The sequence below is a fragment of the Vulpes vulpes genome, chromosome 14 (genome assembly GCF_048418805.1).
Source record: "Vulpes vulpes isolate BD-2025 chromosome 14, VulVul3, whole genome shotgun sequence".
NCBI lineage: Eukaryota > Metazoa > Chordata > Mammalia > Carnivora > Canidae > Vulpes > Vulpes vulpes.
Window position 1 is genome coordinate 55,609,340 of NC_132793.1, and position 144,179 is coordinate 55,753,518.

Genomic DNA, 144,179 nt, shown 5'->3' on the forward strand with positions numbered 1-144,179 from the left:
TGAAGACAGAAAAGAATGAAACTGCAAAGGGTGAGACCATGAGGTGGAAGGAGAGAATATGTTTGTTAATAAGTCAAATAAACTTAATTAAATCTCACATCACAATAGACAGCTGGTTCTAGACTGTGTTGCTAATGTGTATACAGCAAAATAGTAAGTGAAAATCTTCTGTAAAACAAATCCATTAATCATTTAGAATAAGATTTCCACAACACAAATTTTATTAAAGATGAGAGCCAACTGTTAGGTTCTGAGTGTGTATGTGTGTGTGTGTGTGTGTGTGTGTATTCACATATTGCTGGATATCCACATCCATATCATGGATGTTGAAATTTATGTATGTGCTATGCTTTAAAAGGCCCAGCAAAATAGGAATATCTGTCTACAAATGTAAAAGAGCTAGGTGTTGAGGCAAACCAGAAGCCCTTGCAAATGGGTTGGAAAAAGAGGGCAAGAGAGTTTGACTTGGTGCAGGTAGAGGGTGTTCAGTAAAGGGGTTCAGACACTAGGGAGCTTCCATACGGGTAGGGCCAGGTGAGAGACACAGAGGGTGTATCTCGCGGAGTCAGGGATAATGTTGCCAGAGCTTGCATCTTCGAAAAATCTTACCCAACAGGAGAAAAATGGAAAGGAGTTTTTTTGTGTGAAAATAAACTCAATGCTGCAAATTATTTATTTCCCCCTGTGCTACACCTTGTCCTTTTTCTTCCGAGGACACTCAGAATTCAAACAGCTCCTGTGAGAGCAAAGTGCAGTTTATTATCATCTACAGTAGATTTTCAGATGGCTCATTTTATTTGCCCAAAGTAGAATGGTAAAAAGGAAAGTTATTCAAGTAATAAAAATGGCATAGGAAAAATGGGTAATCAGAAAAGCCTGAGTTCTTTTATCATTTGGGAATTTTTTTTTTCCCAAACATGAACATTTGAGCATGTTAATTGGGCTAACAGGCAAATTCCTCATTCTATTTTCACTGAAGGGTATCTATATGTAATTGTACTTATTGATGGAAATAGCACTTTCAACTTTTCTTTATTCCTTCAAGAGTACTGTGTTTCTCTTTTATTGCTAAGCACACAGTGCCTAGTATTGGACAATGTATATTTCTCCTTTTCACAATTCCCATTGTAATGATGCTGTACAGAATAGTGGGGGCAGCTGTGAAATTTTAAAACCGATTTTAAGTTAAAAAAGCCTTTCTGCAAATGGAAACTTTTTTCTAACTAGAAATTCTTTTTTTTTTTTAATTTTTTTATTTATTTATGATAGTCACAGAGAGAGAGAGAGAAAGGCAGAGACATAGGCAGAGGGAGAAGCAGGCTCCATGCACCGGGAGCCCGATGTGGGATTCGATCCCGGGTCTCCAGGATCGCGCCCTGGGCCAAAGGCAGGTGCCAAACCGCTGCGCCACCCAGGGATCCCCTAACTAGAAATTCTGATGATAGACAAAATATAAGGAACAAAAAAGTGCCCTGGCTTTCCAGTCCTAGGCTCATGGAAACTATACCAGACTCTTTGTCTCACCCCTGATGGATTAAGAACATTCAAACCACTTAACTTGTGAGGTGGTTTCATTTTAAGTGATGTGAAAGTACCACCCAGAAGCAGAAATTGAAAAAACAGTACTCGTATCCATTTTAGAACAGCATAAATGGACAAATGATGTTGTCTGAAGGTTGGGTTTTTGTTTTTTGGTTTTTTTTTTTTTACTTTTTATCCTGTCCATTTTACTCTACCCTGAAATTGTAGTCTATTGGAACAGTGTGATGTTTTGAACACCTCAGTAGAGTACCTTATAAATATTTATACTGCTTTCAGATGGCAGTGAGCTGAAGTCATCTCTATCAGTGGCGCTAAAAACAATTTAAAATGCCATTTATCCAACGGCTTTGCTGCTAAGAGTTATTTTTGCTCTTTTTGCTGGATTTATTTGTGTTTATGAAACAAGCTTGAGTATTCTAATGCCAGTTTGGAGAATTTGGAACTCCAAATGAGATGCCCCAATGACATGCACAAATTCAAACCTCAGAGGCTGCCTTGGTACTGACCATCATCTGCTCTGCATTGTAGTGAGGTCTTCACTGGTAATGTAGCCATGAGTGGTAAGCCAGAGGAACCCTTGTGTGTTCTGGGAGGCACTGTCAAGGATGAAACGAAAATACGTATCAGTGTGGGCCTCAAAGTTTTCATGGCTATATAGGTGTCGAATAATGATTATTTCAGAAAAATACTCTTATTTTACACTTATTACTGGGTTTGTCATACTGATCTTTTTCTTTGGTTCCCAGCCATCTCAAACATCCTCATGAATAATAAACATTTTTCATTTTATTATGATGATAAATCATAATATTCTATATGATAAATCCTATTTTTAATGATTTATCATTGTTCTGTTAAGATAATCACATAAAATGCATGGTTTTATTTTACACCATGAGGAGGGTATGTATATTCCCTTTGTTCAATATATCTAAATTAACACTAATAAGCTGTAAGTTTAATTCAAATCCAGATTTCTGACTTTTGTAAAAATTATTTGTTGCCTTTCTCTTCTCTCCCAGCATATTGCTCAGAACTACATATGGATCCCTATTTATAACAAACTCCTAAGGAGCTGGAACTCTTTGGTTAGCTTATTCTCATAACATTAATATTTATATAGGATTTTATATATAAAATGTTGACAGTTATTTCATGTTATCCTTAAACCCCTATGAAATGAATGTCAATATCAATATCCCCATTTTACAGTTGGCTAAGAGGAGTTAACTTTCTTAAAATCACATTATGAATAAAGAGGAGAGCCAAAATTTGAACACAAGTATTTCACTCCAAATCTTTTCATCTTTCCACTTACCAGAGCTATCTTGTAGAATTTTCTTAATAATGATGCATTATTATATTCTTGTTACTCTAGACATTTCTGTAAGACCTTCACTACTTAATTATCAGATTTCTATCTCCAACTATCTATTAGACATAACCTCCTTGGACATCTCATTGCCTCCCAAACACCACATGTGTACAATTAAATTGTCTTTTATCCCAAGTACATTTCTGCTATTTCCCTATTTTAATTATCCTGCAATTTCCAGTATGAAACTTTGGGTTTTATTATTTTTATTTCTACTTTATTCCTTACCCTACCCCACCCTGTAGCCAAACAATCTCCAAATCCTATCACTTTTAGTTCTTAATACTTCTTGAGTCTCAATATCTTCTCTTTCCTACTTAATACTAATTGAATCTTAATACTTCTTGTATTTCTGTCCATTGCCACCATCCAAACTCAAGCTACTCATTTGGTATCTACATCAGGTTCTTAAATTGGTCTCCTTACTTCAGGTTTCACTCCCAATTCATTCTTCACAGTGCAACCAAAGAGCTCTTGCTGAATTCTTGAAAAAGACTCCCATTTGGACAAAAGATCAAGTCCAATTTCCTTAGCATAGCAATCTGCAGTTTCAACTCTGATCACTTCCCTTTTGTCCAGCCTCTTACACATATAGCATTAATATATGTGTTTGCAAAAAGCCACAGAAAATCTTTAAATTTTTATTAGGCATTAATAAGAATCACCTAAATAATTATGAGCAATATCATTTGCTGCTACTTTAATAGAAATGTCTCATTTATTTAAAGATTCTAAACTGTACTTCTAAATTTTTTCATTTACGTATTTCATAGGATTTTAAAAATTCTTAATCAGGGCCAATATTATTTATCCCAGTTTTACAAACGAGCACTTCTAAGAGAAGTCTGATGACCCTCAAAATCAACATATGATATGGAAATGTGACTCAAATTTAAATCTTCCCAACTAAAAATCTACAGCTTCTGCCACACTAAACACCCCATACCGTACACCACAGTTTCTGCCCCTGTATCTCACAAAGATAAATGAATTACCTTATAGTTAGTCCCACCAGTGTCAAGAGCCAAACTAGATCATTTAAATTTTCCTTTATTGGAGGGGTTTCTTCCACTCCATGTACACCGCATGAACATCATACCCCTATCCAAACTCCTAAGCCACAAAAACACACAGTACATCATTGTTCACTAACAGTATATTTGAAAACAAACAGACTTAGGAATGGTTAAGACAGATAATAATAGACTGATTACAGGATGGTAGATCATTCCTGACACTGCATAAGATTAGGTATGCTAATCAGATTTTGGATTTAGACAGCCCAGATAAATCCCAAGAAGAACAAGAGGAAGTACTCAAATCCTTACTTCCTTTTCTTGCTTTTCAAAATACATCTTTGTGTTTTATCTATGTCTCCTTCAGAGTTGAGGAATTATGAAGGCTTTACCCAGGTGAGTTGATTATATGTTCTTTTAACTTTCTCCTTTTTTTCCTTTTATTTTTTTCTTTTGCTGTTTTGAATGAAATATCCTCTATTTTAATCCTTGCTGTCCCAGATTCGTTGCTTAGCAGAGGATGATAGCAAAGGGAAAATTATTTGATTATTATATATGAAGACAATTTAACAACACATTTGTTTCCAGTCACAAAAAATCCAACAGCTGTTTGTAACTTGTTGTGTTACCAAATAAGATGGACACAGAAAAAGGAGGGATGGGAAAAAAAAAATTCTAAATAGTCAGTGTATTTAGGCCCCTTTTATTTATGCTAAGAAAGACATCATATGCACATTTGAATAGCTACCATCCATATCCTAATTTGGTTATTTGAAACAAATTGTGCATTTGGAAAGCAAGGAAAATGCAACTGACAAGCTAGGCTTCTAAGCATAATTGAAATTCATTCTGAATTCATGGAAGGTCAGTTTCATTTCAAAGCAATAGCCCTTGTTTTGAATTTCTATAATTCTGCTTTGTTTCTATTGCAGCATTAAATTTACTAATCACCAAAATGATTTTCTCATCTGATTTAGTAGAATTTTTCTTCCTTAACTTTATACTTAATTTTACCTACATAGAAGTTTACATTTAATTTTTTTAAATATATTGATCACCCAAAACATTGTGATCTGAAGACATTAAGGAATAATATTTTTTTCTATAAACAGCTGGAGTTAATCTGAGATTTAGACCACCTTCATAGGCAAAATATTCTGGTTAATATCTTTTGTATAAATAATCCCAAATCAAAGTTTGCTAAATAATGTATTTGCAGTTTCACCATTGGCTGATCTTTAAATGATATGTTCTAAGATTTTAATGGAATATAAATTTACAAAAATTTATCTTCCTCAGTCTCACTTAGAACTTAAATACTAAATGGTTTTTAACCTCCTTTTCTTATCCCAGCATTTAGACATTATTTTTTTCTAGTGTCATATTACCACAGTGTTGAATAAGTATACTAAAGCCCTTCATTTGGAAAGTAAACTGAAAAATAAATCTCCATTTTCTACTTTTTGTCTTCCCAGATATATTCTCAGTTGCTAGCAATTCACTTTTTTAAAAAATTATATATGTAGTCATTTAACTTCTCAAAGATATCTGTAGTCACCATGTGATGAAATTACAATCACGATGCTTAGAAAATAGCCTTGGAGTCTTTGGGGGAAAAAATAATTCCATAACCAGGTTTTCAAAAAGGTCTTTAAATTGACACACCAGGAATTTAACTGCGATAGTCAAATTCTCAGCTCTCTCAGTTATGGCTCTTTCATAGACTGGTTCTTGATTATTTTTGCAAAAAGCAGAATGAAAATTCTGAATGTGCTGACTTGTGAAGATACACGCTCATTACACAAAATGTACCAATATCCTATTCTTATCTCATGAGACTGCCCAGAGCTCAGTGAAGTTGAGGGATGGGGTGGAAAGTTAGCACTGATTATCTGCCCAATATAAACCTAATCATAAAGTGATTAAATTAACCTGGCAGATTAATTCTAATCATAATTTCTCATTCCCTCATCATTGGCTAGACTGCAATTTCCACACCTCTTTATGACAGTGGACAAACTACACAGCATAGTCGGTAGCTCAAGCTATGTAAAGGAAACGTCAGCAGAAAACATTAAGCATAAGACATTTAAAATAAATGCCTTTTTGTTGCTTTCAAAAACATGCATTAGACTGGATTCAACTATGAAAATTTATTTACTTTAGTGAATTAGTAAAATGAGCATAGAAAATTTTTTAAAATGGTGATTCTGAAATTATTGACGATGTCTCTAAATGTTTTGATTGAAGCCTCTTCATAATCCTTATATCTTGTTTACATTAATATTCTCACCAAATTATTTTTTTCAGAAGTAACACAAGTAATTTTAAGGTAATTCAAGTGATCTTGAATTACGAGATCTAAACCAGTGATGAGGCTTAAAAATGCCCAATAAAATACAAATAAAAATGCCCAAAGTACCAGAATAAAAATAAAAAGTTGGCTTGTAATAAACAGCAGCTGATGATAACATTTCCACTGAAACATTTGAAAGAATACATTCATTACTTCCTTCTGAATGGCTAGAAGAAGCAAAAATTAACCTATGGCCATTTTTTAGGCTATTATGAGCAAAGCACAGGTTTGCTTGGAGGTAGGAAGAAATATTTTGAGTGTTTAAATATTGACTTCAGCTTTTTCTCCCTCTTTAGAGTTTAGCACTGTGGTTATATATTGGTTTTTCTTGGTTCTATGCTGAAAAGGAATGAAGATGTTACACGTTTTCTGTTTTGAGCTATCAAAAACTCTGTTGTCAGCAGAACTGATAAAATCTGCCCCTGAGGGATAAGACATCTCATTGAAAGAATCATCTCATTGAAATCAGAAGGGATTTCATGTTTGGGGGAAATTACACATAGAGGTTTCTGCGTGAAGATCAAGACTGAAGATCAAGACGCGGTATAGTCAAACACCACCTCAAACTGAAGTTTAAGGCTGAAAGCTTCAAAATTAAGAGGATGTTATTTAAACCCATCAAGAGTTGGTATTTCAGCAATTATTAAGTCTTCAGAGAAGCATAGCTCTTCTGTAACCTAGTGAAGTAGTGTGGCTCCACTTCAATAAGTGAAAAAGGAGACAGCATTCCTCTTTAGAAAACTCAAAGGCATTCTTCATTTAATTAATAGGTAGGGAAAGTCTTGAGCAGGAAAAAAGTAGTCCCTGATATCTATTCAATTATCCTTTTGTATCTATTCTTGGCCAATTTTTTCAAGGTATCTCGTGACATATTTCAGTGTATGTATGTGCTTTATTTTTCCTCTTTCTTCGTCTAACAGAATTACACCTGTTTAGTAAACTTTCTATTATTTGAAATATATAAATGTTGCCATAACGTTGTCATCTCTCACCTAGTTGCAGACAGCATAATTAGTGGAAGAGGAGTAAAGTGAATTCTCACTTAGGACTGAGAGAACAGAAATGGGATTCTCAAGATAGATTCTCAAAGTCCCTGTGCTGGTCAAGGTCAAAGTAGGGGAAAACCGTAATTACAGACTTCTTAGAGCTGGCAATTGAAAAACATTTAGAGCAGCTAGGGTTCTAATTGTATTTGAATAGGGTGATTCCTCTTCATATGGTGATAATTTAATTCATGTATCATTCTGCACACGGGATTAGCAAAACTTGTACTCTAATAATCATTCCAAAGCCAAAAAAGGAAGTGAAGCAAAGCAAAACACAAAATAGATTTCTAGTCTAATAATGTCATGATAATAGCACACAGAGTATGACTGTATATTCTCAAGTAAGAGACACATACCCCTCTGCTGGTATACAAAGCGATTTGGGGCAGTACAATATAAAGACACTTTCTTTTTATTAGTTATTGTTTTTGTTTTAATGTGCATTAGCTACAATCCAGAATTTCACAAACCTCAAACAACATGAAGCTAAAGTGCAATTTTAATGAATCAAGAAACTATTAAGCAAATAGCAGCACGGATATTTGATGGGAACAGTAGGAATCATGAAGGCAGTATACAAATGATTGAAGTCAGGGAACGATAGAGCAGGTTTTACTCATTCATTCAAACTAAAATGCTTCCTAACTACTGTGTTTTTCTGCATATTTGGAATAGGAACACATCAAAGTATAAGACAGACGAGTTCTTTGCCCTACACTTCAGCCCACATCTCTAATGATTTCTCAGGAGACCAGATAATCTACGGCTCTATACACTACGATGTTCTATCTACCTTTGTTGGGCCCCAAAATTTAATTTCCATTAAAGCTCTGTTGGCTCAAGCCAGATTGACTGTGGAGCAGCTGGAAGTCTGGTTCAGAGGAGGGTAACAGTCTCACCAGAAGCGCTTCATGAAGAGCCATGGCCAACAAATACTGGAGTTCTAACAAAATGCGCTGATGGATGCACCATCATAAAAAGGAAGATCAAAGGCTGGGTACCTCATTTACCCTATCAAGTACCCTCCTTCTGAAGACTTCCACTACACTGTAATGCCCCCCAGGTACCTGCCAACCATTTTGGCTTTTACGGACAAAGTCAGACCCAAAATATGGGAGCCCTTTAACTCTGCAAAGTGAAAAGTGAACATGAGAAATACAATGTGACATCTTAATACTAGTGGCCCTGGCCTGCCTTTCTGACTTGCTGAATTTTTATCACAAATTCTGGTTAGCACAAGAAGAAAGGAGGATATCGGAGAGTTAACACCTAAGATTGATTTAGGACACGCGTTTAGAAGCACTCCTTTACATGGCGCTGAGTAAAAAATAACAAGTGATCTCTCAAGGAATTTTCTCCCTAGAAGCTTGCTGATACAGAAAGAAAAACCATCTGTGCTTAAACCAAAACAATAAACATTTTAAACTTTAGTGTGTACAAATTAGGAAAGGAGGAAAATGAAGTGGAATGAAGTGAAACTGAATTCAATTCAAGTTTTCCCAGGACTGCCTTACTCTGAAATCTTAAGGCTATTATTAAAGATTTTCTGAATGAGGTTCCGTTCCACTTATCCAGTTGTATCTGCTTCAATGGGGTTTCTGAATCAGAATCTCATGGTCCCAAGGGGGTAGGAGAGTGAGTGCTTACTAAAAATGTGCGTTCCCATGCTCTGCCTCAGAATCCCAACCTCTAAAGTGAAGCCCCAAATCTACATTTTTAGCAAGTTGCTCTCAAGTTTGAGAATCCCTGTGCTACACTGTTTGCTCCTTGAGGTTTACATTATATGTACATTTTCACATTAAGTCCAGCTCAGGACCTTGAAGCCATAGCACACAGTACCAAATCATTAAACCTCCCTCTGTGGGTCTTCCAATTAAAATTGAACTCTCTTCATTTTATAATAAAGTGACAGAGGATAGTTCCTGAAGCATGGCAGGAAAAGCGTCTATGTTTAACACAATAAAGCAACAAACATCTTTCAAAAATCTTGAGTAAAAAAATTCTTCATATTCAGAGTCTTGCCATGGTGGGAAAGGAAGTGAGACAGCGTCTCAGCACTACATTTCCTTGGGCAATTTGCTGCCTCTCTGTTTCCTCTGATGAGCTACGAGGGAGTTGGGTAGGTGATCTCACACCTATCTATCCTTGAACAAAGGGCAGACACTTTCAGAAGTATACAGGATCTCCATTTTCAGTTCATCCTTCCCTTCCTTTACTGGTGTTAATTTATCAAACTTTATTAAAGACTGAGCTCAATTTCCTTTTGGTTCACTAATAGAAATTTTTCCTTATCCAGTTTTTAAAATATTAATAATAGTGATATTGACAATAATAAATTCCACACTGTGCAATGCTCTTTTCTATCTGCATTTCATTTCTGCAGAGATTCTAAATTGACTTATACAGGGTGTGCCTCTTGCTCTCCAAGCGTCACCCTCATCCTCTAAGTTATGTTTGATCGATTATGGGTCAAATAAGGTGATGGCCTTCCAGCAAACCTTATGTTTAAAGATAATAATTTTAATACTGAATTTCTTTTATATCTAGTGGACTCAAAATTTACAGATTACCAAGAACGCGAACACTACCTGTGAGCATCAACAACTGACTTATTGTGTGCTTGGGGAAAGGAAAAGCCAGTTTCACTGAATGTGAGATTTGTATGTTTCTATTTAAAAATTTTAACCTAATGGAGTCCAATATTTTACCCATACGAATGTATAGAAATGTATATAGACATGGATTTGCTTTTCAATGTTTACAGCACAGAGAAAGGAAATGTAAAGAACAACTTGCAACAGTACTGAGACTGCATTAAATGGTCTTAACTAAAGCTGTTTAGTTTCAAGACACCAGCAAACTATCCATTAAGAATTACTACCCAGCAACCAAGTTTGTAAACTTTCAATTTTGCAGCCCCATAGAAGTTGAGTGCGAAGTTACAGAGATATATATGGGCATTACTATTAATGCCATTATTATTCTTTTCCATTATTATTCTTCCATTCTTCCATTATTATTATTCTTCCTATGCCTTATATACTCTTTAAAAATAAAGGCCAAAATAATATAGTTTAAAATCCATGCCATTCAAAATCAGGAATTCCAGTAGAAGACACGTTGGTACACTCTCAAAAGCAAATGGAAATTTTAGAATTTTCTTTTCCTTGAATATTTTTCCCCTTGAACTTTCCATAGTATGTTTTATATAATGTGTTTTACATTTCCTTTCAACACTTAGGACAGAGAACATAGGCTTTGTGTTAAAATCAAGGACATGAAGCCATAAGAAATACACTAAGATATCTTTCAAATTCTACAGAAAACTGGAGACAATGGATATTAAAGTCATTAAAGAGAAACAGTATGCTACCTTGGAAGTTAAGCATTTAACCTTCTGAATTCCTTTCTCTCTTTCTTTCATTTTTTTGAAGTATCCTTGACATCACATTCAATCTCCTTCTAGAATTTTAATAGTGATCATTATCTACCCTTTTATAACTCTTTCTCTTCTTATTGGTAATAGGTCATTGCTTTTGAATGTTCCAAAGAAAACACTTCAGCTTAGCAATACAATAGAGAATTTTTAAATAATTTGTTGGAAAAGTAGTACCAGTAAAATTTTCTAATACTTTTAAAAAGAAATCCTTACCATCTAACTGTTGTCTCAGAATAATGGTGTCACTATATAATTCTGCAGTAGAAAGATATTGTTGATATTTCTTATTTATATTTTTCCTCATTCTTCTGTAAATTATAGTAATGAGTCAAAACCCAGTTAGAGAAAAGATCTATAAAATCCAATATAAAGGTCTCAATTGGGATAGGATTTAGCTGATATATAACAGCAATCATGGTAACTTTTCTAAGCTTTATTACCAATTTTGCACAGAACAAAATAAACATTTATGAAAAATATAAATCCAGGAAACCTGTAGTGGAATGGATACTTTAATGTACATCCCAAGGTCTAGTGATGATATATTTTACTTGTGAATAAAATTGTATTTTATGCCTATGTATAAAGAAAAAAACTTAGAATTTTTTTTGAAGTGCAATGAGAGGCATTAGAGAATTTTAAGCAGGAGGATGGCATGATTTAATTTATATATTTTAAAACTGCTGGCTATATGACTAATCAAAGGATGTAAATATAGAAAAAAATCCATTAGAAAGCTATTATAGTCTAGATTTTTAAATCATATATATAAAACTTCTTCTATAACATCTAAACTACATAGATATACATGTGTACACACATAGATATACACATATATAGGGAGAGAAGGAGGGAGGTTTAGATTGGGGTGGTAGCAAGGAGAAGAAAATAAATGGATATGTTAGGATAAGATATTTAGAAATAGTGTAGGGCAAACTGGCTGATGGTTTTGAGCAGGAAAGTAAGTTAAAGAGAAGAGTCAAAGGTGGTGAGATATCAGTGCCTGATTTGAGCTAAATAGAGGGTGGGAAGATTCAGGATTTGCTGGACTTGGGAAGAAGTCAGGTGTGTAATTATGAACTTTAGAATTACTCCTATAGGTGATTTTAAAGCCATGAAAATGATTGAGATTTCCTAGGGAGAGAGGTGATGAAGAAGCAAAGAGAATCCTAAATATACCTAAGATTAGATCCAGACTGAGGGAATATCCTTCAAAAGCATCTAAAAGAGAATGGCCAGCGGAGCAAGACAAGGACTGGGGGACATGGCACCGTGGAGTCTAAACAAAGGAATAGAGTCAAGAAGAATAGAATGATCAATTACATCAAATTCTGCTAAAAGAGCAAAAAAGAGAAGGAACTATTAGCTTTGGATATTGATGTCACTGGGGACTAAGGCAAGAGTGCTCTTCACAGGTTAGGCAGGTAACAGACTGCTTGGAGTAGGTTTGGGAAATGATGTGAGGACATACATGGGAGTCAGACTATAGAGACAACTCCTTCAAGACATGTTGCTGTAAAGGTGAACAGCAGCGTGTGACAGTAGATGGAGGGGTCAGGGAATGTTTGTACTCTGACGTGAGAATGGTGCAACGAAAGACAAAAGTTGACGCTACATGAGAGAAGAGGAATAATTGCAGGAAAACATCCTAGGGACCATTTTATTTTCCAAATAAGAGAAATTTGATAGTATATGATATAAATGAAACAAAGATGTTGGCAGTCTTGGTATTGGGAAACAATTTCAGTCAACTTTTTCTTCCTCTGATCATGTGTCCAGATCATCATGGAGAGTGCAAAGAGGGGCAGGGATAGGGGCAGGTTGGAAAAAAGACAAAGTGTTTTAGAGATAGGAAATATGCATTTTTTTTTGAGAGAGAGAGAAGTAGCATGCACGTGTGCAGCAGAGAAAGGGGCACAGGGAGAGGGAGAGAATCTTAAGCAGGGCTTGATCTCGTGACCTTGAAATTATGACCTGAGTGGAAATCAAGAGTCAGGTGCTTACTCAACTGAGCCACTCTGGTGCCCCAATAAGCAAATATTATTAAATCATTGTAGGGAAGTTTTTGAAATGATGGTAATGTCTATGCAAAATTAAAAATTCTAAACCAACAATAAATAAATAAATAAATAAATAAATAAATAAATAAATAAATAAGAATTCTAAACCATGTATAACGAAATCAAACAATATTCTGATTTTTCCAGTGGTGACTGCCCTGAAATTTTTTGGAGTACCACATACCAAATTCTTTAATCTTTTAGAACTCTGACGCCCCTGTTTTCTGGTGTCCCAAGCAAACACTGTCTCTCTGTAAATTCCTTAGGCTCTTTCTAAAAGGAGGAGAGGCCAAGGAGTGAATACAGCGATTTGCCTAGGAAGCCTCCAACTCCTCATTTTGCTCGGGGTCAGTTTAGGCCATGTCAACTGCAGCTATGCCCTTTTTAACAGGCAAATGGGGGGAAATGTTTGCTGCCATTTAAGTAAACTAGAATTTGTAGCACCTGCTCCAGACTGCTCATGGGACTTATACCAATTATTCCAGGCACTACCATTGACTTCAGTACCTCTTATGGAAATAGAGAGCAAGAGAGATAATTAGTGGGGGGAAAAATCAGCAGTGTATTTGTTTAAAACCAGACTTTTATTAACAATCAACAAATTAGTACAAAGTAATAGGAATGAATACATTTAGAAAAACAATCGGGTACATTATTAAAAACATAATTAGATGCAGATTGAGTTGTCCATTTAATTCATTTAGTCATACATATTTATTAGGTGCCCATTCCGTGTCAGGCCCTGTGCTGGATAGCAGGTATATATTGAACATTCAACAGTACATTCAGTTTCCTAACTCAAAGTTGTCACACTCATTCTGAGCTTAAGAGCAGAAAGATTATACAGTTTGCTCTGCATGATCAGAAGTAATCTCAGGGCATCTATATCTTATATATCGGCCCAAAGAGAGAGTTAGCCTAATTCCTAACAGCCTGGGTTCTAGTCCTCAATTTGCCACTATTAAGGTGATAAAGGAAGCAAGGACTCTCTGGGCATCAGTTTTTCCTCTGCACAATGAGAATTTCAAATGGGATGATCTTGAACACTTCATTTAGACAGTCTAGCTCACTAAGAGTTGATGGTTTGATCAGCTTTGAGCATTCACTTACAGCTCTGGTGTGATGGATATTCTCCCAATGTCAGGCACTGTTCAGTTTTAATGTGTGTCTAGGAGATAGGTATATACACTCCAACGTAAGGTTAAGAATGACAGATGTCAGTTGACTGGAACTATTTATCACACATTTTCAGTTGTTTCTTCAAGACAACTCTGTAAGGTGAAAATTGTTACCGTTTCTGTCTCAGAGTCCAAGGAAACTCAGCCTCACAAATTGCATGACCCTCCCTGAATAAGCAGCAAAGCCAGACCACAACCCAGAACTTCTGAGTCAAAGCCCACAGTACTCTCTCCTAACACAGAAGAACTGCCTATAATTTGCTGTTCAAACTATATGGGACCAGAGAGAAATAATCAATAACTTAGTCAAGTGCTTTTGAAGCATTTTTTAAATTAGAAAACCTAATGTGTGTAAGACAGGGATTAAAAAAAAAAAGAAAGATATTAATTATGTGTTTGTAATCCTCTCCCCAACCCAACCCCCACGTTGGCCTTCTAAGAAGAAAGGATTATTGCTTGCTTAGTCAGCCATAGGAACTTAATTGTGCCTATTGGGGGAAAGAATAGAAAGGATAATTGGAAGACACCAGAAGAGTGTCAATTGCTCTATATAAAAAAGGTTGCCTAAGGACAAAGGAATTTTCAGAAAGTTATGAGATTTTGAGTTTATGGAGGAAAAACGATTTGAAATCACCACATACTATGATACAGGGGATTTTGAGGACAGAGATGAGTTAAGAAGAATTTAAATTTTTGCCAAAACTGGCCACAAAATAGCCCCATTTCTTTTAAGTTATGTGTAAAACAGATCAAAGTTGAGCTGCTCTGCTGAGGTATCCAAGGCATAGTCTACCTAAATACACTCAAAACAATTGCTTCAGGGCGAAGCTATTTCTCTTTGCATCTTTGGAGACAGTTTAATCCTCTAAAAGGAAAGCAATTGAATCAGACATAGCTGTAAGCACAGGCAGGTGCCTATTGAGGTGATACTGTGGAAGTTAGGAGGCTGCATCTCCCCCAAATATCTTCTGCAATACTTCTTAGTAGTTAAGACAACATCAACAGGGAAAATAACCCTTTGTTTCACAATAAAGGTACAGAATTAATTTTATCCTCTACAAAGACTATATAGTGTGCATCCAATCTTATATTTAAGTATAATGTGCATGGTGATAATGTAATGGAAGCAGATCATCTCTCCATCTCCCTACCCCACTCAATTTAGCAGGCCTAGAAGTCTGATGATGATAAATTTACATTAACTTCACAAGAAGTCATATATTTCTATTAGGCTAAGGAAAGTTAGAATATATAAGAAAAATCAATTAAATAGAATATGATTTTATAACTTACATCCTAAGTGCCTACACATGTAACAAAATGCATGTTCAAATGTTCACGTGGTATATAATAATGCACTAAATAGTTAGGGTAGAATTAAACAGGAAAGGAAAATATAATTATGATAAGAAAATGTATTCAAAGCACACTATCGGATACCAGAGAAAGATACTATGCTATCAAGTTGGCAGATGAGTTGTCAGTAATTTTACTAAACCTGAATTCTGATCACAAAATAATTTCAAATTTTATGCTTTCAAAGGACAGTGAAAGCTGAAGATGCTCAGGTCCCCAAAATAAGAAGGAAAAGAAGAAAAGCCTATAAAAAATGGAAAATCTTGAATACCACAGTATGTAAGTCTAATTCACTGGTTTTATAAGTGCGTATAAAATGAACTACCCAGCTCTGTACTTTGTTTTTTACCACAAAAAGTCTATTAAAGTAGGAAGATAAATGCATATAAATGTTATAAAACAATTTAGAAGTTTGGTATGTATATATATATTGTGAATAATAAAAATTAAAAAATACATATTTACTTTTCAAAGGCTATTGAGACCCCTATTCTTAGAATCTATTATCAATGGATGATTATTATAACTATCTCAGTTCTATGTTGCTACTCAAAGAAATTGAAATATAGTCAGTTGAAAGAGGCTGTAAACTATAAAATTATGAAACTGAAAAGGGCTATAAACTGAACTGTTCTTGGCATGAGGGTGTTATTTTAAGAATAAGTTGTAATCTATAGTTTTGGAAGGCCACCATATAAAAACTCCTAGAGTATACATGCTCCATTGTAAAAGGGCTTTAGAAAGAGATGTTCCCATGTGTTTTCTCCCACAATTTCTACGTTATAGCTCTTAGGCTGTAAGCAGGCTTGCTGGGAACTCTTTAGTACTGGCCATGGGAAAAGCCATTCCCTCAGACTAGACGAAAGACAAGTGGGAACTCCAGTGTGCTTGAGAACCTAAAGTTGGAGAGTAGTAATTCCCAAACCTATGATTCTTTTGTTTTATTCTGAAACAGTAATTATATTTCTGCATTCCTTCCTTGTATGCCACCTCTAGCCAAACTTTGGTAGGATATTTTTCTTTCTCTGGTTAAAGAGAATTTAATGATTTACTCTTTACACAAATACTTCTATAAAATATGATTTTATATATGGGTACATACAAAATTGTATTTAAATTAAGAACATTTAAAATAATCATAAATAACATTTTTCAACTTTTAGCTTAATCAACTTATTAAAATTATTTCCATAGAGACCTGATTCATAGATTTCTGTGACTTCTCTATCTGTTGTCCATTCTTTCTTTTCCTTTCCAAATACTCTCAGATGTAGTTTAAAACATATGAGATCTTTGTATTTTGTCCACTGTTTTTTTTTTTTTACACAAGATCTGCTACCTCATACTTAGATTCACAAAGTTTTCAAGCAAAATATTCTAAAATTATAAAGTAGAAGATAAATAAAGGTTCCAAGCTGGCAGTTCTTGGGCCAACGCTGGTCCCTAAATTTATTGGCCTCTATCTATAGAGGGTTTTAAAAATGTGACGCAATCTTTAGAAATTAGGAGATTTCACAATATGATAAATCCAGACTCTAGTTCTCTCCTGAAGTATGATAGCATCTGGCAATACTAGGACACCTTTTCTGTGCTATATAAAGGCCCTACACCAGGGCAAAGGAAAATATCAGATCTATTTAAAAGGTTCTCTATAACCCATGCTTGGGCCTCTTTGTTATACCTTCTCAAATTAAATCAAGCTGGATTTAGCTTATATTACAGTAGTATTATATGTAGTATTATAACACCATGTTCAAATACTTGATCATGGCAAATTATTCCTTATCAAGAAGTCTCTTAAAATTTATTTGCATAAATTTGTTCGCAAATTTTCATTGCACCCGATTCAGAAGTCTCTGTTTTAGAGTAAAGCTTAATTACATTCTTATTTCCTAGAACTACCAAGCAACATTCCCCCATTTTAAGATAACTGATTTAAACTATTTATTAGAAATGAATATTTATGGAAAGTACCTTTACATACTAGAAATGAATAAAAATGTTACCCAGGAGACAAAGAATGTGCACTGAATTGTACCCTAGAATTTACATCCCATCTGCTCTCTAAATGGACACAGAAAACTTTTTTCTTTTTTTTTCTTTTTCGTTTTTCTTTCTTTCTTTCTTTCTTTCTTTCTTTCTTTCTTTCTTTCTTTCTTTCTTTCTTTCTTTTTCTTTTTTGGCTTTTTCTTTACCAGGTGAACTTCAACCTGCCACTAAAGCATACCACAAAAATATAAAAGAACTTGAAAAGGAAGTCAAAAGAGATGCCCCAAAGGCTGTATTTCATCAGACTAGGACATTAGGGAAATCTAAGGAAAATGAAAATGAGCATACATCTGCTTCTATGAATGGAAAACAGAATTCCCCTTTTCTTCCTAAAGATAACGAACAACTTTCATCTGACAGCAAAACAAGTAGGGAAAAGGAAAACGATGTTCGTTCTTCATCCATTTCTCATCAGCAAGACAAAGTCTTATCTGGGACCATGTTTAATGCCTGTGAAGAACCATCCTCAGGAAAAAAAACACTGCAGAATTTCCGAAACACCCCAGAAGCCTTTAAACCAGCAAAAGGCACAATTATTACAGAAGTGAAATGTGGGGCTTTCAGCGTGCAAGTAGAAATCAAGAACAGATTTTTCTGTAAGAAGGAAATGCAGTTCCCAACAAAAAGATGTCGAAAATGTCACCAGCATTATTCTTCTAGACACACTCAGAGATGCTACACTTCTAGAAGCTGCTCTTCTAGATACAGGAATACACTGGTAGAAGAACTAAAGCCTGAGATGCCACCTAAATCAGAAGAAGTTGCCAGAACAGAGAGACCCTCACTAAAAGTAAGCGTTGTAGACAAAGGAATTAAAGTTAAATATATGAGTAAGAAACAAAATATATCCATTAATATAACCCATCCTAAAAGAAGGGGGGAAATGGCCAAATACAGAAACACTTCCTCCAATTACACTACTAAAGAATGTTCCAGGTCTTCTGCACAAGCTGATATTAGACACCCTGAAAAATGGCAGCTTGAGAAGAAGCATCAGAGTTCAGATGGTTTAAATATCTCTCCTCCTACTGTGTTTGCTGTCCAGAAGGAGAAAAATGTTGATACAGTTGTGGATTTTCTGTGCTCAACCCCGGAGGGAAAGAAGATTAAGCCTGATACACTATCTTCAGTTTCAGATGACGGTGAGATAGAATTGGCCATCACTCAGCAGGAGGACTTGAAAATTAGTCAGAACAACCTCAGAAAGAAACCCTTCTTCTCCAAGACTGACACTGTTCTCGAAAACGTTCTTCCTACCTCACAAGATACCCTAAAGACCACAAGTTTAAGTGATACAAACTTAAGGGAAATGCCTTTTGAGGATCTCAAGGATGTGGACAGAGAGAGAAAAGCCATCTCTGAGATGTCAGAAAATCTCATATCAGACCTACGTAGGAGGCAAAGCACAGAAGGAAGGCATTTCACGCCGAGTGCCATTACTGACATGTTCTCCATTCAAGATGGCCAAGACTTTGACTTTTGTTCTTCATCTTCATTGAGCATGCAGCTTGTAGGGGAGAAGGCAGCCAGCATTTATTGCAAAGGCAGCAAAATTCCACCTGCAGATTGTTGTGAGGCATCAAATTCTTCATCTCTGCCTTCCAGTCCAAGTGCTCTGAAGTCCTGCACCTCATTCAGCCCATCCCACAGAGCCACCAGACCTCCAGAACCTAAAGAAATCCCTGGGGAGACATTTTCCTTTGATCACTGGGCTGACTTTTTGAAAAACTGTGAGGCTGACAGAGACTTTCACAAAGCCACTTTACATAGTGACTCTCCTACAAAAGCAGAGCAAGTGGGGGAACTGAAGAGGACGCAGGGCCCGACGCTCAGCCCTGCATCCTCCAGCAGCCTCTCTGCTGGCAGCCCGCTCAACGCCAGCAGCCACAGCACAGGGGACTGGGGCCCAACGAAATCCCAGGCCAGTCATCCAGAGATAGCAGCTGCCAGCAAAACAACAGAGCTAGTCCTGACCTTAATAACTGATGAGTTAGAACAAAGATTAATTATTCAAAACGATAAAGGAGGCACAGTTTATTCCAATTGTCCCATGGGAACGAAAATTCCTAAAGACTCACCCAGCTCTCTGGGAGAGGGTGAAAAAGACAAATGCCCAGAAATGCTAGGAGTAAAGAATGCATGCAGTAGAGATTTTGGAGACCTAGCAAATGAGAATCATGACCAAGTCTGTTTTCAAATGGATTTCCCGAACACCACTGAGTTCAACTGCGCAGCATGTGCTACAGATAATCAGTTTGTCATCGAGGAAACACTGACCAGTGATGCAGAGCAATATGGTAACCAAGATGAAAAGGGCCTTGGACTAACCAGCTTCAAACAGGAGCCAGCAGGGTGCCAAAGGATTACATCAACAGAGCCAAATTCCGAAGAAGACAGAAATGATCCAAAGGAAAATTTCTATCACCAAATAGACATATTGCTGTCGCCTCAGAAGCAGAAAGCCTTGACAGGTACAGTGGCCGTCCAGAATCTTGAACTTTCATTGTTCTTACATGTTTGAGCTTTGGAAAGTCTTAACGTGAGGGCTTTTTTATTGCTTGGGATTTTTTTTTTCTCTTTATGGCTGGAGATAGATGGAGTATTTTAGAGTCAGATGAATGTGGGCAAGCATATATCAGCCTGCTTCTTTACATTATCACCTACCCCACCCCCTACCCCATGTGTTATAGCACATAACACAATCACCAAGGCTGCAGTTTAATATAAAGTTTTTTAAAAAATCAATTTCTCCTTAAAAGGTTGATGTATTGCCAAATCAATTTGGTAGGAAATGTTAGCCTTTTGCCACTCTTAAATAATCTGCCATTTCTCTCCTTCTTGCAAGCTAAGCATATTTATAATAGGAAGAATATGTTTGCGATAAAATGTGTTCTTAAGCTTGCTGTGGTGTTGCAGAAGGACGATATACATGTTTCAGGAGGCCACGTGCAATAGTAATCAAAGCAGAGGACGAAAACCAGAGACGGCCGTGGCTAATCCTGGTTGAGCCGTCCATGGGGCGCCTGACCTCAGGTGGGCCTCTGGCCTCCCCCGTGCCTTGGCTGGCTCTGCTCAGAACATTGACAGAACCCAGCAGCTCCCCAGAGCCCGGGAGGGCTGCGATGGAAGCTTGTCTCTAAGTACATGGGATTGCCCTGTCTGCTTTCAGTCTTGGGTCAGCCTTATATCACTTTGGCCACTTCAAGATGAGCCTTGTCATTCTTCTGCAATAAGCCAAAAATAGTTTACATGTCCTGTTAGCATTATTCCACATTATATATGAAAATACATCCCCAAAGAGTAAAAACTTCCCCACCAAACAGCCCATAACATTCCTGACATATCCAGCAGGGAGAGTGGGGACCGATGAAACTCTCTTTTCTTTGTGGTTCCATCCTTAAGTTTTAAAACAGAATTAGTACAATTTAGAAGTAGAGCTAAAACACAGAAAGCACAGTTATGTAAGTGTTGGCAAGAAACATGAAACATACTGTACAGAAGATGGATATCCTAAAACAACACAAATGCTGTACGGTCACTGCTTAGGATGAACACCCTAAAGCCAAGATCCATAGTCACAGTGACTGCTTCCCGGGGCTGACCTACCTCCAGAAAACCGGGTCAATGGTACTAACCCTACCATTTGCCTCAGTCCATAATTATTGGAGTCAGCAAGGGGCAGACCTGCAATCAGGGCCCTTGTGTCTCCAGGAAGAGATGTATTGCTCGCCTAGATGAACTTCCCTTCCAGGCTGGCTCTCCTTACCCCAAAGCTATTCCCCTCCCTGGACCACCTCTCCCAGCAAAACTTATTTCCTTAAGTAAATCAATAATTCAAGTCAGAATCCTCCCCCAGCTGATGCAGCACTTTCAGTAGACTTTGAATGATTCCAGCTACCAGTTCCCTGTGTTACTGTGGTTCACCAAAAGGCTGTTCCTACAACTCTCCCTCTGGCACCTTTGCTCCTCTTCCCCTGGATCGTTCTGTTCCAGCCACATTGACTTCCTTGAGTTGCTAGAACCTGCCAGGCAAGACCCTATATCATGTCCTTTGCTGGGGCTGCTCCTATTCCCTAGACCACTCTTCCCCCACATGCCCACATGCTTCATTTATTTCATCCCTTCAAATTTTTGCTCACATGGTGCCTTCTCAGTACCCAGAGAGGCCTTCTCAGATTATTCAATTTAAAATTTCAATCTGAGCCTTTTCTACTCCAGCCCAGGTATAATCTATCCCTTTTCTGTGTTTTACTTTTATGCACAGAAGTTGCCACCTTCTAATATGCTATATAGTTTACTAGTTTATTTGCTGGGTCTTCTCCCACAAGAACGTAGTCATGAGGGCATGGATTTCTTTCTTCTCTATTTCAATCGTTGCTTTATCCACAACACCAGAGTTATCCTAGAGAGTGGGTGCTCCATGAATATTTGTTGAATGCAAGATTTCAGGGAAGTCACATTGGGTTTCTTTGTGCAAAACTCTATGTTCGTATATGAAAACAAAACAAATCAAAAAAAGAAAAAAACAGGGAAATGCTTCGGAAATGTAAATGTTTGTATTAAAAGATATTTAAATTTTTAAATATTTGTATGGATTTGACTCTCTTAGAGCTATGAATATTTTTATACTTTATTTGGTATTATTATTATTATTATTATTATTATTATTATTATTATATTGACACCTTGGGCGAGGATTTTGTAATCTTTTCAGAGTATATATTGCTTTGAGGAACTGGGACATCTTTATACTGCTTCATCAGAAAATTATAAATTTGATATATATAAAGTTGGCATAAATTGACTTATGCCTAAATATGCAGAAGTGTCCTCCAATTCCTCAGATTCTGTCCATGTATCTCAGATTAAGAATCCCTGGCATGAGTGCTAACTGTAATACAGACAGTCGATGATTTGCAACGGTTCAATTTAAAATTTTCAACTTAAGGATGGTACAAAAGTGATACATATTTAGTAGAAACTGTACTTTGAATTTTGAATTTTATCTTTTCCCAACTAGTGATACGTGGAGTTATACTCTCTCGTGAGGCTGAGCAAGCAGCCACAGCTCCCAGTCAGCCACATGATCATAAGGATAAACAATTCACATACTTATAATCCTTTTGAACCCACACAGCCATTCTATTTTTTTTAATTTCAGTACAGTACTCAATAAATTATGTGAGATATTCAATGCTTTATATTAAAATAGGCTTTGTGTGTGATGATTTTGCCCAACTGTAGGCTAATGTGAGTGTTCTGCGCACACCTAACGCAAGCTAGGTTAAGTTGTGATGTTCAGGAGGTTAAGCGCAGTAAATACACTTTCAACTTATGCTATTTTCTGTTTACAATTAATTTATCAGGACAGAACACTATCATAAGTTGAAGAAGACCTGCAGTGTGTAGTTCCCTCCACCCTTCTGAGTGTGTGCTTGCAAATTAGCTAGATTAGAGGTCACAGTCTTTGCTGCTTACAGGAGCCAGGGAGATAAGGTGAATGAATAAAACAGACTGCAGTGAAAAATAATGGAATTTTGGTGACCTAGACGGAGCTCTGTCTCGAGGGAATGAAAATACAGGTCTAGTACAGCCAGGTCTTCTGAATTTTCAGAAGATAGCTGGAGATGTGGATTATAAATAAATAAATAAATAAATAAGAATGAATGAATGAATGAATGAATGAATGAATGAATCTCTAGACTATAAGACTTTCAAGACAATATACAGATTAAACAATTTATGACCTCTGAACTAGATTTAAAAAAAAGCAGGTGGGGATGGGCAAGTGGCAGGAGGTCAAAGAACCAGTAATAAAAAGGAAAGGGTGCGAAAAATAAATAAATAAATAAAAATAAAGGAAAGGGTATAAGTCTGAAACTCTCAAAACTAAATCCTAGGTTCTTCCCCTGCCAAGTGAGGTCTCTATATGCCTGAGTAAAGAGCTTTCTCAGGGCCTCATTTCTTTAGCTTTAAATAGACTGAAATATATCTTTAAGATCTCTGCCAAAGAACCAGACATATTATATCATAAAATATTTTAATGAAGAAACCAAGACTAGGCTAAACAGCAAGAATGACAAGGAGAGAATGAGAAGGATTAAATGGCATTTTACGTGGCTTAGAAATATCCATAATTAAGCAGCCAATTACCTGTAATATGACATAATAGTTGCATGCATACGTAAGATACTTTATTTTGCTGTGTTGCAAGGAAGGACTGATTCTGGAAGCCAACACCAAAGCAAATGGTGTAGAGTACTGCAGCTCTGAGAACATTTGTGGTTGCGAGGTCTGCAACAAGTTCTAGGCATAAAAAGATGAAGAAAGAAAATAGTCCTTTTCTTTTAGCAGAATATAGCTGTTGGGATAATTTCCAATAAGCTAACTTTTGGAACTTTCCACAGTGGTGCCCATTTCAACGTTTCACATTGGATGAGCATTCCCAGGGTCCAGCTTCAATGCCTAGCCTTCTTCAGGCAGGGCTCCTTCCAGCTAAGCATCTTCCTCTTTTTGGTCTCCAGCTCACTTTGCAGACCTCCCTTTGGCTTTCAAAGTGATAGCTTTCTTTATTTCTTTTTTTTTTCTTTTTTAACAAAGTGATAGCTTTCTATTTTTACACTCATGCTTGATAAAACATTGGTGATGTTCTTTAATGGGTTAACATATTATTCCTACAAAGTGACAGTTTTTATTTTAATAGAGTACTTCAGGATGCTTGCGTGTCTTCATTCCAGCCCCAGGCACATTGCCTGATTCCTAGAAAAGCTCAGTAGACAACTACTGGATATTCATGGGACCAGGAAGAAGCTTATAGGCGAATGAAAGTTACTGAGGTATAGATTCAATTCAGCAAGTAAAAACTTTCTATCAGTTCAAAATATTCAAGGATTATGCTCATCTAGGTAGTAAACAGGTAATATATTTGAGTATGGGAAGCGTTCAAGCTTAGATTGAATGACTACTTGGTAGAAACCTTGTTAAGGCGTTTTAAGCATATAAAGGATAATTAGACCAAATTACCTTATATATTTTTGCAAACCTGAGATTCTACCAATGCCAACCAGGACAATGGGAACGACACTTTGAACTCAGTGGGCCTTACAGTAGTTCTCAAATCACACTTCAAAACATACTATAGGGCACACAATTTCTTTTCATTTATGTAGATAAGAAAAGGCTAGAAGAAAATTTTTCCTACCATATCACAGGGCCATATTGCCATCACACAGTTTGCTAGGTTCATAGAACTTTTTTTCTTCAGCAAGTTCAGGAAAAAAGTACTTTTAAATGTAAAATAGCTGACATTAGAAAATTTTCCTTCTTATCTCCTGGATGCCTTCAGAGTCAACCTGGACTCTTAATCTCAACAAATGTAACTAGCGCAAGCACTGGACAATATTGCCAGAGAATATTTAAAAGTTTTACCACTGTAAAAAATCCCAAAGGGCAAAAAAAGGTAATCTTGTTCATAACTATAGCCCCAGTAACAGTGAAAATTAATATATAGAAAGTGAACATGAGACATCTCGGTGGCTCAGTCGATTAAGCATCAGATTCTTGATTTCACCTTGGGTCATGATCTCAGGGTTGTGAGGTCAAGCCCCACATGAAGCTCCGCACTGAGCATGGAGCCTACTTAGGATTCTCTCTATCCCATGGCATGCATATGTGCTCTCTCTCTCTCTCTCTCTCAAAAAAAAAAAAAAAAACAAAAACCTATACATATATAGAGTGAACAGTAAATAAAGAATGAATGTCAAAAAAAGAAAAAAAAAAAGAATGAATGTCATTTTTCTGTCCTGCTCTTACTTCCTCAGGAAGAGGTAGGGGTCAACAGCAGACTCACTGAAAATTAGAGGAATTGGATAATGACTCTTCCCATTTCCTAGGTCTTTGTCCCTGACAAGTGAAATTTAAATTGTTATAGAAATGGATCATTAATAATTGTATATAAAAAGAAGATAATTTTTTTAAAGATTTTATTTCTCTGACAGAGAGCACAGTTGGGGGAGCAGCAGACAGAGGGAGAGGGAGAAGCAGGCTCCCCACTGAACATGGAGCCCAATGTGGGGCTCATTTCAGGGTCCTAGAATCATGAGCTGAGCTGAAGGCAGATGCTAAACCAACTGACCCACCCAGGTGCCCCAAGAAGATAATTTATTCATGGATATATCCCATTTATTATTTAAATAGTTGTAAGAGCAAACTTTGATACTCATAAATTAGATTTTAATTACAAAGACCAAATTTTAAAACTCCTTTGCTCCTTAGAATAGAATAAAAATAAAAGTTAAGATTTGGTCTCACTTTATATTGATGTAGCTTGCCTTTCATACGGTGTCAAAAAGTAAAAGCAAGTAAAATCTTAACCAGTTCCAGCCTATAAAATTACCTAGTAGGTATTATGTACTTTGCTATTTTTTTCTTTTCTTTTACTTTTTATTTTCTTAAAATCTGAAATTACTGCAATTAGTTTATTTGTAATTTTCTTTCTTCTAATTAATACACAGTCTCATGGCTTATGATCACAGAAGGTAGCAGTTTGGAAGCATATCAAATATTTCAAGTTGTTATTTAATCAAATATAAAATTATCAAAGCCTCATTCATTTTGGTTTTTTCCCCTTTTCCTTATTTTGAATCTAAACATTCAGCAAGAAAAGTATCATGATATTAGTATTTTTGTGATTAATGAAAGTTAAACCATAAAGGATTTGAATGGAATAATAAGCTTGTTCTCATAGATTGCAATTTAACTAATTCAGGTAATATCTTGTCTTCTTTTTGAGAATTCAGTGGGCATAATTATCAACTTACGTGCACTTTGCTCTTCTAAAATAACTAATATAATATCAGGCATATTCCGGTATCCAAAAATTATCATTTGTATTGAGCCCAACTGAGGTAGTGCATAGTGATCCCCCAACTTCAGTCTATATGGATTTTTTTCAAGTAATACAAGTTTAAAAAGCGAATCATGAAAGAGTTGGATTATTCTAGTTCTAGTCTACAGTGATACTGTTTCAAAGACTGTATTAGTTGAAACTCTATCTTGAAATGGTGTCTCACTTTCCTACTTTAATGTGGTTTAATCTAGATTGGAATTTGGAAATAAATAACCTCCGCAAGTTATCCCAGGAATTGGCTCCAAGAGGTACAAGGGCCAGTGATGGTTCCCAGGAAGAAGCAATAGACCAGTGGGCCAGAAGGAGGCAGCAGTTCAAAGATGGCAAAAGATGCAGCTCAGCAGGAGGGAGTTCATTTGCCAGCAACATCACTGAAGGATCCAGTGAGTAGACAATCACCTTCTTTTCTAAAACCAGAGCAAAGCAACAGGTAAAGCTACCCAGGCCCCCTCCCTCTTACCTACAGAATATAAACCCTACTGCTTGAACATGGCAATGTGGAGATTATAGGCTTTTATATAAAAGTTATTTTTGGAATAATCAATGCTTCATTATGCACTAAAGAATCCCAACTTGGTAAATTACCTCCTTCAAAACACACAACTGCATATGAAGGCTACTTTTCTCTTTAGAAAATGAAATAAATAACTATAGGATTCTTTACACAATTAAATTTGTCCCTTACTTCAAAGAATTTGAGTTGGCTTACACAAATATGTATAATGTAAAAAGCTAAGATTAGTATGTTTGATGAAAAGAGACAATTTTCTTCTTGTTTTAACATTTCTAAAATGAGGAATTGTCTTTAAGTGGATGTGTATTTTAATGAGATGGTGTTTCTCTTGGTATTGAAAGAGTATTATTAAACAGCATTATACCCGAGTCCCACAAGCAATTGCAACTGAGAATGGAAGGTAGGTCATGAGTGAGGAAATCCAACTGAAGGGAAAATAATGTGCTAAAGAAAATAGAGGGCAACATTAGTACATTTAACACATACCACTGCTAATCTGGCTCCAAAATTCTAGCAGCTAGTTGTTAGAAGATACTTATCCAAGTAGTAGACATTCATCATTTCTGTGTTATTTATAAAACATATCAGTTATTCATGATAAACACTGATATGGAAACCAGAGCAAATGGAAAGAAAGAAAGAAAGAAAGAAAGAAAGAAAGAAAGAAAGAAAGAGAGAGAAACGGAGGAAGGAAGGAAGGAAGGAAGGAAGGAAGGAAGGAAGGAAGGGAAAGAGAAAGAGAGGAAGGAAGGGAAGGAAGGAAGAAAAGATGGAAGAGGAGAGAAGGGAAGGAGGGAAGGGAAGGAAGGAAAAGCAAGAGAGGAAAGGAAGGAAGAAAGAAAAGAAAAGAAAAAAGAAAGAGATGATATAATACTGTGATTTATAAGAAATACAAAATATATATTTGGTCATTCAGATTCATCCTCATACAAAGTTGGCCTTGGTCCACTGGTTCGTGGCTCCTAGCTCCTAAAATCTTTAGAATTCCCCATGAAGACAACAATAAAGGTGTCTTTTGTTATGTTATTGTGGTGTCTTTGGGAAAGCCCTAGATAACCTGGGTGGGGCTGATGACCAGAGGACTCTACCAATGTGCTCAGAGGGTTGGAATTTTTAGCTAGGTGTCCAGAGAATTGCATGTTGGTGTGGGGCGCATGCACATGTGCATGCACACACACATTACAATTGGGTCCAGGAACCCAGGAGTTGTGTTGCAGAGAATGATGTCTTGTTGATATAGTAGTGACTGTTCTAGGCTATTCCTACAGACAAGCTGATAGAATGACACAAGTACAATTCCTGAAGACAGCAGTCAAATTTATCCAGAGTGAGTGACAGATTAGGAATTGAATGTAGCTATAAACCTGTGGGCAAAATCATAACAATATTTAAATAATAAGACACTGCCCTATTTTATCCCACCACAGTGCTCCTACAGTCGTGTGAACAGTGAAGAATACAATTTAAGTGGCCCATTTGGTCCTGGTAAATGTTTCATTCTTGTCCCTTGGTCAACGTCTAATTCTTCCAGTTATATCTTCTTATTTGGCAGCAAGGACTGGATTTCTAATATTAAATTTGTATTTTCACATATACTACTGTATAAGCTTGTTTTATTATCCCTCTTCTGTTCCTAGACTCTTGAGATACCTCCCTGAAGAATACCTTTGTTATCGCAGACTTCCAATAAGTATCCCTACTGCTTCACATCTCTGTTGTAATGCTCCTTTCCTCCCACTTCTATTCCCCTTTTCCCTCATCAGTTTCGTTATTGAAATATTGCAGAATTTGGTTCAAATTTTTAAGAAATATTTAAATAACCAATACCTAATCATATTTCATTAGTTTTCCTTATCCTTGCTTTATGCACCAGAATTACCTTCAAGAGAATCTCTTTTTCATAATACTACAATCTTGTAACAATCCTCTAGTAATTTTTTAAGAGAGATTCTTTGGGAGATAAACTGGTCTAGATACATCTGAAGATGTATTTACTTGCCTCTTAATTCTGGGTGGCAGTTTGTCATAGTTCAGTACAGAATTCTAGGTTCAAACTACTGAGCAGGCTGGTTCATTGTCCTCCTGGAGCCATTGGTGCTGATGAGAAGTCTAAATCCAATCTCATTCTCAAAACTATTGTTATTAATCCAACTTTTGTCTCTATTAGCTTGTAGGGTTTTCTCCTTTACCTTGGTATTCTAAAATGTTTCTAGTATGTATTTCATTGTGTGGATTTTAATATATTTTCATGTTTGGCATCCCATAGGCTATTACATGCTGATGACTCATATCTTTCTTCAATTCTCATGAATTCTCAGATATAATTTCTTCAGATCCTATTTTCCTGTCTCCTCTCATAGTCTCCCACTTCAGGTGGCAATAAATGACTTATTCACGCACAAGATATTCCATATCCCATCTGAGTGTCCTCTATTCTCAGTCCTTAACTTTTTCCCACACTCATTGTTCGTGGCTAAAGACAAGCACAATCACTGCCACTACCTGACCCATGGTGGAGTTCAATGTGAGTGATGTGCGGACCTCAAACTGCCTGCTGTTTCTGACATGGTGGTCCAGTTGAGTGCCCTGTTTTTTTGCACCCTGGGGCATCTCTGGCTCTATCATTCTTGGTGGTGTTCCCACTGTTCTGCATCAAAACTTTCTCAAAGATAAGTCGGAGAAAGACAAATACTGTATATAAATTATATGTGGAATGAAAAAAGCCAAACTCATAAAAACAAAGAGCAAAATGGTAATTACCAAGGGCTAAGAAAGAAATCAGGGGATAAGACAGATGTTGTTTAAAGGTACCAGCTTGCAATGAGTAGTAAATATGTCTTAGAGATAAAATGTACAGTACAGTGAACATAGACAACACTGTATCATCATCAAACGTGCTAAAAGAGAATTTCGTTATTCAAAACCATTGAAAAGAACAATTATGTAATGTGACAGAGGTGCTAATTATTGCTACAATGACAATCACATTACATTATACAAACGTTCATATTACAATGTACAAAAGTTAACATGTGGTACACCTTAAATTTTTTTTCTTTTTTTTTTGGTACACCTTAAATTTGCATGATATTCTATGTCAAATATATTTCAATAGGAAACAATTTTTCTTACATATATTCTCTGCTATGATTTCACCTTTATGGCTTATAGGTTGATCCTGGATTTCAGATATTTCCCCATTACTGCTGTACTATTTCCCTTCTCGCTTTCAAACACATCCATACACCTTAAAACACATACTGTGCAACACACACACACCCTTCCCCTCTATCTCCTTCCTGATTTCCTCTGACCTTTAAAATACTTTTTCATTATACAAAAAAATTCAGCTGTAACCCTTGCTTCTACACATGTGTAATTGAATTTATCACACTTTTAATCACTTTTAACTTTTTAATTTATCACATTTTAGCTTATCACACTTTTTCACCCTGCAAGAATGAGGATCTGTCCACATATATGTTTTCTAGCATTCTTATCAAACTGGGAGACTGGGTTTATGTTTACCCCTCTTTCTTGAACCCACATCTGCAAATAGTATCCATTTGCCTGTCTAGCTTCCTTTTCCACTCTTCTGCATCTTACATTAGGGCCTAGGTGGCTCACCTCTATGGACTATATCAAGGGGCTAGTTCTCCCCCTGGCTTATTGTGGGGTTTGACCAACAGGAAAGATCAGCAGGAGCCTGAAAGGAATGAGGACACTGAGGTCCTGTGGTTGTTGCTCCAGTCTTTCCCTGTGGTGTGCCAAAGACTGGTTCTGTCCCTAAAACCATTGGTTGTATCCCTATAAAGTAACGCCATCTACACTGCCTTCTACAGCTCTGGATTTTAGTAACTGGTACCTGCTTCCTCCCCCTATCATCTTTTTTTTTTTTTTAATAAAGATTTTGCTTATTTATTCATAAGACACACAGAGAGAGAAGCAGAGACACAGGCAGAGGGAGAAGCAGGCTCCCCACAGGGAGCCCGATGCGGGACTCGATCTCAGATCCCTGGATCATGACCTGCGTCAAAGGCAGACGCTCAACCGCTGAGCCACCCAGGTGTCCCCCTATCATCTTAGTCTTAGATGGACTGGTCTTAATCCCACTCTACCACATCTAATTTCCTTAAGTCTTGCCAACACTTTATAAATAGTGTTTTTTATTAAACTCTCAAGTCACTCATTTGCATGTACTGTCTCCTTCATCCCATAACCTTATGATGATACACCAGTGCTCTATCCTCATAACAATAATCAAATATCACCCGCACTATATATTGATAAGACAACTATTCCTTGCTTATAGAAAGAATGGAAGACACCCCCTGGAGAGAGCTTTGGTGGTAATTTGGAGGGGGAAAGGCAACACTTGATTTTATTGAGAATTAGAAATTTGGTTTAATGTAGATCTTTCATTATGAGAGCTTAGTTAGGATAGGGTAAGGATCATGGTTTAACAGGTCAAGACTTACAGAAAAAGCAAAATGAGGATGTTGAGGGTTTCAAAGAGACTAAGGAAATAAACTTTCTGTTGGTGCTTTCTACTGAAGAGGTGGTGGTTTGGAGAGAAGTTCCTTATAATGAACAGTGAAGGTATCCACCTGGCCAAGTGTCCAAGGGAAAATAAAACTGTGTTAATAAAGTCTATGGAATAAGGTCATGTTAATTTAGACAGTAAGGTGTATGGGATTAGGTGGCTTTGATCCTCAGTATTCAAGCTGTAAAAGAGCAAAGAGATTTTGTTCACAGTGTACTAGAATCATTCCTAGTCTTGAGATGAATAATTTTGTTTCTTTTCACCTATGAATACAAATCTTGTGTTATGCATATAAATCAGATACAACTACCCCTGGCCCCATTGATTCGGGTCCCCCAAAGAATATACTCACGTTAAGCGAGAGTGAGAAGGAGAACCTCCTGAAGACATTCAAGGGCACACAGAGGACTTACATCACATACTCCCTGGAAAATAACCTGAAATCTCCTCTAGATACTACTCTACTTTGCAGACTCCTATGCTGCCCTATAGTCACCCGAGGAGCCCCTTTCCTAGCACTGCTTCCTTTATAGAATACACCCATATTGATTGAGTTCTGTTTTCTTCCTTCTGGACCTTTGGAATTCCTCACTTTTATGCCACAGAAAATTCAATTGCAGCTCCTACCTCTAAACCCCATGCAACTGAAATTATCAAGATATTCAACAATCCATTAGCATTAATCAGGATCCACCCATCGTAAAAGCTAAGAAGGAAGAGCGCGAAGGAAGAACAATTTGGTTATAAGTAAGAATACCAGAAACACATAGTCCACTTCCACTGAAGGTCCTTATATAAAGTCCCCGGGAAGAATGGTTCCTGTCCTCTCATTGATCTTCTCTGAAGAATCCTTCTGAATGATTCTTGTCCTTGGCCCTACATTTTCACATCTGCTCTCTTAGTACCAAAGAGGGCAAATGTTCATTATGGTCCTGACACACAGACAAATGCAACAATAGGTTTTGAGCTCACACATTTAAGTTGTGTAGAAACATCCACGACTGGTACACTGACAGCATGCAGCAGTGTCATCTCTTGCAGACAGTTAAGAACAAACCTCAGTATTTCTATAAACAATTTATTATTGAAGTATAATTGACTACACTGCTATGTTAGTCGAACCCCTATATCTTCAATGCTTGTCCTTATAGTTTTTATTTTGTACAGCAAGTGAGATTTCATGAAACATTTGACATGAATCTGCAGTTTAAATGGTTTCAGGTGCATTCATTCATGTTTTACTCATTTATTGAGTTGAATTAACTTAAAAGAATTGCTCTATGGTGCAGGGTAGGCTCCATGGGGATAGATAAGATGTGGAACTCATGATGAGGTTAGAGAGTTCAGAGGAAGGAGAGAGCAATTCTGGATGTAGGGAAGGGGAGGACTCAAGGAAGAAGGATTTGAGGAGTGGGCAAAATTTCTACAGAAGGATGGGGTTGTGGATTGGTAAGTAGGCATGAGATGGACAAGTGGACTGAAGTGAGGATTGAGTTTTTTAAAAGATTGACCATGTTAATTGGATAAATATGATGTTAGTGGGAAAATAAAGAGGAAGATATATTGGAATACTATGTAATGATAAAGTAGGAATGTAAATTATATAAGAATGTTACCGGCCATCTTGATTGACATAAAAATGATGAAAACTTTAAAAAAACTTTGACTCTGCATGTAGGATGCCTTCTTTCACACATCATATTTCAAAAATCACTTTTTTTTGCATTTTTTTTTTTAGCTCTGTGACATTTGACTTTAAATGGTAGGAAAATTAGCCAAAGGAATTATAACAATTTATTGACCTGTCTTTCTGGCTTTAAGCCTAATGCAAAGTTACTTTCTACATAGTACTTGCTAAAGTTAGAGAAGCCCTGCAGGATTTTAAAGTATTAAAGCATCTTTTCCTATCCTTGGCCTTAAATATTCAGCTACATTTTTAATATTTATGAATATAAAGTACATAGATTCCTGGGCCCATGGATTTATCTTTATTATTATTTTTTCCCCAAACATAGGTCGGTTATTATAGTGATCTTTGTTTTTATCAGCATGCAAGATACTGTTAAAACAGCTCACTTATTTACAAACAGATTTGATTATGTGGATGAACAGTTTTCTGTTCATTCAGTTACCAAGACAGAGCTAATCAACATACCCTTACATAAACTGAGACATAAAATTTGTGATAAAATCCAATGAAGCAGCAAGCCACACACCTGCTGCAGCTTTGAGCTTCTAGATTTCTCAACAACTGCCCCTGTGGAACTTTGAGCCAAGTAAAAAAAACAAATCCAAATGTACTTCTGTCACTAAAACTTTGTCTCCAAAATTTGGAGATGAGCCTTTTAATAAATGAAACCTTAAAACAGAATGAGCTCTTGTATATGCTTGGTATTACTGAAATTGGATTTGGACTTCTTTGCTCTTGAAAAACTAAAACGCTTCTTTTTGCTCTTTAGAATAAAAAAGGATAAAATGCTCAATGCAGTTCCAGATGTCTTGAGACATTCTCATATGTCTTTCATTCCACTGTATTATTTGCGGATCATAAAGTGATATCACAAGAAGTGAGACCCTGTTTGGACTTTCCCAGAGATGAACCAGGTTCAGATCTGAGTGGTCCAACCAGAGGTAGTGGGCTGTGTTCAAGAGCATAGACTCCTGGTTAAGCTATCTGGGTTTGAAACCCAGCTCTACAGCTAATTTATAGCTGAGCGACTGGATGAATCATGACTATCCATGACTCAGAATGCTCATTTGGGAAAGTGAAGATGAAAACATAGTTCTTTGCTTATAGTGTTGTTGGGATCATTCATAAACGAATATTTTGTAAAGGCTGATGTAATAAGCACAATGTAATTGTTAGCTCATATTTTTAGAAACAGAGTTCTTGTGCCTGCTTGCCTTTCTCTTTCTCTCTCTCTCTGTCCATCCCCTCCTTTCTTATTTCCATGGCAACTAATGTTTGGAAAAGCCATTTCCAGACTAATTTTTGTAGCTGAATGAAATCAGGGAAATGCTATCAAGTGTCCTCACACAATTAGACCCAAATTCTTGCCACATCTGTTTGTGATACGGGAGCCATTTGAGAGTATAAAAATCAGAGCTCCATTTTGCAGGCCCTTTCTGACTTTCGTTTACAGCCTTCAAGTTATTTACCTGGTGTGCCTTAGTCAGCATTCCCCACAGCCTAGATGCATTGATCAACTGTGTCCACATACATAAATATGTCATTCCTAATGTCTTTTCCAGTTATTATGTAGGAAGTCAGAGATGAGTGAGATTAACAGACTGAGAAACACCAGCTGTAATGATGCTCGATAAAGCTGTCAGGTTTTAAGTCATGGATTAGTAGCATATCCTGACTCTATAAATGAGATAGAATTTAAACCACACGTTAAACAATGTTAGCTCCAGAAGCTCCAAATGAATTGCAGTTTCTATTGCGAAGTTTCTGAAGAAACACCACATGAGTGTCTGTGGCTTGGATAAACTGAGAAATAAAATGGCAGACAATTCAATTCCCTCATGTCTAATGTGAAACAAATTGTTCACATTTTCATTCAAAACAGAATTCACCTCAAAGAAAACATGGTCATTGTTTTAATTTAGACGATTGTGCTATGTTGGCCTGAATTTGAATGTGGGAAAGTTACACAGCTGATTTCTGTGTTGCTTCATGTGGGTACTGGTAAATGTTTAACAAGTAGCTCTCCAAAGGGAGGGAAAATAACAACAAAAACAAAACAGCCCTGACTTGTAATGTTTGCCAGTCTCTGTTGCATAAACACTCCTACCCTGACCAGTGTCACGCTACCAGCCTGACCTCACTGAATTGCAACGTTAGGGGAAAATGTGCACAGTGAGTTATTGTGAACCACTGTGAGCCAGTTCCAGCTGACTTACGGTAGTTTCTTTTTCTCAAGAAATGCATAGCAGATATGAATGTCTAAGAGCACCAATAATGGAGGATTTGTCCATCAAACAAAACAGACTTGGATGGAAAGAATCCAGGGAGCTCAAAGACACAGTGAACTAGAAGGAACTGGTGCTTCTAAATTAGAAGAAACTGAAAACTAGAGAAATGGTCCCTTTCACCATGGCATGTAAAGATCATCTGTGGTCAATCAAGCAAAGCTTCTGTTCAATCATATTTTTTATTTAGATCAATCATAAATTGTTCCCCTCCCCCAAAATCAAATTATTCCAGGTAATAGAGGAAGCTACTTATTAGAAGTAATAGATTTTTATTACTACATGCAATATTTTGTTTCTGGTTTTCTTATTTATAACCAAATCAATATGGGTGTATTCTATAAGGGAAGCAGTGCTATGGCCTTGCTAGACAGGGTGAGGAGAAGGAAGAAGAGATTTTACCTCTTTTTTGAGAAAAAGGAATTGGAACAACTGTATGTAGGCTATGAGAAGAGACTGAAAGAGAAGTGATGTGTCATTGAAGAAGCATTCTGTGATCTCTCAACCACACCCTGTCCCTGCTTCATGATACCTGAGAAATGCAGGTCACGGATTTAGGCTTTTCTTTAAATTATATTTTGGTTCTGAAACACTGCTTCTTAATTTTGCATGCTTTAAAGACTGAAAGGCCTGGGGGCATGACTTTGTTCAGGTTTGAATGACCTAAACAGGGCCTCGAAGGAACACTTAGGAGCAAATACAGGAAAGCGATGTTAGTGTCTTAACTAGCTCAGCCTTCCACACTAGCCAAGAGACTCACAAATACACAGAAATTCAAAAGTGCTACGAATGAAACTGTCAAATGAAACTTTACCTGCCTCCCTCTGTGCTTTATTCTACAGGTAAGACCACAGAGAGTTTTTCAGGAATGCATGTTTCTGCAGTGCCTTCTTCAAAGCACAGAAAGACAAGAGCAATTTTCTTTTTCCCTTATGCTTAGAATTGTTAACAGATTCTCATTCTGTCTTACATGTCTTCCTCTTGACCCCTAAGTATTAATATGTAAATCTCAAAATAATTATTTTCTCTAGATTTTCCTCAACAAAAAAATTCAGAGTACTCTCTCTAGGGTACTGACTTCTAGCATCTAGGCCCCTCAGCAATGCCTGTTTTATTTATGATATTTTAAGGTTATCCAAGTTCTTCCCGAAAGAACTGCCTAATAAACTTAGCCCCTTGTTTTGGAGGAAGACTCTCTGCCTTCAGTCAAGAGTCTCCCCAGCACAGGTTCGGCTGCTTTCCCACCTTGGCCATCAGCGTGGGTGCATCTCCTTCCTTGCCAGGGCATGATTCACGTTATCCCCTTTCTGCTCCTCAGTCACCTCAGAAGATGGCTGTTCTTTGGATCTTGGCTTTCGAGTTGATCTTGAAGAAAAAGGATTCTACACGGAGAATTTCCACTCAGCAGCGTGGGTTTTCCGAGGAGATGATGGGGATCCTGAGGACAGTCCCAGATGTCTTAGTAAAAAACCCCGACCGGTAGCTGGTAAGGACTCTACAGTTAATGGTATAAAATAAACGCCTTCGAGAACTTGTAACCAAGCTCCAGGCAAGTCTCTGAAGTGGGCAAAATGCACACAGGGTGGAGTGTGAGGGACGTATATATACATATACGATGTATTTCCTAATATTGTGAAAGAATCTGAAGCTATTAAAAGTAAAACTGTGTTAAGAGCTCATTCAAACATTGAATTGTAATTCCAAAGTTGGTGTAAAGATTAATGCAGGAGGAGTTGAGTATTTTCCATTCTAGGGGTAAAAACACTATTTTATTTTATTTTATTTTATTTTATTTTATTTTATTTTATTTTATTTTATTTTATTATTTTATTAAAGATTTTTTATTTATTTATTCATGAGAGACACAGAGAGAGGGAGAGAAAGGCAGAAATACAGGCAGAGGGAGAAGCAGGCTCCCCATGGGGAGCCCGATCTGGGACTCAATCCCAGGACCCCAGGATCATGCCCTGACCCCAAGGCAGACACTCAACCACTGAGCCACCCAGAAGTCCCTAAAAATACTATTAAAAAAATAGACTATTTAAAAAAATATATATGAACAAGTAACATCTATTGTTCCAACAACAAAATATAACCATTTCATTGTTTTTGCATTTTTAAATTATTATTTAGATATTACACATAGGTCTAGTTTTGTTTTTAAATATACATGAAATATGTATTTGATATTATCATGTATATAGTTTGAGACATAAGATTTTATAGCCTGTTTTTTACTTTTAATATTTATTCATTATATCTTCACTTAAAACACTTAAGTGTTTTAATGTGTTTTTGCAGATTTTATTAGCATTCTAATAATTTCATAATTTTTATGAAATTTTTAGTTTACTGAAACGATGTATATTTCTCCAATGCAATAACAGCCTAATGATTAAAAAACACTTATACCTGAATTACAAGTTTTAGCATGTGAAATTATTTCATGCAATCTTTGCTGTAAAATTTAAGGTATAGAGTTTTTTTAAACTTATGTTTTATTGATATAAATGACCTTGATGAATACTTAACAATTTAACTTGAGCAAGCAAAGATTTGGGGTGCAAATAAGGTTTTAAATTAACTATGCAATCATACATTTAACAAATATCATGTCTACGATGGTTCAGGCACTAGTAGAAGTTGTTAAAGATACACAGTGAGAAGTAACAGATTTTACAAAGATGTACTTATTATTTTCAGTACAGGCAAAGTGGTAAATCGAAATGAGTTCCTATGTACATGCATAAAATAATACAATATTTTGTGAATTTAGAATATTTATTTATATTCATATCATAATTAGCTTAACCATTCATTGCAAAGTAAGTATAAGACTCTAAATCTAAAAATTCATTGGAAAGTAAGTATAAGACTCTAAATCTAAAAATTCAAAGAATTCAAGTTGGAGTTTTTGAAAATTTAAAGAAATGATGAGGATTTAGGAATAAATGTTTAAATTATTTGTATATTTAACTTTTATTTGAGTAATAGAATAGTATAGAGAAAGACTACCTGACTGAAAGTACAATTTGGGATGTTCAGATTTCTATTTGTTCTCTGGTGTATTTCAAGCCCCTGGACACTGCGTGCCTCATCATAGGAAGCAAATATGTATTTGTTGAATGAATGAATGAATGAATGAATGAACAAAAAGTCCCGGATTTCAGTACTACTCAGAAATTTGGCAACTACATGACCTTAGAAAAATCATTTATTGTTATTATCTCTCTGTCTTATGGTGCTTACAAAAAATGAAATGAAATTATATATGTGATCAGTATAATTAGCAATTTCTATCTATCTTGACTATTTCTCTCACTCCTGTTTTTCTTAATTATCATGAGAACTTTGGATGAATGTTAAATATCTATTCACATGTTTGTATGTACTCATATATATTCTCTATGAATTCTAAACAATTGCTATTACTTGATACTTAGTAAATTTATGAGTATTTATTGCCAATTTGTTTATGGCAGGCAGGTATGAAAACATAAGATGAATAAAATACAATTACTCCCTCACAATATCTTGGCTAACATATGATATATGATACCTGTAAAAAAGCACATTCTTGCCATTTCTGCAACTGCTTATGGTCATCAAAAAACAAAGCATTTGACTGATTCACTATTATTCACTTTGGTTAAAAGAATGTGTTCAAGTTTGCCAAAAATTTCCCTTATCTGTGGATATATACATATGATGTGCATTCCCATGTAATATATATATATATATATATATATATATATATATATATATATATATCACACATAAGAAAAACAAAATTTTTAAATGCTGCAAGTGAGTTTCATAATACCATTTATTAAAATGAAACTTAGTTCAAGAATGTAGCAGTTCTTTCTTACTGTTACTAAGACTTGAAAGCGTTAGCAGATGCTGATGTTCTTAACTACATGATATTGAGAGATCAATGGAAGAAAACGGAGATTGAGAGGAAAGGTGAGCTGGAGACAAATGAATAATTTTTTAACTGAAAAATATCTTTATCAACCTAATGGCATTTTAAGATACTGACATACTAATTTATATCTACCAGCATGTATTTCATGAGAACAAATTTTACACTTAAAAAAAAAATCAATCTTAATCTCCTAAAAGAGCCCTTCTATAAATGGAAGAAATAGATAAAGGTTTGCATCACTCTAGAAGTATATTGAGGGGCTCCTGGGTGTCTCAGTCAGTTAAGCATCCAACTCTTAGTCTGGGCTCAGGTCATGATCTCAGGGTCCTGGGATCAAGCTCCATGTCAGGCTCTGCACTGAATGTCGAACCTACTTAGGATTCTCTCTTTCTCTCCCTCTGCCCCTTGTGCTTGTGTTCTCTCTCTCTCTCTCTCTCTCTCTCTCTCTAAATTAAAAAAAAAAAAGCATATTGAAGGAGCAACAAAAAAGTTTTAGGGTATTTTTAATATATGAATGGTCTTATTTTTATGGAAATATTTACCCTTCCTTTGAACTTTTACATCTAACAAGATGATTCCAAAGAAGTGTGTTATTTGAGGGGAAAAATTACTTGAAGATGTGCCCACAAAGTCTCTGAAAAGACAATGACATTCATTTGTGGCTTTTCAGCAGCTGTGTGGCACTCAGAGATTATCTACCAGACAGTGGCAGAGGAAACCAGGCCTGTAAATCTTAAAATATGAGAAAACTGTCTTGAGGATGGGAGAGGAACATATTGCAACATATTTTGATTGTCTCCTTTCCCACAGGAGAGTGCTACAGTTGAGTTCACCATTTAAAGACTTCATGGAATTGTTTATACTTTCACATACATTGTTGACATTCAATTTGCCTGAACAAAGAAGAAAGAAAAAAAAAAGCACTATCACTGCAGCCTTGAAAGCATTAGCTATCTTAACAGTCTCATGGAATATGAAAACAAAACAACGAACATGATTTGATTTGAATCAACACAATAAATATATTCCATTAAACAAATATCTGTTGGGTAATCAATCTGTCAAAAGCAGAAGACAGTATCAAGAGAGTAACCTAGAGGGAGCAAAACATTTTGACATGTGGAGATGTTAGAAATGATTTCTACCGAGGTCAGAAATAGGATTTCTGATCTTCTTTCTGCCCTGATTGGCTACCAGCCTGTTGCAGATTGTGAAATTATCCATTTCCGTGTCCTTGAATTTCTTATTTCTGTCCCTTAAATTATACTGAGATCCAGTCAATGACAATCAAAACAGTGATATAAAATGACGGCCAAAAGGAGATTAACAAAAGGATGGAAATCTTCCCAGGAGCATAGAGCAGAGCAGAGGACAGAGTTTTAGGACTGGGTTACACTAGTACCTTCCTGGCAACTTTGCCATGTTTTCCCCATACTGTTCTCAACAGCAGTAAAACAGTGTATTTTCTTCAGACAAATTGGAAAGATAAACATTCCTTCAGGAATGTACATGAAGAGCCTATCCTTCTCTTTAAATGGTTGCCAACTTTGGCAGCCAGGGTCTGGCATGAAAAGTTCATGAGAAAAAGTCTCTTTCCCATCTTTACCATTACAATCGTAACACAAAGGAAAACACCTGGACAAACAGTGGATATCTAGTAAATGTTTGTGAATGAATAACTTCTACTATTACATTATAATGGATCACTAAAGACAGAGACGCTTATTTCCTTGTTTTTAGCAATATTTTTGCTCCCTAGCTGACTGACCAAGCAAGAGGTCACATCCAAGAACATGTGGATATATTGCCTAACTAATTACTGTATTTGTCACTTCTTATAGGAAATTTAATTTTAGAAAACCCCACTAATTTACCTCAGAATAGCTGAGAGAAAATTTAATAAAGTAATGGCAAATCTTCTTACAAACTCTGTAATTAGAAATCTTTAAACTGTAATGTAAATTAATAATAATAGTATCTTCAAAGGTCAGGGACAGCCAGGAAGAGATTCCTCATCAAATGGAAATTTGGAGTGGGGTTTTTTTTCCTACTCAAAATATAATTGTGAAGTCAATCATTTTAAATTCTTAAGAGTTCCTTTGACCTCTCAATTGCTTCTAATTCTATCCATAATTTGCCTACATTAGGCATTCCATAACAGCCTTTGAATATGGATCTAAAGAGGATGCAACCTTCAATGAAGAAATGTCCTTGATCTCCAGTCCAGAGGAAGATCTAAAACTCTCTGAGACATGAGAATTGAAATACAGAAATATCAAAGAAGGGTTGGAAAGAAGCAGAAAAATAAATTACCCGTAAATTCTCCTATTTTTTTTAATATAAAGGGATTCTATTAAATTATGTTTTACGGTGTGAATTTGCCCTGTCCTTATTAATAGACAAGCATTCTTGTTTTATAATTAATTACCTGACTTTTCCCCCCAGAGACTTAACAATAGGCCTCTTGCTAATAATTCACTTATGGAGCTCAGGGAGTTTAACATTAATTATTCTTTATTATGATTTATTCTTTATCATTTTAAAGATATTAACATATAGAAAAGAAAACTCACCCAATTAAGTATACCATCATAAAGTATAATTGTTGGGGGCAGATTAATTTTCCCAGTATTAAGGTAATGATTATCTCTGGTGAACCTGACCATAAATACAACCCGACACTCAGTATTTTGAAGCTTTTTGTTTATCATTCTTCATTGGATAACTTTGTCAACACTTATTAAAAAAAAAAAATGGATCCATCTGAGATCACATAATCCCTTCAGATGTTTTATTTCAGTTTTATATTCTAACATGATTTAGGCATAACTTTTCTTCTAAATAAAAAACAAAATGTCCATATACAGTAAAAGACAAAATGCTTACAATGTCCACATCTCCCGTTATGTAAACTGACCTGCTATAAAAGGAACAGACCTGCAGAGACATATTTGCAGCCTTACAATCCTGCCCTTTTGTCACCACTGAAGAGTAACAGCCCATAGAGTTATGAGCAGAGATGTTTTCAACCTGTGAGATTCTCACTTTCACAAATTTGATGTGGGAAGATGCCCTTATGGTACTGAGCACAGAAGTTAAAATGTCTTCAGGTAGAGAAAAGTCAAGAGGGTCCATGAGTGAGCAGAAGTTATAAATAAACCAAACTCATTAGTGAGCAGAAGCTATGAACACACACACACACACACACACACACACACACATAGATCTACACACATTTATATAGAAAAGAGGCTGTGAAGGTAGCAGGAGGAGAAATGGAGCAGATATATGGAAAATAAGACTGTGAAATAGCAAGGCCACATCAATTAAAGATCATTAGACTAATGTAAAAATCCATAAATTCTTACTGTGAACTCTCCACCTTCAGTACGACGCAATCTTACACTTACAACACCTGCAAGGTCCTCCCAGCAGTTCCTGCTTTTTCTGAGAAACTCAGTTATTCAGGCTTTTTTGGGTTCCTGTAAGACTTAAATGTACAGCTGAGGATTCTGTTTTCTTATGTCCATGTATAACTTTGCAACACCAGTCCTATTGTTAGGACATTGGATCTGAGTGACTCAGACCTGTAAGGCTGAGCTGCCTTTCGGGAGTCATGCGGCCGTGGGGTGGTGAGCACTGCCCCCTTACTCACCATATGACCCAGGCGAGTTGTTGAACCTCTCGTTGTCTGGGGGCACCTGGGTGGCTCAGTCAGTTAAGCATCCAACCCTTGATTTCAGCTCAGGTCATGATCTCAGGGTCGTGAGATAAAGCCCTGAGTGTGGAACCTGCTTAAGATTCTCTCTCTACCTCTCCTTTTGCTCCTTCCCCCACTCTCTCTCTAAAACAAAAACAAAAACAAGACAAAATAAACTGAAAAACAGCTCACTGTGCCTCAGTTTCCTCCTCTCCAAAAAAAGAATAACAGGCTGATATAAAGATTAAATTGGATAATACTAATAAGTGGTTAGAACATTTTTATTAGGTCTGGCATGTCATAAACCAGCAATAAATGCTATCTACTGTCATAATCATATTTGTAGTATCTAAAGAGTAACTCAAAAGAATGCCCTCTTTGCTTCTCCTTCAGTTCGAGAGCGAACCGTGAGGCTATTCAAAGGAACCGGTGATTATCCCTGGGGATTCCGAATTGAATTCTCCAAGCCAATCGTGGTCACCGAAGTGGATGCTAGTAAGTTGCCTCGCTATAGCAGCTTGCATTCAGAGCAGAACGAATGTCTCAAACCTCACACAACATGATAAATAGCCTTTGATATATCCCATAAAGCACACACATGCAATAGAAGCTATTTCTAAATCTCAGTTTATCAAAACTCGTGGTGATTCAAAGAGCCCACATCACAAACAAATACTTTTTAAAAGACCATGCTTTCCTGATGGACCATGCTCCCCTGGTAGCCATCGGGCCTCGGTCTCCCTACAAAGAGCCCTACCTGTACCTGTGGAAACAGGGCTACAGGGCTCTGCAGGTAGGAAGGGTCTTAGGAATTGGCAATCGCCAATCTATTTGTATCTAATAGTTCCTGGGAGGAGTTCCATTGCCCCCAAATTATTTTCCTTACAGCTTCTCAGATTTCTTTATTTCCTAATAAGCCAATTAGAAATTCATAAATACCTCATCAACATTAGATCCTTTACTCCCTGACCTATATAACAGAAGAATCATCTGAGGTCAAGCCTATGAAAAAAATGGAGCCAGAAGACTAAGATTGGCAGGACTATAAGATAAAGATTATCTACACCCAGCATGCTGCATTAGAAGAGGCCCAGGGCCAAGAAGGGGGGGGGGGGGGGGTCTCTGAATTACATTATCGTCCCCATCTGGACTGTGAATTCACCAAGGTCAGAAACTTTATTTCATCCACCATTTTATCCTCACTACTTTGTGCAGTGTCTTAAAGGCAATAGAGGAGATGCCCCAAAATGCTTGTTGAATGACTATGAGAACCTTAGGGATAAAAGCTGGGGAGCATAGGGCAGAGAGGAAGGGAGGAGTACCACCCAGCAGTATTACAACCCTTCCTGCTTTGCCCTTGTGCCATAATTCCTTCCCTGGCCATTATCACCCGAGGTCACATTTCATTTTCCTTTGCTTGTCAGCATTCAGGTGTTCCTTCCACTGTATGCTCTGTGATTCCGCTGGGAATGTGTTCTCAGATCTGTTAAAAAGTGGATGATCACTCAGCTCTGGGAAAGGCCAGAGGAGTGACAGCTGAGCTCATGAAATTGTTGCCTCCTAGTCCAGCATTCCACAGTCCTGGGTGATACCGGTGGGAAACAGTGGGTCAGACCATCACATATTCTTTGTATGAACAGAATTTTCCAATGAATTCTCAGTGCATGGGATAAAAGGAAAGAAATATTGAGTATCTAAGTAGTAAGTGAGATATTCCTCATGCAACAAGGAAGTTTTATAGTTTTAGAACCCTTCCTGTGGAAAATTCTTTGTACAAGTTACCAGGTGATCCATGGCATAGATTCTGTGTAACACAGAGGATTTGTCTTCTTTAAGAAAGAGGGAACTAACAGTTCTAAGTAGTTTGGATGTCTATTACACATTAATTGATGTTTTCAAAAAAAGGAAATTTACTTATTTATAATATCACAATGGAAATTAAATTTACTTTATATATAAAAGCTATCATATTCATTGGGTACCTATTATGAGCAGGGCACTTGATATATGTCCTCCCATGTAATCAATGCAACAGAACTTGAAACGTGACATGATCACTTCCATTTAGCAGATGAATTATATATTAAGGCTTAAACTAGTTGAGCAACTGGCCTAAAGTTAATCAATTACATCATGACAACTCCAGGATTCAGATCTAAGAATTTCTAACCCCGGAAACAGAGTTCTTTCCCTGTGACTTCTATCAGTTAGGACCCTCTGTTGCAACTAGTAAGAAATCTGACTGATAATGGTTTAAGTCACGAAGGGAGTTTATGGACTCACAAAAGTTGAAGGTTCTGAGACAGCGCAGGTGTTTGATTTGTTTCCGTAGCTCAATTTCATCAAAGGTATGAATTCTTTGACCCCAATTTCCTTGGTGTTACAAGCTTCCCATTTGGATTCAAAATGATTTCAGCAGTTCCAGCCTTCTCGTGGCACATCAGAGTCATAAAGACAGAAGGGATGGGCTTCAACCCTCAAATGTCTTCAGGTTTCTGGGTCCCCTAGGGAACACTGTGAACTGTTTCACTTAAGCCAAATGCAAGAGGATACCATTGCCTGCCTGAGTTGCTAGGAAACCAGGGTGAGCCCTAGACTTAAGAGTGGAACAATGCTGCTTTGCCTAACCCAGCCCATCACATACTGGAGAAGAGATGGAAAAGATGTGAGAGGAACCTCAAGGAACTCTACAACCACTCAGCCTCAAGCCATACTGACACCATGACACTCTGCACCCGCCAAGTAATAAACAAGTCACACAAACCAACAAAACGTTGCATAGTGCACACGAAGGTGGTATTCTTTCTTTTCTTGATTTATTATTTCCATCTAGTCACATTCTTTAAAAATCCTATTATTCTCATCAATGAATTGCCTTTGAATGCTTCATTACTTGAGTTGACCTAATTCATTCTCAACTGTTAATAAAAAACATTCGATACCTTAAAAATCACATCAACTCCTCTTAGTTACACAGTTGAATTGACATTATCTCAAATGCCTGTTTACAGTTGAGCAGGATTCAATGTCTGACATAAAATAGCTTTTTCTCCATTAAGCTTCATTATAGACCCATTCTTCGCCGCTCTGGGGGAGTTCTGGGATGGATCTCAATTTTTGTAGTCTCTCTTAGACTACAAACAGTACTGTTGTTTTGTCATTAAAAGTCCATACAAAAATCACAGAACAACAGGTTGGTCTAGTGTATTGATAATCAAAGTTTGAGCATTTTTATCCAATTTAAAATTTCTCAGGCTCTTCCTGAACCTGCCTCAAACTTGCAGACCTGGATTATCTTCTTCACGATTTCTCATCTCTATTCTCCATTCATCAGAAATCTCACCCTGGCCCTTTCAAATGTACTCAATTTTTTTTATCTGTTCCTCCTTTCCTTCTTTTCCATTGAAGGTCTATTTTCCCACTTTCTTATGGCTTACAGAAACATCAGTAAGTAGGGAATTGATGCAAATTTCTCTAAGGTAATAAAAGGACTTTCTGTTGTGTGAGAAATAAGTCATGAATATGAAAACAGATGTGTAAAAGACTGAAGGAAATCACTATGACAGACAAAAGAGCATAAATGGGCAGAAAAACCTTCTGAAGGCCCCACAGTGGAGGTCTGGCACATGTGAATCATGACTGCATAGTTAGAACCTCAAACTGCAGCATAGCTCTGAAAAATTCTGAGACAGGTGGACAGGAAGCCCCAGAGTAAAGAGTGTTCATTAGAGAAATCCTGCACTGGCCAGAAAGAGCCTGTGGCAGGACACCCACCAAATTCAGTCACTGGCTGGCACGGGTGACTTCCTAGTGAGAGTGTAACCTCAGTGTGACGTGAGACTATCAAAGTGTGGCAGGTGAAGGCACTTCTGAGCAGTGTAGCCTTAAGACCTCCAGAGAAGGTAGGAATGGAAAGCCTTAGAAAGAGAGAGAGAGAAAAAAAGCCTATCAATAGGAATAATTCTAATGAAGGTATAATGAATACTACTTTGAAAATAATTAAATATAGAAAGAAATTGAGGAACACCTAAATTAACAGCAGGAAAGACATATGTATCATTTTTAAGCCTTAATATTGAATGATGTCAATTCTTTCTAAAACTGATCTATTACATGGAATCCTAACTAAAATTCTAGTAAGCGTAGCTGCCTTTGTTTTTGCCTTCATTTTATCAGTAAAAAAAAAAAAAATTCAATGATATTCTAATATATTTATAGGAAAGCAAAGGGCCAAGTAATTAAGCTGAAAATTCTTTCATCTGGGGAAAAAAAACCTTTTTAGTCTATAATTAGATATTAAAAGTGTAAGGGTATATTTTACACTTTTTTACTTTGATACAAATGAATTTCAATGGAAGTCATATTTCAGTTTTTTCAATTAAAGTTTAACCAGTTATTCAAACATATAAGTGATTATTTAGCAAATAAATCCCTTAATGATTGGGGAAGAGAGGGGTTTTACCCAAATGTTGGTGGAATTTGGGTGTAGAAGGGGAGACCCCAAGCAAGTGGGGAGAAGAGCAGAAGAGGAACTCAGGTGACAAAAGATAAAAATGGCAAATTTTGCCTGTGTCAACTTTGCTTGACCCCTTAGTGCCCTTCAAATTAACAAGAGAAACAACGACAAAAACAATTGTGGGCTTAATTATTTCTATATAGACACAAAGAATAGGCAACTTTTTAATCATAAAGTGGTTTCTGAGTTTTTACTATGTTTTTAAAAGGCATTTGTCCTTAAGAAAATAAATGTTTATTCATGGGGAACCTATTGGCGGATATTTCCCACCTTCCCAATCTATTTTGTCCTCATCTTTCTCTCCATTTTCTCTCTCCCCTTCCCTCTTTCCCTGTCCCTACTCTCTTCTTTCTACCTCGGCCTTCACAAGATTAATGTTAAATGAAGAAATAGAACTCAGAAGGAAAATAAAAATGACCACGCTTTAAAAACCAAACAGGTCTGACTTGATAAGTTTAGTCTGATTTTTGCAAAATATCCAAAACGTTGTTCATGCCTGTCTTTCTAGATAAAATAAGGAAATGCAGTTTAATAAAGTGTTATGATTTCTTTATTTTCTGATACCATTGTAACTGTTCAAATGAGATAGTTAACTGTATCTCATCCATTCAAATGGGAAACAAATCAGAATGTTTGCATTGCAAGTGACTTTGTATTTAGGGGGTCCTAGGTTTTGTAATAGGAAAAGCTGAAGGATCCCTACTGTAGCAGAAATGGTACAATACATAGTTAACCTAGGATTTTATTCAACATCAGAAAGTGCTGCCCTGGCAGGGATTCATGTAGCTGCTGAGTCTACTTCTCTTTTTTTAAAATGTATTCCTCAATGCTGAAGAGCAACCTCTGAAATCCATTGTCTAGTCAAATCTGCTAAATGAGGGGTTGAGGGACTTTAAAATTACACGTATTTTCAGCACTTCTGAAAATCTCATTCACACCACAAAACATTGTTCTGGATGCACTAGAGAGGCTTAATTACACACTGAAGATAAAAAGATAAAGCAGGGAGACCTGTAGGTGGGATGAAAATGATTATCCATAACTATACAGAGAGGGAGTTTGCTTGTAGCTTACATAACTAATTGCCCACACCCGGCTGGCATTTGCATGAACATTTTCTATGAAAGCCTAAATGCTTATGAGATCTGTTGGCATAAACAAAAGAAACAGATGTTCCAACTTTGATACCAAGCAAACTTGAAAAGAAAACTATACATTTAGGGATGGATAAACCATAGAGGAAATTATGGACAGGCCCATCTTTCTGGAAGTTCTAGAATTTAAAATACTACTGTTATAGTACAATTTTTTTTTAAATGAAGGGACAAGCCCCCTTTTTAATTATAAGTTTTTCGGTTTCTGCATTATATGTAAAAATGCATCAAAGGATGGAGGAGCTCAGCATTTAACTCTTTAACAAACATAAAACTATGCAGTCAAGTATCCTGTTAGGGAAACAAACTTACAAAAACCCTGGGCTTGTTTTCCTACCACCTCAATCCTTCCAGTGCCACGCAGGACGTAAATACTTCCATCTGCTCCCAAGAATAGCCTCAAGTAGGACAATCCACTGGATATCCACTGGGATATTACATGGTCACCTTGAAATATTTCCCTCCTTCAAGAAGTCATACTGCCTCAAACTCTCGCCATAATTAATAAAGGGAAAATTTGTGGGTCGCATTGTAGAACAGAGTAACATAGTCAATGCAATCTATAATTATAGCTAAAATCAATCCAATGAGCTATCAAGAAGGGTTACACTGCAGAAATAATTTTCTACAAACAAGTATCATTTTCACTCTCAAAATAATACAAAGATAAATAACATAATCTTAAAAAGTGCAAAGGATTTGAGTAGAGATTTCTCCAAAGAGGATAAACAAATAGCCAATAAGTGCGTGCACGTGCGCACACACACACACACACACACACACATACACACACACATTCAATATAAGTAGTCAACAGGAAAATGCAAAAGAAAGCCACAGTGAAATATCACTACACACCCACTAGGATGACTATCATCAAAAAGTCAAGAATGACAAGTCTTGGCAAGAATGTGGAGAAATCCAGAATGCTCATACAATGCTAATAGGAATGTAAGAGGACATAGCTACTTTGGAAAGCAGTCTGTTCATTCCCCAAAATGTTAAACACAGAGTGACCAGTTGACCCAACAATTCCACTCCTAGGTACATACCTAAGACAAATGAAAACATAAGTCCACAAACAAAATGCTTGCGCACAAATTCTCTTGGCAGCATTATTTATCCAAAAAGTGAAAACAATGCAAATTCCCACCCACTGATGAACAGATAAACAAAATGTGCTAGGCCCTTACAATAAAAACATTTATTCATCAACTAAAAGGAATATAGTGCCTGATACAATTTGGATGAATCTTGAAAATATGTTGCCAAGTCAATGACACAAAACACAGAAGAGTAAATATTGCATAATTGCACTTACAAGAAATGTCCTCAATAGGAAAGCCATGGAGGCCCATAGATTAGTGGTGACATAGAGCTGAGAGGTTGGGGGAAATAGAGTGACTGCTATGGTTATAGAGTTTCTGGAGTGACAAAAATGATCTAAAATTAGATTGTGGTGATGACTGCACAACTCCATGAATATACGAAAGACCATTTATTTTTACACTTTAAATAAAGTTGCTAAAAAATGAATTATTTCCACACTGATGGATCATTTAAGTAAAATAATTTTTTTTAGTAAAATAATTTTTACCTGGGAGAGAAGACCTTTTATTAAACTCTCACACCTTTGATTATAGCAGTTTATGACTCTATCTAGTCAATCATGTAGCATGTATCCATGAGCACAAAGAGCTTAAACATCATCTCTCCCTTCCATCATACCCCTTAAAATTATGTAATTATCATTTACTTTCCAATCTTCAAATTTAGTCATTTTTTCTCAATCCTTATTCTCGACTTCTCAAATAGAGTAGGAATTAAACTGTTTTTGTGGTGGTTATTTTTGTGCTGCCACGATAGAACTGTTAACCATTCTCTCCATCTTGAAAATCTTCTCTTGCTTTTATTTATCTTTTACTTCCATGTTCTCTAGGATCTACTTGCACCTTCTCTATGTTCTTCTTTGGCTCTTCTTTATTCTTCAAGATTTTGTCCTCAGTGTTCTTTATTTTTCCTCCTTATACCTGTCCCTTTGTTTATAAATTCTAAATCAATTTCTCAGGCCCTTCTCATATCCTCATTGTCAAAGTTACTTTTCCACCAGCTCAATGAATATTTTCAATGGTTATTTCGGGTTATCAAAAAAAAAAAAAAGACCTACATACATTTAGCCAAAATTTTTAAAGCCCCTACCATGTGCCAAAGATTATTAGGCATTGGAAATACCTAAATAAATAACAGCATGTAACGCCTTCCATTCATTTCCAGTTCTTGTTTCCAGAGTCATATTGCAGGCTTGTTTTAATTCTTATAATACTATCCTCGCTGATCTGCTTATCTTAATCTTTCCACATATTAAATGAATCTTCTGAAAACCACCGTATATCTATTTTCTGCTCATAAACTTTTAATGGATCTCTGTTGCTAAAATATCAAGTACAAATTCATCTTTATACTCAAGGTCCTTTACATATGGGCTACCTTTCCAACCTTACCCACCACACTGCTCCTACTCACCCACAACCTCTGCTCTAGTTACCTGAGTCACTAAGTTTTTGGCATGTCTTAAAACATTCTGCTCGTATACTTTTGCTCAGAAGACTTCTCCTTCATGGATCACTGACTGTTTGAGGTTATACTAGCTTTGGCAACAAAAATGATTAATGGCTTAAGATAAAGTCTCATTAGTCTCTCATGTGAACTATCCAGTGTGGATGTTCTTGGTTGGAGGGCAGGTTTGCCCCCATGTAATATTTCAAGATCTAAGCTTATTTGTTCTTGAAGGCATCTGCATCTGGTAGGTATATGGGAAAAGAATATGAAAGGTGGTCTGTTTTTATAGGCCAGGCCTGACAGTGACACACACCATTTCTGTCCATATTCCAATGGCCGGAACTCAATCACATTGCCTACCCAGTTGCAAGAGAGCCCAAGGAAAGCTGTCCAACTGTGATCCCAGACAGAAAAGGATTTGGGTTTGTGAACACCCAGCAGTCTACATCACCATGTTTTCTTCATTACTTTACATTAAGGAGAATCTATTTATTCATCAAGGTCAGACAAAATTCCACTTCCTTTGCAAAGTCTTTCTTAACTACTCCGATGGGAGTGAGAATTCCCTTTTCTGAAGTTTCATAATACCTATTACCTTTTCATTTATTTTACACTTGCCACTACCATATTACAAAGTTATTTTTTCTTTTTGATCGTGCATATATTTTCCCCAGTAATTCTAAGTTTCTTGAAAATATAATTTTAGGTCATCCATTTGTTCATTCACTATGTATTTATTGGAAAACTACTATATATAAGACATCATATGTGATTACCACAGAGTACAAAAATTGGTAAGAAGTTGTTTCTGGACATATATTGTCATTTTGGAATTCAATTCAGAAGGCATTCCCATGAGCAAGTCCTTTGAGCCCTTTAAGACTATGGAAAAGAATTATTCAAATGGTCAACCACACCAAGAGACTTTAATTTATCTTAAGGATGCTATTATGTAAGTGAAGGCCATATCACTTATTACTTTTTATTTAACCTTCCTACATTGATTGGCCATTGCTTATTCAAGCATAGAAGACCTCCCATACTATTATAAACAGACTTAAACAAACCATAGTCATTGCTAAAAATATTCAAAGTCATGTTACCTCACCAATTGAGTCATACTTTAAGATTTAAAGTCTCTGAGGATACTTTAGGTAATGACAGCCTAATATTGCTGCATAATGCTCTGCAAGTCCATGAACACGAACCCAGCGCTAAGGTCTAAGAAAGAAGAAATGGAAAATGTTGCTATAGCCGATGTCAAAGAAATTGCTACTTAGTATTTCTTCTAGGATTTTCATGGTTCCAGATCTCACATTTAGGTACTTACTTCATTCTGAGTTTATTTTTGTATGTAGTGTAAGAAAGTGGTCCAGTTTCATTCTTTTACATGTAGCTGTCCAGTGCTCCCAACACCATTTGTTGAAGACACTTTTTCCTACTGCTTATTACTTCTTCCTTTGTAAAAAATTAATTTCCCATAAAATTGTAGGTTAATTTTTGGGCTCTCTATTCTCTTCTATTGATCTATGTGTCTATCTCTGTGCCAGTACTATACTGTTCTGATTACTGCAAGCTTTGTACTATGACTTGAAGTCTGGAATTGTGATACCTCCAGTCTTATTTTTATTTTTCAAGATTACTTTGGCTATTTGGGGTCTCTGGTGGTTCCATACAAATTTTAGGGTTGCTTGTTCTAGCTCTGTAAAAAATGCTGTTGGTATTTTAATAGGAATTGCATTAAATGTGTAGATTGCTTTGGGTAATATAGACATTTTAACAATCTCTGTTCTTCCAATCCATGAGCATGGAATGTCTTTCTATTTCTTTGTGTCATTTTCAATTTCTTTATCGGTGTTTTATAGTTTTATTTGGTCAAGCTTATTCCCAGTTATTTTATTATTTTGGTGTAACCATAAATAGAATTGTTTCCTTAATTTCTCTTTCTGCTGCATCATTATTGGTGTATAGAAGCGCAGCATATTTCTGTACTTTGATTTTGTATCTTGCTATTTTACTAAATTCATTTATCACTTCTAGTAGCTTTCTGGGGGAATCTTTAAGTTTTTCTATATAGAGAAAAATACTTCTTCCCTATCAGTTTGCCTTTTACTCCTTTTTCTTCTGGGCAAAAATATGAAATGGGAAAAAGATAGTCTCTTCAACAAATGGTGTTGGGAACACTGGACAACTACATAAAAAAGAAAAACTGGACCATTTTCTTATACCATATACAAAAATAAACTCAAAATGGATTAAAGACTTAAATGTGAGACTTGAAACCATTAAAGGCCTAGAAGAGAGCACAGGCAGTAATTTCTCTATCAGAGCAATATTTTTCTAGGTAGGTCTCCTGAGGCAAGGAAAATAAAAGCAAAAACAAACTATTGGGACTGCATCAAAATAAAAAGCTTCTGCACAGCAAAGGAAACAATCAACAAAACTAAAAGGAACCTACTGATGGGAGAAGATATTTGCAAAAGACATATCTGATAAAGGATTAGTATCCAAAATATATGAAGAACTGATACAACTCAACACCAAAAACAAATAATCCAATTTAAAAATAAGCAGAAGATACGAACAGACATTTTCCGAAGAAGACATCCAGATGGCCAACGGACATATGAAAAGATGCTCAACCTCACTCATCACCAGGGAAATACAAATCAAAACTACCATGAGATGTCACTTCACACCCGTCAAAATGGCTAAAATAAAAAACACAAGAAACAACAAGTGTTGATGAGGGCGTGGAGGAAAAAGGAACCCTCTTGTGCTGTTGGTGGGAATGCAAACTGGTGCAGTCGCCATGGAAAATAGTACGGAGGTGCCCCAAAAAGTTAGAAATAGAACTGCCTTTTGACCCAGTAATCGCACAACTGGGTATTTACCCAAAGAATACAAAAACACTAATATGAAGAGATATATGCACCCTTATGTGCACCATTACTTACAATAGCCAAGATATGGAAGCAGCACAAGTGTGCATTGATAGATGAATGGATAAAGAATATATATATATTCATATTCATATATATATGAAATGAAACATTATTCAGCCATAAAAAAGAATGGAATCTTGACATTTGCAATAACATGATTGGAGATAAAGAGTGTAATGTTAAGTGGAATAAGTCAGTCAGAGAAAGATAAACACCATATGATTTTACTCATGTATGTAATTTTAAGAAACGAAAGCAAGTGAGCAAAGGAAGAGACAGACACACCAAGAAACAGACTGTTAACTTTATAGAGAACAAGTGCTGGTTACCAGAGGGGAGGTATGTATACGGGGGGTTGGGGGGATGAGAGAAGCAGGTGATGGGGATTAAGGAGTGCACTTGTGATGAGTACTGCATAATGTACAGAATTGTTGATTCATTGTATTGTACACCTGAAATGAATATAATACTGCATGTTAATTATACTGAAATCAAAAACTAAAAAAGTTTTAAATAAGACTCATTAAAAATCATTTTTTAAAAAGAGGAAATGGGCTTAAACTGATGTAAAAAAAAAAGAAAGAAAAGAAAGGATTTAAACTACAACAGAAAGAATCTTGGTCCAATATAGGGGAGAGCTTATCTAAAACGAATTAACCTTGAAATGACTTATTACGCCTCTCTTACCCTTAGAGAATATTAGGTATGTTACAGTAAATGCAGATGCTAGGAAACCAGGAGATAAAATAAATAGCCTCTGGAGAGATCCTCCCCACCTTCTGAAGCCTAAATCCTAAGGCTTAGACTATTTTTGGTTTCCTTTCGGAGATGGCTCAGAAAGGAGCCTCTACAATCAAAGTGAAAGCAGCTCTTTATTTCTTTTTTTTTTTCTTTCCTGACTACTCCAAGATCTGTTTTTGCCACAACTTCATAAGTATTTCAATTACTTGTTCCCTCAACAATCCTGTGGAGAAGCACTGCCCCCACCCCCCTTTTTATGGATGAAGATATTGAGGTTAAGTGATTTTCTCAGGGTTACAAAGAGACCTAGCAGCAATGAAGGAATGAGAACTAGCAGTTGAACCTTCTGGAGGATGAATAGATTGAGTTTCTGAGCAGCCTGGCTATTATACTGCAAAGAGGCCATGCAGACGCCCGGCTGAATGTGCAAAGAAACCGCGTCGTCCGGGAAATGAAAAGGGAGGCTGCGAGGATAGCATTTTGCTTCTTATTAATGACAGAGGCAATTGTCTCAAGTTGGAAAGAGAGGCCCTTTAGAGACAGAGCCCTTTAGAGAGAGGACAAACGGCAGGGCCCTCAATTTGGGACCCCTCCTCAATGAGACCCTTGTTGTCCGTCCACTTACAGACAGTGCTGCAGAGGAAGCCGGCCTCCAGATGGGAGACGTGGTGCTGGCTGTCAATGGCACGGAGGTCACCAGCGTGGAGCACGCAGAAGCTGTGCACCTTGCCAGGAAAGGTAGGTGGGCCAGCGCCCAGCTCACAGCTAACCCGAAGTCTCAGAGAGCTTGGCTACACCAGGCATTCCAACACGGGGGGCCCCTGCACCTTGGGTGCAAATGCACTTCTCCCCAGAAGCTCCCCTTAGCACCTTGCTTCTCATCAGCTCCTAGGAACTAAACCATGTCTCTGCCCCACGTTCCTTCTGGATCCACAGCCAGCTAGCAACATGGAGCCAGGAAATGGCCTCAAAAATGTTCTCTCTTACAGAAATGTGGCCCTAAACTCCTTGCCATGAAAAACTCATCGCAATGGTGTTCTCGGTACAAGAACCCATTTACTACGTCTCCTTTTTTCCTCCTGTCCTCTCTCCCTGCCTTGCCTCTTGGTTCCTTCCTCTCTTCCTTTTCCTTTCCTTTTCCTTTGCTTCCATCGGTTTTGATGTTAAGAGCCTTGGGGGTTTTAATGTTAAAAGAGAGAGAGGAAGAAAGAAATCACAAATTTTTTTTTTTTTGAAATCACAAATCTTGAGCTCCTACAGATGCTCCTCGGGCCACTTGAGGCCTGCCTTTAAAGCAAGCCTGCCCCAGATGGAGCCCACAAGGGAACAATGATAACACATGCCCCTGCCTACCCTTGAACCCGCTTAGATTTTGTGGAAAGGTTAAAACTATCTTCCTCTCTGTAGAACAAATTACTTTCTTTGGCACCACGTGACAAATCCTTATCTCCCCCCAGACTTCCAAATACACAACCGGTAAATGCTGTGTTCCATCAAGGGACTATTTGGTGAGGTGTCCTACCCCCGGCCTCCCAAAGGCTGCACACATATCTCCATGCTCCTGAAGTGTATTCTTGGACTAACTGGGGTATAAAAATTCGTGCATTTGGTATAGGCCACACGTGCCCTAAGTGTACCTTGCTGAACACTAGGTCTTGCTTGTCCTTTCTCATGCTGCCATCACGCGTGAGGGTTAGCACAGCGAGAGCCTTCTTGAGTGGAGACCGGGACAAGAAAATCACTAACATTTCTTGTCTCCTGATAAGTTATTCTGTACCTTTTTGATGTAGAATTTAGCTGAGGTTTTGGCTGCCCTAGGACTTGTCCTGTGCTGGGTGCACCGGAATCCAAGTACACTATCAGTGAGCATGTGCAGCAACTACCTGTAAGTGCTACCTACATATTTATCCTAGGAGCCGCAGAGATAAGAAATCGAGATAATGTGGTAGCGATTTTACCAATGAATTGGAAGCATCTCCTATAATAAGGAGATTTGACACCTTACTTCTGGATTTGGCTGTTCCTTAAGTTCCTTCTCACAACTAATTATTTTTCAAAAAAAATTGTTTTAGTTAAATAAAACCTGATTTTAGGAATATTTCAACTCTTAGGTCTTCTTTTATTTTTGCCCAAGAAGCTTAACGTTCTTGGTAATATTGAACCATTCAGCCTCACTCTGTGAGTTAATGGAACGCAGAAAACATCTCTAAAACTTAGAGGACTTTTTGATTTCCCAAAGATGATAATCCTAGAGAAGAGCTAAACTCAGCACCCTCGCCCCTGCTAGGCCTGGCGGTTATTTGTAGGATGGCTCTGTCAGCTGTTATAACCGGGGTCACACCGTGCCTTGTTGGGCGGTTTGGCCTCCCTACCCCAATAAGAGCCTGACCCGCAGGGAACCTCCCTGCATCTTTGCCAAACCCCCTCAAACACAGCAGTGGAGATGCCTCAGAAGCAGAAAGGTGGATGGTCGGTCTGAGACACTATGGTAAGAACAGTCAGAGACTTGTAGGGAAAACAAGTCCATTTCATACCTGTGTGTGTTCGGGAGATGAGAAGTGCGGCCAGTAGCAGAAGACAGCTCAACACCTCCTGCAGGGAATCGCTGAGCGACAGCTTCTTTTCTCCCCGGCATGGTGCTGGGCAGCTAAGACCAAACCACTGAAGGCCCGGCAACTGGCAACACCTGTTCCTCATAGTCAGTAGGAAACAACCCAGCTGGATCAAGGACTTGATCACTTCTTCCTCAGGCTTAACCTCTACCACTCATTGATTATAACACAGCTCTTAATTGAGAAATAATAAAAACCAAAAAAGATGCAGATAAACAAAATAGAGAATAATAAAAAGAAAAGAGGAAAAATTTTAAATAATAAAATACTACCTTGAACAACTATATAACAGTAAATGTGAAAACTAGGTAAGTAAGGACATTTTCCAAAAGTAATTAAGGTGCCAAAATTAGTGCAATAATAAAGAGAAACTTGGCATAGACTGCAATAAAGGTATTTGTAGAGCAAACAAAAAAGACCACCTGACTTTTCTCCCATTTCCACCCCTACTCCATCCTCCATTCATAAGCACAAAATGCCAGTCACTTTTACAGATGAAGTGTTTCCAACTTTCAAGAGCAAATAATCCATATTCCAGAGTTTTTTCAGGACATAGGAAAAAGTGATGCTTCTCAGCTCATTTTATGAGGCTACTATAATCTTGATTCCAGAAGAAGATAGGTATAGTATGAAAAATAAAAAAAAAATATGTCCATTTTACTTGTGTATAGATGCACAAAACCGAAAAAAAATAGTAGATACTTGAATCAAACTGTTTATCAAAATTACATATAATACATCATAATGAAGTAGGATTTATCCCTAAATAAGAATGGCTTTCTAAGAAAATATTTTGGTACAAATCATCACGTTAATGAATGAAAGAAAAAAAATTGCATGACTTTTTCAATAGAAAAGTCATGTAATAAAGTTTAGTACAAGTATTTTAAATTCCCTAAATAGTAGGAATAGAAGTTTCTTTTCATAACTTGATAAAGGTTACCTACCAAAAATCTTACCACAAAAAGTAAAAAGTATGTAAAGTATATACAATAACAACAAAACATTTAATAGAGAAACTTCAAGCAGATTTCTTTTGGGATTGAAAAGAATAATGGCGGTTTTAACAACTTCTGTTTACCATGATATCTAAGGTCCTGACTTATTCAATAACACGAGAAAGAAAAATAAAGGTCAATGGTCTTGGAAGGAAAGAGATAAAGCTGTTATTATTTGCAGATTATCTGATCATAACAAAATCAATAGACCAACACTTAGAACTAATTAGAGCAACATCGACCAAACTGAGGTTTCCTTGTAAAAATCAGTAGTGTTCTTCTACACCAGTCATAACCAAAAAGAAAATAAAAGGAAACTAATATATGATTAATAATGGCAGCAAAACCACCAGGTAGGAAAGAATTAATCCAACCCAGAACACACAAGAGCTTCAAAAAAAAAAAAAAATCTTTACGACTCAATCAAAGTACATGAAAGAAGACTTAAATAACTGAAGATATATAGTATCTTCATGGGTGGAAGAACTTTATAAAGATCTCAATTCCCCCAAATTAATCTAAATACTCAATAATTTTTCAATAAAATTTTATTAAAAATGTTTGAGTAGCTCGTCAAACTTATCCTCAGATTTATGTGGAAGGATAACTGTCTACAAGTAGCTGAATCATTTATGAATGGGGCTCGCCACGACAAAGGAACGTTTCATACCAGATATTAAGGTATATTGTAAAACCATAATAATAAGTAATAAAAAGAGTGGCACTCACAGCAATAGACCAGTGGAATGGAGTGGATTAGAAAGCTAAGAAACACACTCAAATATTTATTAAAACTTGATGTAAAAAAAAGTAGCACCACGAAGAGGAGGAGGCAAAATTTTTACTACACCATTTTTACAGAGAACCACAAATTGGATGGATTGACGTCCATACGTTATGCTTCATATTTTATACCACATACAAAGGTGGACCTCAGATGTATTAAAGACCTCATTTTTTAAGTTATAAACATAATGTCAATACAGGAAACTAGGAGAATAACTTTGTTGGTGAGCAGAGAAACTCAGTGAACAACAGGATGACACTTTAGATCCACCAGACTGGGGGGCAGTAGGGTGGGGGGTGGATAGGAATCTGATTATCGCCAGCTTTGGTGAGGATATGAGGAAATGAGAATCCCCATGTACTCTTGCTGTGCTATTGGATCTCAGAGAGCAGTCTGGCAACGTCTAGTAAAGCACCTATAAATCCTTTGTCCTGGCAATTGCTCTTCTGCAGATAGAAGCCCAAAGAAACTGCTGAGATGACATACACAAGGACGTTCATCGCAGTGTTCTGTGTGACAGAGAATTGTCAGAGGCAGTCAGAGCGACCATCACCAGGGCAGTGGGTAAACAAGCCAACAATGGATGCACACTCCGCACTTCTGTGCCTCGCTTTGAAACAATATACAAGATGTACATTTAGCCAGCAACATGGGTAGATCCCAAAAGACATGGTTTAGAGTAAAAAAGAGAGAGACAGACAGAGAAATAGAATGAGATCTTAGCATAATACCATTTATGTGGAATAAAAAGACAAACACAAAGGAGTGTATCCGAGGCCCTTATATCAAACATGTTCTGTGCGTGCCCCATTGTGGGGAGCAGACCGTGTGAGGGGAATTAGGAATAGAGGCAGGAAATAAAGTGAAACAAAACAAAGGGGTCTGCGCTCCAAGCACAACTGCATGCAACGACCTGAGTGTGACGATGGGCTCCGCCGTCTGCAGCCAGGTTCATGAACAGCGGGCGAAGGGCCTCCTACAGGGCACCCACCACACACAGTTTCAGTTCCACACACGCTCTACGATTTATAGGTAGTAATGGTGAAGGAAGGCAAAAGCAAAAAACAAAACAGGACTGCCGAGAGGCAGTGGGGCTGTGAGAATATACGTGACCATGAAACTAAAAAAAAAAAAGAAGAAGAAGAAGAAGAAGAAGAAGAGAAAGGGAAATAAATAAGGGGAATAATTTAATTTTTATGTAGTGCTTTCCACATTCAATTTTAGCAGGCCTGTAAATTGGTCAGGGTATTTCTGGGATGTGTAGAATTTGAAACAAGCCGTTGGGAGGCAGCGGGTGGGGGGGAGGTTCTCTTTAGGAGAGAAGTCACCAACTTTTTGAAGAAAGCAATAATCACCAAGCAACAAATGGAGCCTCTTGTTAAATCCATATAATACATAGAGGTCTTGAAAAACATAGCCAAAAAAGAAAAAAAAAAAGAAGAAGAAAAATATAGCCAAGCAGAGTCTAACAAGAGTAAGAAGTAAATACGAGGTTGTTCAAAAACCTAAATGTTTCTGCTTGCCTCTTGTACCTGTTTGCACAAACTTCTTAAAAGTCTTCTTTTTTTTTTTTTTTTACTGCTATTTCTGTACAGTTTCATTCTTAGGTATTTTAAACTTTGGTAAAAATCTTGTGACAGTGCAGGTTGCTACTTTGCTAATTTAGATGTATAAACATCTAATCACTTCCCTTAAAACATTAAATCTGAAATCTAGCTTTCTGTCAGACTCAGACTCTCCCAAGAACCTCTTAAATATGAAGTTCCTGGCGGTGGCCTGCCCCTCTGATATTTGAATGAGCGCTCCCTGGTGATTCTCTCGCAGCAAGCCCAGCCTGAGTGCTGAGCTCAGCATCTCGGAGGCATGGCCAAGAGGTGATAGCTGGAAGATTCCAAGTCTGCCTAGACTAGCATTAGAAAGGGGATCTACCGTTATGTTGCAAGCTCAAGTTCTCAGTGATCCTATTGAAATAACAGTCCTGTGCAACAACAACAACATCAAATAATATATTAATATCCATGACATTGCAGACCATGGAATAACACAAAATTAAAATAATCAAATAATAATCCTCTTCAAGAATACGAACCACACACTCCTGTACAAATTACCTCAACTTTGCTGCTGGGAAAACCAAGATTTAAGAAAGTGTTCGGGATCACAATGGGAAGTAACACTAGCTCCATGGGAGTCCCTGTTTGGTGAAGTCCCTCATCCCCGCCCCCCCCCCCCCCCCCCCCGCCCCCAACCCAACCCGTTGAGCGCTTGCAGGGCCAGTTACTTGCAGGCTAAAACAGGAGATTTAATCATGGAGGGAAAATGCTGCAAAGAAAGAGGAAAGGAAAACAATGAAGCTCAATCAAACTGGGAGCCCTTTGGGCCTGTGGGCTCCTTTGTTGTCATCAAGAGCAGCTCGACTCAAAGCCCAGTGCAGGAGTCTGGGACCTGGGCAGCTGACCAGGGGCCAGCCCCCCACGCAGCCTCAGGGGCCGCACACGTCTTGCACATTTTTCCTCGGCGCCTGTGGGGGTGGTGGAGTTTGTCTGACAGCAGAGGTGCGACTCTGACACAGTGTAAGATTGGTGGCATAATAAGAAGACAGTGATCCAGAGAGAAAGTGTGAATTAGAAAGAGAAATCGTTTTGCTCTCTCCTGTAGCTGTAAATAACCTGGCCCACAACTCCCAACTTCCCAAACTCCAGGCCAAAGTGCCAAGGGAAGAAGAGTTTGCTGGAGGGGGGCTTGTCTGGTCAAGGACGACGTCATCACCAAAGAACTGTATTTGCTAGACGTGGATTTTTCAACCTTGTTCATCATGGCAAATGGTGCTCTGGACTCTCCCTGCAGGCCATTGGGTCTTCCCCCTTCCCAAAACGCCAGCAAGATTTCTGGGCAGCCCAGCAGAGAGAGGCAACGGCTGGGTGTTTCCCTTCTCCAAGGTGGGGAGACACTCAGAGACATAAGTAAGGGGGCCAAGCTAATCATCTTGTTGTTGCAAACTATTGTGGTTGAGAAAGAAAGCAGAGTGGGGAAACTGGATCGTAGTCAAGGAAGGGAAGGGAAGCGTAGTGGTCGGTGACCAGGACCGGGCTGGTGAGCAGAGCCTCTTGGCAACTGAGAGATGCCTGGCCACTTGGCCCCAAAATTATGGTCCAACATCCAGAGAGAACTTGCAGCAAACATGGGCTCTCAGGACTCATCCCAGACCTACTGACTGAAGGCAGCAATTTCATAAATGCACCAGGTGATTTGCATCTACATTTGTTTGAGAAGCACCAAATTAGGAACTTTCCATGTTCTTCAATCCCAGTAAATTGATAAGTAGTAAAACCAAAAGGGTTTGCTTGTACTTTGTCATTAGTCCTTTTAACACACACACACACACACACACACACACACACACACACTTCAATGACTATATAAATAATCTAATTTGGAAATAATATAAAAAATAATAATCTAAAGTCTATCATACCCAGGGGCTCCTAGCCCCTCAAAGAATATAAACCCCCCATCGCACAGCAGCTGCTTGGAAATCGGCAACCCCCTGTGTATCAGGATCATGTCCTAACTCTGAATGTGAAAGACTTTCCTTTAATATGATGACGCCGCGCTGCAGCAGGACCATCTGTATCCCCGCTCCAGAGAGAATTTTCTGGTGAACCAAGTTATGTTTACGGCCAGCTGAAACTCAAGCTTCCCCTGATCAGTATCAGAGAAACCCATATGCAGTCTGTGTAAGCAAGAGGAAAATGACCTCAGGGGGCAGCCCGCTGCAGCAGTACATAAATAAATTGGCAGATGTGTCAACTATGCATATGAGTCCACAGTGCAGTTCTTCGGGGACTAAAGTCCAAAGACAAAGACGTTTGTGGGTTGCCGGTCAATCTGGAGCATTTCTTCTAATTTCTCTGGATGTGTTTTTGACAGGAGCTTAAGGGCAGTTCAATAAATTAAAATGTATTTACATGGCAATGAAGAATTATCTTGACACACAGAGTTATTTAATTACCAAGGTGCTTTGCGTGCTGCTAAAGTTAAGACTGTGTCAGCCTTTCTGGGACAAATCTTTATTTTCAGGGCCATGTGGCTCAGCCAGGAATGATCCCCTGGGTTGGAGCTTGTCATTTATATAAGAGGAGTCTCCTCACTGACCCCCATTTCCATAGACAGCTCTAAACAGATCGGTAATCTCAATGTCAGACATCATGATGAAGTCAGCGCTGCTAAGGCCAAATGTCCCCCTTCAGGGATGTGGCCTCCCTCCCAGAGGAATTGTAAATGAAGTCATACCCCATTTGCAGTCTTCAAAGCATGTCAGGGTTGCTGTCTGTCTGAGTGACATTCAGAGAATTTTCTTGAGGTATCAAGAGGTAGGCATATGATGAAAGTCTGTTTCCATGCTGGCAGCATCAAAGCACGATTGGTAACTGGTGACCTCATATTATTAGGGACAGGGACAGTTCCCCCCACAGCTATGCACCATAGTGATCATAGAGGAAAGGGGGCACCTCTGAGGTCTAGGCCCCAAGGAAGTCACTCTGAGAAAGAGGACAGGTACCTGGAAACTCAGGGTCAAACCCTCAGCACTAAGTTGGATAGGAAAGAAAGAGAGGGTACAAACCTTTCTGCCTCAGCTTTCCTAGAATTTGTCTTCTTCTGAGTTCCTAAGAAATTTTGATCAGAAATAATACGGGCAGCCCATCTATTAGCATGGTTTAGATCCTCCCTTTAGCTAACCCAAGTCAAGGAGGCTAATTATCTTGAAGGAACATGAGATAGCAAAGCCAAACACCACCCACCTTCCTTCGTCAGATGTAAATCAAAGTATATTAAAGATTTAGCTTGACATCATGACAGACAGTGAGAACGAACAGACATGAGTCCTCCAGCCTGAGAAGCTCACAAGACCAAATGGTTGAATATGAAAGGAAGAGCCAGGAACCTTGGCTCCCACATCCAGGTCAGCCCCATCTGAGTTATGGGTCAAAGAGGGGACTGAATCCCTGAGGAACTCTCCCTCATTCGTTCCACCTGTAGGATTCTATTTCGTGCATTCCATTTGCGTGAACAATAACCCCCTTTCCACCCATTCCTTCTGAAAAGCCACAGCCTCTCCCAGTTGATGGTAAGATTTTCAGCCACGGAACTATCCCAAATTCGTTTCTGTAGGTCCGGACATCTTGACCCTCGTGGTGGGATCTGACATCAGTCGCTGTCCCAATACTCCTTGGCCCACCTGCCGCGGCTACCTCCATAAGAGGACTCACTCGGGCTTTGTGAAGGGTTGGAGGAAGAGGTGGTTTGTGCTGAAGCATGACGGCTGCCTCCACTATTACAGACACAAGAAGGTAAACTGGGGGTAAGAATAAGAAACCCTGGGAAGTGTCATCAGCCCGTTCCCGAAGTCTTGTCTTACGAGGTACCATGTTGTAGGAGTCTGGACACAGTGTTCTCTCCTGTGACTTTTAAAGTACTTTTCCTTCTCCAGAGGTACAGAGAATTGTAATTTATTTTCTCTGCTGCTGCATAAATCAAGGCTGGCATAAGTTTCTATCTCGTTTATTCCTATTTTCAGATCCTCTGTGAAAATTTCCTTATCAAAGCCAAGAAAATAAGAACCAAACTGCATACCTAGTACCCTAGAGAAATCAAAGTAGGCGAAGGCAAAGTGCAGCTAACATCTCGCTGGACCGCAGTGCCTGAGCACTGTTCCCTAGGTTACGGGGATTGATGTTAGCAAGGCTTCTGAAGCCTCCGAGAAGCTGCCTGGAGTACCTTGTTTCATTTCCCAGATTTCATTAAAGCAGCAATTTCTAACTCTAGGTGAAGGTTGGAATATTTAGAGGAGTATGCAGATCTGATCCTCCTCCCAGATGTTTCTCCTCCAGCAGGCCTGGGATGGGGCCTGGGCCCATGGAGCTGGGGAAGGCACCTTGAGGGATTCTGGGGTGCACTTCAGACTGCCAACCCAGGGGTCACGTCCTGTCTGTGGAAGTGTTTTGCTAGCCCTGTGCAATACGGCATTTAATTTCCGTAATCAGATGCAAACATCATAAAATCCAGAGATTTCCCACAGAAATCCTGATTTCCAACTTCTCTTGAAAAAAATCCCTAGCAAACAAGTTGATGGGAGCTGAATAGCAACTCCCTCCTCTAGGAGCGTGGAAGCTGTCCAGTTCAAGAGAGCGTTCACTCCTTCCCACTGTCTTCTGCTCTTTTGGCTTCACTCTGAACCACAGGTGCAACCTACCTCTAATAATGTAAAAAAACAGGAATTTTGGTTGTTTCCCTTATATAGGACACGAGCTCTTTCTGCCTTTATTTTACATTGCCCTAGTTTCTTAAGGTCAAGCTGCTGCTTTTTTTTTCTTTTTGTATTTTATATATATGTATGTATAAGAGTATATATATACTCTTTATACATTTAAATATAATATATATATATATATTTAAAACCTTATTTCCTTTCTGGATTGAGGAAAGGAATTTATCAATAAAGAGATCAGTACCTTTTTTTTTTTTTTTCAAAAAAATGAGGCATAATGTTGCCTATTGTAGCATGGCCAAGAATCTTCTTTTCCTAGACTGTGAATCACTTATTTGTGACAGTCACGAAGAGGTGTCTGCCTTTTGTAGGAATGTGAGCCTCTGCCACTTTGAAAAAACTTTGTCTCCCTCCAGTGCAGGAAAATAGGATTCTCTGTAAGCAGGGATGAGAAATGATGGTCCGGCCTTGTTCTCTCTGTTCTGACTGTGAAAGTGAAACAGACCAGAAGCTTCTAACCTGGGTATGCTTCAGAAGCCCCTGAAGGATTTTCCAAAGTACATGCAAAAACCGTCTCTTTCCCCCATGCCCCCTAAAGGGGTCCTGGAAACCGTATGGTCTTTTTTAAGCTTTTTCAAGGTAATTCTCATGGAACTGAGAATTTCCATGGCTAGTCCCATGGCAAAGTGTGTTCCCATCTAGAGTCAAAGGGCAAAAATAAAAACAATAATGCAAGCTTACCAGTTTATCTTTGATGGGATAGATAGTCCTTTATCCTGAGAGGTGTCCTTTCCACCTCTCAGTGATAATTTTTGTTTCCTCTCGTGAAATAGTGACAAAACAATGCTAGTTTTTCTCTCATGGCTTCTCTCAGCAAAACAAATACATAAAGCAACTTATGTCAGGTACCCTATATTTTAAGGTTCCTGGTTCTTGAAATTCAGAATGGCTCCTGGATCCAGGGCTTTAGGTCTGGATTTGCCAGGTGGCAGTCTCGGGACTGGTGCTGCCTGCAGATGTTATGTTTGGCTTGCACAATGTTTTTATAAATTTTTTAATTAAATGCATTCAGGTGAAGCATGTGCTGTCCAATTTGCCATAATCCCTACTACTCCTCATTTCCTTACACTGAGCCCAGTTATTTGAATTACCCAGTAGGCCCTATAAGGATTTGAGTGCACGAATCCTGGGGTAGAATTTATGTGGAAAATTACAAGTGTGGCGGTATCATGGTTAAAATTAAGATAGTTTTTTTTTTTTTTAACTGCTTCTAGTCCTCTTTGGGAAAGAAATGTGGGTCTTATATAAGTTTGGACACAGAACACCATCGCTACGGTAGGTTTTAACATGGAGATGGTAAAATACAAAAATAAGGTGTTATTTTGTTTGTAAAGAACCAAAATCAGATGCCTTGTGGAGCTGCAAATTCCAGAATATAATACGTCTGATCTTTAGAAGAGATGGCAATGACTGAGAAGAGTTAAAGGGGCACAGTAAGAACATAACAGAATAAATTAGCGGAAAATGAACTCAGTCATACAGTATTCACTCAAGCAATAAATATTTATCGAGTGCTCTTATGAGCCAGGCATTATGCTAAACTCTGGAAACACATACGAGAAAGACAAGGTACCTGCCCTGTTTGTGCTTATGGTTACAAAGAAAAGACCGCTATTAAGGAATATATTCACAAATAAACTGGAAATTGTGAGTGGTACTACGAGTAAAACTATAGGGCAAGAGAGGAGAACAGTAGCAGCCTGGATCCAACCAAAGGTACAATAACAAGTGAAGCTTAATATAAAGAATTATTAAACTATGATAAGAGAATAACTATAGGCTATTAAAAAATACTATATGGTATCAAGGGAAATATTCAAGCAAGGACACACTCAAAAGTAGGACCCTCTCCAGGGCTGGACATTCAGATCTCCTTGGGAAATGTAGTTGAGTCCACTGGATGGAGGGCAGCTCGCTGGTTTGAAACTGGGCCAGATGGACTGTGAAGTCACAGGGCAAACAGATCCCTTTGGATCACAGATGGGGGAGATAAACAGAAGCTGGTAGCCTGGGCCTGGGTATGTGACAGGAGTAGGATTGCCAGTGTGGCAGGAGGCCTGGGGCACAAGGTGTCCTTGTGGGGAAGACTGTCTGGTGAGTGGTGGGATGGGGAGGGCTTCTAGGAGGGAGGAGAAGGGAACACAGGGAAAGGGTATACCAGGATGGGCAGGAGGCCTGGGGCATAAGAAGGATGTCCATGTGGAGAGGGCTACAGGAAATGATCACTAGGCCACACTGGGGCTGCAAGGTCTCCAGGGACAGCATGTTGGGACAAAACACCCCCAGGCATCCACATACCCACACTGCAGACCCCTCCTGAGCCACTGCAAGGACCAGGAGCATGCTTCCTCCTGCAATGTGCCTCCAGCGCCCTCTACTGAAAAAAGCTTACCACCAGGTGTTCTGTGAAGGAACTATGGAAAGTCATTCCATCGATTCTTGTGGAGCATATATCGAGAAGTAAATTTGGAGCTGAAAATCAACAAGCTCACAACTGGCACAAAAGCAAAACGAAAGGTCAAGTATAAATTAGGAAAATGGGGAATAGAAAATGCATTCCTTCTTGAGGATATAACATTTTAGCTGAGGCCTGAGGGTTGGGAATAAAAATTAGCCAGACAGGAAGTTGGGATGAACATTCTCCAAACAGAAAAAAGATCTGTGAAGTGCTCCCCAAGTTGGAAAAAAAGCTTGGCAAGTTTGAAGATCTCAGAGAAAGCCCAGTGTGGCTAAGTCAGAGGGCAAGGAGAAGGTGGGGAAGGCAACAGGTCAGGTTAAAGAGTTAGGTTGAAGGTGGGTTATATGGGGCCCTGAGTCAATGACAGGGATAGTTGGATGTTCTCCTAACTACGAAAGAAAGTCACCAAAATATCTTAGGCAAAGGAATTTCCCAAAGATCATACCACATTCTGACTGTTATGTGTAGAATAAATTGGAAGAGGACAGGAGTTGAATAAAAATACCAGTTAGTTAGCTTAGTGCCATAGCCTAAGCAGGAAGAGATATTTGGTCTTGACCAGGGTTGGAATAATGAAGCTCAGTGGTTAGATCGCCCGATACATTTAAAAGATAAAAACCACAGTATTTGGCAATGAATTAAATGTGGCAGAGAAAGTGCATATAAGGGTCATTCAAGGATGACCTCGAAGTTTTAGCAAAAGTAACTGGTTGAATAAGGTGTCATTTACTGAAGAGGGAATAGGTGATAAGGGCACAGGGTAAGGTGAGATCAGTAGTTCAATTTGAACTACTATGTAGTATGGAGAGAGGATTTATGGTATCATATATACTCCATCATTATAGAATAGCACATATATAGTATTTAAGGCCACGGCAATTGATGAGATTGCTCGAGGAGAGAATCTAGTGAGATGAAAAGAGAGCCCTCAACCGAAACCCCAAGGGTGGACAGAGCAGAAGGAAAGAGGAAAGGTGGTTGAGAGGGGTAGCCAGAGAAATATAAACAAAACGTGTGTCAGGGAATCAAGATTTTTTTTAAAGTTTCAAAAAAAGGAAGGTCACCAGTGTCTCCCAGTGTTGTGCAAGGCCACGCTATGCTGAGGGTTAGGAAATAGCCAATGAATTTGGCATTACAAAGTCCTTGGACTCTTTGGTAAGAGGCATCTGGCTCATACAGAGTGAAACAGCTCATTAGTGTGAATTGGAAAAGTGCAAACAGCATTTGTAGACCAGTCTTCTGTAAAGCTTGCCTCTGAAAGAGACTAGAGAAACGGTCGAACGTGCGGACTGAAGAGGGTGTAGCTCATTTACAGTTATTGTAATTACTTATATAATTGGGTTTGCATCTACTGTCCTTGTTTTTACTTTCCATTTGTCTCTCTATTCTGTTTCTTTCCTTCACCTTTCTCGCCTCCTTTCAATTAATTAAATAGTTTTTACAATTCCACTTAACTTGGGGGTTAGTAAGCCTTTTACCATTCTTTCCGCGATCACCAGAAATATTACAATGTGCTTAAACTTCTTAGAATTGAATGTAAATTTGTATTTATGCTCGTTGATGGGCATCGCGGCATGTAACTCAGCCATGCCCTAGGTAGTCCGCTTGTGTTACCATGTATTTTAATTCTATACAGATTGCAAGTCCTCTAAGACATTATTAACATGCTTTTATACAGCCAATATTTTTTTATATTTATCCACATATCTACCTTGTTCCGTGGGCATTCGTCTGTCCCTGCATCTTCGAGCATTTAACCGGGCAACGTCTTCCTTAAGTCAACAGAAAGCCAAAAGAACACTCTCCTTGTCTCTTTGTGCTTTATGCTGTGGATATTTTTCTGACATCCTTCCAGCTGTCTGGTTTAATAGCAAATTAACCCCCCTACCACCAAAGTTCCTAATTTTAATAATTATATATTCAGTCCCAATTTTCATTTGACTTGTTTTTTATAATTACCTGCATGAGCTGAAATGCTTCCACTTGTCTTTTATCTGTGAACATAGTGATCCTAGTCATGCTAAATTTCATCCTTTATCAGGATCCCCTATTGATTTGTTTCTGTTACCTGTCATTTCTGCAGTTTTGTTTCTGTTAGGACGACAAAAGCCCTAGTCCAAGGTCATCTTCTAACCAGCATGAAAATAATTGTAAGGCAATTAGTCCTTGTGAGGGCGGGTTGCTTTACCATTCAACGTAACTGCCAGGGTCATTCTTTGGGGTTCTACCTCAGGGCCTGACTTGTCACGACCACTTCCCTGATGGGGCCTGAACTCCCTTAAGTCCTTAGAGCTCTTTTTAGCTCCTCAGCCTTTTCAGGAGAAGTGACCCCAATGTGGGGCCCATCCCCTGCTGGGTTTTAGCCCCATTATACGTCACTGTCTTACGAGCCTTCTGAAGTATTTGAAGAGGCATTTATAGATACACTTCAACTTTTCTGTTTTTCTCAGTAATCGAATCTATACTAATTAATTATCTGCCGTCACTAAAATAGCAGTTCTGATGATAGCCAAAAGAGGAAGGATGACGGGAAACATGTTTTGTCATTGTTTTTCTGGTATGAGACACCGAAGTGTGAGTGCTCCTGAGGGTAGGGTCAAACCGAGGAAGAGCTGATGGATGTGTTTCCCTTGCAAGCCATCCATCCTAAAAGTCGGGGATCTCTAGCTCGTAGGAACCGCGAGAGAAACTGAACTTTGTGAAGGATAAGACTGAATGTTCAACCAGGTTCCAAACAAAAGGAAGCATTCTCTGTATGTTGTAGCAGAACAAGCCAGCCTTTGTCTGTTCTATGACTCCATGTGTGCAAGGCCCCAGGCGTGGGTGTGTGTGGGCAGCGCAGTGGGGACTGGGAGACACCAGGCTTTACAATGTAACGCTTCAAATACGTGTCTCTATTTTGGGAGTTTCTGATCGTAGACTTTGCTATGTTGGAGGAGGAGCCCAAGGGGCTGAATGACACACAACAGTGTGGGAGACTTCATTTTGAACAAAGATTAAAATTTGGAGCACGAAATAGGATTCATGAGTTTTGTTATGTGTCTCGAATCTCTTTGTAAATGAGACCTATTTCTCTTTGATTTCCTTCAACGACAGGAAAGGAAATTACGTCCCCTTCCAATGGTGACCAGATGCTGACTATTTGCTTTCAAAAGCTGCAAAGCCCTAAAACTAAACGGGGACAAGCTGAAGTAGGATGGAGTGTGGGCTTTGAAGGTCAGTCTAGCTCTACAGCCTCCAATCTTAGAATCCTTTTTTTTTTTTTTTTTTGTATGACTTTTAGGAAACTAAGAGTTACCAGGAAATGGGTAGCTCTTGGTATCGGCCAAAGGATTAATCCAAGAAGAAGAGGAAAACCAGGCTCACAGAATTCATTTCACCGGGAAGTAGGAGGAAGCAATATAGGTGATTTCTGATGGCCCCTTATGGTTGTGCTTGTTACCAGAGTGCTTCCTTGCCTGCAGGTGCCCAGGTGACTCTACGGGGATACAGGATATTGGAGGTCTGGGGAGAAGTCTGGCAAGAGACTCGGGTGTGTTAATCGTTTGTGGGTAGGGTTGGCACCACATGCCATGAGATAAACTAAGGAGAACGGAGATCACAAGAGAAGAGAGCTAAGGTCAACGCCATTGGACAGAGGACAGAGCCGGTCAGAAGTCTGGTGCAGGAATGAGGACCCAGATCAGAGTGTGAACAGGAACAGACAGTGAGACGAGTCTTATGTTCCCAAAGGCCAGAAATAAACGGGCTTCAAAAAGGTAGGAGTGGTCAGTGGAGCCAAATGCTGCTATGAAGTAGTTTCCTGCTAGATGTAAGCCTCTTGGTGGGAGGATGGCCCGCCCTGGCTGTGTCTGGCCTTGTCCGCCTACATCTTTGATCCTCCTTTTTCCAGATCCAAAGGCCTATTTGTCTCTGCCATCCAGAGGGGCGACTCCCCTGAATGCATATTTCTTGCAACTTTCTCTCTTCTCCCCCTTTTTCAGGCAAACTCTTAGAACGAGTTGTCCGATGGGGTCTTTCACTTTGTTTTCTAACTCAGGCATCCGTTTCTGCTCTCCTGTGCTTGTTGGGATTATAACCGTGCCCAGATTACCCAGGGAAGGAGGGTGGGATGAGAAGAGCAGTGGGCCACTGACATTCCACGGGGCTTGACGTCCGCCCCATAAGGCTCTTACGTGCATTAAATTAAGTGACATTTGTAAGCCAACCGACACATAGTCTCAAATACTAGATGCCCTCTCCTTGACCCATTTTACCCTACCCTGTGGTCACATGCCTCATAAGGGAGTACAGATTCAAACTCAGGTCTGCTTGGCTTAAAAAAGCTGCCCGCCAACTACCTGGAAACCACAGTCCCTGACCCGTTTCCCAGGTTCACAGCCCCAAACTGGACCTCAGCCTGCTGATCTGCTGCTGCTCCAGATATCAGCCCTCGCTGGCTGCCTACCCACCCCTCTTGTCCTCACACTGTAACCATGTCCTCCCCTCGAGAAAGCTGCAGGACCAAAGAGAGGCTAAGACAGGAACTGTTAGGTAAGGTTGGTGAAGTTCACAGGAGTGGAACAAATAAATACCCAATGGATGGAGGGGTGCTTGTGGCATTCGGAAAGCAGGGGGTGAGCCAGGACATGTGCATGGGCAATATAAAAGGGGATCTGCAAGTTCCCACTAAGACGTTTAATGAGCTCATGTCTTAACTTTCAGAAATACCTCATCGAAACCTTCATCTGTAATTTAAGAGATGCCCAGTAGGTGGTGGGGCTTCCTCACAGATGGCTGTTCAGAGCCAACCCGTGGATAGTCTGAATCCCAAAATTCTTGTGAATGCAGAGAGATTGGAAAATTAATTTAGACTGGCTTTCTCCTTTCCCCAAATAAGAAAATGGGGATTAAATAGTATATAATTTACAACAGAGGATGCAGCACTTGAACCAGGGTGGCTGATAGTCACCTGAAATTCTCTGATTTTTACTAGATACCAGCCTCCAGCTCTGAGTAATTTCCCATAAGAAAACCATGCAATGGCACCAAGCAGCTGGTTCTGGGTTAGGAGGGTGTAAGTGTATGTAGGAAAAGGCTTCTGCCCTAAGAAGACCACATTCTTAGGATGATATTCCTTTTTTTTTTTTTTAAGATTTTATTTATTTATTTATTTATTCATTCATTCATTCATTCATGAGAGACACAGAGAGGCAGAGACACAGGCAGAGAGAGAAGCAGGCTCCATGCAGGGAGCCCGACGTGGGCCTCGATCCCAGGGCCCCAGGATCATGACCTGAGCCACCCAGGTCATGCTCAACCACTGAGCCACCCAGGCGCCCCTTAGGATGATATTCTAATGGAGCTATTTATCCAGTATCAGGAAGACCCAATAAAAAACGACACTTAAAAATCACCTTTCTGATTTTCTGCCTTTTTTTCCCCTACAAAAAAATACCACCTGTGTAGGGTGTAAATTAGAAGGAAGCCAGTTTCCAAAAATGGCCTACTTCCCAGGTGACCAACCCCAATACCTGGGACTCCCGGAGACACAGGCCAGGTCATCTGTTGCTAAAAGACATTCCTGGGAGCAATTCACATCCGTTCCATCATTGGCAAATTAATTACTGAAAAGTTCTCATAGGCCAGGGGGTAACGCTGTAAAAATATTTTTCAAAGCCAACTCATGGAGTTTCACTTTACTGTGGGAAGAGATGGAAACGAGACAAGCTAATTTCAGACGTGGGCAAGTATTTGGATGTGACAGTGGCTGAGGGGAGGGAGGGGGCTGAGAGGCTATTCTCAAGGAATGGTCAAGAAAGCTTGTCGGAGAAGATGGTATTTAAGATAAAACAAAGAGGAGGAATGATTTCAGCAGAGGCAACAACTAGTACAAAGGCCCTGAGGAGGGAGTATTAAGCTCTTGGCAATCATTACCTCCTTAATAAGCATTAGGTAGCTCATCATATTGCATCTTGAGACCGACTACTTGGTATATAGAAAGATCCTGAAGGAGCTCAAGCCTGGGGCCGGTGGGGGAGAATGGAGGCCAGCAGTGTGACACTGGGCTGCGGGCTGCCCCGAGGTGCCAGGGAGGAGGCCTCACAAGAAAGCAGGAGAGATTTACTAAAGGGACAAACAGAGGGCACCAAATACGCACCGTAGGTGATTCAAAGTAGCTCTTAAAAAGAGCTTTTCTACAGCCTACACATTTATTTCCATCTCATTGTTTTTCAAATGTAGTCTGGAAACCACACAGTAGAATCACCCAGGCACTTGTCACATCCCTGTGGGCATCACATCAGATTTTCCAAATCTGAATTCATGGGATGGGGATTGTCATAAACAATCAGAATACAGATTATAATAAATAGGCGCACACACACACACACACCATGAATATCATCCACACTAAAGTTGAGAACTGATGCTCTGTAGAATTTGCATTTTACCAATCCTTCAGCTCCTCAAATAGTACGGCCTTCTATTTCTGCTAGCACAGGCGCTGCTCTTCAGAGTAGGAAAAGGCTAAACCACCTCTGGGAGAAGATGGGAGGAGTAATTCACGGTAAAAACCCTGCAAAACATTAGGGAGTTTTAAAGAGATCTTTAATAGTTCCCTTTATAATTTGTGGGTTTTTTTAAATCTATAATATAAAAAGGAGCCCTTTTCCTTTTGGGTTTGAATAAACAGAGGACCGTGGGCTTTCTTCAAGGGCAGAGTGTTATTTTTCCTACGAATGGTACAGTTTTGTGGGCAGTAATGTTCTCTTCCTAAATCTCAAGAGCATTGAGCCCTCACCTCATCCAGTTATTGGGGACTCATAGGAAAGAAAGTTCCATTAGTGAAACTGTGGGTTGGGAGGTTGTGCCTTCAACTCCTGCAGTAGACAACAATGAGGACATGGCAAATGCTTTGGGAATGGTGAAGAAAATTAGCGTGTTCCTCAATCCACTGGTATCTTTGTATTTGTCTTAGAAAACTATGGCCACAAAAGCAAGAGCAAATTTGGACTTCTTGCCCACCCACCTCCCATCTGTAGTTAGGTACTGAGTTTTTTGTTGTTGTTGTTTTGTTTTACTAACTCTTCCACCCTCCCAACCCCAATATACCAACAAAAAGAGTGGGATTATTAGGCTGCCTCATATAGACTGATATATGCTTGGTTTATGCTTGGTTTCTTAATGCTTGGTTTCTTTCTTTTTATCATCCAAAATTTGAAGAGAAAGCATCTAACTTCTTTCTTGCGTAGATTTTTCTAGTAGGCTATCTACTGCCTACCAGTAGCAGCAGTTGTAGCAGTGGGGCCTTAAGATGTTTCAGAAGCCCGACAACCTTGGCTTAAAGACTCTTCAACCATTATTCACATCTTCAAAGGCTTTAACCAAAAAGTCAGAGGCTTCATCAGGGTGGAAATTATTTGATGGCTCCGGCTCCATAATACTTTTTTTTTTTTTCCTGAAATAGCCTCATCTCCTTATTTCAGTGAAATATCTGCTCAACCAGCAAAAGGAGAATCCGTCAATTAAAATTTGTGTATTTGTTCTTCACAAGAAATTCTTAGGGTACAAGTTTAAGAGTGGACGATTAAGGCAAATTATTCAAGAAGTACATATGCCATTTGCATTTTTCCCTTTGGGATACATTTGTCATCATCATTTACATGGAGGATATTTGCTTGCAGATCTGCCCTTTGCCTCAGAACTAGGATAATGTTTCCATTTAAACTGAGTCATCTTTGTCCTAAATATTGCAGAGTAGCCTGGACTGCCCAACTCCTGTTGCCTTGGGCCAGAGATGATGACAAGGCAAACTAAGCTACGGTCCCCAAATCTCTTGCTGTGTGCCATTTTGTGAGGCAGTCAGAGGTGTTGGTATATTACAAAGAATTAAGATATTAAATGAGCTGTATAAAATACTAGCCAAGAAATTTTAAAATAAAAAGCTTGCAAATGTATCACCCGCTTTGGCTCGGAAAAATGGGTTCTGAAAGCACAGAAAGAACATTTGCAACTTGACACTTTTCATCAGAAATTGAGAGAACTCAAGGTCAGTTTAATATTAATTCTCACCCAGCTCTTTCATCCAACAGATATCAAGTTGCATTTGAATCTGGTACAGAGATATGAATTTAGGTCAGCTTGGCCTTCGCAGGACAAACTTCTTGAGAAATATTCTGTATCCATCTATTTGGTCTTGAGTACTATTAAGTTATCTTAAGGTGAAAATGACCAAAACCTGCCTTTTTCATAGAAAGGGGAAATTCATTTCTGGTAAGTTGAAATTGCCTTTGAATAATTTATAGGGAACAGAGAATTCATCAGATCTCACATCATCAGCAGCCATGAGATTGCCTTGTTCTGTAATGGGTGCTATGGGAACTGGAAAGCTGGAGTTGGTTAGCGTAATTTCTAACCAGAATCTCATACAGGTTAAAGGCAGACAACATTTAAGAAATGGCAAGTCTGAGTCAAAATTATGTAAAAAGCAACCTTAAAAAGAATGGCCTCCCTGTAAAGGATATTCTCAAGAACTCTTACCCCGATGCTGATATTCATTCCACCATAATTCCCAGCCAGTATGCATCATCCTCTCACTTTTCATTAGGTGGGGGAGGTGATAATAATAGGAACAACAAGATACAGTAATAAAGCCAGATAAAATGAAAACTGTTTCATACAAAGAAGTGAGAAAATACCTCCAATTCATTGCTGAGCAACTCCCTATATATTTATCCCCAAATACTAAAATTCTTTCTCCCATCCTATTTCTTTTAAGTGAGCTCTATGCCCAACATAGGGTTTGAACTCATGACCCTGAGTTCAAGAGTCTCCTGCTCTACCAACTGAGCTAGCCAAGTGCCCTCTTCCTACTCTTTTAAACCTAATGCTGAATTACACTACATTGGGTCCTATTCAAAACTTAGAAATCTATAATCTTGGAATTTCGCCCATATCCCATTCACAGTTAGTTGTCTTGTTCGTTAATTTAAAATGCTCTTTCTGTGCAAGGGCCATAGCTAATCGTTAGTCTAAAAACCAAGTTGAATAGGACAAAGCTCCTACTCTTGCAAAGGATAGTGACTGAACTTTAACTTGGGTAGGATTTCTGCACACATAATGTGGGGGGAAAATTCCAGATGGAAGCAACAGCCTGAGGAAACGCTGGACAAGAATGTGCTCAGGCCCAAACAAAGAACTGTAAGTGGACCAATCTGATTGCATCATGAGGTATATGGGGAAGACGAATGGAAATTTAGATCATACAGATAGACCAAAGCCAAATACTAGCAAACCTTAAATTCAGAATAGAGAGCTGTACCTTGTTTGGGGGGCAATGCAGAATCACTGAGTAATTTTGAACCCCAGAAGCATACTGACAGATAAATGGAGCTCTTCTTTAGGACTGTGGGGCAGTGTTGGGAGGTTGAGTTGTACGGTGAGTTAGAGAGCCTTGCATTACTTCAGGCAAGAGATGAGAGGGTGAATTTGGACGATGCCATGAAGAGTCAAGGAGAGAAAACTCATCTCAGAAACGTCTTAGTTATTTATCTGTGATCCCAAACTTTTTCTTGCTATCATATGCTTTTTCACCATTCCTACATCCCGTATCTCACTGGAGACACCCTCCTTTACCATGTCGTGACCGATCTCTCCAGCCTACAGATGTGGAAGTTTTTAACGTGGAGCCCAAAGACCCCTGAGAGCATAATATTAAAAGGTTCTTGGACTTGGATGGTGAAAAAAGTTACTCCTTTATTTTCAGTAACCTCTATCTGAAACTTAAAAGTTTTCCTCAATTATAAAATAGGTAACAAACCATCATAAAATTCGCTGTTGTATCAACTTTTATAGATACCTTATGTCATATATAGTTTTTGCTCATATATTAAAATATAGTTTATTAATCACTATTCTAAAAGTAAGGCCTATTACAAATTATTATCAGTTCCTATTATCAGATCCTATTGTTTCATGTGTTACTAAAGAAGCAGGTGCTACTATATCACAAATTTGTCTTTAATATTTTGAAGATGGTATTTCTGTATATAAATTGATTTCCTGTGTAATCCTATGTGTTTTGATTAACACGTTTTAAAATGTTATTCTGAAAAAAGATACACGAGTTTTTCCAGACTGTCAAACATCAAGAAGCCTTGTAGAGATCTGGATCATGTGAGATCATGACCTGACACAATTTCCTCACCATCTTCAAGGTCTAGCTCTCTATCCTTGAGAGAAAATGTTGCATCTGTCACTCCTAGAGACAGTTTTGCCTTTGTCCCTCACCAGGAGACCAGGGAAGGAAAGATATCCTCTCATTTGCCACTTTATTGCCACTTCCACCCTCTTTCTTCCCAACCCCACTTTTTTTTTTACGTTTTCTATTTTATGAACTTTCTTTCACACACCACCAGAATGCCAATGCTTCCATAACCAAGCATAATCTCAATCTCCATTTTGTCCCTTTTTTTCCCCCCTGGAGAATTCTTTCTATGCTAAATAAATACTACACTATTCCTGGATCCAGTCAGTTTGTCATTGCTGCATACCAAAAGCCAACAACTTCTAAAGGTGAATGCCAGTCTCCATAATTCGCTTCCTTAAAAGTGGGAGCAGGAGGTGAGAGGGGAATTTCCTGCTGGGAAATTAGTGCTGCAGGAGGCACCTTGACAGGACTGTAGACTATCCAGTGATGGCGGGAGAGAAGGCAGGAAGGAAATTGTTGACTGAACAATGGAAAGATGGTATTTTTTAGGGGGCAAGATGTGCACCAAACATGAATTTCATCTAGAAGTGACCCCTGACTGCTCCTGGTGAATAAGCTTGTGTGTCGGGAATCTTGGCACATATGCATAAATTGATAACCTCTATTATATACATTTTCAAAGGGAACAGGCTTAGGCCCCACATTGAAAATGAAGGCACAATTAATACTTTCTTTGTTGACATTGTGATGAAACTAGAATAATGTTAACTGAGTTGGTTTGCAATTTACCTCATTTTCTGTAACTAAGAGATGGCATTGGTGATGGAGAGAAATAATATGCATGCCGTAGAACTCTGTGGAGATTTCAACGTGGTTTTGTTTTGTTAGGTCTTTATTTCTTTTAACATACACATCAAATGACTAATGAAAAAAATTAGCTGGAAATTGTACACAGAATTTTCGTCAAAATCCTCTCCCATTTTTGCAAGTAAATAATGAAGTTTCAGGGGTTGTTTCTGAAAATCTGTAACTTGACATTTTCAATAATAATAAAGAAAATAGGAACGTGAAGATTGGAGCCATAGATGCAAGGATTTCTAATATCACAAAAGGTAGCCTTAGAATTCTAATGGCTTTTATAATTGGGAGTAATTGATGGGTGGAAACAAATACATACTGAGAGAAGAGGAGCCAAAAATGTGTATTTGTGTGAGACCAAAAATGTGAAGGGGGTAGAGTGGGCCATAAGCATCCAGAAAGCAAACAAAAAAGGAAAATGCAAAAATGTTCACTCTCACTACTGGTGAAACCATGAATTCACTAAGGATAACACCAGGGGTGCTTGACCTGAGCCCTGTGGTTAGGAAGACATGAAGGAGGTGGATAACTGTCATAGGAGAGGTTAAAATCCATGTGGCATTAAGAAATGAGTTACCAAAAAAAAAAAAAAAACCCTAAAAAGGTACAAGAATATGGCATTTGAAAAAAAGAAGACTGTGAGAATTAGGATGTACATGCCAGCACCGCTCCATGGTGCTATTCAAAGGGGCCATAGAAAAAAATTGTTTAAAGGACAATGTATGAAGTTGTTTATAAGTAAAATATTTGCAGTTTAAGGGTCTATCCTTCCTTTTGCAACTACATCCTTCCTAATTATCTGGTGGTAAATTGCCTTTTCTTTTTGAAATACAAATGATAGTAGTTTTTGTCTTAAACCCTCCTCCTTGGGGGGAAAAATGTTTTAAAAGAAAATTGCCGCCTCTGGAGCACAGTATGGAGGTTCCTCAAAAAGTTAAAAATAGAATTACCCTATCATCCAGCAATTGCACTACTAGGCATTTACCCAAAGGACACAAAAATATAGATTCGAGTGGACACACGCACCCCGATGTTTCTAGCAGCATTATCAACAATAGCCAAACTATGGAGAGACCTCAAATGTCCATGACTGGCAAAGTAAGTCAGATAGAGAAAGACAAATACCATATGATTTCACTAATATGTGGAATTTAAGAAACAGAACAGATAAACATATGGGAGGGGGGAAAGAGAGAGAGGGAGATAAAACATAGTGACTCTTAAAGATAGAGAACAAACGGAGGGTCAATGGAGGGAGGTGGGTGGGGGATGGCTAGATGGCTGATGGGGACTAAGGGGGGCACTTGTGATGATGAGCACTGGGTGTTATATTTAAGTGATGAATCACTGAATTCTAATCCTGAAACCAATATTGGACTGTATGTTAACTAACTAGAATGTAAATAAAAATTTGAAAAAAAGGAAAAGAAGATTGAAAAGTATATCCAAGCTCCCAAACTCCTTTTCATTTTCTACTCTTAGAATGGGTAGTCTAGACCAGTGATTGCTGAACCTATTACATAAATCTTTCAGAAAAATTTAAGCACACATCCCCAGTATATGGGACTTTATTTATAAATCACATTCATATGCTGCTCTGATATTAGTAAACATACACAAAAAATATAAATTTAAAAGGATAAAAAATAAAACTTTCTATTTACTAAGGATTCTAAAGAACCATTATGTTATCTCTTGTCTTCAAGATATTATTGAGACCAACTCATTTAATATACCTTATTTTTTAAAAATCTTGGCTTAGCTCTTTGTGAGACAGGAATTCAAAGGCCTAGCCCAGAATCCAGTTTATTTTTTCACACATAGTTTTAGTGGCTGTCATAACTTACATACACACTTTACGAAGCTAGAGATCCAAACGCAAGAAGTGCCTTATTGGCTGCACTTCCTAAATCATGGTACTCATTTTCAATCTCATTCACCGATTATGCAAAAGTTTTTCATTTAAATTTGGCTAGTAAATGTCCGTCTTCCCTGGTGTCAGTCACTCATCCATGCAAACTATCTGGGCAGTGCTGCATTTTACTATTTTTAACAAATGGATTCAGAACATCTTATTTGGAAGGTTTTTAAATTCCAAATCCCTTCAATGTAGTGAGATGAGTTTTTATAGGCGAAACCTGCACTTTATGGCAACTAAATCATTAATGAGAGAAAAATTCCCCAAATACTTTCTTGGTAACATGAGTTTCTTTCGAAAGCAGTTCCTTTCTCATCCATTATTAAAATGTGACCTTTACCTCCAAGGGGCAAATCAAGTCTGCTTATTTTTTCAAATATCTGCTAGGGAACGCACTCCTGATAGCTACTTGTCATCACAAAAGGTCAGAAAGCTGCAAGTGAGGAGTTTGGGGTTTGTTTGTTTGTTCAGGAAAGAAAAACGATGCAGGATGAATCTGAGATTTGACGTATTCTCTTCGGTAACATAACCAGCAAACCACTGTATTGTGCAAAATTTTCAAGATCACTGCCCCATATCGTTCTAAAGTATTATAAAGATTTTTTTTAATATAAGGTAATCTAACTTCTTAATGCCCTTACTCACATGCTAATTTAACATTGCAATAAATTGCAAGTGAACACACAGCCATGGGCATGCAGTCAACGCCTCCGAGTGTGGAACTCACACTCTGCCCTTGGGAAGTGGGAACTTTGGTGCAGCTTCCTAACCATAACTGCCTCAAGTATAGGCTACAAGACAATATATAGCAGGGACAAGCTATCTATTACATATTCATGAAGCTTAATTTATCATTTTATTTGTAGATAAAATTCTAAAAATAGAAATCCTACTATTTTCTTCTTGCATCTCAGTCCCTGTGGTGTACATACCATGGATACCAAGGTCTTAATCAATGTGGATAATGTCCTTTTCAATTTTTTTTAATTGACTGCCAAAGGCCAATAGTTTAGATGGCAAAGGTTATTAATTAACATTTTCAATAGTCTCTAGGAACACAGTGGGCTATTTCATAGAGCATAGCCTCCACAAATTCTTTAATGCTTTCAAGAACAAATTAAAAGAACATAAAGCCCAGAGAATAACTATGTATAAATTAAATCTTTTCTTTTAAGGAACACTGTTGAAACAAAAACAAATTGTGGGAAAAAAAATCTTTCCCTACAGATCTTTTCTAAAATATTAAACTGCCCAAGATGAAAGAAAATCTATATTACAACATGGTATTGGAGCTAGACTTTCCTGCTGATCTATGAGCACATAGCCCTTGGGCTTCTGTGTCTGAGGTTTCACAAGAAGAACCTAGACACAGCCTTTCCTGCTGGTTCACTAAGAATGACAGTCTCGCTATTAAAAGATGTATTTGGTTTCTATTAATACCACCATTATCAGGATTTTGTGACCATTACTCAAAAAGCTCAACCAATTGAAATAAAGGTGCAAAAGAAATTTAATTGAAGGTTACTAAGACATAAATGGCCTGAAGCAAACATCCAAGGCACAAAATAATGAAAACACTAGCCTTCTATATATTGTTTTAATTGATTTTTTCATGAAATTGATAGTATAAAATTTGGAGACTATAGCAAAGAGCTATAAAAGCATAAGCAAATGAGATAAGTATAATTGTGCCATAGACAATGACCAAGAAATAACAAGTTTCCAGATATTTCAAACAATGCTTTTATAATTGCAAAGGTATATATTCTTACCATGTTTATTGATTAAACAACTACCGTACCACTTATTGTAGTCCCTGTTTTAAGGACAAATTTCAAAAATACAGTTGATTCTCATTATTCTCAGGAATTCTGCTCTGTGACGTAAATACAAACATTGTAGTAGTGAGTACTGAACCATTCCTCCCAGGGGGAACGGGGTTAGTTAGGTTCCCACTCACCTCCGGTCACAACGCTTTCATCAACCCATCAGTTAATAACCTTGTTTTATGTATGTTTCTGTTTAAATTCACCTTATTTAGTATATATGGTTATTTCTTTAACATCAAATTAGCCGCCTACAGCACTATAATTTAGGCCTGAATGAAACTTCCCTAACACAGATGACAAGCTCTTACAAGCCCTCCACCGAGGCACATCACAGCCTTCTTGCACTTAGGAACCCTAGCCAACAAGTTGACAAGAGCAAGATCACCAAAACAGAAAGAAACAAAAGCAAAATGTAAAAATGTAAAAATACAAAATAGATGGCCCAAATAGACCAGGAAAAGGACCTGTTTATAAAATAAGAGCTGAAACAAGGAGACAGAACATTGCTTTGTTCAACCTTTTCTGAGAACACCAGACAACTCAATTCTTTACAACTTCACACATGTTCTTGAATGACCAGGAAAGTACTAGAAGTATTAATTTGGGGGCTACAAATAAATGTCAGCAAGCATGCACATTCACAAATATGGAATTTGTGGATAATGGGAATCGGCTATTCTGTTCCTTATAAAACTTAAAAAAAAAAAACTCTACTAACAGAATAGGGAGGTGAAATACAGAAGATGATTATTTTTTCATTGTCAAGTTTTATTAAAAACGGGAGGAAAGTACCTCAGTGAAAATGGCAACTATTTATTAAGAGTTTCTTCTGAGCAAATTGAACTCTGTTGAACTCATAACAAACTTTTAATTTCAACAACCCATTTATGTAGACACCGTTGTCACTTACATTTACAGACAAGAACCCTGAGACATAGAAAGGAGAGCATATTCCCCAAACTCACTCGGCTACTAATCGGCTTAGCCAGAACTCGATGTAGCCTCAAGGCTCAAAGTGCTCCCACATTTCCACGAAGTAGGACTCTCCGAAATTTCATTGTAGGCTCTTATTTTGAAACTGATTGATGAATTTTGGCCAGAACCCATTGTGCTTTTTTTAAATGGTTTTTCTTTTGTTCAGGTTCTTCTAAATTTTCCATCTGAAGATTATGATTCTTTCCCAGGCACACATATTCTGTTGATATTCTTGTAAACTCAGTGGAACATAAAGAAGAGCAAAATGTAGACTTTCAGACAACACAATCCTTTGTTCTTGTATTTGTTCAGGAACACACTCTTTGGAGCTTCGAATACTTGCTCCAGAAAGAAAGAAATTAGGAAATGTGTTCTTTAGAGAAACAGCTACGGTAAATAACTTGTTGCACCTGAAACATGCAGCTAACTCTTCTCTGTATTTTGTCTTTTTTTCTTTTTTTTTCCTTCTCTGTATTTTATGATAAGTAATGGGAGACCGTGTCACTTCTGTGTTCCAAGTTTCAGGAATTCCTTACTATACATAGAAAAAAGTCAAACTCCTCAGCCTGCATTTAGAGTCTCCATAACCTGAGTACGACTTCCAGACTTACCCCCATAGCATTCCTCAGTGCCTCCTCTGCTCCATCGAGTCCCCTTCCACTTGCTGCTACCCCAGAACACTCTTTCGCTCCAATTCCTATGCCATTCTTCATGCCATGCCTTCTGCTTGGCTTTCTTACCCTCCAATATCTATAGAGGCCAAAATATGGCCTCCTTCGTGAGACCCTATCAATATCTCCAGAGTATAATTAAATTTATTCACCCTCCATACTTCTCTATGTGTCTTTAAGAAGGAGCCTTGCACATCATAGGTGTTCAATAAATGTTACTGGAATTGAAATGAAAGAAAAGAGGCATGAATATCGGGGACTTAGGCATATCTCTCAGGATATCTTCTACACCGGAAAGCTGAGATATCATTGCTGACTCTTGCACTTGATGGGATGAGCACTGGATGTTATTCTATATGTTGGCAAATTGAACACCAATAAAAAATAAATTTATAAAAAAAGAAAAAGAAAAAGAAAAAATGACCTTACGACTAAACTTCCCATGGGGACAGACTAGCTATTTGATAATCAATCGATACATTGACACTTCAGATACAAGTTTTGAAGCTCTTTGCTTTTGTTGGTATTCTCTAACACCATCTTACCTGCCTATAAGGATATTTACTAGCCATAGGTTTGGTCGATCCAAATCTTGGGCCAATGAGCTCTTAGACCACATTGGGAACTCTCTTCTCATCTGTAGAGGATGTGGGGATAAGTTTTATCCCTGGTGCTCTTGCAAACACAAACACGTCTACATTCTTGCAGTTAATTCCCAGTGTGAGAATGAAGAGCAACAAACAGCACCTTCTTTATAAAGTGGAGGGTGAGGCGGTGGTGATGGAATGGGGAATCGTGCCAGGAAACAGAGCTCTGAAAAGTAGAGCAGAATGAGATACTGGAGAGTCTTATTAAACAATGAATGGTGTTTGGGCTTTATTCTCCAAGTTATGGGGACTCATTGGAGGCCTTAAGCAAGGATATGACATCTTCATATTACCATTTTTTTACAGATTTTTGTCTTTTGAACATGGCAGCATTAGGCATTGGGCGGAAAAGAAATTGTTAGCATGGGAGTTTACAAGAGATGCTTTATTTACCGTCCTGATGGGAGAGAAAAAATGTAGCTTTCTGGAAATTTTTCACTAGGGAGACAATGTCATGAGGAAACAGGAGCTGCTAGGTCTCAGGACATTTTCTGTCACCCACTTGAATATTTCTCATTCTTCAACCTCCAATGTCCCAAAAGGACATCATTTCAACACTGATAAATTTTGACTCTTTCCTGTTGATAGTGAGTTACAAAATATCCATTACTGCTGGGGGAACCTGTTTCAGTGAGTTTCAGCTTGAGAATATTTGTGACAGGAAGAAGTAATAATAAAAATACGGGGGAACTATTAACCAGGGGCATTTCTTTCAAGTTTTCTCACTCAAGCTTCTTTTATTTTTTAAATTTTAATTCCAGCATAATTAACATACAGTGTTATATTAGTTTCAGGTGCACGATATAGGGATTCAACAATTCTATATATTACTCAGTGTTTGTCATGATAAGTCTACTCTTAATCCCCTAAACCTATTTCAACCATCTCTCCCTCCACCTCCCCTCTGGTAACCATCAGTTTGTTCTCTAGAGTTAAAAGTCTATTTATTTGCTTCTTTTTGCTTTGTTCATTTATCTTTTTTAATTCCACATGGGAGTGAAATCATAGATCTTTCTCTGACTTATTTCACTTAGCACTCACTGTAACTTTCTAGATCCATCCATGTTGTGCAAATGGCAAGATCTCATCTTTGTTAATGGTTGCATAATATTCCATTGTGTGTGTGTGTGTGTGTATGTATGTGTGTGTGTGTATCACCTTTTCTTTACCCATTCATCTATGAATGGACACTAGGGTTGCTTCCATAACTTGACTATTTAAATAGCGCTGCAATAAACATAGGGGCATATATATCTTTACTTCAAATTAGTGTGTTCATATTCTTTGGGTAAATACCTGCTAGTGGAATTACTGGGTCATATGGTAATTCTATTTTTAATTTTTTGAGGAAAAGTCTCAGACTGTATGCCACAGTGGCTGCACCAGCTTGCACTCCTACCAACAGTGCAGGAGGGCTCCTGTTTTTCCACATCCTCACCAACACTCGTTTCTTGTGTTGTGGATTTTAGCCATCCTGACAGGTATGAGGTGATATCGCGTCGTAGCTTTGATTTGCATTTCCCTGATGATGAGTGATGTCGAGCATCTTTTCATGTGTCTGTTGGCCACCTGGATGTCTTCTGTGGAGAAATGTCTGTTCATGTTCTCTGCTCATTTTTAAATTGGATTGTGTTTTCACTGAAGTTTCTTTTAAATTAGAGGGAAGCAAAAAAAAAAAAAAAAAAAAAAAAAGCAAAAATGCTTCTCTTCCGGAGCAGGTTTCTATCAATAATATTTTCGACCTAGTATTTGTTAAGCATTTGCTTTACTACCAGGCATCTATTATTGGTATCTATTATTTCATTTACTCTTCCCAACAAAGATATGAGATGTGGAAATTGAATATCACCAGGACTAAGGCCTTTACTCAAGGTCACACAGTTACTAAGTGACATTGTCAGAATTTAAGTGTAAGTCCACAGTCCAAGCTTTCCCCTCCTGGCTACGCTCTCTATAATACACAGATACGTACAATAGTAATGGTACTGGGTTTGCTGTCAGACAGGCTATGTTCAGGCTTCATCCTACTACTCACTAGCCTTGTAAATTTTGGCAAGTTGCTTAAGCCTCAGTTTCTTCTTTTGTCAAGTGGGTCCCAGAATACTCCACAAATGAGGCATTTGAGCATTTAGCAATAAAAGGTCCTAGCCACATAATGAATGTCATATCCCTTCCTTAGAGTAAACAGTGGATTCCATCACTGGAAACACTTGTTAGATACTTGCCATCTCTCAGAGAAGGTGATACGGGGCCAAAGACCCAAAGTAAGAGAGCAAACAGCCACGGAGGAGCTGGGACAAGAATAGTGCAGCCAGAGAGTAGCAGCACTGAGACCCTCACAAGGAGAGGGCCTGGCATTTTAAGAGGAACAGGCACAAGCCAGTGTGACAGGAGCAGAGAGTGGGGGCAAGACTGGTTGAGAAACAGCCGGGGAAGCAGGCAGGGTCTGGTAAGCCAGGTGTTGGGGTGGGGACTGATTTTACATGCGATGGGAAGTCACAGATCTTAACCAGGCGAGCGGCATGGTGCCTGGGTAGACAGAAAAACGTGTCCCGTTGCCCACACCATGCGGCCAAACCAAAGATATCCACACCTGCATCCTTGGGACCTGTGACTATGTCACCTTGGATGCCCAAAGGGACACTGTGGCGTGATGAAATCCAGGGTCTTGAGATGGGGAAACTATCCTGGATGATCGGGGTGTGCCCAATGACATCCCAAGGATCCCCATAAAAGGGGGGTGGGCAAGTCAGACTCAGAAGAGGAGGTGTGAAGCAGAGGTTGCAGCGATGCAGGGCTACAGGCCTAGGCACACAGGCAGCTCCTAACACTGGAAAAGGCCAGAAAAAGATGGTCCTCTCGGGCCTCAGGCGTGAGCCAACAGCCCGACGTGGGCCCAGTGGAAGTGACTGCGGCCTTCTGACTTCTAGAACTCTAGGAAAATTCATGCATCATGCGCCAGGCTGCTACACGTGTGCAGGGGGCTAGAGCAGCCCTGTTACAAACCTGTGGCCTCTGAGTGGGGGAGACCGGCGTGGGGGGGCCTCCGGGGTGGAGCTGGGCGGCAGCCACCCAGGGGTCGCAGCCCCGAGCTCCCGGAGCAGGCTTCGTTCCGGGGCGCACGAGGGGCACCAGGCTGGGAGGCAGGTGCTGCTTTACCAGGTAACTAACTGATTGGGCAAATCAATCCTCTACTCCTCGACCGGAAACATCTGGCCAATGGGGAAAAAAAAACCAAACAGAAACTCAAAAAGCCAACTGGGAGCCCCGGCTGAGCAAGTCTACAGGCAAACTCTTTGGTTTTGTATCATCGTCAACAGGGTCCAGGCCAGGAGGAGGACGAAGCGAATGAGCTGGAGGGGCCAGTGCACCCGGGCCCGAGGCCAGGCTCCGCAGGACGGCCCCTGGCAAGGAGGGACGGGGTGAGCTGCTCGGTGGCAGGAGAGAGAGAAAGAGGCCGCCTCCCCCTGCCCGGGAGCGCTGGCCGGGCCCCACCAGGCCCCTCTGTGCCCCCCCAATGGGACAGGCGTCCAGGCGACAGTGCGGGCTGCCCTGCAGCCCAGGGGTGCTGGTCTAGCACCCAGGTCCTCGCCCCTTGCCATCAGCACCCACAGCCGTGCTGAGCACCCCGGGGAGGGCCTGGGAGCTGCAGCCAGGGCCCCGAGGTGCACGGCTGGGGGGCCTTCCCGGGACGTGGCTGGTGACATGAGTGCCTCTCTGCAGAGCAAGGAGACAGGAGACGGCCCCTCCCTGGGGGAGCCTGGGCCTGGGGCTCCGGGGCCTCGTGCCCACCTCGCCATCCTGCTGCCTGTTCCCAGGCCTCCAGCCAGGCCAGGTGGGCTGGGGCCGCGGGACAGGATCCCTTTCACATGTTGGCCTTATGGGGGCTGGGGGGGGAGCTGCTTGGACTTGGGGCTGTTGTCTGCTTCGTGGCTGATGACCTGCAGCGAGCTGGGGGTGCATGCAGGAAGGAATGGCCAGGTGGCCGCCCAGCTGGATGAAAAACAAATGTTCTTGTATTCTCAAAAAAAACAAGTGGGGGGGACATGCAGGGCCCACCCCACACCCCCTGGAAGCCCTCAGAATCTCTAACTCTCTCCAGGAACCAAACCACTTGTCTGCTCCTTTTGGAGGCTTCCTGTCTCAAGGAGGTGAAGGGCGCCCTGGGGAGCAGAGGCCCCGCATTTAAGGGGGAGAAGCCTTTCCGTGGGGCAGGACGACAGGCAGTTGGTTGTGCAAATGATGCTCAGGACATCGCACATCCTCTCTCTGGCCTCTGAATCCTCCGGCTTGTGCTTGGCCACCCTGTTCTCAGCCGCCTGAGGTATTTCGCTGCTCTAGACGTTTCTTGCAGGATCCTCTCCTGTTATCCAGGACCAATTTTTATTAAAGGAATCCTGGAATGAGATCCCCATAGTCCAAGTAGACTGGGAACACTCATGTCCTAATAATCCTTTTTGTACTGTTGAAACCACTTCATTGGACGTGTTGCAATAGCAAAAATCCCCCCAGTTAGTGTTTACACATTTTATTTCTCAGTTATTTAATATTTAATGATTTCCTTAATACTCAAGTGATGTTTGTCTCTAGTGTTCTAATGTAGCACAAATCCTATGTAAAATCATACTATGTATTTTTGATATTAATGTTGAAATCCAAAATATATGCACAAATCTTTAAAAAAAAAAAAAAAAAGAGCCTCACCTCAACCCAGATGAGCTGGTCTGCGGGCCTCCGGCACTCCCCACCCAGGAGAGCTGGACCACATCCCTCGTCTGGTTTTTTACGTATACCATTTTGACCTAATGGTCCCATATCTGCGCCAAGCCTGTCACTGTCGACTAATGCCACACCTTACCTCCTTCGCCACCCCCCAGATCCCCAAAATGATTTGTCGGTTAGTATCTCCGTTTTTTAATCAATAACGAAAAGCCAAGAGCTTTGCCAGAGCAATTACGCCGATGCCCGATGCTCATAAAGAAGGTGCCCTCTTGCTCTGAGCCCTCCCATCAGAACCAGACTTCCTCCCTGGTCTCTATTTTAGGAAGCTTTTCATCCCACAGGCCACAAAGGCAACCAATTGCCTGAAGAGAGTAGCACTGCGATGCACACAGAGGTCACTCTGGACGCGATGCGCCCTTGGGTGACTACACGCTTTTCCGAGGCTGTCCTTGGTGCGGATGCAATGAATGCTAAACGGCATGTGCTTCTCGTTCCAGCAATTAGTTTTGATCTCTCTGGCTTAATGCTGTGTCCAGTTGTTCTCAAAGAGAAAAGAAACGCTCTGCCTCTGCACCATTTATTTTTATATACGCATTCAGGGAAGACTTACTGGAGCCCAGGCCCCTCCTAGGCATTGTGAGGGAGAAGATCGAATCACCGCCCCCATCCCAGAGGCTAATTGCATAGCGGAGGATGGAAAACATGTAAGGAAAGTATAACATGCAGTATTTGGAGGAGGGACAGTGCATGCCTTCGTTCGACAAGTGAATGCCAGGCGTGGTGTAAGGCCTTCGGAAGTGCAGAAGGCAAGAGAGGTCCCTACTCTCACGGGAGACAGGATCATTGCACTAGTAAAAAAAAAAAAAAAAAAAAAAAAAAAAAAAAAAAAAAAAAATTAATTAAATAAACGAAGTTCATCTAAAGAGTGATAAATACAATCAATGGGAGAGGAATGGGATGAGACGGAGGCTAGCTGCGAGCAAGTCTTCAGGTGGGCCTCTCTGGAAAGGGGACCTTCTCTCCAAATGACAAGATAATTTAGCTGTACAAGATCTAGAAAAGGAATGGCCTGGGCGGAGGAAGCAGGTGCAAAGGCACTGTGGTAGGCACAGGCGGGGAACGTAGGACAGAGGAGCGACAGGTGGGCCTCAGGGGGTGGGTAAAATGCCATTTCACAAGAAGGAAATGGCTTAAGCAAAGGGACAGAATGGGGAAAGCGTGAACTGCATTCAGGGGGAAGCAAGCACAGAACTTCCTAAGACGGGGTGGGGGGTGTGCATTTCTGGAGGGCCAGGGGCCATCTGTGGCTGGGGTGGCGTCCGTGAGCTCGGAATCTCCGACTGGACCTCAAGGTTGCTCCGGTGTTAATGGTAGCTCTTTTGGCTTTGGCCCAAACCAGGAGTCCTCGGGGCTTCCGTGGAAGCTTCCTACTTCCTGGCAAATTTACCTCTTGGGCCACCACGGCCGGTGAGAGGCGGGCTGTGAGTTGTCAGGAGGGCAGGCAGTCAGCTTGCGGGGGCCTGCGCAGGAGGCCAACGTTCAGAGCGCCGTCCACGAGCTTCTCCATGCTTCAGTTGCCTCTGTCTTGCCTCATCCTGGTGCTCCACATTATTTAAAATCAAAGAACCCGCTCAACCGGCAGGCTACCTGCCGGGCCATACAGACCCTCCTGGGCCCCGGATTCCTTTCCCGAGCCCAGCGCTCTAGCTTGCACACCCAGCACCCCACAGCAGGGGCACGGGGGGTCCCCAGGCAGGAGCAGGGCTCGGGAGGCTGTGGCTCCATCTCACAGACGCAGGCAGGTGCAGACCACCCATGCACAGTGTCCCCGGGGCCTTGGCACACGCTCTACGGTTCCATTGCACTTCACGTACAAAACCTAAATTCAGAGTTAAAATATTTAAGAATCCCAGGCTGCCAACTGCATCCTTCTGCTCGTGGGCAGAGATGGCACTGGTGGCAGGCCCGGGGAGCCCGTCCTGGACGGCAGCCTGCGGAGAAGGGAACTGCATCTCAATGTAAACTTTTTCCCCCCAGAACTTAAACCCCGTGCGCTACTGACCTTCAGGAACACACACGCTACCAGTTTTATAAGGTGATTGAGTGTGTTTGTGTATGTGTGTCAGGGGGACCAAACAGGGGCTATACATTTCTTCAACTCCCTGTGAATCTATGATTATTTGAGAACAAAAAGTTACATACAAAAAGCCTTCACACGTGTGCTATTTTTCCGAAGGAAAGAAGGAGAGAGGAAGGAGTCTAAGAGCAAGATTGAGAGGATAAACCTAAGGCCACTCAGCTGACAAGTTACGCGCATCCTCAGGGAGCAAGGCGAACCTTGCCTGGGACCCAGGGAGGGAGGAGAAGAGCGTGGCCAGGCTGCGGGTGCAACAGCGAGGCACCACCCCGCGGGCTTCTTACCACATTGATCCCATTCGGATCCACCAAGTGATCATTGACTAACCGCTCACCGTGCGCAGGGTTCACGCTGCACTGCTGGTGGCTCTCTGGCATCGAGATTCAGGACAACTGCCCTTGTGCAAGGGATGTCTTCCCATCCTTGCTGGAATCCAAGACGAATAGTGAGTGGCAGGGAGTGGCAGGGATTTCTGATTTCCAGCTAAAGAAGCACTCCCTTGTGGCGACTGAGGAAACAGAGCTCTCGCGGTCCAAAAGTCTGGGAATTCTTGTTGATTTTTTGATTTGGGAGTATTCACCTCATTTCTGATTTTGTGCTTGATGCTTACATAATACTATTCAAAACGTGCATAATTCACAATCTACACAGATCCAAAAGGGATTCTGTTTAAAAAAAATTTTTAAAAAGGGATTCTATTGGAATTTAAAATATATATATTATATATTATATTTATATATTATATATTTATATATTATATAATATATATTATATAATTACATTATATATAATATGTATAATATAATATATATTATAAATAGGTATTACATGATTATATATAACACATATATTATATATTAATATATAATATATATTATATAGTATATGATTATATATTTGTTATATATTATATATAATTAGATAATACATATATTATCTAATTATATATAATATATAGTTATATATAATTATATAATTTTATATATATAACTATATATATTATATATATATAAAAGCATCTAGCAAAATCTTTGGAACAAATGGGAAGAGAATTAAAGAGACCCATTCTTATTGCTGTTATATTCAATAATATTTCCAATAAATCAGAGTCTCCAATCCAAGAACAGTATCTCTAAGCTACAAAACTGGGACAGGTTTCATTTTTTTTTTTTTTTATCTGTAGAAGTAGAATAAAAGTAGAGCTCATAGAGTTAAAGCGTTTTATAAGAAAATACCATTTAGCACTGAGGTTCTAAATGTTTTTCCACTGAAGGGAAAATTAATATCTAGTCAATTCTACTTCTGTGCAAAAGTGGAACAGGGTCACAAATTAAACCAACATATTAGCCCAAAGCTTCGGTCTAGACAGTGAACACTTTCCACTATGTTATTGCTCTTTGCCCACATCATGGGGAAAGGACTAATCATCAACAAGTTCTCGGAATTACAGCTTTGCCAAGAGCACTCTGCACGGTCATGCCCTGAGTTGAGATAAGGAGCCCACAGCGTTGTCCACCCCTGGGTAGCAGCTAGGGAGGGAGGGACGCCCGACACACCAGCGCCAGCACCAGGGCACCAGGGTTCAGGGCGCGCAGCACCATCCTCACGACCACCCTTTGGCTCTACCTATTGTCTGCCCTGAGTAGCACGTCTCCCAGGGCCAGTCTTTTATCCTGGTGAGGACTCAAGGATGGAAAAGGCCAAAGCCGCCCGACAAGTGCACTTCACATGGTTCCAGGGAGGAGAAAAGTTCTCCGAAAATAGAACTAGGAAAACTTGTCTCTGGAGAGGTTATGCCATCGCTGTGAAGAAACACAGCAAAACACTCTTAACCCAAAGACCCTGGTGCTGGACACCAGGACTATGGGCTCCTTGGCAGTTGTCTGCTTTGGTCATTGTGTGTTTGAGTATTTCTTCTGGATCCAGCCCTGTCTTAGCTACTATCTGGGGGAAAAAATGCATAATCCCTGCTCACAGGGAGCTTGCATCTACCCAGGCCCATAATACCCACACGAAACAGTCTTTTGAATAAGAGATTACAAGTACTGGGGTCCCCTGGGTGGCTCAGTGGTTGAGCATCTGTCTTCGGCCCAGGTCGTGACTCGCAGGTCCTGGGATCGAGTCCCACATCAGGCTTCCTGCATGGAGCCTGCTTCTCCCTCTGCCTATGTCTCTGCCTCTCTCTGTGTCTCTCATGAATAAATAAATAAAATCTTAAAAAAAAAAAAAAGAATGAGACTGAACCCCAGCAAATCAGTCTAAGGCTAAAAATTAGCCCATTAGTGCTTAACACAAAGTCTGGCAAAAAGTTCCAAAGCACTCAGTCAGCATTGGAGGTAGGAAGGGAGGGAGGGAGGATAGTGAGGAGAAAAAAAATTCATTACAGCAAGGATGTTAATCGAGGCAGGACTGGGCCAAAGGCAGCTGCCCCAGGACAGGGTCACAGAGGAAGAGAGAGCCATTAGTAGGTGCCTGGCTCTTGCAACAGCCTCTCCCTGTGGGCTCTGGGAGATTGTAGGTCCAACCATAACGGGGCAAACACTGAATCCTCCAAATCTCTGAGTAAGGGGGCAGATTAACAGGAATCCAGGCCCAGGAGCCACGCCCAAGATCATCACAATTTCTTTCTGAGATAAAACAGTGAGATCACACAGCCTCCTCCCCTCTTTGCCTTCTCCCTCTACTCCAGCTCCATCCCCACCCATGCACCAGCCCAGCCCCCCTCTCAGTAGTAACCACGGCTGGGTCTGGAGCAGCATCCTGAGTCCTAAGGATATTGTGCCAATGTTCCATTTACACTTGAAACTGGACCCCAGAGGTGGGAAGGGGAAAAAAAAAAACCTCAATGTTAGGTGCACTTTACACGGATGATCTCGTTTTATCCTTATAAAGGAAGGTGCTGGTACCCCGTTTTACAAATGGGGACCCTGAGATTCCCAGAGATGAAGGCCTTCCCCTTGTTCATGTAACCTGTGGTTCTTAAAGAGAGAAAAAAAAAAGGCAGATATAAGGACTCATTGTCAATAAGGTTACTCTGACACCCATATTAAAGATTCTTTGGGGGGCGCCTGGGTGGCTCAGTGGGTTACGCATCTGCCTTTGGCTCAGGTCATGATCCCGGGGCCCTGGGATGGATCGAGCCTCACATCAGGCTCCCTGCTCAGTGGGGAGCCTGCTTCTCCCTCTTTCCCCCTCTCCCTCAGCCCCCCTCCCCAGGCTCTCTCTTGTGCACTCTCTCTCTCAAATAAGTAAATAAGATCTTCCTTAATAAATTAATTTTAAAGGAAAAAGACTTCCGATTAACAAGTTTTCCAGTCCCTACTCTCCACTTTCATCAAATTTCTAGATAATAATGAAAGTTAACAAAAAAAAAGAAAAGAAAGAAAGAAAGAAAAGAAAAGAAAAGAAAAGAAAAGAAAAGAAAAGAAAAGAAAAAGAAAGAAAGAAAAATCAAAATAATGAAAGTTAACATTTATACATCACTTACGAAGCGCCAGGTCGTGTTCAGAACAGTTTACATGTGTATTAACTAAATCCTCTTTCATAAGGGAAGTGAAGCACAGAGTTTAAGTAAGTTGCCCACGGCCACAGAAGTAAGGATTCAAGCCCAGCTTGTCTGGCCCTAGAATCCATCTACAAACCAAAACATACCCTGAGTTCAGAGGGAAAGCTTGTAGGGCAAACATTCAGTCACAGAGCTCAAGACACAGAATATCTTGATTTTACACCTCACCTGGACACTTTTCGACAACTTTGGAAAGGTCACGAGTAGGACTCAAAGGAACCTCTTCCCATTCTGCTCTGCTCTGCTCGGGTGGTAGTGGTTAGGCTCTCAGGGTAGTGGAGGAGCCAAGGAAAATGGTGACCAAGGAGACGGGTGATGAGGCCAGAAAGGACACTTCCACACTGTAAAGCCCCAGGCGGCTGGGACCCTGACATTGATGTCATCCCCCACTTAGCTAACTTTCCCGGGGCAGCCCGTCTGTGTGCACACCAACTCCTCCAGCCCCCCAAGCAGCCCGTGTTTCCCAGAGCCCCAGATCTCCCTGGTGCCAGCAAACAACATGATGCTGCCAGCGTGTATTTATCATGCCTGCAGCACGGTTCCCACTCCAGGCGAACCGAGAAGGAAAAGCACGAAATTCCGAGTTTGCAGCCAGTTATCTCTGCTGGTGTTGGTGGCCGCCAGGCACCATAAAAGCAGGGAAAGAGCAGTAACTGTACTTCTATTCAGACAAGAGTAGCTGCAACTCCGGGGGATTGAGCTGTCACCATCTCAAATTCTTGATAAAAGCAGAAAGAGAAATGTTAAACTCACAAAGCTTCAACAGGGAACCCGGTAGCACCCACAGACAAGAGTTTGACTCGCATGCTCGCTGTACTTGGCGTCCTCTGTTCTACTTGGAGGGGCGGGGGGAAGAGGAGAGTATAAATAAATAAATACCTACATACACGTTTGTAATAATGTTGAGTGGTGTCACAAGGGGAGGGCAGTCCCTAGGGTCAAGACTTCCAGGTAATTGAGGATGGAGAGAGCCAGTGTTACTACGGCAGGAGTACTCCCATATCTCTCCTTTTTGCCTTTGCAGGCTTGGCCGCCCTCCTGATCCAATCAGCTATGACATGGACGGAGGCCACGGCCTCAGAGCTATCAGAGAGTGATGGTTTTCAGACACCAGTGAGGAGGGGTTGCCTCCAAACTGTTGCCTACAGATAAAAGGCTCTGATCATCATTAATAAGGCTCCAAGAGATACTCACTCTTCAGTTTCGCTTCAGTCTGCTAGCTTTAAATATAGCACTCTAGATGTGTATTTTATGCACCTTTCATGTGCTGTTTTTGCTTTAGGACATGCTTTCTTTCCCTCTACATTTATTTTGGCTCTGTTTTCCCCACTGAGAATTAGCTCTTTTTCATGGCTAAAGATGCCTTTTTCCTCTTTCTTAGTTTGTAGATGTTCACGGCTGTGCCTTCAGATAAAGTGAAGCATGCTGGTATAAGGTCCCCACATTTTCCCCTGTCCAGAGACAAAGAGGCAAAAACCACACAATTATTTCTACCAAGCTTAAACCAAAATTTTGACCAAAGCAAATAACTAAAAAACCTCTGTAGGCAATTTTATTTTACCAGAGAGCCCGGGACAGAGACAAATGTCCTTGTCCACATTTTTCTTTATAGAAATAATTTAATTTAGAAGTAGATTCACTCTGAGTTGGGTTTTGTCGTTACTATTATTTACTATTTCCCTTTTCTGAGCAGTCTGACCTTTGGAATTATTTCTATAGAAATCTTATTTCCACCATAGGCAATGTCAACATTATCCAAGACCACCTGGCATCAACAGCCCAAGTTCCTGTATTCCCAGTCGAAAGCTTCTGGACCTCACTAAAAAATTCCATGGTATTGTTCTATTCAGCATCCCTTCTATTCTCCTCAATCTTGCACACATGAAGCAGCTGGACCTCTGTTTTGGCTCAGGAAGCGAAAAATGAAGCGAGAGCCTTTCCATGCCTTGGGAAGGAGAATAGGAAGTTGTGGGGAAACCGGTCTTAAAGAAATCTTTCTTGTTTTCAGTACTGACATAAGTGAGACTTTCTGACAACCTCTGACAGAGCCAGAGGGAAGGAATCAAACAGAAGCCATTTAAGAATTAAACGGAGGGACTGAGTTTTGCTGAAGGGAAAAGTTGAAGATCCCAAGGACATGGCAGTAAGACAAAAATGGAGGTTCCAGTTGCTCTTAATTCTAGAAAACATTTGCTCAGGAAGTACGGAACTAGAGACTGTTAGGATTAGACTAAAAGGAGAACCTTTCCCAAATTCTGTATCTCTGTGAGAGCAGAGTTTAAAGTTCTTGGATGGGTGAAACGGGGAGAAAAGAATAAGATGAGTCAACACAGCTGCAAGAGTGCCCACACCCACCACTCAGGCTCTGTATCTTGGTCTTTCCGCAGCTGCCTCCAGGGCCACAGCAGGCCCCTGACCATGGACAATGGGGCAGCAGCTGAGATTAGTCAAAATGGAATCTGGGCCAGGAGAGAGGCCATGCAAGAGGCGGTAGCATTCATTCTTTAATCTCGTCCATTCATCAATCATTCATTCTTCTCACATAGCTGCTACTTGAGCAGAGGAGAAAGAGCCTCCTAAGTGTCTTTAGCTCCTGTTCTTGATTGTGTGCCACATGCCACACGAGTGTCACCCTGTGCATTCTCCTACAGCAAAGGACGTGGAGAACACGGTCGCTCTAGAGGAACCTGACGGTGCTAATACTCAGAGACCGACATTTCATCTTATCTATATATTGGGCCCAAAGAAAGCAGATCCAGTGAACGTTTGCTCGCAGAAAATGACCGCATCTGTCACTTCTCAAGAGTATAAAATTCCCAGGCTTTATTTGTTTCCCTAGGTCCTTTTGTAGTTTGCAACGCTACTGAGAAAATGGTATCAGTAAGTAGCCACTATGTATAGGCACATAAAGCCTTTGTCTTTAAGAAAGCAAATACAAATATATTCTTCTGGCTTTTAATGTCATAGTATTGACCATGCACAATTATTGCAAAATGCACCACCTTCCTTATATTTACTGAAACGAAACAAAATTCTGCATCTCTGTCTCTATCCTGGAAAAGTTCATGGCTTCAGGAAATACTCTTGTCTCCCAAAATGTTGAATACCACGGCCTTCAAATAGCTGGCTCTAAGATCCAGCAGACTTCCAAATTTCCATGGCCCAAGAAGCCAGACACATGGGAGAAGTAGTGTGGAAGACAGAGTCAGAAGGCCAGTGTGTAAGGTCTATTTCTGTCTATGTAACCTTGGGGTCCATCATTGAAACTCACTTTCTTCCTCTAGGAAATGAGGATACTAGTGGCTTCCTATTTTATAGAAGAGTCATAAAAAACAAAAAGACAGAGCCATGGAAATGCTCTATAAAGTGCCATAACACTCTGAGATACTACCTTTCGTCAAATAATATGTCCATCTACCCATATGCATTTACATGCACATGTATACACTTAGGTATCTGCATGGACCCACATGTGTGCATTCATGTACACGCATGTATCTACACACATGTATTGGGGGGGTTGGGGTGAGGGTCCATGGTTTTCATCTGGATCTTAAAGTCATTACCAAAATTGATTAAGAACCTCTGGTCTGAATGACGCTTCACACCATCAGGCATCAGAAATATGCAAATTAAAATCACCGGGAGATCCTACTCCACCCCTAGTAGGACAGCAGCTTTATGAAGAAGATAAGCACTACGTAGCATTGGTGAGGATAGAGAGAATCCCGAACACTCATACACTACTTACGGGAACGTAAAATGGCATAGCTACTTTGGAAAATGGGTTGGAAGTTTCCAGTAAAGTTAAAGATAAACTTACCCTACAGCCCAGCAATTTCACTCTTAGTAATCTACCGAAGGGTATGGAAACATGTGTCCACCCAAAGACTCGTGCACAACTGTTTATAGGAGCATTATTCAAACAGTCCAAAATTGAAAGAAAAAGCTCCATTATCTTATGAACGGATGAACTAATGATGCATATCCATATAACAGGAAATCAAAAGGAATGAATAACTAGTACGTGCAACAACAGGGATTAAACTTGAAAGCATTACATTAAGTTAAAAAAGCTAATTACAAAGGCCACAGAAGGTCCAGAAATGGCAAGTTCATAGGAGCTGAACACAGATGAGTGATTGCCTATGATCGGAGGAGCAAGGGGGGGCAACTGACTACCAATGGGCTCAAAGAAGATCTGGGGGGTGATGGAAAAGTTCTAAAGCTAGATGGTGGCAATGGTTTCACAGCTCTTTACACTGACTAGAACAACCACTGAGTGGTACCCATACGGTTTGTGACTTCAGGGTATAGGGATTAGACCTTAAAATAGCTGTTTTTAGAAAAGATAGGATTAACAGGATGTTTTGAGATGGAATTGTCAAATAAATATAACAAAATATTGATCCACAGAATTATTTGTCATTTAAAGAGAAGTGTTCTTTATTCTCTTGGTGCTGCAGTTTCCCCATCTGTAAAATAGAGATGATAAAAGCAATGACTTCATGAGCATTTGTGAAGAAAAGCGAAGAGAGGTGAACAATTTATTTATTTTTTATTTTTATTTTTTTTGTAGTAGAGAGGTGAACAACGTAGAAGAGGGCCTGACACTATACACATGGAATACATGTTCATCGTAGAAATTAAAGATCTCATGTCACTACCAACCACATATATTGTAAAGTGAATTTCTCTTATTTTTTTTCTCATGGGAAAAAATGGGCATTAATAATTAATTCAACTTTCCCCAGATGGCATAAATAAAATGCATATTATTAGAGTCCATTCAAAAGTGATGTGGAAAAATATCATAGCTGGAGATTTGGAGTTCACGTAATATATCACGGAGAACATAATCAAGAAAAACTCAGTGGGGTTATAGTTTCATTTCAGAACATACAGTCAACTCAAAAGTATTCTTATTATATATATTTGTATTATATATGTATTTAAATATATATAAATAATATATATGTTTATAACAATTAAAAATAATTTAGTCTTCCTTCCCTGACTCCTTTTCTCCTTACCTGACTAATCACAAGGCCCATGCTGAACCTCTTCCTTATTAATTTTAGGATGAAGGAAAATGCCCGCCTCTGGAAATAATAAAATTAGAAGGTGCAGAAGTTGGCATGGATAGCAGTTTGGGAAAACCATTTGTGTTTAACTGTGTGCCTCAGTCTGGAAATCGAACTTTTTGCCTCTGTGCAACGTCGAACCAAGAAATGAAAAGGTAATTCATTAATCTCTGATCTTGCCAGCTTCACCTGGGGCAGAGGAATGCTTCTTCAACAGCAGCTTTATAGATTTGGGGGATTGGAAGTAGAGAAGGGAAAGGCAAATTCACAGCATGAGCCAATCAACTTTTTCTAAGGAATGGGAAATTCGGTTCTTCGTTGTTCCCCCCCTCCACTTTTTCCTAACAGAATTGCTAAAGAACAGAAACATCTCCTAACTCATAACTCCACATCTTCTAAAAAAGCTTATTACCATCATAGTTCACATCTAGCTTCTCAAAGTTATCAAATTTATATATTTTAAGCTAATCAGATGGATAGTCCCAGGTATAAAACTAATGTAGTAGGGCTGCAACTTAGCACACCACGAGGAGATGAGCAAAATAAATAGTATTAATGCAGTTTTGTGGGGGAATGGATCTAGTTGACATTTTTAAGCATACAACTCAACTGGAGGGGGGAAGTGTGCAGGCTTTCTAAGAAGGTGGCCTACAACCTCCGAGCAAGTAGGGGCTTAGATCATTATTCAGTGTATCACCCTAAGGGAATGGAGATCATCAGTCAATCCAGTGAGCCAGCTGAACATTTCAGGGTGAGGGCTGCTAATTCAGGGTGAAGGGAGCATGGAGTAAGGGAGACTGATGAAGAGATAAAGGTCCACAGTGTGTAGTGTCAATGGCACGTCTCTGTAAGAGAATTTGGACTCAGCTCCAATTTTAAATGGAGGGCCAGGTTGGAAACCTCTTAGGCGAACAAAATACTGTTCCTATTTGTGGAACATTGTTTGTTCCAATGCATGTTGCTTTAAAGGACAAATAGGGAAATATGATAACAGTAACTTGATTGTATTTCAATTCATGGAAAAAATATTTGTGGGCTAGCTGATGTGCCCAAGACACCGTTTTAAGTTCTCCACAGATGATTAGTATGATTATGTGCCAATTCTTGCCTTCAAACAAGCTCTGAACCAAGAAGATAGGGCATTCAGTTGAACATTTGTAATGCAAAATAGAAACTAAGAAGTGCTAGAGGAGAAGACCAAATGGCGTGGGAATTGACCGTAGGGAATGAGGATCTCTCCAAGTGGGGACCAGGGAGGAGTTCTTAAAGAGTGTGGCATGAGATCAGACAGGCCTGCAAAAGAAGAAATGGAACCAAAGAAGGCAGAGGGAATAAGTCAAACTCTGGGGAAGAGAGCACGCAAGAGGGTTTCATTGAAAATTACAGGTTTTAAAAGAAAATGGGAAGAGATTGGCAAATGAGGTGGGACGGATAGGCTGTAGGGGCTGAGGAGACAAGACTAAGGAAATTCAGTCCTCCAGTAGGGGTACGAAATGGTGTCCTGAAGGTGGCCACTGCGTCCAAGGAACACTTGGGGCTGGAGCTCAGGACAGTGACTATCTGCCAGTCTTTCCATGTTGTAAAGGCCAGTGCCTTCCAGTTCATAACACCAGTTGTTACCAGCTCTGCTAGTGGTGATAAATTCACACACCTTGGTTTAAAAAAAAAAAAAAAGAATGGATGAATTTTCTCTTAGGCACTAATTGAACTATAGGCAAGGAGAAGGATAACAGTGATTTATTTTAAATATGCCTGGTAGGGGGTGGGATTTTGGCCTCTAGTAATACCAATCTTGCAAGAATGTGTTGCCTTTAACCATGATCTGTGAGATATATCTGAGCCTCAGGACGGTTCTGTCTGGAAGATGGGTTTCCAGAGAGAACAGCAAGCCCCTCCAAACGATTCTTATCCAGCCCCCACCGGAGAGCCTCTCATCTTACTGTCTTGCAGGTGGCTTGAGGCAATGGACAAAGCAACCCATCCTGTCCGCCAGGTGAGGTATCCGTGGTATTCATCTCAGCCTTCATTCTGCTTTTCTCTCCGAGGGGGAAAGGATCAAGTCAGATGTCATGCAGTTCACCCTAGGACTTCTCAGATCTCTAAAAGCTGGCAAAGAGGATTTTAAGCTAACAGGGTTTTCTATTCAGATTCTATGAGGGAACTTGCATTCCTGCTGTTCTTTTTATTTTCCTGAGTTTGCGTGACATTTCTCTCCGTGAACTCGCTGGGTAGTCACAAATTGGGGTGGGATTTCCGTTTCACATAGAGCAGTCCAGGAGGTTAAACCCCTGCTTCTGTTTTCTTTTCATTCCCTAAGTACAAGGTCTCAGGGACATCTTGGGACAGTGCTGGTGGCTGACCGGCCTCTTAGAAAATGAGTGTCTTATGTTCAGAATTAGTGTTCATATCCTTGTTTAGGATGCGTACTAGCCCACCTTCCGCAGCTCCTACCTGTGCAAAACTCCCAGACTTGAAGCAATATACTTTTAGAGTTAGGCTTGACCTATAAAGTGATAGCTAACTTCATGAGATCAACAGGTAAAGCATCACTTTAGCCCCTAAGATATTTGATACCCCACTTTCTGAGCTTTCACGGGGGGGGGGGGGGGGGGGGGGGGGGGGCGAGGGGCTGGGATTGCTTTAATACCCAATTATTTAATTTTTATGCTATGAACAGCATTTCTAGTAAGGTTATAGATTACCTTTAAATATGCTCATTTCCTTACAAAATGCCAGACAAGCAAAAGGTATTTACAATCTATTATCTTCTCTCCCTATCTTCTGGCTCTTGTACATTCAGGAAAATCTGGATTGTTTGAGCTTACATGTACTGCCCTGTGTCCTATAACTGTCCTTTCTGAACAATCACTGGCATCATCATATGACAAACAGCAGGACTTGTGTTTCATTTTACCTGGAACACAATGCTCAATACACTCATCCATCTCTCCAATGCGTCATCCTAATGAGCCTGATATTTTTCAGAGGGATCTCTTCTGCTAATGCACTCAGAGCATCTATAGCAGAATGAAAAAGGAACACCCAAACTCCCAGCAGGCTTCCATTTCACAGCAAAGAATACAGTCAGCTCTGCATCCTGAAATCTTGTGGAACGCCTTGTTAAAACGAAAGAGCAAAAATGAAGCCAAATAAAGAAGTGAAACTGGCCAGCACTTGGCAGGGCATTATGATAAAGAGATAAAGCACTGTGTCCCCTGCCTCAGGTCAAGTTACAGAGGAAAGCCTGCCTCTCAGGCCTGTGGACCCACAGCTCCCACCGGCCCCCACCCCCTGCGAAGATCTCAATTTATCATAACCTTCCATATCATTGACCATGAGAACCTAATACCAAGTCTGCCCTGGGGCATGTAACTTGGTCCTTTGCACAAAGGGGAATTCTAAAGTGAAGCAGGAGCCAAGGGCTGCTGTTAGACACAGTAGACATGCCAGGAACAGGGCTCAGGGGACAATCCGAATGGCCAGTGAAATAGCACATTGGGACCAGCATTTATAGACAGGGCGTAGACATAGTCTTTGCTGGCGGCCCGTTTCCACATCCTTTCTACATACCACTGATACTGTTTTGCTTTCCTCGCACTAGAATAGAAACCAAAGAGAAAGGATGTCAAGGGGCATGGAAAGGAAGTTCTCCATAGCCCCTGGATAAATTCAGGTTTTCTGGAGAGTTGCTCAAGTATTCGATTGCCTTAGCAACAGAATCACTTAGAGCAGTGCCTTCTCTGAAGTCAAATAGCCTTTGTGCTGGTATCATTGGCTCTGGGAGTCAGGGACCACCCGCACAGGGCGACCACTCAGATGATCCCTTTGTGCTACACCCACAGACCCATGTCTGGGAAGATGTAACTCTGCACAACAGTAGCCTTCCGCCCCTGGCTATCAAGAACCCGGAGTGCCTGGGCCTTTTGCACCAATTGGACAGAAGCACAGATATGTGGGTCCAGCACTATTGCATTCTGAAGGACGGCTGCTTGTACCTCTATGCTAGCATTCGCTCCACCCAGGCTTCAGGTATGGACTCAACTTTCGCTTGAAATAATAGTCATTACAACAATAATAGTAGTGACAGCCTGGCTTTATGGACCTTTTACCAAGCCTTGTACTGTCTATATTACCTAAATTAGTTCATTTACTAATTACTACTATTTAAGGATAACTCATTTGGTGAAAAATATCCAACTGCAAATAAAATGCCAATAATCTCTTGTGTCAAAAATTATAGGAAGGCTAGGGGTGCCTGGCTGGCTCAGTCGGTAGAGTGTGTGACTCTTGATCTTGGGGCTGTGAGTTCAAGCCCCATGTTGGGTATAGAAATACTTAAAAATGAAATCTTTAGGGATGCCTGGGTGCTAATTAATTAAAGATAATTAGTTCATTATCCAATGAAGAGATACTACTATTATTCCCCTTTTACACATAAGAAAATTAGCTGGGGAGGCTATTTAGCTTGACAAGATCACAAGTAGTCAACAATGAAGCTGAGATCTCAACACAGCCAAGCTAATTCCAGCTCCTGCAGATTTTATCCCATGCTTTCATTGCCTCGAAAAGCAAAAAATAAACTCCTTCATTCTTTTGGTCACTGATGACATTCAGAATCAGTGGCAATAGCTTTCTGGGGCAGTAACTCCCCCTTCTCAGAGTATTCCCAATGCTGGACAAGTGAGTAACAAAAATAACATTAACTGTCAATTTTTTTGGGCAAGTTACTTAACTGCCTAGAACTTACTTTCCTCACTTGTAAAATAGAAACACCTATATATTTCACAGGAGTGTTGGAAAGATTACATGAGGTAACTGCTATTAGGGGTTGCTCTACATATAAAGCCCTTCTATACAAAATGTATATATCTTATATATTGATTAAATTGTGTATTTTAAAAGCTGTATGTACAAAATGGGTATATAAGCAATATAATTTAATAAAACAAGTATGCCTGCTTTCAATTAGATCAAGAATCAAAAATAATCAAGAGATTATTTTTCTTGTAATTTTTAAAAGATTTTAAAAAAATATTTTATTTATTTATTCATGAGAGATACAGAAAGAGAGAAAGAGAGGCAGAGATATGGGCAGAAGGAGAAGCAGGTTCCCTTCAGGGAGCCTAATGTGGGACTCAATCCCAGGACTCCCAGATCATGACCTGAACCTAAGGCAGATGCTCAACTGCTGAGCCACCCAGGCATCCCTAAAGATTTCATTTTTAAGTATCTCTATACCCAACATGGGGCTTGAACTCACAACCCCAAAATCAAGAGTCACACACTCTACCAACTGAGCCGGCAAAGCACCCCTAGCCTTCCTATAATTTTTGACAAAAGAGATTATTGGCATTTTATTTGCAGTTGGATTTTTTTCACCAAATGAGTTATCCTTAAATAGTTAGTAGTAGTAAACATCCTGGAATCTCAGTCATTTAGTAATTTTTTTTAACATTAATGTTTATTTTTAAATTAAGCTAGACAGCCATGCCAACTTGGAAGTATCTGGTGACCATTTCAGCCTCCTTGGAAAGTATGAAAGAAGTACAAGGCGAACATCACACTATGTTCCATTTCCCTTCATTCAGGATGAGCGAAACAGTGATTGTCTTTCACTTACTCACCTTTCCATTTGAGAGCGTCACAACATAACCCGAAATATTATTTAACTATTCAGAGAGACCCAGCATCTCTAAGCACTTCTCGAACAGGCTGTTCCTATTCAATACCAAATCCATAGTTTTAAGTACCTGATACCAGGATGAGAATGAAGGTAAACAAAACAAACCTCCAAAGCAGTCATGGACTGGGATTTTTGTTATAAAATATCACCGCAAGGGTGCCTGGGTGGCATAGTTGGTTGAGGGTCTAGCTCTTGGTTTCGGTTTAGGTCGTGATCTCAGGGTGCTGGGATTGAGCCTTGAGTTGGGCTCTGTGCTCAGGAAAAGAGTCTGCTTAAGATTCTCTCCCACCCTCTTAGTCCCCCCCTCCATGTGCAAGGTCTCCCTCTCTTTCTCGCTCTAAAATAAATCAATTAGCTAGCTAATTAATTAATTAAAATAATCACTGCAAAAGTCTGAATCATTTTAATGACTGAATCAATGAAGCTCATTTTTAAGAGATTGTTTCCAGAGATAGAGAGGAAATGTTTAGGACTGAATGCTCAGCTCACTCCAAACTGAAATACCAAACCCCTAGGGCCCAGAGGTCTCCAAGTTTAAAACAGTAATGACAGCCCTAGGTGGCTTCCCTGATTCTGAAAAGTCAGAGGCCCTACTTTGGAAAGTCCTAGTTGGAGAGCTAGAAAATGGCTACTAATAAATGGCCTAAAAATAAGAACAGCAAAAGCAGAGTTACCATTTAGTCAGTATAGTTTTTGTACTGGTCCCTCTGTTAAGTGTTTTTTCTTATCATTTCATTTAATTTCAATAACCCTCCTATGAGATAGGTTACTATCACACCTACCACTAGGGAAATTGATGCTTGGCAAGGTTATATCATTTGTTCACATTCCCCTGGCTAATAATACATGATAAAGATAGAATTTGAACCCAGGTAGCCTAAGTTATACCAACAAAAAGAAAAAGATAGACAGGGAAGAAAAAATGGACATCTTCTTTATATTCAGCTCCAATCATTTCACACATCTTTCCAGAACCTTCCGAGGTTCTTTGTTACCTCCAGAGCACTCGAGAGATTTATATTGTGTCCCAAAATCCTTCTCTCTGGTTTTCTTTTTCCAATCCTTGTGTTAGAGCACCTTGCATTCTAACCAAACATGGTCATGTTCTATTTCGTTAACACACATGTTCTATTTCCTTAACACATCTTCTTTTTTCTGACAACACATCTTTGCTTGTGCTAGTTCCTCCTCCTGGAACCATTCTAAACCTACCAATTCCTCAACACTAGTTGGCCAGATTCCACTGTCCTTCAAATGCTTATTCGGTCACCAGCCATCTCTGCTATAAAGCAACCCCATATGGTCCCCGACAAAGCATCTTCCCTCTCTGAACTTCCACACTTACCCATCTTGTGACACTTATTGCCCTCTACCTTGTGTGTTACCTCTAGATGGCCATCTTATCTCTTCTAAGGGACCATATGCTCCAAAGATGACTCTATATTTATGTGTTTTTAATGAATGAACAATCAAATTACTGCAAATGGCCATCATTCCCATGAAGTGTGAGTAGTTTGTCTTCCCCTCACTTCATAGAGAAAGGTTAGAAGATTAGAAAGCCAATTCAAAGGCAAAACCAGAACTCAGGCCATCAAATGCCTAGCCCTTTGGCTATCTCACGCTCTTTCTAGCCCTAAGAAGTCATCTAATTTCTATCTATTTTTAAATCCCTTCCTTGAAAATATATCATTTTGTGACTAATAAAAATATTTAATCCAAATCCATTCATTCTTACCCAGCTGTACATCTTAAATATTCCTATGTCCACAGGCCCTCCATTTCTAGCTTCAATTATCTTAAATATGGATTAAAAGAACATTTTCTTACTGAAATTCCAAAAGAATATGTTATATCTAGGCCATGTTCTAAAATAGAGGCCTGTGATTTGAGTTTTACATGGTTTTACTCTTTCTCGAATAAAAAATACAATTTGCCTGAGCATGCACCTTCTTCCAGAAAATGCACTTTCCTGCCACCTCCTATATGTCACCCTGACAGCTGCTGGGTCTGGATGGAAGCTCTCTGAGGGTTAACCAGCAGCTCGCCCTTCTTTAGCATGAAGGGGCTGGGCAGGAGCTCTTCTGGAGTGCTTTACCCTTCCCCAGACTGGAATTTTGAGCTGAGGTCTACATTCTTTTTTGGAAGAGTCTTTTCCAGTCTTGTACATTTTCACATGCATCGTGACCTGAGGCTCATAGCCAATGATATGGCACAAAGAAACCCAAGCTAGCATGGAGGCATATCCAAATCTCCGGTGGGAAGTTCCCAAAATAGAAATGCCTCTCTCTACTGTCCATTAAGAATCACTGCCCTGGGGAGCCACATGGTCTGTTTGGGGTTTTTTTTGGCGGGGGGTGGGGGCGTTAGAGAACTGGATCAACTGCTCAGGTGGGTTGGAGGGAGAAAGTTAGCATGTATCACTGAATGCTTCCTATGTGTCCAGGACTTAGATAAGCATTTTATGTTCATTATCTAAAGCCAATATTTGCAAACCACCACTGTTATTGCCCCATTATATGAGAGAAATGAAGGCTTAGAGAAGTTAACTAACATGCTGATGTGCCCACCCCCTGCTGTTAAGTGACAAAATATGAACAAATGTCACCCTAATCCTATGCCCAAACTCTTAGCCATACTGCTACAGAGAGCACTCTCTGCCAGAAACAAGTCTCAAACAAGTAGTCCTAAGTGCTGGGTATCTAGTCTCTGGAATTTGGCACATTGACTGCCATAGTCACGATCCGTGTAGTCCAGCTATTTATCACAACAACCAGGAATTGTGAGGACAGGCAGTAGAGAAATTTACCGAGAATGGCTGAACCTATGCTGTGCCATGAACAGGCACTAAAATAAATCAATCAATAAAAAATAAAATACTCAGTTTCATGTAATCATTTCTATATGCAAGGAATTAGAATAATTATATTCATAAAGATTATACAGAGTCCTAATACTTATTTTCAGTTCTTCTGGATGAATGCTCAATGAATGACCTTTGCGCTGATCTACTAATTCCTCCCCTCCTTGTACTGTCCAAGTTATGCTTGGCTCTTGCATATCTCACCCTTGTTTGTCCTTGTTCTCCAGCACTGTGAAGCAGGCGTTGGTTGCTATTTATAGCATTAATCATCAAACTACACGTTTTTACCCCATTACTGAGTCATGCAGTCAACGTAGCAGGTTGCGACGAGTACTTAAAAACACAATAGAATAGAATTTAATTGAATAGAAAATATCATGGTACATCACAGTGTTTCACAAAACTTTTGGGCCAACTGTATGAAAACATGGAGAGCTCTGTATTTATTAACATCTTTGGATCACAGCCAAAAAGGTTGGAAAATATTCAGGTACAAAAACACTGTCTCTTTTACATACGGTACCTTAGGGTATTTAAAAAAGGTTCTTTCCTTTCAATTATCCTTGTCCTCCGCCTACCAGATTAGTTGCTATGTTATTAAGACTCAGGCTTCTATGACCATCACTTCTCAGACACATGACCCTACCCCACCCCCCAACCACAGCATCTCAGTTGCCTTACTGTTTTATTTCCATTTCATTTTATATTGATTTTATTCCAGTGATTTCTCTTCTTGATGAGAGATCCAGGAGACTCCTATGCTATTTCTCACTTCTAGACGTATCTGTAGTATTTGGGACATGACCTACTGGCTCTAACAGTCACCTGAGGTAGTGAGGCAATCCTGGGAGCCACAAAGAGAAGGCCGGGAAAGATAACAGTGAGATGAGGGGAAAGTACATGTGTGGCTCTAATTTCCTGTGAAAACCACATTAGATGCGAATCTCACATCTTACTTCCAGCTAGATAAGTAGGCCTCTAATGTGTATTGTCAGGGTTGAAGAAATAGCACCAGTCAGCTCCCTGAAGTCCGTGCTTACTGTCAAGGAAAGTGCTCATACCTTAACGATATGCATTACTGGCTTGCCTGTGCTGGCTAATATTAAAAAGCCACAGTGTGAATATTCCAGAAACCCTTTAGCCAAATGCCTCTTCATAGCCCTCAAGCCCCAAGTCATTCACCATGTACTTGATGATTCTTTTCCCTTCTCTCTCTCTCTTCAGCAAAAGCTGAAAGTAACAAATCGTGACTGTTAACTATTGTTCTTGAATAAATCACATCAAGGTCTGTGTGTGCTCCTCAGATATATTTTACATTATTGCAACAAATGGAACACTTAATGCTTGCAAGGTTCTTGTGAGAAATTTCTGTCCAAATGTTGTGCCAGCTTGCTATTTACTGCTGCTACTTAATCCAGAGAGACTGGCCCAGTGAAGTCACCTCAAATGAGGTAATGGGGTTGCAACCGGATGTCTTTACTGCCAATCACTTCTACCCTGTAACTGGTTAGAAAAGGGGTCAGGAACTTTCCTGTTTGTGGCACACATCTTTTTGGACAAAACTTTCTATCTGTTCTCAAAGAGGGTAGGGATGGGAGAGGATATTCATGTCTGCTCAGAAACATGAGAAAGGGAAATCTCACAAGTAGAAAGAAGTCAGAAACCAGTGCAGTAATAGAAAAACTTTGTACTACTATTGGGAGAAGAGATTTAAGACAGCAAGCCAATCCGTGGATATGTCTTCAGGTGACCCTTAGTCCTGAAACATCTAGCACATTGCTTATTCCACTTCTAGTATATCCCCCAAAACATAGACCTGTGCAAAAATTGTACACAAATATTCATAACATTATTCATAATAGCTTAAAAAATGAAGAAAATTCAAATGTCCTAATGAGTAGATAATGTACTAATGAGTAGATAAAATGTGGTATATCCACACAATGGAATATCTCTTGTGGATAAAAAGGAATGAGGAATTGATATATGATCTAGCATGGATAAACCTGGAAAACATCATACTAAATGAAAGAAGCCAGTCACAAAGACAATATATCGTATGATTCCATGTATATTGAGCACCCCAGGAAAAGCAAATCCATAGAGACAGAAAGGAGGTTAGGTCGCCTGGTGTTCAGATGGGCCAGCAAACGGGGAGTGACTGATAAATGGACACAGAGTTTCTTTTTGAAGTGAAGCAAATGTACTCAAATTAGATTTGGGTGATGGTCACACAACTCCATAAACTAAAAATCATTGCTTGCACACTGCAAATGTGTGAATTTTATGGTGTGTCCATTAACACAAAGATAGCACTCACTCTCGGATTAGGGTAAACACCATTTTACTGGGGCCTACCAAAGGGGGGAAAAATCTAACCATTTCTAAAATGAATGCTTTCCTAGAAGTTGGCTTTGAAATGGGCTCTTTTTAAATGAAAAAAGTTTTAGTTTAGCACTGCATCTAAACCCCATCTATAAAATAAACACATTTTCAAGTCCAAACACCATTTTTTGTTTAAAAAGAAAAAAAAAAACTATGGCTTCTGGACAGTGTGCAATGGCACCAAATATAACTAAAAGGAAAATGAAAGGAGTCGTATGCAAAGGGACTCAATTTTCCCTTCCCAGTCCCTTACTGGCATAGGATAATTGTCAGGGAGAGCAGTGACCCAAGTTGGATTTTGGTATTTTGTTAGTATAGGGCACTGAAGTGGATCCTGGGGCGGGGAGTGGGAGATTAGAATAAGAGTTAGCAAGAGCAAGGAAGAGATTCAAACATCTAATCATCGATAGGAGACTCAGGTATACCTCAGAGCATCGACACTACAAGACACAAAAGGTTTTGCTTTTTCAGCATCTTCCTGCAGACTGATATGCTCTCCCTACCCCCCAAATAATGGAAACAAAATTCAGGCCAAGCAACATATATCCACTAACATGGATTCAAAAGACCACGGGGAAGAAATTATCTTCTAAAACCAGTCATTCATTCTCATTTGAATTCAAGTTGGCTCCCTCATATCACCCTGTGGGTTCATATTTTAAATATGCTTTGCATATGCACAAAGAAGGTGAGAATCTGAGTTGGTTTTAGAAACTGCTGGCAATCTCATTATTCAGGAAGGGTGTCTTAATGGTTTTGTCCAAGCAAATATTACTTAATTTTCTTCTAATGTGATAGTACAGGTGTCACTCTTTGATACCAAGAAATTTATTTCAAAATGTGTCCTCCAGGCAAAGTAGATGGTTTAGACCCACAGTAACCCAAAGGTAAATACTAAACATGCAGTGAGAAGATCACAAAAATGGAAATGGGGAAATCCTACCTCATTACCAGCCTTGCCATTAATCATTAGTGGAGGCCCTTCAATTACAGACTCTCCTGAGTCTCAGTTTTTTCATCTGCAAAATGAGACACCTGGATTAGAGGTTCCTGCAGACACAAAATTTTCTTGGTGCTTTTTCAGATTCCTCTTTTTTTTTTTAATAAATTAATTTTTTATTGGTGTTCAATTTACCAACATACAGAATAACACCCAGTGCTCATCCCGTCAAGTGTCCCTCTCAGTGCCCGTCACCCATTCACCCCCACCCCCCGCCCCCTCCCCTTCCACCACCCCTAGTTCGTTTCCCAGAGTTAGGAGTCTTTATGTTCTGTCTCCCTTTCTGATATTTCCCACACATTTCCTCTCCTTTCCCTTATATTCCCTTTCACTATTATTTATATTCCCCAAATGAATGAGAACATACACTGTTTGTCCTACTCTGATTGACTTACTTCACTCAGCATAATACCCTCCAGTTCTATCCACGTCAAAGCAGATGGTGGGTATTCATCCTTTCTAATGGCTGAGGAATATTCCATTGTATACATAGACCACATCTTCTTTATCCATTCATCTTTCGATGGACACTGAGGCTCCTTCCACAGTTTGGCTATTGTGGCCATTGCTGCTAGAAACATCGGGGTGCAGGTGTCCCGGCGCTTCATTGCATCTGAATCTTTGGGGTAAATCCCCAACAGTGCAATTGCTGGGGCGTGGGGCAGGTCTATTTTTAACTCTTTGAGGAACCTCCACACAGTTTTCCAGAGTGGCTGCAGCAGTTCACATTCCCACCAACAGTGTAAGAGGGTTCCCTTTTCTCCGCATCCTCTCCAACATTTGTGGTTTCCTGCCTTGTTAATTTTCCCCATTCTCACTGGTGTGAGGTGGTATCTCATTGTGGTTTTGATTTGTATTTCCCTGATGGCAAGTGATGCGGAGCATTTTCTCATGTGCATATTGGCCATGTCCATGTCTTCCTCTGTGAGATTTCTGTTCATGTCTTTTGCCCATTTCATGATTGGATTGTTTGTTTCTTTGGTGTTGAGTTTAATAAGTTCTTTATAGATTTTGGAAACTAGCCCTTTATCTGATATGTCATTTGCAAATATCTTCTCCCATTCTGTAGGTTGTCTTTGATTTTGTTGACTGTATCCTTTGCTGTGCAAAAGCTTCTTATCTTGATGAAGTCCCAATAGTTCATTTTTGCTTTTGTTTCTTTTGCCTTCGTGGATGTATCTTGCAAGAAGTTACACAAAATTTTCTTGGTGCTTTTTCAGATTCCTTTTCTCCATTTTACTCTTTCCCTATTCTTCTCATTTGCTTTTTCCTTTCACCCTCTGTAGGTGGCCTGTATTTACAAGGATATAGGGTGAACGAGCAGACCCTAAGCTCCAAGCAGTCAGTAATTGAACTCAAACCTCCATCTGAAGAGTTCAAGACTTTCTATTTCTGTGCAGAAAATAAGACCGAAAACCAACGGTAAGTCGAGGCCTGCATATTTCTTTTTCTTCATCTGCCAAGAGTCTTGATAGCAAAAGTCTTGACTTTCCAACTCAACTTGCATCTTCAGTTAACTCTCTCCCTTTTTTTTTTTTTTTTTTGCATCATCTCCATAGTTAATATTCCTCAGGATTTTTTAAATTTAATGCATAGAAGATGACTCTTCCAGAAGTACTTTTTTTAAGAGGAAAAGGAGTCTACCATTCTTCCCAAGATGGTGGCTTAGACTTCAACACAAAAAAAATCTACCTACAGTTACCTGTAAATATTTAAAATTATTAATTCAGATTTGCTGCTTTCCCTCCTTTTATATAACTTTATTGATATGCTCATTGGAATTTGGTCAGTTGTTTGTTTTTTTTGTAAGCCACTGAAGGATATAGAACTCACCTATATAATTCAATATGTTCACTATCCAGCGTGGCATGTACAAATGGTTGCTTGGGTTCATGACGGCTTGAGGGAACAAAGGGCGGTATGGTCAACAGAGACAAAACTATGAGGCAGAGGAAGTATTCTCTCAGACTCAGAGAATCCTCCTCCATCTAATTTCAATCCCCAAGACATCCAGTGTCCTCCATCTCCCATTCCTATCCTCACCTGCTTGAAGACCATCCCTCACCTCAACCCAATTGGGAGACGCTTTCTCCCAATTAGGTTAAAAAGATCAATAAAGAAATTCAGTCATTTATTAAAACAGGGGACATGGTAAAATCTTCAGGAGTATTTACCAGAACCAAATACCTTGCTTTAACTCAAAGAAATAAAACTCTAAAAGTAGAATTTCAGGACTTCCAGCAAGTAACCATTTAGGGAAGGGAAGAGTCTCCCCAGGCCTTCTCCCATTATGTAAACCCTGTCTGCTCCACTCATTCCTAAGGATAGGCTGGAGTGGGAGGTTAATGAATATAGAATTGCTAGATATTTTGCCAAGATCTCTTTCCCTGGGCTGGTGCTACACAATCTGGGTGGTGGACTAAGATGGTTCCTTTGAAGGTAAGGCTCCAGTTGTCATATTAGAAAAAGGGTCAATGAAATGAACTCCTGTCTGATAAAATCAACTGGCTTCTCTATGGGTGGAGGCCAAATAGTTGAATTTCACTGTCAATTCCATATGTGGACATTATCAATAGGAAACAATACTGAGTCACTAGAGAACTATTTCAAAGCATAAGAGCAGTTTCACAAAGTGTAGTTCGTGGAATTTTGCCTTCACAAGATGCCCTACTCCCCAAAAATAGTTACGTAAGCTTAAGAAATGATACAAATCATATTCCCCTCTCAGAGAATCACAAAGCACATTGACTTATTCATGTTCCTGACACACTGTGCTGGAAAGAATCCTAGTTACGTCTCTAGAATTCCTACAACCATAGTGTATCTGACCCAAACCATTCTTTAAAAGATAAATAAATAAATAAATAAATAAATAAATAAATACTATTAAAATACCCTGAGAATAAATTATATATGGTACATTTTATAAAACATCATCCAATAAAATGAAAAGAAGGGAGTGGAAAAGGGGGGAGCTAACCTGCAGAGTGTGCTATGAGTACAAATGCAAAAAGGAATATTTTTCCCTTATGGCAATATTTGATTGCTATACATTTGACCAACTGAACTTGAAATTTAAATAGAAACAATTATAAAATCCCCATAGCTCCAGTGATCACTATTTACAGACATCGCACCTTCTTCTGATCCTATTTACAACATCAGCATAGTTTTATTTGTATAGTCCACATTCGGTGTTTTACCATTTTGTTCAGTCCAAACCAAAGAATCAGGGTTTACTATATTAATTTCAAATTAAATCACCCAGAGAAACAATTAGGAAATAAATGTGAATGATTTTTTTTTTTAACATTTCACCTTCCTACGGTTCAACCAGTTTTTTTTTTTTTTTAATGACCTGGCCTGCACTGTTATTTCTACAGCTGGATTACAGCTCTGAAAATGTCTATCAAAAAGTGGCTTCCTTTGCATCAGGCTATTCAAGACTTCATGAATCGACCTCTAGAAGAGACTAGAATGTGAAAGAAACCCTAATCTTAAGAGAAGGGACCCACAAAATCATCACCAACCAATATGGGAAGAAACAAAAATATGATTTCATTATATAGCATTCAACTGAGCATTTCTCAGATACACTAAAACTTTGTGGTAAGATTATACTTTTGTTTTTGAACCAAAGCACGGAAATCTAACCTGACAATCTATAACAACATTCTTAATACCCCCACATTTTTGCCCATCAGGCTGTACGTGTTAGCATCAAAATATAGTATGTCCCTTACCCCTGTCTTTTGAAAGCATAAATACAATAAAATTTGATTTATTTTCTCTTTTGTATTCTTTGCTAAATGCTCCACTCTGTCCATTGACTGTAGGCTTCCTAGAATGCCTACAAGCCATGATGTGGAAAGCTGATATTTGGAAAAATTAAGATCACAGAAATGAAATGGCTCAAATGGTGAGTAAACAATTCAGCTAAACAAGGTCCTCTCTGTTAGGTTATCTCACAATGGACTGGCCCAAGTGCCTCCAGGACTTCCCAGATGACAGAAAATAATAACAATTATTGTTATAAAATAAAGAAAGAATTAGGCTAAATTCAGGGGAGAAAACTCAAAGGCATGCATCATCTTACTATCTGAATTATTACCTGAATATCGATCGGTCACACTGCAAGGGGAAAACACAAAATGAATCAAGAATGTCCTACTCTTAATCCTGGAAGTAACATTCAGAGAGATTCAAAGGTGAATTCTAAGTATCGACCTTGTGTCTTAGTGCAATGATCCCAGTGTGTATCCATGAAGTTGGAAGTCCCATACACTCACTAATGGAACATGGAAAATAAATTTCAGGGAGTTCAACTGTCAGCTTCAAGTGCTCTGGAACAGCTTCTGACAACAACAAAAAATTTGAGGCCTTGTCTTTTCACAAAATAATAGTATTTCGGAGATTGCAAGACCTTTACAGCTCAACCCCTCTTCTTTATAGCTGAGGCTCTAGGAGGGAGTCGCCTGTTGAAGATCACGTAGGTTGTTGATGGCAGATCTGGGACTGAAGCCAGGTCTTCATCTCTCCATCCAGTGTTATTTCCACTCATCCTACAGCCCTTCATTGTGACCAAGGACGTGGTGTGGTTTCACAGACACAATGGAATCACCCACTTGCCAAAGTTGTCCAATACTTCTAGGCTTTGCCTGGGAATTGAAACATGTTGATTCCAGCAATATAGCATGTTTGTATCTCCCCAGTCTCCTAAAGGACTCCATGTTAATTCAAATTATTCTTTACAGAGACTCTTAAATGTGAAAAAGATATGAAAATTCAAGCCATTCTTCTATACTCTTCACCTCCGCCCCCCCAAAGAGACTGTGAACTCTTCAAATAGATGGCAACAGCTTGCAGCTGTCGTTCACCACAACTCACATAAAGGAGGCCTGTGAGTGTGTGAGCATGTGCTACTTAGTTCCCGTATTAAGAGGAGCTGCACAGATGAGCCCAGGCCCCCCAAAAAGACATGCTGTAATACTCTAACCAACTTAATGCCATAATCAAAAATATTCAATTAACAATAACAGATAACCCTCTGTTCTGACAAAGGTCCCTTTGTTTTCCCCATATTTGCCATGATAATAATGAGGTCTTTCAGCAGGGGCATCATCAGTAATGTTCATGTCAGAAACCTGGAGCTTTCTACATCCGCTCCCCAGTGGAACACTCTGCCTTTCTGGAACTCCGCCATGGAATGCACAAACTGTGCCGTTACCAGGCAGCCAGCTAGTGACCACAGCCAACTGTAACACTGGCACAGAGCTTTCCCCTGAAGGAGAAAAACAAAAGCAACTACCTCAATAAAATGTGAGTGGACTTTCCCCAAATTAAGCAGTCATCGAACTCATTTGAAAGTGAAAGGTATCAACATTCAAAGTTCAAAGATACTCCTCAAAAACTACTGTTGTTGCTCCTGGAAGATTCTAGAGATCTAAACAGTCCCATACATTATGCAAAAAAAACCCCAACCAAACAAAAGAACCCACCAGCAACACTGGGTGTGAGCATTTTTAGGTGGAGAGAATTTTAAGCTTTTATATGTCTTTCAAGGGTTATGTGACCCAAAAAGAACTTCTTAGTCCTACGATTAAGAATATTTCTCAAGATTCACAAGGTTTCCATCTTTTATAGAGCTGAAAGGAAGGGGAAAGTGCAGGGCCAGGCTTCTACATATGTACTACCCCACTGCCCATTTTAGGATTAGCCCACCTTTTGGCAAATCGAGGAGAACTTGCCCAGAGTCTCATGGTCAGGTAGTCAATAAATGTTCATTGAGCACCTAATGTGGGCCAAGAACTGTTGCCACCAGGATGCTAACATGAAGGAGAGGCAGAAAAATTATTAAAGCATGTCCTCTGCAGCCAGAGGGCCCAAGTTCAAATTCATTTCCTGGCTGTGACCTGGGGCAGGCTACTGTACTCTTTCTGCTTTAGTTTCCTCATCTATAAATGGGGCTAATTACAGGATCTTATGAGAAATGAACAGTGTACAGAAAGCCCTGGAACAGTGAGTAGCCCCGGGGAACTCTCAATACGATTATCCATATTGTTAGCAAGGCGTGTCAGCGGGCTACACATAGACCTCACATCCCTGTAGACTCTTCCCGAAGGAAGGCATCTTGTCTCCTTCACCTCACTACCTACAGATGGAGAAGATGAAGGAACATTTTATCAGAGTTTCCACCTTAAGAGGACTTCACAGAGAGGCTGTGAAGTAGAGTTTCAGGCTTTCTGGGTCGTATGCCCTGTAGTATCACCTGTTCAGAACCCTACAGTTGCGAAGACTGGCCTACAGTTGACAAAACTCTGCTAGCCCAACTCCTCGATCAACATGGAAGATTTTCCATCGGTATTCCTAGAAGCCCTAAACTAAGCCCAGATTGTTCTCAGGAGGTCCCTGATGGGCCTAAGTAGTGTTGGTCTCACTCCAATTCTTGTTCTGCCTCATTTGTTGCCTTAATGTGCTCGCTGTAAAGGAAAACCCCTGGACTGTTCTGTACTTGGGAATTACATTTAGTGAAGATGAATTAAGAAATATCAAAGAGCAGGATGATTTAAGAAAGGAACGCTACAGGCTATCAGTCTAGTTCCTTATTTGCCTCGCCCACTAGCCTGAGAACAGGATCTCAATGATCCCTTGTCTCCAAATCACCTCTCGAGCGTCTTCCTGGGCTTAGAACAATCTCTCCCCACCCACCCTGACTTTTGAGAAAAAATACTTTCTCCAGAGGTTTGGCTCACATAGCACAGTTCTATTTTCTATTCTAATCCATGCAGCAACCATGTAAAACCATTTCAAAGACATGTCCACAGTGGGATGTAAAAGCATATATTTTTTTTAAAAAAAGTAACCACTCTAACAATACCTCACAGCTCACATATACAATATTTATGCATGTCTATTTTTGGTTTTAAAATATCCCTCATATGTTTCCAAATCTGCTTTTTTTTTGTTGTTGTTCTAACAAAGCAGGAAAGAATATCCAATGGGGGGGAAAAAGACAGTCTCTTTAACAAACGGCGTTGGGAAAATTAGAGAGCCACAGGCAGAAGAATGAAACTGGACCATTTTGTTATAGCAAACACAAAAATAGAGTGGAACCCATTCTTGAGCAGAGATTTTCACTTCAGGGACTCTTCGAAGGCTATGAATACCCAGGATGCATAAGCAAAGTTCTGAATTATGCTAGTGGATTATTTGATCAATCTTTTGAAGAAGAGTGGGGAGGATCTCACACCTGTAATTATTGGTTTGATGACTTCAGGGAGGTGGGAATATGTCTGCCTGACTTACTGTCTTCCCTGAAGCTAGCACAACATCCAGCAATCCTTAAGTATTCGATATTCATGTGGTAAAGGCGTAAACACATGAATCTAGCCATTGACCTGAGCACAGATGAAAATTAAATCTGCTACTTTTGAGCAGATGTGGATTCTGAGTTGGATTAGGACTTTAAGGACTGCTGGTTGCAGAAAGGTTTGGGAGAGAACTTGAGCCTGAAGCTCTCATAATTATGAAGAAATGCTGGCATCTCTGGAACTCAAGGCAAGAATGTACCCCAGAGGCAGCCTCGGTGGGTATGGAACCATAGGAGGAACCCCAGGCCATCATCTCTCTGTGCTCTTACGCTCATTGTGTGTCCACTTCACCCTCCTTCTTCCCTGCAGGTTGACTTCAGAGAATGTACAGAGAATGTTGGTACAGAGAATGAATGCAGGAACTGGGGTCAAATCCCAATGACAGTCACAGCCTCTAACCAGCAGCCACTCATGAAGATTGTCCACCCCCTTATTCATAATGTGGGCAGCCAGAGCAGAAGGCAGGTAGCCTTTGGAGCAATCATAGCAAGGGCCAACACATTAGGCTGAGCTACTCTGCCTCTCACTAGTAACATGGGGCCTACACAGGAGACCCAAACTCAAGAAGGAGATCTCTCCCTTGCTAGAGATATTGGAGACTCCCTAGTTCAGAAGCACTTGCTCCCACATAGCAGTAAATGCTATCCCTCCGCTCTTGCCAAGCACTTGAAAATTATTTCTCTCTAGGTGGAACCCAGACTAATCTAAGCAGCTGTGGTTCAAGTCCAGCTTCTGTCATTTGCTATCAGAGTCTTGAGAAATCGGTGTGACCATATAATGTATAATCTAGCTTCTAATCAGGACATTTTGAGAGAAGATACTTATTATTATTTTTTAGATTTTATTTATTTAATCATGAGAGACACACAGAGAGAGGCAGAGACACAGGCAGAGGGAGAAGCAGGCTCCCTGCAGGGAGCCCGATGCGGGACTCGATCCCAGGACCCCGGGATCATGCCCTGAGCCAAAGGCAGACGCTCAACCACAGAGCCACCCGGGTGCCCCAAGAGAAGACACTTCCAGTAACTGTATGGAGACAATGGATATGAGCAGGGAATGTCTTGGGCAAAGTAAGACATATGTCATCTTATGAATAATGTACAAAATGGTATTCTCTGCTTCATCATCCACTTGGAGGAACATGATTTTAGCTCACGACTTCCAGTACATATGTTCTCAGGTCCAGTTCCCCACGAGAGAATAATCTCTCTTTCAATACCACTTCTAAGAAATTCAGAGAGATCAATTACTCATGACCAAGAAGGTGGGTTTACATCGTAAGAAAATAGATTCTGGGAGCTCTCAAGCCCTAACTCTGTGTGTGTTTGGAATGAAATAGGAAGAGGAAGAGTTGCATTTTCAGAAAAAAATGGAATCTTTGGAAAGCCCCTGGTTGAGATTTTATCCTACTTCAGTAAATTTAATGGTGTAGGGGAGCCCTAGAAGCCAAAGAATTCCCATTGAAGTGACTCTAGAATTTAGTGAGTTAGTCTGCCACAGTCCGTGGATGTTTGCAGAAGGCATGAGGTTCCTGGGTCAGAGATAGGACTTTATTTTCCACAGCACAAGCCGCCACTGACCCCCACTATTAACCTGCAGCCTGTGACACTTGTTCCAGCTCTGTCACGAACTAGCTGTATTGTCCTTTGGCTTTTCAAATATTTAGTCTCCTCACCTTTATTTTTGTGCAGATGCAGCCCCAAAACAGATTTCAAAACCAGTTTACTTAAACGACAGTCCTTGAGAAGTTCTTGTTCTTTCCTGAGCTCATAATAGTATAATCAACTACCCCATGATTTAAAAAGGTCACTATGTCACATAGTAAATTTCAATATAGTGTAAGACTATGAGAGAGGTATAGTAATCTGGAATTAAAATTATGAATATAAAACGAGAGACCTCTTTTGGTAGACGCTGTTCAAATAATACTGGATTCAAGCTTGACCTTTTATAGAGCTGCACCACGGTGTTGATTCAGCAGCAAAGCAATGAAGTGTCACGCCGCAAACGTTGAGTTTGAAACAGGAGCTCTCTTGGGTGAATGCCACCGAAGCACACCAAACCCTTTATGTTGCTTAAGTCCCCCTCTCAGACAACTTTCCAACTGATTATACATATTTGTCCTTTATGCTTCATCAGTTTCTCAACTTGTAGATATAAATAAAATGTTTTGCTCAGTGAATCTGCTCAATTGTAGTCACAGTAATTATGACTTTATTTTTAAATGATCCATGCTGTACTTTTCTGTGCTGTAAAGTAACTTAGAATTTTGTTTTGGGGAATCTTCTCTCTGTTCTTTGCAGCAACATAAGGTAAAGTGATCCAATACTGTTGCTCTACTCTCATATAGACTTTTCATCCCCGGTTCCTTCACCTTCCTCTGGAGTGTTACTTACACGTGAAATCTTGAAATCTGATACTAATTGGACCAATAGAGGTATATATATTCAGCATTTACTATATTTACTAGTTCTTTCAGCATTTTTATATGTACTGTGAATTAGTTAACTACGGACTTCCACAAATATATACTGATGATAGTTTCCATTCCTCCCCCCTTATTTTCATAAGACCATCTTCCATTCCTTTGAAAAGCATTTGTGCATGTGCACATGTGCATGTGGCTTATCATCTTGTTAAAAATCTTACTTAGGAATCCCTAAGCCTTCAAGGAAGAGACATTTTAAATTCCGTGACAGGATTTTAATTGAACAAAATGTCCCTTGAAGCATGGTAGCAATCATGGGGGCAACCCTTCTATTAACAATCCAGAAAAGAAAAGTATTATTAAAAGCAGGAGGTTCCTCTTTTCACCTATGGCATCCATTCTTCAGGGCATAACTGTGATGTTTTAACTCCAAGATCTGCTTACATCTGGTTTGAAATGCAGCTTAGAAACTCGTATACATCAGTTCAGCTAAAGAAGTTACAGATGCTAGCCAGTGCACTCTTAGAAAGGTGAAAAGAAAGAGAAATAGTTTTAAAATTTTCAAATTTGTACTGATAAAAGCAAATACGCTGTGTCAAATAAGATCATTTCCCCATCACGTCCCTCTACAAAGTTTAGTGCTTCAGAAACCAAGTAAAATAAAATGGCCACCTGACAACCCTATATGGGATTTATTTTTTTTTTCTTATGAATTTTGGTAAAAAAAGCAATAGGCCATCACCCAATTGATAAATAATCTATCAGGTAAAAGTGATGACCATATACCCATATATTTAGTCAAAAGATAAAATTGATTTTGAAAATTTATTCAGTGAGTGCCTGGGTGGCTCAGGACCTTGATCAAGCCCCTCACTAGGGAGCCTGCTTCTTCCTCAACCTTTCCTGCTCACTCTGTGGCTTCTCCTGCTTGTGTTCTCTCATTCTTGCTCTCTCTCAAATAATAAATAAAATATTTAAAAATAAATAAGTAAATAAAAATGAAATAGAATTTATTCAGGGGCACCTGGGTTGCTCAGTCAGTTAAGCATCTGACTCTTGATTTCCACTCAGGTCATGATCTCAGGGTCGTGAGATCCAGCCCTGCACTGGGCTCCACATTCAGTGGGAAGTCTGCTTGAGTTTCTCTCTCTCCCTCTCTCTCTCTCTCTCTCTCTCTGCCCCTCCTCACCATGTTCTCTCTCTCTCAAATAATAAATAAATCTTTTAAAAGTCTATTAAAAAATTTAGCTCTGTAATCATGCATTCACTCATTCATTCTCAACATATGTCAAGCCCTGGAAAACAGTTGCCTGGCACACAAAATCTTTGTGCTCGTTGAGGGGCTGACCCGCTAGTGGAGGAGTCTAGCAGTAAACTAGCAATAAAATAAATCGATGGATTTAATAAGTACAAAAAGTAATGAGTGCAAGGAAGAAAATAACCAGCTTGCACAAAGAGAGAATAAAAATGATCCTGGTCAGATAAGATGGGCAAGAGAGGTCTCTCTATTAAACTGAGATCCAGATGATGAGAAGAAGTCCCTTTGGGAATAGCTGCATTTTGGCTGGAACAAGGAAGACAAGTGAATTATCAGAAAAGAGTTTATAGATACAAGTTTGCTGACCATGGAGCAGGAGCTTTGGAAGCACAAGGGACCAGGGAGATTGAGTCAGACGGGCAAATATACCGAGCCCAGAATGGGGATGAGGTAATAACGGATACCTGAGGGGCTTGGCCTTCAGACCATAACTGCAATGAACTGGGAAGGGGACAGGACTGAATGGATTATAATCAATTCTTAATTAAAAGTAAGCATCATTCTAACACAGAAGTCTCACATATTCAGTTAGGTGGTGTGGCATCCTAAACCTGCTAACTAGCTAGTAAAGCACCGTTATTACTCTAATTGTGATGACATAATTTCGCATCATCATTTTCAAAACATGAAATGTGCTACATTTTGCATGACGTGTTCTTGACACTACCTAGTCCCTAAACTTCTTGTTAGGCTGGATATTCAATGAGAGTACAACTGGGTGCTGGTTCCCTACCACTCCTGGAATTTTTACCACTGATCAATAATACATTGTCATAGAATAGTTTCAGGATAGCAAAAAGTTATTCCTAAGTCATTTTTTCCTTACTCAGCAAATATTTGACTCAGTTGATTATTGCCAATGTTACAGGGTCTTTTAATATGTTAAACACCTTCATGAGTTAGCTTTGTCCTCTTCCAAGACCTCAAGTTGCACCCCTAAAACTGCCAGTTTTCTCAAAAGATCATTTTTGTGTGTGTGTTTTTCTAAATAAAAAATAACTCAAAGCACAAGTCCGAAAATCATAGGTCAATTGTGTCATAGACAATGGACATTCAGTATACTCTTTTGTCACATAGTAAAATACTTGCTTTGTGCTGAAGCAGAGACCAAAAAAAAAAAAAAAAAAGATAAGTGAAATCATAAAAGGAAACTATGATGAAAAAGAGGTGTAAATACCTATCCTGACAGTAAAGGATAAGGAGACTCCAAATTATCTGAAACGTAGACCTTACTATATGATCACTATGACCCAGAAAGAACTGCCTGGCCATTTATAGGTGAATGTGTTGGAACAGGAAAGAGAGACTCAAGTAACCACTTCATCTGACATTTACATCCTTTAAAAAGAAAAAAAAAAGGAAAAGAATGTTTTTTTTTAACCCTTAATTTCAAGATAAAGACACTGAAATCAGTTGGAAGCTATAAAATCTAGTCGTCTGGAGGTTACCTGAGAAAAATGGAGTTGGAGACACTAGCTCTTTATATAACAGTAGTGATCTGAGAGGCAGAGATTTACGGAGAGAACCTGATGGCATAGCAAGAAACTCTAGTAAATAATGTAGAAAAGGTAAAGGCATAGCAAGAAACTCTAGTAAATAATGTAGAAAAGGTAAAGAGAAAAGATGGTGACGTTCAGAGAATTGCAGTAGGTTTCTTTTTTTTTTTTTTTTTTTTTTTTTTGTCCAAAAGAACTGAAGTCCATTCACTCACTGACAGAACCATAGATTGAACCCTGGCAAACCACAGCTCAGTCACAAAATGGTGAGTTCCTGACGTTCCCCTTCTGAAGGACATATATCCCCAAAGCATAATGACTTGGTCACCAGAAGCAGGAGTTCTGCTATGGGAATGGCTGTATTACTTCAGTTGAAAAGATATCCAAATATTAATTTTCCCAAAAATCCAAAGGCTACTGGCCTTGCATTGAGAGTCTATAACGACAAAAATGAGAGCAAGAATGCACTCTGAATTTGGGGTAGAATGGAGCCTACTGACCTCAATGACAATCTCGTTGTACTTGCATAGAACATGAGTGACAGAAACTTTTATAATTTCAGGCACATGGCTGGGAAATGTGATAAGTAGTAAATGCCTATTTCTAGAGGATACTGACCTTCTATTTCACGAAGGAGCAAAATATTGTGAATTACTATCTTGTCTAGGAAGAAGGAACAAATCCAGGCCCACTGCATCTGAAGGATCTAGAAGGTCACCATTTCACTACTACGAGAGTAATGGGAAAGAAGTACTTTTCCACGTTGTAGTTTATGCACCAAAAATCCAATCCAATTAAGGTGATCTTTGTTTTTTGTTTGTTTGTTTTTTAAAGATTTCATTTATTTATTCATGTTAGACAGAGAGAGAGAGAGAGAGGCAGAGACACAGGCAGAGGGAGAAGCAGGGACACATGCAGGGAGCCCGACATGGGACTCGATCCCAGGTCTCCAGGATCACACCCTGGGCCAAAGGCAGGCGCTAAACCGCTGAGCCACCCAGGGATCCCCTAAGGTGATCTTTGAAAGGAAAACTGTTTCCAGGTTGCTTGGTACTAAGAAGTCTAGGATAAACCGTATCAGTCACAAAGTTATCTTTAGCTACAACGTTTAGGCTATACATGGTTGAAAAAGCTTAAAATACTAAAGTAAGAGCAGAATTCATGGCGATGCCATCAGCTTCTCACTGCATGTCTACACCACTGGAAGAAGTGATTTAACAGATTAATTCCCCTTCCATGGACCTCTGAGTTACAATGATACAAAACTATGATTTCTTTTTTTTTTTTTTTTTAAGATTTATTTATTCATGACGGGGGGCGGGGGGCAGAGACACAGGCAGAGAGAGAAGCAAGCTCCATGCAGGGAGCCTGACGTGGGACTCGATCCCGGGTCTCCAGGATCACGCCCTGGGCTGAAGGCAGCGCCAAACCGCTGGGCCACCAAGGCTGCCCCAAAACTATGATTTCCTAGAGACATAACACTGCCACGTTCCAAACCAAGTAAGCAGTTGTCTTTAGCTACAGCAGCACAATCTAAGAGGGAGCCTCTAGCCACATGTAACCATCGATCATTTGAAATGTGACTAGTGATGTATCAAGGTAAAATATACACTGCATTTAAAAGACTTACTACCAAAATATGTAAAATATTATTAATCATTCTTCATATCTGCCATACGTTAAAATAACAATCTAGTAAAATAGTGGGTTAAATAAAAGATATTCTTAAAATAATTTTACCTATTTCTTTTTAGTGTTTTAATGTAGCTACCAGAAAATTTTAAATGATGTGTGTGGCTCACAATATATTTCTATTGGACAGCGCAGAGATGCAGCTTTCATTTGGTACTGGTAAGAAAACAAACAGTAATGGAGACATGAGCTCCCCCTTCCACAAAGTCTTGGCCGGATACAGAGCTTGGCCACACAGTGTGTGTATCACTAAGAAGCAGAAAGACAGAAAACTGTACTTTTCCAGGTGACTGAGAAACTAGCAAGTTTGTGATTCCACACAAATTAAGTAAAAGAGCTATGAAATGAACTATCCATCTTGGAAACTACCAGAGCTTTTAAAGGAACAAGAGAGGGCAGCCCAGGTGGCTCAGCAGTTTAGCACTGCCTTTGACCAAGGGCCTGATTCTGGAGACCCGGGATCGAGTCCTGCGTCAGGCTCCCTGCATGGAGCCTGCTTCTCCCTCTGCCTGTGTCTGTGTGTGTGTGTGTGTGTGTGTGTGTGTGTGTCTCTGTGTGTCTCTCATGAATAAATAAATAAAATCTTCAAAAAAAAAAAAAAGGAACAAGAGAAAAGGGCCTTAAAGATTCATGAGACCTCATGTGGATAAATGGACGAAAGATAATCAATATGAGGATTCTGTGAATTCAGAAGTAGAAGCTAAAGAGAGACATACTCCAGAATGCCTTTGTATTCTTGCTGTAGGCACACATGCACATAAACCAAGCCCAACAGGGAGGATTAATTTGGGCCACATCTACTGCAATGCCCTTCTCGTATTCCTTCCTATACTACAGAGCTAACAAGTGAGAGTACATCTCCCAGACTCTGTGACTGCATAGGTTCCAGATGTGAGTCCTGTTTCTATCAATCAGATGCACAAATATGACACCTGCATTTGGAAATAGGTATTCAGGAAAAGGGCAGAGTAGTCACGTTGTGAGCTTGGTTCTCAAGCTGATACCTGGAGGGGTCGACTTCAGTTGGACAGGCAAATTTCTGATCATGGCCAGGCCCACAGCTCCTTGGCAGCCCAGGTTTGACATGAAGACTTCAGAGTTGTCTTCATGACATATGAGAAGCTCAGTCTCATATCTGTATCTTCGACTATGAAATATGTGCAAAAATGGTACCTATCTTATGAGCTTGTTGTGAGGAGTAATGATCTAATGCATAAAAAGGATTAGCGCAGTGATTGGCACCTAAGAAGCTATCAATAATTGTTAGCTATTATTAGAATTTTAACAGTAGTTATTAGGATTTGCATTCAGGGTTGATCATGGAGGAAGTTTGCAAAGCAAGTCACGTTTTGGCCAGAGGTAAGACTGATAAAGTTTTCCACTCATGAAGAACCAAGAGAAACCCTTAATCCGGAAGCACAGGTTGAAGAGAAGTTAGAGACGCATCTTCTTCCGTCAATTCTTAGGAGATGATAACTCTCTCGAGCAGGTAAGCATAAGGGAGCTGAAGTAGAGGAACCTGCCACATAGGAGGCTAATTACCTGGGACTGTTGAGGAAAATGTATGCAGTTGGAGAGGCCATAAATAGAAATACCTCCTTCAACATAATAACATAGAAAGCAAAATAAACAAAAAATATCTTGGCTGCCTAGTTCTTTAATTAATAGAGAATGTTGAATGAAGGTTGAACTAACTCATTTTTAAAGACTTCATTGCTAGCTTCATATCTAGAGATTGTTATTAATTAATCTTTTAAATGGCTATGGAGCCCTGCACATGCCAGGCACTGGGTTAGGCAGCGGGGATAAAACGTCAGAAAACACATCAGTGGATCAGTGGCCTGTAGTTGTAATGGTGAGGGCTACTAGGAGATGAAAGGAGAAATGAATGGATTTCAGGGGAAAATAATCTTGGGAGACAGATCTCAGGGGAGATTTTTATCCCTTCACTTCGCACTTTACATCAGCCTGCTTTCTCATTCCCCTTTGCCCAAGAGAGGATCAACAACCAATCTAGAAGTAATGCTATGAGCTGTCTGGCAAAAGCCGAGGGAGTCACTTTAATTTTTTTTAAACAATCTCAAATTTGGGGGGCACCTGGGTGGCTCGGTGGTTGACCGTCTGCCTTTGGCTCAGGTCGCGATTTGTTTATATCAGTACAGACAGATGGTTTCTGATTTTATTCATTATTCTCATTACTTACATGGATGTAAGTAATGGACCAAATCTCAGATTTGGTCAGTGGGAGTTCATGCGAACTGGCTTTGCAGCTAGTTGATACCATTCACTCCTTGAGCATTTTCTTACTTTCTGGCACAAAAAGATGTTCTAGATTCATTTTTTCCCTGCTCAGCCTGGAGTCAGCCATTTCTCCAAGAAGCCATGGGTTTCTTGTGGTTGAAAGTCAGCCATAAGTCACTTCAGAGAATACCTTTGCTCAGAAGCCACCTTGCCCAAGGTTACTACCCTGGGCAGCCCAACTGAGGCAGGTATGAAAGTCTGTGTCAGAGTATACCTCCTGGAAAGCCCAAATGCAACAGGCTTAGTCACTAGTTGTATCCATTGGTATTGGGGTGTTGGTGCTCCCGGGCCCTTTCAGGGGTCAGAGGTACTGTGTCTGTATACATGTGTGTCTGTGTGTCTGTACACAAATGCATTTACAAGTATATTCTTTTATATATCTGTGGTAGCTTTAAATATAGACTTAAATATGTTATCCACAACCTAATCCTGGAACCTGTGAATGTTACCTTATACTGTTTAAAAAAAAAAAAAAAGGAGAATCTTTATAGATATAAGGTTAAAAATCATGAGATGGGGAAGTTATCCTGGATTATGCAAGTGGTTGGATTCACAATGCATTCACAACAGTCCTTATAAAAGAAAGGCAGGAGCATCAGAATCAGAGACAGAGATTGAACGATAGAAGCAAAGGCCAAGGTGATACAGAGCCACGAGCCAAAGAATGCTGGCAGCTTTTAGAAGCTAGGAAAGCAAGGATATGGACTCTCCCCTTTAGCTCCCAGAAGGAATGGGGCCCTGTCAACACCTTGATGTCAGCCCAGTGAAACTGATTTTGGACTTCTGGCCTCTAAAACCTTACGAAAATAAATTTCTGTTGTCGTCATCGTTGCTTTTAAAGATTTATTTATTTATTTGATAGAGAAAGAGAGCTCAAGCAGGGGAGGAGCAGATAGAGAGGGAGAGAGAAGCTTAAGCAAACTCCCCACTGAGCATAGAGCTTGAGGCAGGGCTCCAACTCATAATCATGAGATCACGACCTGAGCCAAAACCAAGAGCCGGATGCTTAACTGACTGTGCCACCAAGGTGCCCCTAGATTTCTGTTGTTTTAAGCCACAGAGTTTTGGGTGATTTGTTACAGCAGCCACAGGAAACTAATTGGATTTCTATCGTGACACAGAAGCCTTCCTCATCCAGCTCAGACTCAGATACCACTCTCCTCACACTGCTGGATTCCAATGTCCTATAGCAAAAAGTCCCCCTAGAGAATGGCCTCTTATCCTGTTCAGACTCAGAGACCTCATGCCAGGCCACACTCTGTATAGACGTTCTCTCCACCCCGCTGAGATCCCCACCCACCTTGCCTCACACCTTCTGCCTTTCTGTACAGATGTTCTTCCTTCCCTATGACCATTCCTATCCACTTCTCCCTGGAAACACCTTTCTCCCACAGTTTGCAACCAATAACCACCTTCTCTCTCCCATTCATAGAAGGCCAGGTGTTTGTTCACTGGGAAGTTGAACCAGTTCTCAAACTTGCGCATACCAGGCACCTGAGGGGATTAAGGGAAAGTCTTCATGATCAAGATAGGAGTCTCTTTTTCCGCCCTCCTCCAAAAAGGTTAGCAATCAGTCTTGCATCCAACCAGGGAAGAGATTAGATGAGTCTTCTATGGAGAAAGTGAATAGCCTCAAAGAGGACGCCTATGGATACTAGTATTTGGGGGCACTCTCCCAACAAAAAACTTATTCCACTGCTTATAAGTCAGTAGGTACTACCCAGGCACACAGGTTCTGATTAGAGTCTTGACTAATAAAACTTGATTGATTAGAAAGCAAGATGTCACCAGATTATTCAAGAAAATCTCCAAAATGAAAGATTTTATTAAATAGCAAGAAGACAAAAGAACCTGAAAAAAAAGAGAGAGAGAGACAATTCAGGGAACAGCAAAACAAATTTTTTAAATATACATTATCAGAAAAAGAAAAATAGAATTCTGTAACAGACAACAAGAAATGGCTTTCAGAGATTAAAATAAAATTGAATTTTAAAATTCAGGGGAAAATGGTAACTATGTGAAATGATGAATGTATTAAATAACCTGATTGCAGTGATCATTTTACAAAGTATACATATATGAACAAGCTGTATACTTTAAATGTATATATTTTTGTCAATTATTTATCAATAAAACAAGAGGGAAAATAAAGAAAAATAATTAAATAAAAATTCGGTAGAGGAGATGAAAGTCCAAATTGAGGCTTTCAGAAAAATTTAATGCTTTCTTCCACAAAATAGAGCAAAAAAATAAAAAAACAAGGAAATATAAAATTAGGCAGAAAAGATGGAGAAAAAAGATCACTCCAGACTCTACAACATTGAGTAAATAGGAATTACAGAAATAAAAACAGAGAAAATGATTAAAGGTATAATACAAAATTTATCAGAGACAAATACCATAGATCTTAACATTGACTCTCTATTGAAAGTCAATAGACTTGGTTTTTATTAAAAGCTTTTGCTTTTATTAAAAGCAAAAAAAAAAAAAAAAAAACACACAAAAATCAAAAACTTTACAAAACACCAAACAACTCTCACATTAGGATTCATCACAGTAAAATTTCTAAACACTGAAGATAAAAAGAAGACCCTAAAATCTTCCAGAGAAAGCAAGCTAGGTTGCATACAAAGGAATAGGAATTAAAATAGAATCAAACCTGTCTATACTCTAGAATTCTATATGGAGTCATGTTATTAATTAAAGCTGAGGGGGGAATAACAATTTTTTCAGACTGGAATGGCTCAGAAATGGATTTCCATGAACCCATTTGTATCATTCAGGTGAAACCAGAATGCCAGCAATGCCAAAAATCTCAATTGTTTAATAAAGCCAAGGTTTCTCTCCTGGAATACTCAGAATTTATGGGAGTACAAGAGATTTTCCAGGTCAATCATCTTCCATGGCAATTTATCAACCAGTCTTAATTTTGGTCTTCTGACCTTTTCTACACAAGGTGTATCTTTTTCCATTGGGGAAAGATAATGCTTTGGCTCAAACTGACACAAGTCACTTCTACTCTCCACCCACTGACCAGAACCAGTTATGTGGCCTATATAGCTGCAAAGAGGCAGTGAGGCATCACCCTCTATCTGTCCAGGAAGGAAGGAAAGCAGATTATGGAGAGGTACTAGACATGTCTACCATATTTATTTTAGGAAGCCCCAGTGAGATGTGCTCAGGCAAAACCAAGGAGTATCCAAGAAAACGGAAAACATGAAATCCAGACAACAGGCATTCCACACCATCAGGTCTGGAAAGCAATCAGTCCAGATTAAAGCAGAGAGATCCAGGGCTCTGGGAAGGAAGTCAGAAGGGGGGGTGGGGGAGTGGAATTTATAGCCTATGTGTGGGGACTTGGGAAAAAAGATCACCATCAGCAATAAAAAATATTCGAACAAGTTCTTAGAAAACAATGTAAATAAAAACATGTGATAATTGGGGGAAATAAAGGTTATATAAGAAAGAAACTTTAGAGGCGCCTGGGTGGCTCAGTGGGTTAAGCGTCTGCCTTCAGCTTAGGTCATGATCCCAGGGCCTAGGGAACCCCACACTGAACCCCACTCAGGCCTCTGCTGCTTCTCCCTCTGCCTCTGCGTCTCCCTCTGCTCATGCTCTCTTGTGCTCTCTTTCAAAAAAATAAGTAAAATCTATGAAATCTAAAGGAAGGAAGGAAGGAAGGAAGGAAGGAAGGAAGGAAGGAAGGAAGAGAGAGAAAGAAAGAGAGAAAGAGAGAAAGAAAGAAAGAAAGAAAGAAAGAAAGAAGAAAGAAAAAAGAAAGAAAGAAAAAAGAAGGAAGGAAGGAAGGAAGGAAGGAAGGAAGGAAGGAAGGAAGGAAGGAAGGAAGGAAGGATTTAATTATAGCCATTACTTGGCTTAGCAGTAACATAATTTACCTGGTCATGATAATGCAAACGCAGCCTATTACTTGATACAAAAAAAAATACTATATAACTATATTGGAGTGGGAATGAAAAGAAAAGGGATGTTAAGAGAGTTAAATACTCATCAGCTCATATCAAGCAGTCAATGTGTCACGTCTGAAGTTAGTAAATCTAGAAATAAATACAATATGTGTGTTATACAACCAGTCACAATGACCCTACTGGCTCCTTCCTAAAGATGCAGTCTGCTTCCTGGGCGGAGCCCCCACTCCTATCTCCACCACTTTTCCCAAGCTCCCCAACCAGAGCTGAGGTAAAACCCAACACCTGGATGGCCTACAAATCCCACTTGCAGAGCACCTATCCATGCCCCATCACCCCTCCACTCCTGAGCTTCAATGGAATGTGGTACCACAGGGTGTGGAATAAGGTTTCAGAGAAGGGGGTACCAAAAGGCCACATGGCATGACAGTGAGGAACAGAAGAGTTAGCTCCCCGTGGAGCAACAGTGACCAAAGTGAAAGAGGAGACAAGAGGAAACCATGCGGATGCACCTCCCTTCCTTTTCCCATCCACGCAGCTTTGAGGTTGGGGTGACTCACCACAGCCCATGTGGAGAAGCCCCAGGCGGGGCCGACATGCCTACAGATGCCCACCACCTAATGTGTCACATGGCAGTGCTTTGTAGATTCTCTTGTGCCTTGCCTTCACCTCGCTGGGCTTACACCCCACCCCCCAAGAAGGCATCAGAATAGTAATTCCTGAGTCAATCTGTTTTTAGAAAATCTAGGCTAAGACAGCATATTACCCTTAAATATAGAGATAAACACTTGAAGAAATGGCCTACCTCATCCTGGGAAGTGGGACTACCAGATAGGGAGGGTGACCCAGAAGATTATTTCTAAGCCTTCTGATATTACTGATTTTTAAGACTATCTCTGTGTTCTACTTGCATAAATAAAAATTGATGCTAAGGGAAAATCGGCAATGACTACCGTTATATGGCTCTAAAACTGCTCACATGCCTTTCATGAGTTTTCCTCATAAATCAGAGAAACAAGCCAGTAATTATTTTAGTGGTATTACAATAATGTTGTGACTTAAGCCTCTGCATTCGTACACCTTTTATAGATTCATCTAAAAAAAAATCCTTTTATGAAAAGTGAAGGAAGATGTCACCTTAAGATCAATACCTCCTTGTATCCTGCTTAAAGTGCTATATTCCTGAGATGACAGCAAGTGCTTTATGACGGGATAGCAATAAGTCAATCTATAGACTCATCTTAATAAATTATAGAGGAAAGAGAAGCAGCTAAAAAAAGCCATTTTATTTTTACATTGACTGTCTTTTGACAAATGGAATGGGGGGTGGAATTAACGATTTAATTAAACCACTTAATGTTTTATTAAAGTCAATACGGCCTGGTGTTTCTGTGAAGCCATCAGCTTATCAATAAAACCTCCTATTTGCTTTTGCCATAGAATTCTTACTTTTTGTCACATGCGCTGTGTTACAGAGCCTCTCATCGTCTCCAGGAAATCATATGTCCCCTTATATTCGAAAGCCTTTCCATTAGGGGGATCACAAAATTCTACTGGAAAAAAAAAATCAGGTCAGGTTCTGAAGGCATGATTTATTCAACTTGGTACGACTCGCCATGAGGAGCTCTATTTCTGCTCTATTCAGCAGAATAGCTGTTCAGCTTTTGCAGCAAAGGAGGGACTCAAGGTCACCAGTGCGAAACCCAGTTGAGACTGATGTATTCAGCAGGAAGCACCAAAGTACCAAAGATAATTTTCTCACTAGAACCTGTTAGTTCCTCCCCTTTCTTTGGACTCTTATCTTTTCTCGTCCCAGACTCCCCCATTTGGCACTCAGCATAAATTACTGAAAGTAAACAGCCGGTTAAGGGAAGAAGAAAGTGGATAAGGAGAGGCCTCCAAGATAATTTACAAACACGACCCTTTCTATCTTCATGTGAAGCATTGAGATTAGACGGGACCAGTCCTGGCAGAGAGAGGAAGAGCACAGGGATACGAATCCAAAGAATAAAACGTGACCCAACACGTAATCCCCTGCCGCCCTGGATGTGACTTCATTTACACAACCTTCACTTACAAGCCCCAGGACAGTGTGAGACTACAGACCATTATAATCAGTGGCAGAGGCCATGTCTTCACGGCCACACTATCCTATTATTAGTTTTGCTTTGGTCTATGTGTTGCTAGAGGGGAACTTTCCAGACAAAAACTGCCTTCTAACCAGAAAGGAGTGTCTGAGACGTCCTTGCAAGGCTGACGTCTATGCTCGTAGGTCAAAGCTTCTGTGGGTGGGTCCCACACTCTCTTAGAAGGAGAGGTAGGAACTTGTGTTGATGGTGACTTAAGCTTCAAGAAGGCTTCTTTCAACCTCAAGAAGACTCTCGAGGACCTCACTTCAGAGAAAACACAGGCACACAGAAGAATGTTTTATTCAAATTATGACACACATGCATCAGGTGGCTCGGATGTTACACACTCATTCTCTCCACATTTCAGCCTAATAGATCTTATGACACTTATTTAAAATTTTAAAATTCACAGGTTTCGCATGATTTGGCTTACAAGATATTGACCAACTTGGCTTGACTGACTCTGAACATAATTAACTCACTTTATAATATGTATAAGCTTTCAACTGTCCCCAGTTACTCCCTTTGCTCATATTCTCTCCCCTTTTTCTTCTATACCATGTGCCCCTTACGTGTTTTATTTTCTCACTTTGAATCATCTGTCTTAAGAGTTTCCATCTCATTTTTACCTCGGTTATGGAACATGGAATATGAATTCGATTCTTTTTTCTCATTCTTTTCTTCACCTGTTTGTTTCTAAGGAATACCTGGTAAGGAAACCAGATGTGCCACAATTAACACGGGTGTTTTAAAAACACTGAACGTTGATATGGATACATAGATGGATAGAGATACTGATACATATAGATTTTTAGTAAATGATCTTTTGCCCCTAAAACACAGAAAAAAACAACACATGTTCCTACCATCAACTCTCAGAATTAGTAACTTTTAATACTGAATCAACTGTTCCAATATTTTCCCTGTGTGGATAATTTAAAATAAAACTGCACAGGCAACTTGTGCTTGTACTCTTTTAAGGAAAGAAGGAGGGGAGGGAGGCAGGGAGGGAGGGAGAGAAGGGAAGGGAAGGGAAGGGAAGGGAAGGGAAGGGAAGGGAAGGGAAGGGAAGGGCAGGACTAAAGTTCTCTTTGACAACCATCAACCTCATTTCTCATTTCTCTTTATTCTCTGCCCTACAGGCAACTCCCCCACACCAGGCAACCAGTAGCACAATATACATAATTTTTTCAAATTTTTCATACTTATCCAGAAATAACACACTATACATATCCTTCTGCCACTTGCTTTTTAACTCAACATTAAATTTTTGAGTTAGATCCCTGATGATTTATATAGATCTAGGGCACTGTCATTCATATCTTTGTCAAAAGTCCCCTCACTACTTGCTAAGATAGCACTATTTGCTAAGTATATAGGGACAAGCATACCTCCTTTATCCACATGAAAGCTTCTCTTAAATATATTCACATCATGAAAAATGGAGGTTACTTTGGCAAACTCACAGCAGGACAACTTTACAATAAAGTCCAGATTTAAAACCAAAATGAAACACTTTCCTTTGGAAAGTTTAAATAATTTTATACTTGAAAAAAAAAAAAGCATTTCGCCAGCTGGCTAAATTAAGGCACTACAAAAGTTCAGTCCAAGAATACTTCTTGGCTTTGAATCGGTTGCCTTTTCTTATAGTTGGAAATAAGATACATTTTTTCCCCAAAAGCTCTTGCCAATGTATACTTTCTTCTAAAAGAGTTAAATAAATGTCAATAGGCAAGCCAACTCCCTTAATAATATTTCCTTCACTCAGATGATCTATTTTGGTTGCAGTTTGGCATACGGAGATGCTCTCCTTCTTCCTGACACATTTCCAAAAAATACGTGAATAAGGCTCATATTCTTCTACAGCCTTTTGCTCCAGTGATGTTCAATATAAAACATCCCTTCTCCCCACAGCCCTGAGAACTCACTATCTCTCTATTTTGATATTCTCAGAAAAGAGGAGATGTTTTTAAAAAAGTTCTTCCTTTTCATCCCATGCCCTTGTCCTACTAGGGATTGCTTTAGGAACTGTTCCAGATAGTATTTACTTCCTTTTGCATTTACTTTGCTTCTTTAATCTCCCTTCTGGACCCCCTGGTCCTAAACCTTTAGAATTCTAATGAGAGCTCCCAGGAAAGGCACACATCTGCACAACCACTACAACATCATGCGTAGGTCTGTCAGAAGGATGGTGGATCTCTCAACAGCCGCCGGGACCCCAGGTTCAGGCCCCTGAGTCATGCCCAGCCTTTGCCAGTCAATACCCCATCCCCTACTGCTGTTTCTAAGACACCTCACCTGGAACACTGGCACTGCCCCTTCTCTCTTTCCTCCCACTTTTCCAAACTCTTGCCTCTCACTCACCAAACAAGCTATTTCTGCCCAAAATTTCAGCCAAAGTTGCTCAGTGGTATCATTTTAGGAATCATACAACCTGTTCTATACAGCCTAATGGGGACAACACTGCCTTCTCTCTGGATAGGATAAAAATTGACATTTGCTGATGAGCAAAAGAAGCACAGTGAATGAAACAGAGCAAATCCACCAAATATTGAAAAGTATGCCATTTCTGTACAGTTAAACACCTTGGTCAATCCATTCTCTCTCCTCCCAATGTTTCCTGCCCTGTGGCTAGCCATTCTTTAATTCAAAATACATCTCTCTGTCCTTTCTACAACATGAACTTGAGTGACCTGAAGGTTAAGGCCCGCAGGTTTAAAAGAAGAATTGCTGGTCATGCAGGCTGCCAAAAACCAACTCACTCCAGATACTCTGGAGAATTCAGTGCTGAAAACAAAGAAACATGACCTCTCTGTTTTGGGATACCACTTGTTCAATGTATTTTTTTCTTAGTTCTACTGGGAATTCACTGGTGAAAGCAGGTGACAACTAAGATACTACCTATATAGACTCCCCTTAAGCCCTTCAATGACTCATCTTTGTTTCTACCATCTGTACAAGAAGAATAAAAAATGTAGTGATTCCTTAATTATCTCTACATATGCTATTTTCCTGAACAATTAGTATTTAAGCGGATTTCCCTTCAACATGCTTCCAAAGGAAATTCCTCCGGCACCAATTGACTTACTGAGAGAATACAAATTTCTTTTAACATCATCCTAAGAAAAACACGCTGCAGAAGATACGTTGCCTACAGTTATAGAACAAGCTCTCCAGCCAGATAGGTCATTTAGGACTTAGAAACTTATTCTGGGTGATTTGCATATGTTACTCTCTATCTGGATAGATAATTGGTATCTTATTGTCCATTCTCAGAGTTTCTAGAATGACTGCTTTTAGTCATTCTGGAATGTCTTTAGTTTCAAAATGAAAAGAAATGTATGTATATAGGGTCTGCTCCATGTAATCCTGCCACTGTGTCACAGGGTAAGTTGTGGTAAGCCTCTGATGACCTGGATTATGCAGCCTCACACTAGGGTGATAATACTGAACCCAAACTCCTCAACCAGACTCATCTCCTTTCAAATGCAGTATCTCATGCAACGTACTACGCTCTTCCACCCTCTGTATCTGCCAGCAAATCTGGTTAGGTATTCCTAAACACTTTAATTGAAGTCCACATCTTTCTCATTCTTACTCATTGCCCATGTCCATGCTCTCACGCTTTCATTTTCTATTAGAGTAGCACCCTCCTCTAGTCTCCCTAGCCCTCGCCATTCTCTACCTCACTGCAGAGAAATCTTCCTAAAATATCACTTTCATTATGTCAGGAATTTCCATAATCTCTGCTCCTCAGCAATGGTAGGCAGCATAATGTCTCCCTAAGTTGTCCACACCAGGTATCTGTGACATGTCACAGATCACATGTCACATGTGACAAAAAGACTTTGCATATGTAATTAAGGCTACAGATTTGAAAATGGGGAGATTATCCTGGATTGTCCTGGTAGGCTCCATCCAATCACATGAGCTCTTAAAAACAGAGGAGTTTCTCAGGCTGGAAACAGAAGAAATGCAGAAGAGAAAGTCAGAGAGATTCAAAACATGAGAAGGACTTGACTCACCGTTAACAGCTCAGAAAGAAGAGCAAGGTGACCAGGATGCCTGGGGCCCAAAGGAGCTTAGAGAAGCCACCAGCTGACAGCCAGCAAGGAAAGAGACCTCAGACCTATGTCCACAAGAAAATGAGCTCTGCCAACAACCTGAATGAGTTTGGAAACAGATTCTCCCCCAAAGCTTCTACCAAGCTAACAACTTGATTTCAGTCTTGTGAGACCCAGGGCAGAGGAACCAGGCTTCTGACCTAGAGAGCCATAAGATAATAAGTTTGTGCTGTTGGAAGCCAGGGAGTGTGTGATCATGTGTTATGACAGCAACAGAAGACTATTGCACTAGCCAATAAATGCAAACCCTCCTCCTACTCTTCAAGACACATCAAAGTCTAGGCCCACTTCACTAATCCCAACTAATTTCCCTCAGCCCACAAATACCAGCTTTTCATTTCTGCCAGGCCAAGCTCAGCCTTGTACACTGAGCTTCCATTCTTTGGTGAAGAAATTAAAAATCGATAGAGAAATGACTAAACAGTATAAGTTCAGGAAGTGTGTGGTAGACGCAGAGCTGTGCTGTCCTGATCGTCCTCAGAAAGGACTATCCAGCCATGGGGAAGGGCAGTCAGCAGGCAGTTCCAGCTGTCACCTCTTTCAGGACCCACTTGAGTGGCAGAGAGCCACCTTCCTCAAAACCATACCTTTTCCCAAGAAGTCTGTATCTGGTAACTAAGTGGGGGAGGGGAGCAGAGAAGCCCAGACATCTTGGCTCAGTAGGGGCCCCCCTCTCATAAGCAGTGTGCACCCCAGAGCTCCCCACAGGGCTGGCTGAGACTTCAGGCTCACACTGTAGGTTAAATGACCTTCCTGTGCCCAACTCCACTCCCTGTTTCCTTTCATTGACTAATTTTTAATCAACAATTTGTACCCCACACTCTACTTCAGCAACTGCTTCTGGAGAATTCACCCTGTGACAGAGTTGTAAGTACTAATAGGAAAATTAAGGCAGGTGAGAGAGATAAGTGTCTAGGATAGCAACCCAGAGAAATGGAATAGCATAAACAATGTCATTCTACAAAGACTCAAAAAGATCATATAAAAAGTAACTATTCTTTTAAAATTATGGTTAAGTTTGCGTGGAAGTAATACCTATCCCCAAATGCAAGAAACAAAGGTGGAACTGAAAAACAAGATAATAAAACTGTAAGCTGACATTGTGATGAGGCTTGGGAAGTAGTGGAACCTAGAACTAGGACTTGATGCTAGGGGCTTTAATTTTAATGCACACACAGGGGCAAGAGAAAAGAACTCAGGTCCATGTGAAGCACAATCTGGAGCTTAACGTTGCATAAACCTGAGAACCTAAAAGAGCTGCGTCCTCAGCAGAAGAGGGACTAGAAAAACTCAACCCATCTGTCATTGAAAACTACAGAAAAGCCTGTTCCCTCATGGTTCTTCCATAAGCAGGAGAAAGAAATAATCCCATAAGAAGCCAAATGCCCAACACTGTACCACGTATGACTTTGGAGTTCTACTTGGGTAGTGTCAGAATTTTCAAAATGATAATTCAGGTAAATATGTCATGAGCCAAAAATCTCTCAGAAGAATCAGGCAGCAGGAAATCGGTCTGCCCTAGATTCCCTCAAGAAAGAACGACACCAACAGAAGATGAGCTTTCAAGTTATGACATGTATTAGGAAACTATCCAGGATGAGTGCAAGGCAGACAGAAGAGATTATAAAATAAATATAATTAAAATAATGCAAGAGATTTAAAAAAGGTATAGGTGCTATAAGAAAATACTAAGATACTGAGAAAAAAAAGGAAACTTGACAGATTTGAGGGGAAAAAAAAAAAAACACAAGTAGAACACCTAAAAATGAAAATGTTAACCATTGAGAGTAAAAATTCAATGGCTAGGTTAACAACAGCCATTGTTGTTAACTAAGCAGAACTAAAGAGAGAATTAGCAGAGTAGAAAAATGATCTGGGAACATTTGTTCAATGTTCCCATGAAGGTGTGCCACTCAGAATGCCCTTCAAGATACTCTGTTCCTGGGTGGCTCAGTGGTTGAGCATCTGCCTTTGGCTCAGGTCGTGATCCCAGGGTCTTGGGATCAAGTCCTGCATCAGGCTCCCCACAGGGAGCGTGCTTCTCCCTCTGCCTAAGTCTCTGTCTCTGCGTGTGTATGTCTCTCGTGAATAAATAAATAAAATCTTAAAAAAAAAAGAGAGAGAAAGATACCCTGTTGAAGAGAGCATAGTTGATCACTAGCCCCAGGTACTGAGCCTCTGGATATACCACTTTGTTCTCTCTGAGGCCTAGTCTCCAGGGTATGAGAGCCAGGCCTTTCTTGCACAACATGAAATTCCTCAAATGGGAAATTTTTGCTCAGGAACTCCTCAAAGCCTCTCCAGAACTATATTCAAGCCTAAGGTTCTTGCTACTGAATCCTTCCTTCCTTCTCTCCTTTCACGGTTGTCAGCTGTGCATGAGGTTTGAAGACTTTCTGTCTCTTCTTGCTCTCTCCCTCTTTATCCTTCATTTCTTCCGATTACTCTCTTGCATATCTAATCCTGCCTTGACTTTTGTTTCATAGAGAAGCCAAATTTGCACAAAAACAGAACAAAAGTAACCAAGCAACATGAGCCTTGAATATAGGAGGAAGTAATCAACATTAGGACAGAGTTTGCCAGATAGTTTGGTTAGGCTTACATTTTATTAAGAATCCAGCTTTAAAAGATGGGGACAAACTCTTAGAGATTACAAATAGGGTGCATTTTTGCAAATGTAGAAGAGAGGTGTAAAGAGAACTTGATTAATCTAATAAAAATATAAAAGAAGAAAATGGAGAGCAAGAAAAAAGTGAGATAACTAAAAAGCAAAATTTATGACGGCAGAACAATCCAAGCAAAGGAATTGTGATAAAGCTGGCAATGAAACTGAAACTATTATATGAGCTTATGAAAAATCAAGCTGTATATGATAACAAGAGAAACACCTAACCCTACGTTCCCCCAAAACTCAAGTTATGAAGAAATATTTTCTAAGAGTAGACTTCATGAAAGTGAGGTTGCGTTTTGAATATCTAGGCTTTTTTCAAAGAAATGTTACAGGGATAAGGAGAAGCATTTCATAATGAGAGATGACATTTACTATAAATAAAATAATCCTGAACTTCTAAGCACCTAACAACATAGCTTGAAAATTCATAATAACAAATATGAGAGAAACACTTCCAAGAGAAATGAAAAGATACAAAACTGTAATGACAGAACTTCCTAAACCACCCTCAGGAACATAGAAATCAAGTGAATAAAAACTCTTGAGAATATAGAAGATTTCAATATCACATTAACAAGGGTAATCTAAAATGTATATATAAAATCTAGCACTGTTAGAGAATGTGTATTCTTTTTAACGATGTATGTAACATTCACAAAGACTGATCAAGTTAAATACAACTGAACAAAACTCAACACACACCAGAGCATTAGCATAATATAGACCTCATCCTCTGATCCTGCCATGAAACGAGATATCAGCAACAAAATCATCCCCAAATCCTGCATGTTTGAAAAATCTTAAAACACATGTTAAATAAATATAATCTGTGGCTCGAAAACTGAATTATAACGGAATTTGGGAAATAATTTAGAATTGAACAACTTCTGAAAAAAATAGTATTTCAGAACTCATGGAATACAGATGATGTCATTCGAGGGGAATCCACGACCCATCTTAAATTCAAGAAAATGGAAGAATAATGAGTTAAGCATCCGATTCAAAAAGGCAGTGTAAAATTGAAAAGGCAAATCCCGAAAAAGGAAAAGTAAAAAAAAATAAAATAAAGACAAGAGAGTGGATGGTTAGGACGGAAGTGGCTTTTTATTTTAAACAGGATGGTAACAATGGCCTAAGGAGAGGCCATTTGAACAGAAATATGCGAAAGGGGAAAATGTCAGATGTTAATAAAATGTTTCTTGAATAACCATATTGCACACTTTGCATCCCGCTCTACCATGGAAGGAGCCAGAAAATTGGCTTACCAGTCTGCAGTTCATAGCAGGTATATATATATAGAATGGAAAAATCACGCATGTCTTGGCTCATGAATCCTCCCTCCGGGATAAAGCCATAGATGCAGCAGGTGCTATGAGAATAGATCCCTTGAGGAGAGGATGATGACAGACTGTGCAAAGGGGGTTCATAGTCCTGAAATTAGAGAGCTTCACCCAGTTGCCCAGGGAGAGCCACCATCTACGTCTAGGGTCCCAGCCTACACAGCGCTGTGCCTCGTATGCAAAGAGGTTCACCCCGGCCTCCTACCAGCAAGTGGACCTGCCTCTCCTGCTGGCGACACCCCAGGACTTTGGGGCCGCTCAGGGGCTCGTGCTCCCAAGCCTCAAGTAGCACTTGCTTGTCCCCTTTGCTCTTCACACCCTGTTGAAAATCCTGATGACTCACTATCTTCCCATCATGGTCACATCATTGTCACCCACACAGGCCATCCATTACCACCTAGACTTTCACCTACAACTATTCTGTGGCTCCACTAAATGGATTCAACTTTCCATCCCTGCCCATCTTCAGAACCCCCCACCAAGAAACTCCCTATTACCTCAGCCGGCTTTACTTCTCCCCACAGCACCTACCCGGTCATTTGCTTTTTATTTATTTATTTTTTAAAGATTTTATTTATTTATTCATGAGAGACACAGAGGCAGAGACACAGGCAGAGGGAGGAGCAGGCTCCATGCAGGGAGCCCGATGTGGGACTCGATCCTGGGACTCCAGGGTCATGCCTGGGCCACCCAGAGATCCCCTTATTATTATTATTTTTTAATTTATTGTTTCTTTCACAATTCCCCCAGAAGAGTGTAACCTCCAGGAAAGCACGTA

The 144,179-nt window shown here is 39.6% G+C and overlaps 1 protein-coding gene across 3 annotated transcripts; it reads left to right on the forward strand.

Moving 5' to 3' along the window:
• The first annotated feature begins 4,201 nt into the window (after positions 1-4,201).
• Positions 4,202-116,404, forward strand: LOC112915455 (uncharacterized). 3 transcript variants are annotated; one of them, XM_072736646.1, is made up of 13 exons: positions 4,202-4,329; positions 15,556-15,647; positions 17,567-19,888; positions 26,517-26,708; positions 36,676-36,843; positions 43,379-43,480; positions 55,528-55,638; positions 64,470-64,648; positions 100,676-100,833; positions 102,629-102,671; positions 104,521-104,707; positions 113,893-114,028; positions 115,990-116,404. In XM_072736646.1, exons 1-13 carry the CDS (start codon positions 4,313-4,315, stop codon positions 116,087-116,089), a joined length of 3,807 nt encoding a protein of 1,268 aa, XP_072592747.1. In that variant the 5' UTR covers positions 4,202-4,312; the 3' UTR covers positions 116,090-116,404. The 3 variants fall into 3 exon arrangements, with proteins under 3 accessions (XP_072592747.1, XP_025848603.2, XP_072592748.1); XM_025992818.2 differs by lacking the exon at positions 4,202-4,329 and adding an exon at positions 9,883-9,995; XM_072736647.1 differs by lacking the exon at positions 4,202-4,329 and adding an exon at positions 9,883-9,986.
• Positions 116,405-144,179: the final 27,775 nt, after the last annotated feature.

Excerpts from the sequence above, each read along its gene's own strand:
- LOC112915455 (XM_072736646.1), top strand. Across the intron at positions 55,639-64,469 it reads TGTGCACCTTGCCAGGAAAG|GTCCGGACATCTTGACCCTC; the intron begins GTAGGTGGGCCA and ends TCGTTTCTGTAG. Across the intron at positions 100,834-102,628 it reads TCGAACCAAGAAATGAAAAG|GTGGCTTGAGGCAATGGACA; the intron begins GTAATTCATTAA and ends ACTGTCTTGCAG.